This window comes from Pocillopora verrucosa, chromosome 8 (assembly GCF_036669915.1).
Source record: "Pocillopora verrucosa isolate sample1 chromosome 8, ASM3666991v2, whole genome shotgun sequence".
Taxonomy (NCBI): Eukaryota; Metazoa; Cnidaria; class Anthozoa; order Scleractinia; family Pocilloporidae; genus Pocillopora; species Pocillopora verrucosa.
In genome coordinates this window covers 11,599,822-11,720,696 of record NC_089319.1, presented here as the reverse complement: position 1 = coordinate 11,720,696, position 120,875 = coordinate 11,599,822, and the positions used below count along the sequence as shown (strand labels likewise).

The 120,875-nt window shown below is 38.4% G+C and overlaps 4 protein-coding genes, 1 long non-coding RNA gene, 1 other non-coding gene and 1 pseudogene across 8 annotated transcripts; 3 read left to right on the top strand and 4 right to left on the bottom strand.

The window, feature by feature from the left end:
- Nucleotides 1-5,163: 5,163 nt before the first annotated feature.
- On the bottom strand, nt 5,164-59,299 carry LOC131787283 (nuclear pore complex protein Nup85). 2 transcript variants are annotated; one of them, XM_066170922.1, is made up of 25 exons: nt 59,250-59,299; nt 58,257-58,338; nt 57,267-57,374; nt 56,008-56,065; nt 55,097-55,167; nt 54,693-54,748; nt 54,253-54,322; nt 53,133-53,248; nt 52,945-53,031; nt 52,203-52,250; nt 51,300-51,422; nt 50,573-50,610; nt 50,062-50,155; nt 49,770-49,873; nt 49,268-49,351; nt 42,924-42,989; nt 42,220-42,270; nt 41,508-41,608; nt 26,365-26,450; nt 22,287-22,318; nt 20,700-20,800; nt 20,248-20,347; nt 14,254-14,305; nt 13,586-13,756; nt 5,164-5,525 (listed from the first exon to the last, which is right to left on the bottom strand). In XM_066170922.1, the coding sequence occupies exons 1-25, from the start codon at nt 59,274-59,276 to the stop codon at nt 5,355-5,357; spliced, it is 2,097 nt and encodes a 698-aa protein (XP_066027019.1). In that variant the 5' UTR covers nt 59,277-59,299; the 3' UTR covers nt 5,164-5,354. The 2 variants fall into 2 exon arrangements, with proteins under 2 accessions (XP_066027019.1, XP_058960362.2); XM_059104379.2 differs by lacking the exon at nt 5,164-5,525 and adding an exon at nt 5,722-6,076.
- LOC131776855 (uncharacterized) lies at nt 44,367-46,615 on the bottom strand. Its single transcript, XM_059093057.2, has 5 exons — nt 46,521-46,615; nt 46,222-46,382; nt 45,466-45,729; nt 45,096-45,194; nt 44,367-44,929 (listed from the first exon to the last, which is right to left on the bottom strand). Exons 1-5 carry the CDS (start codon nt 46,576-46,578, stop codon nt 44,405-44,407), a joined length of 1,107 nt encoding a protein of 368 aa, XP_058949040.2. The 5' UTR covers nt 46,579-46,615; the 3' UTR covers nt 44,367-44,404.
- A 797-nt stretch (nt 59,300-60,096) lies between the features above and the next one.
- On the bottom strand, nt 60,097-75,155 carry LOC131787284 (DNA excision repair protein ERCC-6). Of its 2 annotated transcripts, XM_059104380.2 has the most exons (19): nt 74,570-75,155; nt 73,552-73,672; nt 72,406-72,493; nt 71,670-72,222; nt 71,111-71,245; nt 70,394-70,543; nt 69,747-69,882; nt 68,949-69,119; nt 68,381-68,557; nt 67,745-67,861; nt 67,243-67,338; nt 66,525-66,779; nt 65,715-65,825; nt 65,268-65,482; nt 64,153-64,964; nt 63,742-63,894; nt 62,669-62,876; nt 62,243-62,291; nt 60,097-62,036 (listed from the first exon to the last, which is right to left on the bottom strand). In XM_059104380.2, the coding sequence occupies exons 1-19, from the start codon at nt 74,872-74,874 to the stop codon at nt 61,656-61,658; spliced, it is 4,233 nt and encodes a 1,410-aa protein (XP_058960363.2). In that variant the 5' UTR covers nt 74,875-75,155; the 3' UTR covers nt 60,097-61,655. The 2 variants fall into 2 exon arrangements, with proteins under 2 accessions (XP_058960363.2, XP_066026808.1); XM_066170711.1 differs by lacking the exons at nt 72,406-72,493; nt 74,570-75,155 and having other exon boundaries at nt 73,552-73,625.
- Nucleotides 75,156-75,228: 73 nt separating this feature from the next.
- Nucleotides 75,229-78,760, top strand: LOC131787286 (uncharacterized). Its single transcript, XM_059104383.2, has 2 exons — nt 75,229-75,744; nt 76,783-78,760. Exons 1-2 carry the CDS (start codon nt 75,276-75,278, stop codon nt 77,265-77,267), a joined length of 954 nt encoding a protein of 317 aa, XP_058960366.2. The 5' UTR covers nt 75,229-75,275; the 3' UTR covers nt 77,268-78,760.
- Nucleotides 78,761-81,880: 3,120 nt separating this feature from the next.
- Nucleotides 81,881-85,925, top strand: LOC136283095 (uncharacterized). The gene is made up of 2 exons (XR_010718546.1): nt 81,881-82,016; nt 84,531-85,925. It is a non-coding gene; the product is annotated as an uncharacterized lncRNA (long non-coding RNA).
- Nucleotides 85,926-92,274: 6,349 nt separating this feature from the next.
- LOC136282983 (calcium-responsive transcription factor-like) lies at nt 92,275-95,078 on the top strand (annotated as a pseudogene).
- Nucleotides 95,079-114,997: 19,919 nt separating this feature from the next.
- Nucleotides 114,998-115,076, bottom strand: LOC136283210 (small nucleolar RNA R12). Its single transcript, XR_010718633.1, has one exon. It is a non-coding gene; the product is annotated as a small nucleolar RNA R12 (small nucleolar RNA).
- Nucleotides 115,077-120,875: the final 5,799 nt, after the last annotated feature.

Genomic DNA, 120,875 nt, shown 5'->3' with positions numbered 1-120,875 from the left:
CGGCGGGGAAATTTGTTTGTAATTTTTAATCAGCATTCATGCCATACTTTTCAAAATGGCTACATCGTAGAGCTTGAACACGCGAAGTTTAGATCTTTTTGGCCCCTTTTCGTCGCTTTTTAACCCTTATAAACAGGGTAAATATTGTTCAGTATCTTCAGCCACTTATTCTGCCGGCCGCTTTCTGAAATCTCTGGCATTCTTATTCAAAATATCTGCTAATGAAATTTTTTTTATTTGATGAAGTGTCGGGGCCCATGCAATTCAGTTAACACATTATTGCCTGAATTACTTGATAATATTTTTCTGCAATGGTCGCCCTTGTAAGCTAAAGCGGCATCTTTTCTTACCGAGCTTAGTCGAAATTAAGTTAAAGACCGAGAGAGACCCCAACTTATCGATAGCAGTAGTAATTATTTGTCCTTTCGGATCGCTTTTTGTGTCGCTAGAGAGTGTTTGCTAGAGTAATTTACGAGTAAAAAGTTGATTATAACGGAGAGGTAGACAAACATTGCTTAAAATTTGCTTGCCTTACTTTTCAGAAACTAAAAACCGCTCTTTGTGACCTAAGTTATCTCGAGTAGCAGGGACAAAAATTTTAATATTACACGGAACAGCAGCGCCTTGGCGGTTCCCTTTTATGTATGACCGGTTCTTTTGATGAGAAAAAGTTATGTTCCCTTATCATCCCTGTTTCTCGCGTTTTGACACGTTCGACCCAATGAAGTACCTGTGGTAGGAGAACGAAAAGAAAACATTTTCGCGATCGTACCAGGTTTAAGGCTAGTTTACATGTACCCCACCAAATGATATTCTCGTGGCGTTGTTTGGGAATTTTGTAAAAGAAACCCGGCTTAAAATAACGACCTTCAAATGAACATGCTGGGCATTTTTGATTGCCAAGTGATTTTTCTTGACGTCTTTGGAAATATTGTAATTCGTCCACCGGGTCACGCAGAAGGGAAGCGTGGAATTGAAAGCCACAAGGAATTCCCTCTGCAGGCAAATAAATAACTGGAGTGTCACTAAATATAGTGCGATTTCGTGGCAAGGAAACTGAATTCACGGCCGAAAGTAAATGTGTTAGTTTTCCTGTCTGTACTGATACCAACGCAAACTATTTAATTTCGCAAGGCGGCGCGGATGTGAAGAATCGCATTGTTAAAACACTCGAAGCCAACCGAAGGAAAAAAATTATTAAACGTACACGAGGTGCCTGTTAGACCTTCAACTGCGACATTTGTTTCCGAAGAATTAAAAGTTTCGAGCCATAAATCCACAATTAGCCACCTTAAGTTTTTGCACGTTATAACGAGAGACTATTTTAGAAGCGTTTGAACTTGCCGCTGTTCATTGCCGAAGTGTCAATTACTTAGTGAATGGAAAAAAATTGAAGCTGACAGTAGTTATGGCGTCGGCGAGTTCTTATACTTTCACAGTCTCAAAGGTTCGTCTGTTTCCGATTATAATGGCTATTTAACAGAGCAGGCAATTTGCCTGATGAAAAATGCAGTTCAAAGTTTTCGCGATAGGGAAAAAGTGGATAGTATTCCAAAAAACAAATGAAGCCGAGCAACCGGAAGTGCGTTATTTCAAACCGGAAGTTAAGAATGGAACTGAGACAAAACGTGCGGGGGAAAGGACTTGCTTGGGTTCCGTCGCTATTTCGACAAATTACTCTGACTTAGGGAGGCTAATTAGGGAAAGAAAACGCTGTCGTTTTAATAGGAGCGTTTAGCGTAAGCTTAGTATTTTTCTTTACCGCTGGAAATGTTATCAGACACGGAAGATCATCCGTAGGCTCATAAAAGCCATAGCAGAAGTAATCAATTTCAGTAGTTGCACCCTAAGCAATTCAGAACCTAAACATCTTATTTCGGGAAACCGAAGTTCTAAAGGCTAATCACAGGCTAATGAGTTCACACAGAGTAAAGAAGTAAGCCGCTCTGGCGTAATTAAGAAGAACGATTTAGCTGGGCGGCCAAAACGGCTTCAACTCTTTCTCATCGAAACAGATGGAAAATTCAATAGTTCAGAAATTTAATCAAATGAAATCGGAGCCTGACTGAATTGTGCACTCTGACTGTTTCCAAAAGTCGACCTTATTACAGAATCAATAAGGTGAACTTAATTTTTTAGGCCAAAAACTATTGCGACTTAAATAAATGTTTAAATAACGAAATCTTGCAACTCATGAAATTTCAAAGCCTGATTTTTAAACAAGATGCGGAGATGACGACTAAACCTTTTTGAAAGGGGAATTTGCACAGACGTCTTGATCGCTTGTAACAGATTGTCACCAAACTGACTCGAGAGGACATATTCAAATAAATGCCACTTCTTACTGTCAAAAGAATTTCATACTGAACTTAAAAATCATTCCTCAAATTGACTCAGTGATGTTAATAACTTTTTAAATATGTTAACAGATGAAGGAAAAAAAATATTTACGAAAATTTAAAGCGTTTGAAAACTTTGAGGAAAATCTATTGAAAGAAAAAAAGTTATTTGGTTAACTTTCACCGGTGCGTTTCGACGTCTTTTTCTCTTTTTTTCTTTTTTTTTTTTTTTCCTCGTATTCTACAAGGTCCTTTCCTTTCTTTGATACATTAGCACAAAGGTGAAAAAAGAGGGGAAAAAAAGCAGAAAGGGAGAAAGAAAAAAAGAAAGAGCGAAATAAAGAAAGGAATTAAAATTTACCCTGTAATATGTTGCCATCGACATTTAGAACTGAGGTCTGCCATTTCATCCAGTCTCAAAATTCAGCGTTAACAGTGAGGAGCAACTACATGTTGACCCTGCGCCAAAATTTTTTGTTCGGCGCATAATATTACAAAGATATCTGAAAGTTAAAATTACGACTGTGATAGATAATTCATCAAATGGTTAAAATGTTTTAATCAGTATTCCATTAAAACTCAAGAATAGCAGAATGGGGAAACGGCATATTTTGCGAACTGCACTCACCATCCGGCTTAGCGTCGGCGTTTGAAGAACACTAGACATCCACTTTGTGGACATCAAATATTCCTTCACTTAAAAGCAAAAATAAAAAGACGAAATATAAAAAATTCAGTTTGCCTTCAGTAAACTGTATTCTTCAACAGTTTAATTCAAAATATATTGACACACATCTTGACAGGGAAGCGCCGCTTGAAGGAGAATTTCTGTTCATTTCCAATAGATTCTTTGTTGGTAGCAGAGGGTCAGGATGTAAACAGATGGTTATGGACGGTGTATGGCAAAGAGCTGGACTGACATTCACTATCTCCAAATGACTTTTAAATCCATACCGGCAGCCTATTGCCTATTGACAAAGCCGGTTCATGAAAATCAATAGCTTTTATAGGGCTAAGTGCTTTGAAGTTGCTGCATTTTGATGAAGTAAAACTGTTGCCATGATCGAGGAATTGTCTAAACCCCGTCAAAGAGGGATGGTTGTTGAAAAATTGCTTAATTTTAATCTTGAATCCTCTTTTTGCCCAAATTCCTCGAGAAGAAGGGAGCTTTTATTCCTCATTGAAGATTATAAACATTTAAGCCGCAGGCCGCCGCTTTAATTGCGATGATTTTGACAAAATCGGCTCTAAGCCCAAGAAAAACTATTTCCAATTTCGACAGTTCTTGATTTATTTCAAACTGGAGGTTGTGGCAACCACATTAAGAACTTGATCTTCCAATAAAAGAAACTCCGAAACTTTTTAAGTGAGAAAGCAATACAAGGGCTTACGGGAAATAAAGCAAATAATAGCGGTTTATAGAAGATTAAAACTGTAAAAAAGGCGACGAAAAGTCTATTGATTTGAAATGCTAAAACAATAACAAGCCCCTGCGAAATGGCTGGACGGGGGAGATAGTCCTTTAAAAAGCGGATAATACCGCCACTTTTTATCTAAATCATAAGATTGCTCTGAACAGCCCGTAAAACCTTCGGATGATTTTTTAGCTATTTATTGCCCCGTGCAAAAGCACGAGATAAATGTTTGCAACATGCCGGCACAAAACAGTCTTGTAGCATTGTGAATGATACTGAGACAGAAATCAGTTTTCAGTCTGTCCTCTCCTTCATGATATTTAAGGCGCCAAAGACTTCAAAGTCAGAGTATGAGCGCCAGCGTCTCTATGCAATTATTATTTTGTATTCAATGCAGAATTGGTCGTACCGCCACAAGCTCATTAAGCGACGATAAGCGGCCTCGAAAGCAAACTTGTGACACTCTTTAAGTGCTTTCGTGCCGTTTGACACGCCGCCAAAGTTTAAACAGCCTTTGCCCGAAACAAGCCCTTACACTCGCAGCTTTTCTTTTCCGATCGGCCGCTCTTCAAATGCTGATAAGACCTCTAATTATAATTATACGAGTCCATCTGATCCTAAAAAGCATAATTATCATGATTAGGTCGAGCCTAAGGGGTAAATAAGAGCTTTATAATTAAGGCATGCGCAATAGCCTTCGTTTACGTGTCGAATCGCCCCTTATTAGCGCAACAACAAGTTGCCATGAAAAGCCAAATGCTTAGAATATTAGCACTAGTATGCCTCTAAAATAATTGTTCTTATTGAAAGAGTATAAACCACTTCTAGAGAAGTGTGAAAAAGGTAAAAAATTTCCACGCTCAATTAAAAATTAAAACATGAAAACCTACACTTGAAAAGAAAACTGATAGTAAATGAAATTAATTTTTTTTTTACCGACGAAGAAAACATTAGCGTCAACACCTCACCTAGCTTGAAATTTCACCTCCGTTCAAATAACCTCCTGCTGGCCCTGTCTTTTATCACTGAATCGTTATCAAAATTTACGTTCCTAACTCTTGTTAAGTAACATTTGAAAATCGAGGAGATATTGCAATAGCAGTTTTTTTTAAGACATTTCTTTTAACCAGACAAAGTTCCTCCATTAAATAGGCGAGAACATACAAAGAACTGCAAATGGTAACTGGATGTGAAAGTAAAGTTGGAACACCCTTTAATCAATTTGAATTACTTCGCGAACAAGTTTAACCAAGCATATGGCCGTGTAAAAAAAGTAATAATACGCGAATGCGATGCAAGCCTGAAGAGAGAAGTTCGAGAGGGAATTATCATCAATGAATAATAAATTACTTTGATCCTCCTCTAAAACGAAGGAAAGACTGAATCGTCCACAAACTCGTTAACCGTAACTCACCATAACTCCATTTCTGATCAATCCTATCGTATCATAAGCCTTGATTTAAGAATCGATGATAAACAAGATATGAAATTATTTCCAGTTCCTGCTCAGCTCCGTTCAGTTGATTTTCTATCATGTAAGCAGTGAGTTCATTGAACTTCCTGACACTGGCAGAAGTTTCAGCTGGATCGGATGGCAAATTTACGAAGTTGCATCTGGAAAACCTGTCAGGAAGTTATTGTTTAGAGAAGGAAAAAATATCCTTCTCAATTTCTCTAATCCTTTTCCTTGGCAGCGGGAAAGTTTTGAAGAAACGAATGGCCCAAAACAACTCACGCAGGTGATTTTTGTGTGACGAGTTTGTTGGTATTCCTGTGAAAATCGGAAGTGAAAGCATAAGGTGAATGACATCCAGTCCCAAGAAACACGATGAGTCTATTGGCGGAAAATGACGCCGTTTTCAAATTATTTAAGATCAGGTGTCATTGAGATTAGTAGCTTATGAGCTGGGACAATAGCAAATCGACAGCCAAAAACCGAAAAGGCGAAATATCAAAACTAGGTACAGTTTATTGATAAAGCAAGGACACATATTAATGTACAACATACTCAAGGAGCATATTTTTCAACACGTCACTGAAAAGTGACAGTTTAAAGCTCCTCTCTTGTTCACATTACCGCTTCCTTTTTAGCGTGGCTTACAAATTTAGAAATTAATCTACTGCCGGGTACGTTCAGTTATTACTAGTGGTCTAAAAAAAAACCTGCACTTCATTTTCTCGACTACGTTTCCAAAACGCGTTATTCTTTTCTCTAAACTACTTCACCGATGAACGCAAAGCTCACAAAATAGTTCTAGACAAGTTACGAGCCAGAGCCAAGCGAATCAAGTCGATCTTATCCCTTTCCTCTTCTTCTTGAGCCTATGAAGAAAAAATTCTTCACGTCAGTTACCGACATACGATAAAGTTAAGCAGCTTCAGTAACGTGAATTTCTTGCGAGTATTGTTACTCACATGCAATGGATGAGACGTACCTCACCGCAAGCCAATCTCAGCCTATCCGGTTTGATGGCTGGCCCTTACAACTGGTCCTAACCCCACTAAACTCTTCGAGAGAAGCACTCTGAGACTGAAGTGTCCTGCCTAGCTCACAATTCACTCTTAAAAATTTCACACTGCCCATATCTGTAATTTCGCTCATGAACGAGACGTATCTCTGCTGTCAATTTTTTCCTGTTCGAATAGTAAGGAAAGATATTGCGCAGTAGATAGGCGATAAACCTTCTTCGTACTTGACTGAAAACTGTCACAAAAAGAGCACGAAAATTCGACCTTCTTTTGAATGATCAGAAATCACAAACGACCACGGCAAAAAAAAAAACAACAACAACAACAAAAAAAACTTGCTTGAATCCGAACGGATCTCGAACTTTTAGCCTGAGTTGACTTAAGCGTATGTAATAACACGAGGACGGCTATAAAACACGAACATGGGAATACAACTGGTTTGAAAGCTGATCTAAAACAACTGATCACCACCAACATTCCAAAACGACTATCGCGTGAAATTATCTCAAAACGTTTCAGATTGCACAGCGATGTGTGTTTTTGTAACATTGTTATTGTATTATTGTAACCAATTCAATGAGTACATTACAATATCTATCAGAGATCTCGTTAAAACAGCGATCCAAAACATCACGCAAAGCTCTGCAACTCTGACGCAACTGACAAAAATATACCGATTAAGTTCATAAGTTCAAGTAGTTGAGGCCGGCATGACAAAGATACGCTCCAAGTTGATATTAGTACTTTAAACTGAATCACAGAACAAACTATAGTATGACCAAAACAGGAAACCTAGAGAAGTGACTCTTGAAACAATGCTCATTCTTACCGCACACTCTCAACAAGAGCGTGGAGGGCAGGTCACGCCCTCTTAAAAGCAAATTTGGCCGGCTTCCGCAGTATAATCAGAAATAAACACTTATCATGCGAGCGGCGGTACACGAGAGATTTTTTTTTCAATAATCCAGCACAAATCTGGACTAAGCTACTCCAAGATCACGTCCAAAGAACAAGCAATCGATCTATTTTTGGCTAAATTCCCGCACGTCCCTTTGCATACCAGATCAAAACAACAAGGATTTGACGCTGTACAACAACACTCCAGAAGTGACGTTAATCAGAGGGGAATGCGAAAAACTAACTAGTAGCAATAAAAAGCAAGCGTGATAGCTGAAATATGACAGGAGGATTGCTGTAAAATTTGTAAAAAGCTGGTCAAAATGAGGAATTTTTTTATGTTGGTCTTCCGGTTTACATGGGTCTGACTTCGACGGAAAATATGTCAAGGGAATATTTTTTCACAGTCAGTAATGTAAGTTATAATATCCACATGTTATAAATTTAGCCATCAATTTCTAAGATCGTCGCCGCATAATCGTAATCCGTGTCATCCAGTCTTAGTCAGCACCATTTTAGTTTTATATTACCTCTCTCGTTTTTTTCTTTTACTGAGCTAATACTTTATGGTTTCATCCGATTTTGTACGTCAGAGAATTGATATGTTCTCAATATTTCCTTCTTGACGAGAAGCACGAACAGTGACTCTGCGACAAAGATCGCCGCTTTAAAACAAGTTTAAAACCTGTTATGAACCAGACCAACGGGCTGACTGCCAAAGAGGAGACATGGAACGAATCACGTTTTTTTTTTTCCCCTTACCCCCTTTAATTTCCTGTTATCTACATGAGAAATTGATGCCAAACCTCGATCTTTCTCTCTTTGATCCACCTTTTAGTCTCAAGTACTTGGTACGTAAAGATCATTGTAGCGTAGCGAACATTACAAGGACTGTAGATCAGGGAATTAATTGCCCACAAAGTAGACTAAAGTATGACAATAACGGCTGGAAATGTCGAGGGAGACAAGAAACACAGGAACTCCGTAATGAGAATGGAAGTACGAGACTAGAGGACGTTACAAAGCATTACGGAACGTTTAGGTAAATTTGAAATGTCGGCCAGATTTTTGCTGACCTAAAATGACGTTGGGAAATCACCTTTGTTTGATAAGCGCCCCTAATTTTTGCCAGACTAAATTGACCCGTCAGGATTAAAAGGTAAAAATTCTTGTGTTCGCAGGAAAGGAAACTATGTTAAATTTAGAACACAAAAACTTAGAATCTATCGTAAATGTGATACTTAAGCTCTCTTATAAAACAGGCAGGAGAAGCCGAATGGTATGCTAAAATATTTTGTGAACAAGTTTTTTGTTTTATTGAGCCACGACTCTTGATGTTGGATTCAAATGAAAAGGGGGGGCGGCTTCCCAAGACAAATGCCCACGATCACGAAACCGCCGAGAACCCTGACTACAATAAGATTCGTGAGTGTTTAGAGCTGAATATTTTTTAGATGAGTTTTGCAATTTGCCCACGAACTCTTATGAATCTTTTTAAATTTTCAATGCAAACGTACGTTGGAAAGTTATAAGAGTCTCCGAGAAATTATCCCGGAAAAAATTCTTCAACTGTGAGGTACTTTCTTTTAAAAGGACAAAGTCCCATTGGGTACAAATTCCGATGTTCAGAACCAACATCAATACTAAATAATATAACATGAATTTACTTGCGAACAAGAGTTGGGATGCTATGATATACCGTCAGAAAGAAAACAAAATTAAGTAAAGGCACCGCAAACTTTTTTTAGCCAAATATTCGTGACCAAGAATAAATCAGAAAGATAAATATTGAATTTGGCGCTGGTATTGGAGGCCGGCCGACAAACTTTCTCCTGACATCAGACGCCCGGTTTATCCAACCGACTACAGTGAGTATTGAGCGTTCGAAATATGATACAGGAATGGAGCAATCAAAAAAAAATGACGCTCGGAAACTAATGCCGCTTGACAGAAAAAAATCATGCAAAAGAAATCGAGAACTCTATTACAAGCTTAACTGTAATCCGCTTGCACCTCCAGACAATGGAGCATAAAGTTCATCAAATACAGATCGCCTTACTCTAACATTCACCAGGAGATTTACGTACATTGGGAATAACAAAGTCTCTCTTAACTCTTTTCTTTCTTTTCTTTTCTTTCCTATGGCTTACTACAAGCTAAAAGCCAGCGGTGCGTTGAAGAATCACTCGTTATCATCGATATGAAAATATTTTTTTTAAATCGTCTTTGTTACGCGTGGCAGCCACTTCAAGGAGGTAATGTCGTTTCCAAACCCCGACCGAGTAGCCAAATCAACAGATCAGTGAAGGCACGCCATATCACGAAGGACGATACTGGCGCACCCCGAGGTCGCTTTTATCGGAACCATCAAAACGTTTGAAGATAAACAAGCCGCAAACAATTTAAATTTAGATCTCTGAAAATATCACACCCAGGTTTCAGTTTAAGACGACACCATTTATTCCTGTCAGCTTTTCGATTCTTTTCAGATCAGGACAAGGAAAAAAATGTTTGCTATTTATAAAAAGTCGACAGCACGTGCCATAGTTCGATAGCATGTCGCTTACCGCTGCCTTTGATCGCCTTAATAGCTTTAGTGTTGGCCTTTCGAAACGATAAGCCCACACTAAACCTTCTTGATGTCCGTTTCAAAACACACCACGAGAAATGTAAACAAAGAAGACAAATACACCGAAAGACTTGTACACTGTTCACACAAGCAGCGAGTTCTGCCGATCTCTGCTTCTAGAACGTTCCATCAAAACCAAAAACACTTCATGCATGCCTGGAACGAAAGAGCGGACAAAAACAAGCCGTATACACGATTTTACAATTGAAGATAAACCCATAATTCTAGTGGAATTTGTTCCCAATCTAATGTAGATGTAAATGAAAGAGAAACACACCCATCTCGTTTTGGCGAGCGAGAAGAATTGTGCAAAACATGAAACAAGCAACTAATGAAAAATTATAACATGAGATCAGAAACAAGTATTCATTACCTTAATTTGTCTCATGGTAAAGATTGAGATTAATTGGAAACAAATTTTGGCAAGGGTGCACCAAAACAGACAATAAAATTACTTATATCCATGTTGCTGTGAACAACCCGCGTGTAGCCCAGTTCTTCTCTTGTCTGAATATTAAAATATAATTCTTATGAGAAGGAAAACGAAAACCAACACAAATCAAAACTACGCTAAGTAAAATCTATCATGATTCAAGTCCAACTGTAGGCCAAAGGGAAGCTAGAGTATTAAAGCCGTCGATTATTTCGGTTTAATCAAGAGTTGACACGAGTGAATTTTCACTTTTAAGGAACTCTTTATTTCCTGAGGCATTTTTCCGATGGAGAGTTGCTGTTCAACGGTTTTATGAAAAGATTTCTAAAGTTTTCGCTAAATTATCCTCTTGACACTGGGTTCGCATACCAAGCAACGGCTGCATTTTACATTACTATTTGCCATCCCTTTACCAAAACAGTGTCGAGTTCCGCTTGAGAAGCACGTGGGAACTCAACAGTCAGTAAAGGTCTACAGCAGGGAACCCAACTCAATAATTCATCAAAGGAAACTCCGACAAGGAAAAAGCATGAATAATTACCACAATTGGCACTGCACGTGCGGGCACGAAATTATAATGATGTACTAAGTTCACTTCATTTTACCATTTCGTAGAACAGTGAGTTTTTTTAGGCACGTAGGAGGGGTGTTAGTTTAGTTTCATGAGCGGCAGTGCGTTGTTTGATTCGGTGCCCGTTTAAGACGCAGCGCCTTTCCATTTCTGCGAACAAAACCACCCCACGACTCACTGTGAACAACTATGTACACATAAAACATTTATTTCTGTTTTCAGAAAGGCGGCTTCTTTGAAATGCATTCGGCAAAGTCGTCGATCATTTAAATTCAGTCTTTGCTTGAATTGGAAAGAAAAGATTACCTTAACGACATAAACACGGTTTTAAAATTTCGATCGACTGCAATAAAAAAGCCGGTCCCTCAGAAGTGTTTTTGAATAGTTTCGTTAACGACGCCTTTCAAAAGGAGTTCTATATCAAAAGCTTTAAAGGTTTGCCGCTCCTCGGCAAATAAATATGTAAAAATCGTTTACTTTCTTTTTTTTTTTCCCCTTTTTTTTATTATTTTCCGACGATGAACGTTAAGACCTACATGAGGTTTTGTTAATGGGGTCTTTGCAAATTTCATCAGGCGACTCGGTTACCATGGTTTTCCATTTCACAGACAGGTATTGTCGATACAAAAAAGAAAAAGAAAAGAAGAAAAAAACCTAACCGCTTGGTTTTATAAGAAAACCAATTTCGGTTGAGGGGTCCAATCTAGTTTCGACATTTAAAACTAACATAACAGAAGGTAGCTTAGGTCACCTGCCAATAACACCTGCAGGTCTCCTCTGGCAAAGCGAAAAATCTCTTAAGAGGAAAAATTTTCATAGCTTTGGAAGAGGCAATTTACCATTTATTATCATTTTTAGCTTTTAAAGCAACTTCAAACCTTGAACCCTCACACACAGAAACGAGAGACAAGCTAGTAATGGCAATTAGAAATATGAAAACCACCACGAAATGAAAAAAAGGCAAAGGCAATTTGGCACAGTTCCCATTTAAGCAGCTATCAATTCTGTCTTTTTTTTTTCTGCAAGATCATACCCTTGAACAGCTTTACCTTTTTTCAACTTTGACATTCAATCACTGGTTTTGTTACGTTGGGTCATGTCCTGCACTAAACCATTTCCGTTACTTTTCTATTTAAGTACATTTGTCTAAGTCTCCCGTAATTGTAAACTGGTAATCGAATTGACTACAAGTTTCTCTAGAAGAAAAAAACTCTAAAAAGATTTTGTCTCGTTAGCAAAACCGACCAATGAAAAGACTTGTAACCTAACTATCTTGACAGAGTGTACCACGTGGAAGGAAATTTCTCTCAGCAGCTAAATTGACGCGACGCACCTGAGAATAAACATTGCCCCAGGCAACAGGTTCTGACAGTAGAGACCGAAATCCAAGGAGATATACATATCCATAGCACGTACGATAACGCTGAACACACGGAAACTGAACAACACCCAACAATGGGGCATCAGTCTCTAAAGTAGCCACACACGAGGAAGGGAAACGACACACAAAGTTTTTAAAATGCGTGTGTCGTTTTAAAACGATTTCCTACTGTGATTCCCCTCTAGTCTACGACAAACAGAAGAATGGTCGAAGCTTTTTGGGTTTTAAACATACTGAGAAACGCTCAAAGACGTTAAGAAAAAAAACTAAAATTAAGACAACGAATGGAAATTCAAAGTACAAGTACCTTGATAACTATACGTAATTCTCCTTAAAAACAACATAAAAAGAAAGAGAATAGCAGGGAGAATCACAAAATATATCGTTCCATTTACATCAGCGAGTAAACGAAGTCACACATGCCTTCATAACATTTCTCGAATTGTGTCCACGAGTGACTTGAAAGCGAAAATAACCTCAAGGATAATGACCTTAAAAAAAAAAAAGACCTGTCGATGCTAACAAGGTCTATTATTGAGAAAAATGTTGCCTCAAATCGATGAAAACACTTGTCAAACTGTTCGCAGTTATTCCATCTGCTTCCCGCGCGGCGGTAGATGTTGGAGATCCGATGAAAGACGTTTACCTTCCGAATTCATACAGCAGTCAGACATTTTGCTCTCTACTACAACAGAAGTATTCCTCAGAATCATGGTTCCATAATGAACCACCCTGACCAGCAAGTAACAAGGTTATGTGACCATTTTAACTAGTTTTGACATTGAAAGCTTTTCATATCCTTTCTAAATAACTACCATATTTAAAATTTCGGCGTTACCAACAGATGCGAAACACACGCAGAGCAACCACACCGGCTACGGAAAGTCAGTAAATGGAAACGTTTTTTTAAGTTAGTGCAAACGACAAAACACGATGAAAAACAACTATTGACGATGATAACTGGTGTTGACAGGTGAAAGTATTGGCCGGAAAAATGTAAGGGATGTTGAGAATTAAAAGAAAGTCAGTAGGTTAGTGTTTGTTCAGATTCAAAAAGTTAAAAAAAGAAAGAAAAAAAAATTCAAAAAGCAACCCAATGATTTGTATTTATCACATTTCACTGTCACCGAAAATTTATACCATGCCATAGAAAAACAGCCAATCAGATCAAAGGAAAACCGTTGTATATCCAAAGTTTTAAAGCCAAGCCTTTACTCCTGCGCTTCAATATCATTCTGGCGAGATTAAGCAAGACAACGGCGCCATTTCCAATTTCTCTCAAGTGTTTCAGTGTAATAAATTACGTTGACGAGGACATTAGCTAGAATTTGTTCAATATTAGCAAGCACATCCCTCGCTGTATGAAAACAAACAAAAATAAAACTTTACAAAGAGAAAAAAATTACACTAGTTGAGATAATTTATCCGGACATTCAACAGGGTCTTGTTACCTTAGTACTCTTCGCTGATTGTGACTCTGGACCCTGTGTTAAAGTTCTGATCAAGGGCTCGTCGGTGGGTTCCTTGTCAGGATGGTCCAGGTACTCCTTTGTCCTAAACGAGAGCCTTATTGCTTCGAGGCAGTGCATAAGTTCGTATGTCTGTGCGCTTGAGAAGATCACCTAAGAAATAAAGGGCAAATGAGTATTTTGTCAAAAGTGATATTTCCCTTAACCATCCACCCCACTCGAATGCAGTAGTGTCACGCGATGCTATGGTCATCAAACTGAAAAAAAAGGTTGCGTGACAATCAAGTAACGACAAGAATGAGAGGAGCTGTCGCTATGACTTCGCTACCGGGACTGAAAACTGAGCGTGGTTTACAAAGTAAAACGAAAACTTTGCAGAAGTTAAATTTGCGCATTGATCGCGATCTCGTTCACTTCAAGTTTTACAGGAAAACTCCTCTGTCCTGACGGGGTGGGTGCACAGTGAAAAAAGTAATTCCCAAGGTGAGGGTGCATAGGGTGCGATCTAAAAATTCATTTCTTTCCGTCGTGGCAAAATTCCCAGAACTATGCAAACTATTTGGAGAACGTGCCTATAGTTTGATTTGAACCAAGAGAACCTAAACTGTTCATAGTCTCCTGGTTGAGCAGAGCAATTTCCGAAAATTTACCTCTTTATGTTCCAGGAGAGGTAAGGTATCCGTTAGCAGCGTCAGCCACAACCTGAAAGTCACAGCAAAGAAGCAATGGATGTCAGTGAATAAGTGTCACTAGCATCTACAATTTCAGTCTTTCCCTTTTCAACGAGTCCACAAATCTGTAGACCTCGAGAACGCCAAAAACTGCGGAAACTGTTGGCTTTCGAAAGAAGTAATATGATCTTTAATGAAAAACTGCAGAGTATGTACGGCATTTCATTGAGGACATCATCGAAACACCGTCAGCGTGGAGGCCGTGGGACAGCAGACCGTCGAGGAAACACATCACAAAAACAACGAAGTTAGAATAGGCCAATCAGAGCTGTTGAAAATCAACCAATCCCAAACCCGGCCGAGTGAGATGAAGGCCTGAAAATTCTTCATTATTATTGTACTCCACCCCGATAAACATCCGCACCCTTTTTTTACGATATCAGGATAAAACTTTGAAAGAGAAATGGTTCATAAACTTTTTCTTATATTTTACTCTTAATGTGCCTGAATAAAAACATGGAAAAGAAATGATGAAGTACTTTTCTTGAAAAAGAAATGAATACAGGAGGTTACATTACAACTGAATTTCGAGAGAAATAAAGAAAATTCCTGGGCCATAATATAAAGTCAAATGAATTATAAAGCAAACTCAAGGCTGGCCTTCTAATTAAAAGACCTGCCCTTACGAGTATCGCACCCACCCTAATACCCTTCTTTTCATTTTTGCAGAACGACCAAACCCACATAACTCGCTTAAAGCGTATTGAATAAACACCGGAGACTTTTGGGCGTTTGTTCGAGTCTACACTACCCACTCAAGCCCATTTGCCACAGCAATAATCTGTAATTACTTCCCGTGATACCACAAAACTATCCGGCGCAGGTCCAAGAGCAATATATTTAATTTACGTCGCGTTTGCTTGAGCCTTTGTTTTCTTTCAGGGAAAGCAGCAATATCATTGTAATCCATACACTGTAAGATTCGAACATACTAAAGGGCAGTCACGGAGTCCTAGGATCGAATGCTGAGTTCTCAATTCCACAATTTGTCTTGTCTAAATGACCCGAAGCTTCTGATTACTATCATCAATTTTTATCAGACAAAATGTTCGCCAAGAAAGAAGTGTTATCGTATACCGGTGGCTTCACACTCTTTCCGTTTGCGTGCAAGGTTCCACAAAGCAAATGCCGCCATAAAACACCGCTCTAAGAACTAATACTCTCAAGATATCATTGAAATAAGGATGTCAGTTTTAATTGTCTTCAAAGAGGCGGGCAAACGGAGGTCACGGGTCCTCATTTTATGTTCCTAACTAATATTTTTCTTCCAATGAGTTCCCTCAAGGAAATAATACTCTCAATGGCGTAAAAATTCGACCAGGGAAGAGTTCCTTCATGGCAAAAAAATCATCGAGTTTCAAAGACAGAGGTATTTCGTGACGCTGCGGTTGCACACAAAGAAGAGTTGGAGGAAAATATTTGCGGAGATGTCGTGATTCGAGGGCCGAATATTTATAACTGCGGCAAACAGAGCCATTACGGTGCATTTTTGCCGTCACGAATCGACAACAGAAGTGACCCTGTTCTAAAAACGTAAATTAATTTTAGATGATTACGGAACCGGCTAACGTCAGTAAAAACTGAGTTTTCCTGAACGGGGAAAAGTCTTAAAAGAATTACGCCCTCAACAGCTATGTTCGTGTACCATCGCACGTTCGCCGACGCTAAAGCATGGGACAAACAGCACACTTGATATAGATTAACTTGTTTTGCACTTGCTGTATTTACCTTTAAATTTTGAGGTTCAATACAATGCCTGTAGGCCTTCCTTTACGTAAAGGAAAGTTGGAATTCCTTAGACACGATGGCAACAGGAGCCTTGGGCAAGAATTGGACTAAGTTGTATTAAAATTGGGTGCGATCACCTACAAAGCACTTGAAACGGCCTCTCGTACAAATTTGACTCACAATTAGAACTTGTTACATACACAAAGTAAGCGTCGCAAGATAAACAGAAAGTCTGAATTAACCCCGGAGCAAGATAGAATACCATATTCACTCGATTAAATGCCACCCTCCGAATAAGCACCACATGCGAGAGCAAAAATTACAATAAGCGCCGCGCTAGAAAGTATGCTACAGCAAGCAATGCAGCGCTTACTTAGAGAATTTAGCTAAATACATGCTATTGTGGAGTACAACTTTTCCTTGTACAGCTTGAGTAAATTATTTTCCTCCAAAACAACGATTTTATTTCGAAGTGACTATAGTTCCTTCTTTTCTGATTCATTCTTGGACTCGGAACATAGAGGGGATGGTCGAGTTGACAGCTTTGGAAACATAAAGCAAGGAAGTATAAATGGCATTGATTGAAAAATTGATCATGGGAGTGTCACTTTGTCAACATTTTCTCCTCAAGCGCTGCTCTTGTCTTGCACAAATAATTTGGCCAACGCCGCAGTACCTCATCTAATAACTACGTGAAGAGTAGGAAAATTGCCAAAAAAGCGATTGAACGTTAACGCGATGGTTAAAGAGAAGGATATGAAGACATGCTTCACATGTGACTGTTATAATAATTCAAAGGAAGGTGAAACTGAATAGTTCCAACTTCTCCCTATAAAGTCACTATCAAACTTGTGGGCACTATCAAACTTGTGGGCAGCCCTGCGTCTTGCATACTCATACGGCAAAATCGAAACCTGTTTTATTTTTCATCCCTTCAAGTTAAGATCTCCTAATTAACCCAGTCACTCTCAGATGTGACCACAACGGAATCTCTCTTTTCAATATCTATACATTTCAAGGCGGACTGAAAGGTGCTGACAAGTCCTTGTTGACAAGAGTTTGATTCAGCGCTAAATTCTCAGAGTCACATGTGTCAAAAATGAATTGGAAACAGTGCAGAGATATCATATTTAGATCTTAGGAGTGCAAGGGTCAACAAGAATTACAGTCGAGCCTGTACTAGGCGGTCACCCACGAGGAATGGCGGGGTGCCTGCTTCATACAGGTTGACCGCCCAATACAGGTCATTTTATCCCATTATTAACAGAAACTTGCTAAACGAAGCTCGGGAGATAAACATGGATCAAATCGAAGAAGTTAAAAAGTGCGGTAACTAAGGGGGAAAAATTCGGTACTTTGACAACCGACCGCTTAATACAGGGTGACTGCTTAATACGGTGCCACTTAATACAGGTTCGACTGTACAAGAATTTCCTAAAATACCGTTAGCTTGACCTCATCAAACCTGGCTCATCTGAATGACTTTATTCTTTGACGTCCTCTTACCTACTCTTTCTCATTCCTTAGCCCTTCGAAAGCTTATTCTGCCCAAGGTCAACTCTAAGAGCATAAGGACAGTTCAGAAGGTCTTTGAATGCCACCCTTATCGAAAACATTGCAAAGTTTATTTTTACTTTCCAAATCAGTCTAAAAACGAGACGAAGAGAAACAAAACCTTGTCTCAAATTGTTGACTTAACGAGGTCAAGGTGACTGACAAGATTATCTCATCCAATTTCTTTTCTTAAAGTTTCATTTGTTTATTCATTTTCATTTTTTGTTTTCTTCGATAACAAGACTAAAGAGCAGTTCCGTTATCTAGAAACCAAAGCTTCAAGGTAACCCAGTTGTGTTAATTTTACAACTTAAAGTTTAAAAACCCAAAATGTAAAAGTAAAGTATGCAATGCCGGCTTGGTAGTGCGATCTATAAATATAAATTATAAAATAATTCAAATAGTACGCGCGCTCTGATTGGCCATAAAACCATTTTACATGAGCGTATGTAAACACGGTTTTCGTTCTTCTTTCATTAGTTATTTTATAAAAGAAATGTAGAATGGTTTCCGTGTTTACATAGCCTGATGTAAACACTTAGGAGGTTGGAGAACACTCGATAAGCTGGAAACCACTCTGCTTCGCGTCGTGGTTTCCTACGCTTATCTCGTGTTCTCCCAACGTCCCGCGTGTTTACATCAGGCTATGTAAACACGGAAACCATTTTACATTTCTTCAATATAAAATTAAAAAGGAAAAAAAGGGACCTTTGGCTTATCAAGGTGCATCTCAGACGAAACAGGCAATCGATGTGTGGAATTTACAGATGTTTCTCTTTCGTCGGAAATGTCGTGGAAAAAATCAAACCAAAGTTGTCAGGGACACAAACCGCCATTGAAGGAGCTAACTCCAAAACTCTTGCTTTACTTTTTAGCACCCAAAAACTTTTGCCAAATTGAAGGGAAAAAAGATACATATCTTAAAAGACGTTTTGGTGTGAGGCATCTGTGAGTATTGTTACGAATTGCTCCGTATTTTGACGAGCCCCAATGTCGCCTTCCCGTTTATTTTTAGCCATGCTAGTTAAAGTTAGAAAGAAAAATGTTGAAATTCTCAGACATTTCCGAATGAAGGGCATAGAGTGGGAGTTACTTGATCATACCGCTGGAAAGATGAAACAGCCAAAATCAATTAAAACTGAAAAACGGATCACACCCACTCTAAAATTAGACAAATGTATTGTTTCCACAGCTTTAGTTTAAATTGGATTTATAAGACTTTGCCAGATATCCTTCTAGGTGGGTGACTTAAGTCGAGTGTGCAGATTTGATTTCTGTCTAAATGCGTGGGGTTGTTTAAGTTATGATGTGGACTTGTCAGCTTCGAGACAATACAATATCGCGTAAAATAAAAAAAAGCATTAATCTCTTTCCTAACCCCATCTTTTGGTTTGTGATAACAGGATACCTACTTCTTTCCCAAGGGCGCGGTGAAGATGGATCGAAGAGACTTGAGGGATGGGTGATAAGATCATTCTACAAAATTGCTACTGCTACATATATAAAGAACGCACAACGCTAGGGTCAGAGCTTCAAGAACAGGACCAAGTTGTTCAAAGGGCAGATAACGCTATCCGACGTATGAATCACTATCCAGAGGATAAGTGTTAACAAAAGATCTTTCGCTATCCACCGGAAAGGGATTTTTCCAGTGGATAGCGTTCTCCAATCTTTGAACAACCGAGGCCAGCTAGATTCGATGCAGAGAAAATCTCATGAACGACAAGGTGAATCCTCTTAACTATTTCCCAAAAGAATGTATAGCACTAAGAAAAGAGAATAACATGTCTGATCGCGAGAGTAAAAGGGTTAAAGAGATCTAAGTTAATATGGTCACCTCTTTATAACAGCTACATAATGCTCGCTTTTGGTACATGTTAACTCATTTCAATTGACATCATTAATGAGATGCCCCCACAAACTGCCACTTTTCAGTAATCTTCGACAGGGCAGGTCAATCACTCTTTCAGAGCGTCACCCTTTGATAGCCTAAATGGATTTACTTAAAAAAAACAGTTAAGGCATTAAGCAAACCGTGTAAGGCGAAACGACGAAACATAGATGACAACAGTAGCAGTATTAAAACAGATGAAACAATGCCCAAACTGAGAGACTTCCCAAGCCCTTCTCTCGAAGCCTCACGAGAGACGGACACAAGTCAAGTTCTAGCTGAGAACGAGCCAAGCATATGCCGTTTACAAGCTCAGTATTAGCTGGACATAAGTCGAGCAAGGCCCGAATTTGAGCCGAGTATGAGCCCGATACGAGCTGAGCATGATCCGAATACTAGCCAAACACTGTATGAATCGGCGCCGTATATGGGCCGAGAACATGCTGTGCAAGAACCTAATGCGAACCGAAGACGAGTCGACTACGAGCTGGGCCAAGCTGAACACGAGCAAATCATGAGCCGGACGGAAGTCAAAAGAGTTGAAACGTGCAATCACGGAGTAACAGTCGTGAAAACTACAAAGATTGATTGCAAATAAAAATATAGTGTAGTTGGTGTAATAAAATGTTTCTTATCAAGTTAGTTCCTCTTGTAACTGCGTTTACAAAACGCATTCTGCTATCGTTTAAGTTGACAAGACGCTGGAGGTCAAGACTAAGAAGAGTCAGTATTTGATTCACCTTTGTGGAGCGAGCTTTGATGTCAGCAAAGATATCAGCAAATTGGCAGCTTCATGAAACTTGCCTTCCTCGTACATTTTATGGAACTCGCGATATTTCCCTGCATGAAAAAAGAAAATGAAAATTAGGGGAACAAAATGGCAAAGCAAAGAAGAGATGATAACAATAAGCACCCTAAACTCAAGATACCGCAGAAAATAGTGTTTGGGCAGGAACTGATTTCCATTTCATTTCGTCCTCCAAAAGAATGGCCTTACGCTCAAGCCTGAATGTCTACGCGGCAAACAACAGTTTCAATTGAAAATGTAGTCTTCGTGAATCGACTGACAGCATGAACAAAGTAGACGTCATTCCTCTAGGTAGAATCAACGAAAAACCTCGATAGTTATATTCGTTCAGTCATCGCTGCTTTATCGATGCATATCCGAAAAAACTTTTCAGTCTTGACTTACCAAGAAACGTAAGTCGATCGCTTAAGAGCATGGCGGATCCAAGATTGTCGATCAGGTCCAAATTTGAAAATCCCCCGCTCTTACAATACTCTGTGAGAAACCTGTCAAATTGAGAAAACGACAGATCACTTAGATTTAATTAACTAATTTAAAAGTAAAATCTTCGCACCACTCACCGCCTGAAGGTGCAGGTTTGTCGGCGAGGAAACACACGTAAGAGCAACCCTAACGCAAATCCCAACCAACGAAAACTCTAGCTTCGACACAAGAAATTGAAAAAGTTTCATTTTGCCACGCCTACATAGCATTTCACAGGCGTGACCTAAGGCAATACAAACTCAAGTGCAAATGTAAGGGATAACTCAAGGTAACTCAAAATTGTTCCTGGCCACCATGGTTGAAGTTAAAACCGAGACTTCAGACTGAAAGAAAGGTATGTTTTACGATACAGAATAGGACAATTTGAAATTGAGCATCGAAAATAATATAGGATTGCTTCGGTTTTGTTTTATTTTGTTTTATGATTGGTCCAAAAACCTCGTGCCAGTTTCTCAACCAATCAGATTCACAACTAAAACCTATCGCAACTGGCCACTCGCGTTTTCCTGCGTTTTTTTAATTAATTCCGCTTGTTTTTACTCTGAGTTTTCATTGGCCGCTGGTGAATTTCCTTTTATCTGATTGGCAAATGAAATTACCTGGTTTTGGTTTTTCGGCATTCGATCAAAAAGCGCTCCAACGGACTAAAACATTCAATTTTCTACAGAAATGTTTCTCAAGATACAAAAGCTCAAATTGGAATCTGCCTTGAGCAGAAGTGGCAATGATAATATCTAGGCATCTTTGGTAATGGTATGCTCCAGAGCCTGGTCTCCAAGGCTATTTCAGAAGGAAAAATGTCACTGAACTGCGCTCGGGACTGCGTTTAACGTATGGTCGCCATTTTCATGTTTATTTGCGCCCCCTTTGAATAAAAATTATAATCTATTAGATAGAACGTGATTTAGAGTTATTTTCGTAAACAGTGTCATGTCACAGCAGTTAAATCAAATGTAACCTTAGCGGCATAGTAATTATGAAACAGCTAGATTTCATTTGTTTAAATTCACTCAGCTGCGAAGCCCTATCTTAAAATGGGAAAATTCTGAAGTTTGGGGATAATCTACCGTGGAATTTTCGAGACTGTTCCCAAATACTGTTTAACGGGACTTCTCCATAACGTTGGCATAACAATAGTAACTGCGATTGTTATGCCACGCCCACTTTTTGAAACTTCAATCCTTTGGTCAACACATGCGTGAAATTGGTCCCACTGCGAAAGGGGAAAGTTTGGTTTTGGGCGCTTTGAATATAGTCAGTAGCCGTTTCTGAAAACTGTCTCCAGCCACCTTAATAACGATTTAGACGACACGATTCTTATCGCAGTTGTGTCCTAATTAGATCACATCCGATGATGGTAAGCGAAAATCGTACCAGAATAATTGGCTCGAAGGTCTCCTAAGGTCGAAAAGTCATGCATAATCATTCTCCATGCTACACTCCAATTTAACAAAAGAGATAACCAACACCGTGAAGAATTATTCATACCTTTCTGAAATAAAAGCTGCAAATGTAGAGTCCTAAACATAAAATAAAACAACGTAAGAGAGTTAGCATTTAACAAACTGGTGCGTTTACGATTTACCCAGATTATTACAGTCAAGGTTCGTGTCATAGGTCAGATGGAGGAAATTGCTCTTACGTTGTGCTCATGAAAGAGCTTGCAGAAGCATTTCAAGTTTTCCATTAGTAATCCGCGAATAAAAGGGATAAGGTTCTCAGGAAACTAGGATAGTGGGGGTAGTGCAAAATAATTTGGTTTTATGAAGCTGATAATGTGAATTGTTTACATAACGAGATCGGAGTGAATCTGTAATCCGTGTCAATCAATTTAAACCCTAATTACCCCTGTTCAGATCGCTTTTGGCATATTCTTGTCTGTGTAGCCATTGGATTTTTTCTACGCTTTGAAGCGTCAAGCAGCGGAGCCGTGAAAACAGCCGCCGAACCCGCCAGTTACGCAAATTAGACATATTCTAGCCCGTCTACTCCAGCTCCGAGCTTATCTTCTTTCAAAATCTCCATTTGACAACCTAAATTGTATAATCTAACCAGGAATAAAATAATGGCCACGACATTTCGCGCAAGATCACATGACAAAGTAAACCAATAACCAGCTATCGCAGTCGTTTATGAAAGTTCAGGAAACATCCTCGATACTTTATACGCAGACAAGTACTCACTTTAACTTTAGTAGCCGAGGAGGAGAAGCCAGAGAAAGACAACCTCGCAGCATCCCACTACACAAAAGGTTTGACATCAGATTCGGATAGCCTTATACCCAGAGATCATCACGATGCTAGTTGTAGTCACTAATTGTGAGGTTAGTGACTTGCTGTTTGGGGGAGGGAAGTACTTTTGGAAGTGCCAATATTTATGTTTTCAGGAACTTTACTGCAATACATCTGGAACTGCTCAACCAAATAAAATAAAATTTGGAGGAGTGATGTAACATTGGTAGTTACTTAATGTGGGATAATTTTGGTTGGTTGGTGAACCGTTTCCGTGGAAAAAACTGCTGAGAAAACCAAGAACAAACGTGATTTTATGAAATAGTCGAAAATGCTGAAAACAATAAATGACAGACGTTGTTCACTCCAAGAATACCTTACCATTAATCTTGCTTTATAGGCAAAGGCAAAAGAAATTCAGCTCCCGATTGCAGGTTGTTGTCGATGAGGGAGTCAATGAGCACTGACAAGTAGCTTATTGGTCAGTTGAGGAGTCAACGAGCTCTGCTAACAGCTCCTGATCACAAGAAGTTTGCGGGTCGTTTGGGTAGTAGATGAGCTCTTATAACAGCTCCCGACAACAACAGCTGCCGATTGCAAAAGTTTGTCGGTCGATCGGGTAGTCATTGAGCTCTGATAAGAGCTCCCGATCACACAAGTTTGGTGCTTGATTGGGAGTCAGTGAGCTCTAATAACAGCTCCAGATCGCAAAAGTTTGTTGGTCGATCGGGAAATCAATGAACTCTGAGAAGAGCTCCCGACTCAAAAGTTCTTTGGTCGGTCGGGGAGTAAATGAGCTCCGATAAGAGCTCTCAATCGCAAATGTTTTATGCTCAACAGGGGAGTCAATGAGCTCTGATAAGAGCTCCCGATCGTGATAGGTTTGTCGGTCGATTAGAGAGGCAATGAGCTCTAATAAGAGCTCCCGATAACAAAAGTTTATTGGTCGATGGGGGAGTCAGTGAAGTCTGATAAGAGCTGCCGATCACAAGAAGTTTGCTGGTCGATCGGGCTGTCAATAAGCTCTAATAAGAGCTCTCGATCGTAAGACGTTTGTTGGTCGAACGGGGAGTCAATGAGCTCCGATAAGATCTCCTGAATACAAAAGTTTGAGGATCGATTACGGAGCCCATGAGATCTGATAAGAGCTCCCGATCGCGAGAAGTTTGTTGGTCGATTTGGGAATCAATGAGCTCTGATGAGAGCTCCCGATCACAAAAGTTTTGTTGGTCGATCGGGGAGTCCATGAGCTCTGATAAGAGCTCCCGATAACAATACGTTTGTTGGTCGATCAGGGAGTTCATGAGCTCTGAAATGAGTTCCCGATCGCAAGAGGTTTGATGGTCAGTCGAGGAGTCAATGAGCTCTAATAAGAGCTCCCGATAGCAAGAGGTTTGTTGGTCGATTGGGGAGTCAATGAGCTCTCATAAGAGCTTCCGGTCACAAAAGTTTGTTGGTCGATCGGGGAGTTTATGAGCTGTGATAAGTGCTCCCGATCATAAAAGTTTTTCGGTCGATCAGGGAGTCCATGAGCTGTGATAAGAGTTCCCGATCGCAAGAAGTTTGTAGGTCGATTGGGGAATCCTTGAGCTCTGATTAGAACTTCCGATCGAAAGAAGTTTGTTGGTAGATTAGGGAGTCAATAAACTCTGATAAGCTATGAAGTTAATGAGTGAGAATATCAAGTTCAGTCACGTCAGTCCACCCAATAATGGAACAGCTGTATCCCAAATCTAGTGACCATGACCAACCTCCTTTTTAAACATACTTTTCTCTTGAGCTATCGAGCCAACAACATCTGCCGTTTATTCTTTCTTTTATGAACTAAGAAAATTAGCAGCACCACATCAACAATTGACCCACATTGATTATGATCGTTCTCTTTCATTGCAAATCGATACGAAATAATAATTTAAAAGGCAGTTTTTATTATATTTTATAAAACCAAGTTTATCTTGGTTTCCTTAGCAACCACTGCGACAGTTCAACCGACCGCATTTATCCCACATTTAATGACTGCAAAAGTTAAAAAACGATTTTAACACTTGGTTGAGTAGTTTTGGAGATATTGCGAAAACCGTTCCTGAACCATAAATATTGATACTTCCAAATGTACCCCCACCCTCTTAAAAATCAGTGTGCAGCAAGTCACTGACCCCGCAAATTGTGACTATGACTAACACAACGATGATCTCTGGGTATCAGCCTATCGTAATCCCTTGTCAAACCTTTTGTGTAACGGGGGTGATGCGTAGTGCCTTTTTTGAGATTCTTCTCCTCGACTATAGACCACAAATACTAACTTCTTACTAACCAAGCGTGAGGGCCGCACTGGGGAATATAAGCCCGAGGTCGTGGCAGTACGGACCGAGCGCAGCGACGTCCGCATAAAAACGATCGAGGGCCAATATTCCGCTGTGCAGCTCTAGCAAACGAGGTTAGTAAATAGTTTATTTCATGGCACGTGGACCAAACTTGATAATTTTTGATTGACTGGTTTTCGCGAACAACTATACACGGCTTATGACCGTTTCTGCGCGTATGGTAAAATCCTGACAGAGTAAGAACAATCAAAACGCTTGGATTGACCTCGGAACTACCTTACGTACCAAATAATAATAAGTAATAACAGTAAGGCCTGCTGCATGTTATCGCAAAGATTTACTATGACCCATGGTGATTAAAACGGTCGCAGCCTGGTGTGCTGAGACTGGGGACTACCAAGCAAACAGTTTCTACGGTGACGATATCAATATAATACCAATCAGGCAAGTGGTGAGTATTAAGGAAAATTTCAAGTGTGATGCCTGAGTTGATAAATGAGAGAGTAGGGGGAATAGATCCCTAAGAACCCTGCGCGAACCTTCCGACACATCCTTTAAACATAGATAGGTATAGGTTTAGCGCCAGGGTAAGGTAACCCTCCCTGTGAGGAATAAGCAAGTAGTTGACTCTCAACTCGAAACAGCTGTGAGAGACTTAAAGAAAGTGCCACATATTTCTCGTTCTTTCACCAACATAACTCTAAACTGCTGCAACTGTTTAATGAAGTGACTCTTTCGATCGATAATTGTTGGATGGAATTGTGTCGGGGTTATTCGATCAGAGTTCAGCATTTTCCTTTTATGAAAAACAGTATACTAAATCTAGCCAACCTCTTTGGAAAGAGACAAGACGGCGAAAGACACAATACTTTAACTTCAAAAAATCCACTAACTGATAAATCTCGAGGTCCATTAATTTATTTAAACCTAAGGCCCTTGTAAGAATATAAGAGGCAGCCTGTATAAGTTTCATTTATTAGCAGACTTTTACATCTAACTGTTTGCCCTTACCTTAGATCTAAGGCACCAAGCCAATGCAGCTCCCAGTCTCCCATTCCTCAACGCGTTCATGCTCATAGTCTTACAAATGGACTGAGCTAAAAGTATACAGATAAAACAAAACGTGAATCAGAACAACGTAACAGTACTCACAAAACCCGTCCAGATGGTTTAACGGGTAACACTCGTTTTCCATAAAATGGTGTCTAAGATGATAATCGATCGTGAGTAGCGAAGCTCTCGCGACGCGAGAAGTGCGCGCACAGCGTTGGCCCAGAACTAAGAAGAGTTAGCGGATTATTTTAGAACTGTTTTCAAGAGAAATTTACTCCCTGTTCTAAAAAAAATTTTTTTTCAACTCTTGCTTTTCCTTTGAAGTTTACGCTTTGTTTTTCATCTCTAATTTCATTTTGGAACAATACCTTACTTGAAAATAAAAACCAACCTCACCCAAGAACCTTGCGCCTCCGCCCACTCTTTACTTTACGGTTGTTTTCCAATTTGAAAATGTGCTTAGAGGGAGTTCCCATGACTGTTTTCGATTAATTTGTGGTGTTTTGCAGCGTTCTGTTGTGCTAACTACATCTGTTATTAATTTGTACTTAATTACTTCGACCTTCGACCATTTTTATTTCATATTTTGCTCTCATTGTTTACGTCTTTATCAAGAGTTCTTATTTTCGCCTTCTTCCCATTTAAACCTTAACCACATTATGCATATTCTCCATACATTTCCTAGGTTCTAACAAGGAGAGTTTGTAAAACCATCAAGAGCTGAAGCATTTGATTCATTGTGATAACTTGCGCCTGATTACTTTCGCCTGCACCCAGTCCTTATTTCGAGCTAAACCCTTCCCAATTTAAAAAAAGCTGTGCTCAGTGGAATGCTCTTGATATCTCTCTAAAAATACATTTAAACAACTTTGAGATAAAAAAAAAAGTCGCAACAGGAAAAGGTTTGAAAGCCAACCATCCACGCGTAAGCCCTTTCTAACAGGTCCCTTTATGAATTGATAAAGGGGTCACGTTTATGAAGAAATTGTGGTGCTGCGTCGGTGAGAGATTTTAACAGGGTAATTTAGTATTATCAGCCGAGTTAATTACGTAAATTAGCCACCCTAAAGATTTTACAAGCTGACGTTTCGAGCGTCAGCCCTACGTAAGAGCGCAACAACTCTAAGCCACGCCCGTGTGCTTCGATGTTTTTGATTGGTACGTGGGTGTTAGTAATAAGAACATAAATAACCAGTACTCCATATCCTTTGTCAACTTTATGAACTGGATTACGAGACATTTCGAACCAACACTTCCATATTTTACCGAAGCCGTGGAAAATGAGTGCAACCGTAAAACATACATTTTCTACGTCTATGGAGAAGAAACGCCCAAAGCGAACGCGGAAATACGGACAATCAGATCCCAAGATGACAATACCGGAAGAGATATTTAAGTACCTTCCTAGCGATGTGCAAGAGGCTATGTCTACACTGACGGCTGAAAAACAGTACTCCCTGTACCTGGATATTTTCAAACCTCTGGATTTCTACGAGCTATTGTTCAAGCACATCGAGTTACAAAATAAAATGAACAGTTAAGAGAACTGAAGAGGAATGGCTTGTTAACCCAGGCGAAGTAATGACGTAGCTGAGAGTGTCGTCGGCGGACAAGTCTATACTCTATATCTAAAGTCAAATTCAATGTTGTACTTTTTCTATGACGCTCACGAGCCTGCAAGACGTTTTTGATTTGCAAGAATAAAGAAGTACGGTTTTTCAAAGTGAAAGTAATCCGTTTAAATTTCTCTATACCCTCTATACTTACTATATAAGTTTTAAAACATAGACCTTAACCAAAGATATCTTTCGGTTTCTGCTATCCGAAAAGGGGAAAATACATTGAACTATGAGAAAAGGATCATATTAGAAAAAGTCAAAGTACGTGAAATTAAGAAGAAAATTGACTAACAGTAGCATTTTACTCCATGTGAAGTTTGTTCACAGGGTCGGATTACGTCGTAAAGTATAGGTTGTTTACTGATCGGGAGTCCATGAGCTCTGATATGAGCTCCCGATCGTGAGAAGTGTGTTGGTCAATTAGGGAGTCAATGAGCTATGATAACAGCTTCCAATCACAAAAGTTTGTTGGTCGATCGGGGAGACCATGAGCTCTGATAAGAGCTACCGATCGCAATAGGTTTATTGGTCGATTGGGGAGGCAATGAGCTCTGAAAAGTGCTCCCGATCACAAAATTGTCTTGTTAACTCGGGGAGTCATAGAGCTCTGACAAGTGCTCCCGATCACAAAATTGTCTTGTTAACTCGGGGAGTCATAGAGCTCTGATAAGAGCTCCCGATCGCAAGAAGTTTCCTGCTCGATCGGGGAGTCAGTGAGCTCTAATAAGAGCTCCCGGTCGCAAAAGTTTGTTGGTGGATCGGGGAGACCATGAGCTCTGATTAGAGCTAACGATGGTAATGGGTTTATCGGTCGATTGAGGAGGCAATGAGCTCTGAGGAGAACTCCCGATCACAAAAGTTTGTTGGTCGCCATACCAATGCAGCTCCCAGTCTCCCATTCCTCAATGCGATCATGATTCTAGACTTAAAAATGGACTGAGCTTAAAGTATACAGATAAATCGTGAATCAGAACTACGTAACACCACTCACAAAAAACCCGTCCAGGTAGTTTAACGACTATCGCTCGTTGTTTATAAAATAGTGTCTAAGTTAATAATCGATCGTGAATAGCTGAGCTCGCGCGACGCGACAAATACGCGCTCAGCGTAGGCCTAGGACTGAGAAGAGTTGGTAACACATCACAAGCCAAGAAAATTTGGCTATGACACCATAACGCACGTCCGTCTGTAAGCCCGTCCGTGCCTTCGATGATTCAAATATAATTCTTCACTTCAAAAGCGACTAAGAAACGGCAAAATCAATAAAAGTGAACTTCGTTTATTGAAGCGAACTACACAATTAAACTATTCAATTGAAGCAAACTACGTTTATATACTTTTTAATGTTAAGCAGCATGGAAAGTTCTACGCCACAATGGACCGCAATTTTAAAATGTAATTCCGCAGCACAAAAATTCGTCAATCCCTAATCCTCAATCAGTCCTAACCCTTAACCTTACAAAATCCTCACTAACCTTACCAAATTTTGTTTTCATTGCTAACGTCTTTATCAAAAGTTCTTATTTCTGCCTTCTTGACCCTTTAAACCCCAACATCATCATGCGTTTCCTCCATACTGTTCTCTACACATTTCTTAGGTTCTAACATGAAGAATTTGTAAAACCAACGAGAGCTTCTTTAGTTGCTAGTTATTTCCTATATTCTCGAGACTAAAGCATTCGATTAATTGCGATAACTGCGTCATTTAACTTGCGGCTGATTACTTTCGCCTCCACCCAAATTTCGAAAAAAGCTATGCTCTGTTGAGTGCTGTTGATATCTTTCTAAAAAAGATTTAAAGAACTTTCAGATTCAAAGAAAAGGTCGCACCCTGGAAAGTTTTGAAAGCCAACCATCCACAAGTAGGCCCTGTCTAACAGGCCCTTTATGAATCGCCGCAACGAACCGCAACTTTAACTTTATTTCCGCATGTTCAAAAAATTGATAATCGCCAATCAGTCCAAACACTAAACCTTAACAAATCCACACTAAATTTTTATGGATATAGAAGTACATTAGATATAAATTCCACTTTCAGGTTTTTGACTTTTTCTATTTTAATAGTTCAATTCAAAATTGTAATCGAGCGTTGTTTTCCAACTGATGTGAATTTTGAAGCTGTCTTTGTGTTGTTTTCAACTTTTCTTGCCCCTCCTGAGCTAAATTCATCTGCATATAAGGACGGCTGTTTACATATCAGTGTTGTTTGTCTTGTTTCGTTAGTTTCCTGAACCATACCTTATTTGGAGATATTAATTAACTTCCTAATTACTGAAAAATCAACGGATTATTTGAGGACTGTTCTCAAAGTGATTTGCTCCTTGTTCTGTGAAAAATACTGTTTTTAAAGTCTTAGTTTTCCTTTGATGTTTACGCTTTGTTTTTCATCCTTAATTTTACTTGAGAACAACACCTTACTTGGAAATGAAAATCAACACTACCCAGGAAACCTTCGCCTCCGACAACTCTTTACTCCAAGGTTGTTTTCCCATTTGAAAATGTGCCGACAAGGAGTTTCTATAACTGTTTTCGTACTGAACCGATTGATTTCTGGTGTTTTGCAATATTCCGTTGTGCTAATTTGTACTTAATTGCTCTGACCTAGCCCACTTTCATCTCCAATTTTGTTATCAAGAGTTCTTATTTCCAACTTCTTAAACCCTAACATCAGTATGTATATTCTCCTTACTGTTCTCCATACATTTCCCAGGTCCTTATAAAGAGAATTTGTAAAACCAAAGAGAGCTTCTTTAGTTGCTGGTTATTTTTTATGTTCTCGAGACTTAAACGCTTAATTCATTGTGATACTTGCGTTATTTAACTTGCGGCTGATTACTTTCGCCTCCACCCAGTCTTTATTTCCTAACTAAGCAAAGCAAACTTGGAAAAACACCTTTCCAACTTAGAAAAAGCTGTGCTCAGTTCAATGCCGTTGAAATCTCTCTAAAAATTATTTAAAAGAAGAACTTTCAGATCAAAACAAGCTTCGGAAATTAGCCACCATAGAAAGAGTTTAAAAGCTGACATTTCGAGCGTTAGCCCTTCGTCTGTTGCTTTGACGAAGGGCTAACGCTCAACAATTCTACGCCGCGCCCACTTATTTTTACTATTGGTTCCTAATCCTATTAGCAAAAGGAAGCTTTTAATTGGTGCGTTGTTGCTAGTAATAGGGATATAAATACCAAGTACTCCATATGCCTTGCCTATTTCATGAGAATTGATTACGAGACATTTCGAGCCAACACTTCAATATTTTACCGAAGCTGTGGAAAATGAGTGCAACCGTAAAACATACATTTTCTACGTCTATGGAGAAGAAACGCCCAGAGAGAACGCGGAAATACGGACAATCAGATCCCGAGATGACAATACCAGAAGAGATATTTAAGTACCTTCCTAACGATGTGCAAGAGGCTATGTCTACACTGACGACTGAAAAACAGCACTCCCTATACCTGGATATTTTCAAACCTCTGGATTTCTACGAACTGTTGTTTAAGAGCTTCGAGCCACAAAATAAATGAACAGTTTGGAGAACTGACGAAGAATGGCCAGGCGAAGTGATTAAGTAACTAAGAATGTCCTCGGTGGACGAGTCTATGAACTACATCTTACCTCAAATATTCAATGCTGCACTTTTTCCATGACACTCACGAGAGTGCAGGAACTATTTGATTTGCAAGAATATAGAAGTACGGTTTTTCAAAGCGGTAGTAATCCTTTCAAACTTCTCTAAACCCCTGCCTTTGTGTAACTGTAATATTCGAGTATCATAACACTTGAAGATTTTAAATAAAAATTTCTCGAACTTTTTAAAACATAGACCTTAACCAATTATACCTTTCTTTGTCACTACGCTGGGATTTTTTTCTTTGTCCTGTGCTCTTTTTAGAGAGATATCAAAAGTATTTAACTGAACATAGCCTTTTTCCAAATTGGGAAGGATTTCCTTCATAGTTGCTTCGCTCAGTTTTAACTGGAAAGTTAAATTGAATCAACGGAAAATCTTCCTTAAACTACATTTCAAGGAAAAATAGAATTGTCAGAAACATGTTTTGAAGCTTCAATTAAATCAAGCATTGATTTTAATGTTAATTTAATCCGCGTAGAAAGTTAGTTGAACGAAGTAAATTTTTTCTGTAAACCATCATTGAAATACAAAAAGAATTGTCAATATCAATTTGGGAAGGTCTGAGTTTAAGTAAACACATCGCCTGAAGTAGTAGCAGTTGCACTTTGTTTCCTTTTTGCCATGTAAAGTTTGCTTTGATTGATTTTGTCATTTTTTAATCGCTTTTGAAGGCACGGACGGGCTTACAGACGGACGTGCGTTATGACGTCATAGCCAAATTTTCTTGGCTTGATGTGTTACCAACTAAATTGGGATCTCTTATTAGAGTTCAACCAACAAACGTTTGTGATCGGTAGCTCTTATCGGAGCTCATTCTTTCCCCTATCGACCAACAAACCTTTTGCGACCGGAAGCTCTTATTAGAGCTCATTGACTGCCCGATCACCAAGAAAACTCCCCAATCGACCAACAAACTTATTACGATCGGGAGCTCTTATCAGAGGTTATGGATTCGGCGATCGACCGACAAACTTTTCTGATCGGGAGCTCTTATCAGAGCTCATTGACTCCCTAATCGACCAAGACGAAAAACATATAAACAACCTTCATTTCATTTTTACTGTTAAGCAGTATGGAAAGTTCTTAGCCACAACGAACCGCAATTTTAAACGTATTTCCGCAGCACAAAAAATCGCCAATCCCCAATCTGTCCTAACCCTGAACCTTACCAAATCCCCATTAAATTCGCATGGACATGGAAGTACATTAGACATAAATTTCACAATTTCAGGCTTTTAGGGCTCTATTTCTCTATTTCAATTTAAAATTGAAATCGAGCATTGCTTTGTAACAAATGTGAATTTTGAAGATGTCTCTGTGTTGTTTCTCACTTTTTTTGGCCCCTCCCAGGATCATCTGCAGGAAAGTACGGCTGTTTACCTGTCAGTTTTGTGTGTCAAGTCGCGCTAGTTCCTGAACCATACCTTATTTGGAGATACTAATTAGCTTCCTAAAATTATTGAAAAATCAACGGATTATTTGAGAACTGTTTTCAGGAGTGATTTTCTCCTTGTTCTACAAAAAAACTGTTTTTCAACGTTTACTTTTCCTTTGATGTTTACGCTTTGTTTTTCATCTTCAAAATCATTTTGGAACAACACCTTATTTGAAAATAAAAATCAGGGTCACTAAGGAACTCTACGCCTCCGCCCACTCTTTACTTCAAGGTTGTTTTCCAATTAGTAAATGTAAAATATTCCGAACCCTACGCCTAGGCTTAGCTAATGCGGAATAATGATGGTCACTATTTTGAATTCGTTGTGGGTCGTTAAAGCAGTCGTAAATTAGGTTCTCGCAAGAGTAGAAAAACATCAATGGAGCACAAGAAATTGCAAATTGACAAATCAGGGCTTTTTTTTCAGAGATGCACAAATCGTAACGCAGCCTATTAACGTTCATTACGCATATCTCTTGGAAGATCTTACTAATAGAACATTAATATAACTGCATACTGCCTCAAGCAGCAATGTCGAAAGTGTCGTGTGAGTTAATATGATAAGAAAAGATGGTACATTTTGAGCTCCATAATGGAATGGAGAAAGATGCCTTTCTTTCGTTTCGTCATGAGCATAGGACAAAGAAAAACTCCCAGCCTAGAAACACGACGAAAAACATGATAACTACATTCATTTCCCTTTTAATGTTAAGCAGCATGGAAAGTTCTAAGCCTCATCGGAGGGCGATTTTAAATTTATTTAATCGCCAATCAGTCCCTACACTACACCTTAACAAATCCACACATAGATAGAAGTACATTAGACATAAATTTCACTTTCAGGTTTTTTTCTTTATCTACATTAATAGTTCAATTCAAAATTGTAATCGAGCGTTGTTTTCCAACCGACGTGAATTTCGAAGCTGTCTGTGTTGTTTTCAACTTTTCCCTTGGCCCCTCCTGGGCTAATTTCATCTGCATATAAGGACGGCTGTTTACAAAACCTTACCAAATCCCCACTAAATTCGCATGAACATGGAAGTACAATAGACATAAATTTCACAATTTCAGGCTTTTCAGGCTCTATTTCTCTACTTCAATTTAAAATTGAAATCGAGCATTGCTTGGTAACAAATGTGAATTTTGAAGATGTCTCTGTGTTTGAAGAATTTAGATATATGAAAATTCACATATTTGCACTGCGGTGGAGAGATGAAATTAGAAGATCCTCGCAGCTAAGAACACTACTGAAACTAGTAGTTGTAAATAGGACCTGAAAAAAATTTTTTTTTTTTTGGCCCGTACGGGATATGAACCCATGACCTCTGCGATACCGGTGCAGCGCTCTACCAATTGAGCTAACAAGCCAACTGGGAGCTGGTCAATGAATTGGGTACAAATAAACATCCAAGTGAATGAAGAATTTAGATATATGAAAATTCACATATTTGCACTGCGGTGGAGAGATGAAATTAGAAGATCCTCGCAGCTAAGAACACTACTGAATCTAGTAGTTGTAAATAGGACCTGAAAACCTGTTTCTCACTTTTTTTGGCCCCTCCCAGGATCATCTGCAAGAAAGGACGGCTGTTAACATGTCAGTGTTGTGTGTCAAGTCGCGCTAGTTCCTAGACCATACCTTATTTGGAGATACTAATTAGCTTCCCAATTATTAAAAAATAAACGGATTATTTGCGAACTGTTTTCAACGTTTACTTTTCCTTTGATGTTTACGCTTTGTTTTTCACCTCTAGAATCATTTTGGAACAATACCTTATTTGGAAATAAAAATCAATGTCACTAAGGAACTCTACGCCTCCGCCCACTCCTTACTTCAAGGTTGTTTTCCAATTAGTAAATGTGCTGAAAAGGAGTTCCCACAATCGGAAGTGGGGAATAAGATATTCCGAGTCTTACGCTTACTTTTCTTGCCCTCCTGGGCTAATTTCATCTGCATATAAGGACGGCTGTTTACATGTCAAACGTTGTTTGTCTCGTTAGTTTTCTGGACCATACCTTATTTGAGGATACTAATTAACTTTTATAAGTGTTGAAAAATCAACGGATTATTTGAGAACTGCTTTCAAGCGTGATTTGATCCTTGTTCTTCAAAGAGATGGTTATTTATGATTTATAAGGTTGTTATTCATCTCTAATTTTATTCAATAACCATATCTTACTTAGAAATAAAAACAATCTTCACCCTACAACTCTACGCCAGGCCTAATATTTGGATATTTTCAGTATTCGCTCTTAATCCTATCAGCAAAAGAAAGCTTTTGATTGGTGCGTTGGTGCTAGCAATAGGAATATAAATACCCAGTACTCCATATCCTTTGCCAATTTCAGGAGAATTGATTACGAGACATTTCGAGCCAACACTTAAGTTGTGGAAAATGAGTTCAACCGCAGAACATACATTTTCTAAGTTTATGGAGAAGAAACGCCCAAAGAGAACGCGGAAATACGGACAATCAGATCCCGAGATGACAATATCGGAAGAGATATTTGAGTACCTTCCTAACGATGTGCAAGAGGCTATGTCTACACTGACGACTGAAAAACAGCACTCCCTATACCTGGATATTTTCAAACCTCTGGATTTTTACGAACTGTTGTTTCAGCGCTTCGAGCCACAAAACAAATGAACAGTTAGGCGAACTGACGAGGAATGGCTTGTTAAGCCAGGCGAAGTAATTACATAACTGAGATTATCATCAATGGACAAGTCTATGCGTTACATTTAAGCTCAGGTTCATTATTGTACTTTTTCCTTAATACTTAAGAGTGTTCTGTTGTTTGAGACACAAAATAAATGAACAGTTAGGCGAACTGACGAGGAATGGCTTGTTAAGCCAGGCGAAGAATTATGTAACTTAGAATGTCGTCAATAGACAAGCCTATACACTATATCTAACCTCAAATATTCGATGTTGTACTTTTTCCATGACGCTCACGAGCGTGCATGAATTTTTTGATTTACAAGAATAAAAAAGTACGGTTTTCAAAGCGGTGGCAATCCGTTCAAACTTCTCTATACCCCCTGTCTTCGTGTAATTCGAGTAATATAAAGATTTAGGCAAGCCTAAAAGCGGAGCTCGCATTTTTTTTTCCGCACGTCTCTTCAACAAAATTAAAGCCCCTACTATGGATAAAGTGCGTGGTAATATAAATGGATTTTCATTCGCAACTTCTCCGTGTCCGTGTAGAGGACTGATTATTAGATAGTGCCCGTGGTACAGTTGCGTGGCCGCGCATGCTAAAAGTAGCACCTTGTACAGTCGGTCGTGCGGTTGTACGGTCGTACATCCAAATTTTTTCGGCTTGATGGGTTACTACTATTTTGTATAATTATGGGGCTACGCTCTGCGAGCTCCGCTATCATAACGCTTAAAGATTCTAAATAAAAACTTCTCGAAGTTTTAAAATATAGACCTTAACCAAAGATATCTTTCGGTTTCCGTTCTCCGAAAAAGAAAAAAATACATTGAACTAGGAGAAAAGGATCATATAAGTAAAAGTCAAAGTACGCGAGATTACGTAGAAAATTGACCAACAGTAGCATTATACTCCATGTGGAGTCTGTTTAGAGGGTAAGATTATGTCGTAAAGTTTAGGTTGTTTCCCGAAAAATGTAATGTGACAAGTAACCACGAAGTTGTATCGGGAAACATCGATTAAACACAAGTTCTAAATCAAGAAGAACTTCCTTCGCCAAAAGACCAACGATGGTCGTTCAAATATGCTTTTTGTAGATGTTTGCGAAATCGTACGAGGCAGCAAAAACTAGCCCTTCCACTGAAACTAAAGCTACAGTTTTAACTTCGAGTTTAGCCTTTTGGCGACGATGTCATGACTTTATTTTGTATCCGTAATGTCAAATCCCAGCCTACCGCATATAATTGCATCTTTTCGAATGTCGTTGGGCAACTAAAACCAATTTATCGCAAAAGGCACTTAGAACAAATAAAATTATCTAAAGGAGCCACTGAAAACGCAAACTTACAGCTGCGAGCTGTTAGAAAAGCGGGAAAAACAACGAGGGCGGCTCCTAATCCCTCCCTCTGCTTTTCTCTTGCCTATCATTCACCCTCTCAAGAGACATTTGGCATTTTCCTCTGCTTTACAATTTCAACACGATGGATTTTGGACTGAGCGCTCGCTCGCTAAAAATATGGCTGTACTGCAGTCAACACTTCTCTACAACCTAGAAAATTCGTCAATAAAACTAATTATTTGCACTTAGACCTCGTATAGCCTCAACACTCGACTACAAAACTAATGCACTCGAGAAAGTAGTCTTATATCCCATTCACACCAGCAAAGCAAGTTTAGTTTAACCAGGTTTACCTGAATGAAAATCAGCCACAGAATAGTGAAAAACTGAATTTCCGTAAGTCAAGTAATCGTAAACTTGTACTTTCAAAGAGCCAAATTGGAACTTTAAAAAGCTCCTAAGAAGTTCAACAAAACAGCTTTAACCATGTTTAGGTCATAAGAGAAGGTATAATCACAGCCATGAAGAGTAACAGTAATCTAAATCCTAAAATCAAGCTTTCGGAGTTAAAGGTGACTAGAAAGTAACAATTCGATAACTTAATTCGCGCCAAAGCATGTAAAATACTTTGAAAATGAAACGAGCGCTTTCAAAATTTCCTTCGTGTTACCTTATTCACCTTGTGGGACTAAGTGTTATCTTCGCCCGCTGTTACAATTCCCTTCTACTTCCTTTTATCCTCAAAAACTGCACGTTTTGGGAATGCATTGAACGTCCCTTTGTTACCAATTACTCTAGGCATCACTGACTGTAGATTTTATCCATGTTTCTAATCTTTCTATCATTCCCTTAGATGGGATATAAATTTCAGAAGAGCTCGATTCAAATTACGATCCTTCCGCCGTTTTGGATTACATCCTACCTCACGTGCCGCACAGCCTGATGCTTATTTGTGCGGAACCTGATGCTCACGCGCGTATAAGCTGTCTCGCGCGATCGTCCCGTGCGCAAGCTGCAAAGCGTGCGTATTCAAAGCTCTCCTCTTTGACAACTGTTTCAAGTATCAAAAAAAATGAACGATAAATACAATGATTTCTAATCTTCACCAAATTTCCGTTTTGTAAATGTAATACACTGCCTGCAACGAATTCTTTGTAGCTAATTACTGTAACCTCTGCCTAAAGTATTTTTATAATTTTTTCATTGTGTGATCTCCACTAAATTTTATTTCTTCATCAACCTTTATAAAGCTATTTCAGTATTCGCCGATCACCCATTTTGAGAGCGTTTTGTGAGTTTGCTGTGTCAAATGCGTTATTTCATTTTCAGTTAATATCCCTTCGATATACTTCTGATTAAAGAGACCTTCCGCGCATAATTATTGCCGTGTTGTTTTCCAAGTTTCCAACTTGTTCATACCACTCTTGCAGTCAAACGTTTGATTTGAGTTTTTTCAGTGCCGTTGAGCTAACTGCGTAATTTTATTTATTCTTCATTACTGTAACCTCCGTCAAATCTTTATTTCAAGGTTTTTTCTAATCTTTTATTGTGTTGATTCAGATTTTTAATAACAGCTTTCATAACCAAACAATTATTTTGAGTTCGTTTGGTGATGTTCTATTCTGCTGGCTGTTAAGTCAATTTGTAATAAATTACTGCGACCTAAGACCAATCTTCCTCTCATTTTTTTTTATTATTCAAACCGTGTTTATCAAGATTTCTAATTACGATTTTTGTAGCCAAAAGAATAAAATTTAAAATGTTCTGCCATGTTCCATTCTGCTGGCTGCGTAAGAGAACTTGTAATAAAACACTGCGAGGAGGTCAAATCTTTACTTTATTTCTTTACTTTTTTTATTCAAACTGTGTTTATCACGACTTCTTAATACAGCTTTCGGAACCAAACATTTAATTTAAGAATGTTTTGCAATGTTGTTACTTTGCAATTAACTACCGCGACCAACGCCCAATCATTAATTCAAATTTTTTCTTTATTTGAACCCTGTTTGTCAAGAGTTCTAATTACTGCCCTCGTAACGATACGACCGATTTGAGATGTCTGTTGTGGTAACAGCGTCATTTAAATTGCGACTAATTGCTGTCGCCTCCACCCATTCTTTATTTCAAGGTTGTTTTTCAATTTGAAAAAGTACCGACCGTAAGTTCCAGGAACTGTTCTCGTACCGAAACGACTAATTTAAGAATGTTTTGCAATGTTGTTACCTCGCAATTAATTACCGTGACCAACGCCCAATCATTAATTCAAATTTTTTCTTTATTTGAACCCTGTTTATCAAGAGTTCTAATTACTGCCCTCGTAACGATACGACCGATTTGAGATGTCTGTTGTGGTAATAACGTCATTTAAATTGCGACTAATTGCCGTCGCCTCCACCCATTCTTTATTTCAAGGTTGTTTTTCAACTTGAAAAAGTACCGAACGTAAGTTCCAGGAACTGTTATCGAACCGAAACGACAAATTTGAGAATGTTTTGCAATGTTTTGTGGTGCCAACTGCGTCATTTAACTCGTTTTCACATTTCTCTGACCGGCGGCCAATGTTTAATTTACGGTTGTTTTTCAACCTGAAATTTTGTTGCAGTTCCAATAAGTGCTCAAGCACAGAAATAATTAATTCGATATGTTTTACAATGTTTTGTTGTGCTAACTGCGTCATTTAATTTGTACTTAATTACTTTGTCCTACGCTCAGTCTGTTTCAAAGTCGTGTTTTTCATTTCCACGGCGATTATCGAGTCCTAATTCCAATAACTGTTCTAGCACCAAGCAACCAATTTGTGATGTTTCGCAATGTTTTGTTGTGCTACCTACATCTGTCTCTAATTTGTACTTAATTACAACGAATTAATCTGACCTACGCCCACTTTTATTTTTTTGAAAGTTTTTTTTTCCATTGCCAACGTCTTTATCAAGAGTTCCCATTTCCACTCTAACATCATTAGACACATTCTCCATACTGTTCTTTATACATTTCCTAGGTTATAACAAGGAGAATTTGAAAACCCATCAAGAGCCTCGTTGGTTTATGATCATTTCTTTTAATTCTCTTAACTTAAACATTTGATTCAGGGGTTAGATTGTGAGAATTAGAACCTTGTCACTCGTAGGCATTAAAATGTTGAACGAACGCTTCATTTGAGAATTTTTAACAGTGTGGTCTATGGTGCTCACTATGTCATCGTTTCTTGGGGTGACCTCGGCCCAGTCCTAATTTGAAGGTTGTTTTCCAATTTACTATGTGTTGAACCATAGTTCTACATACTGTTCTCGTACAGTAACTACTAACTTGCGAGTTTTTTTGCAATTTTCTGTTATGTTAACTACGTAAATAACTTTTTTTTCTATCACTCTGATCTACGCCCAGTCATTAGTTAAAAGTTGTTTTTCAATTTACATTGGGTTGAACCACAGTTCTAATTACTCTTCTCGTGGCGAAATGTCTAATTTGCGAGTGTTTTTCAATGTTCTAATGTGGTGACTACGTTATTCACTTCGTTCTTAATTACTCTGACCAACATCCGGATCTTATTTTCAACGTTGTTTTGTTTTTTTTCCCTTTCCAGAGTGTTTAGCAAGAGTTCCTATTTCCGCCAACTTAACTAAACGGCTAATTTCAGTGAGGCCGATCAACGCCCTGTCATTATTTCAAGGTTGTTTTTCAATTTGTTTTTCACTCTGTGTTTAACAGTAGTTCTAATCTGTGCTCTGATAACCAAACGTCTAATTTGGTGTTCTGTAATATTATATCGTGCTCACCGCGAGAGTTAATTTTTCCCTTATTCTAGTGATTTAGGCCCAAGGTTGATTAAAAATTAACAGCACTTAAAATCAATTAAATTAATGATTGATTAAAATTAATAACGCTCTTACCCGTATGAAGAGAAGATGAGTAGACGTGGCCTAGCCTGCTTAGCAGTGTTTTATTTGCTAACTGCGCGAGTTGAGTTGTAGTTTATTTGTGTCACCTCTCCCTCATCTATATGGTAGCGTTGTTATTGAGCATTACGTCCATTAAGTAAATTGCCGTTTTCTTCACGGACTGTCCATTTTGAGAACCGTTCTATCTTGGTTGATGCGTAGTTTTGAGAATGTTTCGCAATAGTTTTGCCACTACCGACGTCATTTAATTTGCTCTCATCTTCTGCAATATTGTAGCGTTATTTTTGACATAGTGTTAAGTTATATAGCGTGAAGTTTCCCATAAGACTTCCTCATAAATAGCATAAAGTTTCTCATAAGACCTCTCTCTGACAGTCTCTACTCCCCGGTTAGGAGTATAAAGTTTCTCATAAGAACCCTCCGTGACAAAATTAAACAAAAATAATAAAAAAATATCTCACGATGAATTTCCCCGTCATTACGACGAAACTTTTTTCATAGCCTAGCTAACGTTTCATACCTTGCGCAAGCATTTCCAAGTCTTCGCACAGCCTGAGCACTTTCATGGCTTTCTTGTCTGTCTCAAGAGGTAGATGCTCAATGTACTCTTCAAGGTGTGCCCTACAACAGTAATAATCGAAATAGTAATAAAGATAATGATAATAATAGGGGTTAGTAAAGTGCTTTCGATCTAGCTTAAGAATGGATACTTTTGTCTTAGCGTAACAAAATCCAGCTTATAGTTAAGCTCAGCTCAGTTTGTCTTTGCACCCAACTAGTATCTGGGAGGCCTGGGCTCGAATCGCGTCGAAGCCGGAATTTCCCCAGACTCCTTTTCTACAATTGCTAAACTGCAGCTCTCTTGCGAGGATCACTGCTTAACCCTTTAACTCCCACGAGTGACCAAGACAGAATTTCTCCTTGCAATATAAATACAATATCAAGTATGCAAGTAATGAGAACAAAGAAAAATATCTGTCAAGGGATTATTAGTTGATCCACTACCAAATTCTCTGAACTAACATGACATGGACTGTATGGCAGACGGTAAGGAGAATTACTAATGAGATCTTGGGAGTTAAAGGGTTAATTTGATTTTAATCCGCAGGTCAAATGAAATCTATTTCTTTCCAAATTGAATAAGTGTGTTTTAAATGAATTACAAGGCAACAAAAATTATCTGGAGCACTTTACGAAAACCAAACGAAAATAAATCTGATTAAGAAGCTCACCTTCCGTAAACCGGACACTGCAGAAGGTAGTCCACTGCAACTCTCCAAAGGCTTCAAAAAAGACAATAATTTATAGTTTTGACTTCACACAAAGCATCTATATTCTTGTACTTAGTTCGTTAAAAATTGCACGTTGGGGGCTACCATGCTGCTTATGGAAAACAACCCATGGCTCAATCTTTAACAGAGTGACTAGCATCTAATTTTTCTTTACAATATAACCTCTGAATCAAATTAAGCCCAAGAGAACAAAGCATATGATGACTACCTAGAGGGGCTCTTGATCGTTTAAAGATTTCTCCTTGTTAATACCACAGGAAATGCCAAGAGAAAAGTGCGGAGAAAATGCATACTGATGTTAAATGTCAAACAAAATGTATTTTGAACGTGCCGATTAGAAAATTGGATAGTGAAGGGTTTCAAACCCGGTAACCGGCGGTCTATCGCCGTCTATAAGATCTCCTAACACCATCTGCTTAGCCTACGAACAGGTCCTCGTGTTTGGGCTTCGCCTAACAGCTCCTTTTTTTCGGAGACAGCCTCCTAATACACCACTGGCAGCCACTTATGGAATAAGTTATTGAAACCCCTATGACAGGTGAACAACTCATTTTGCACAGTACTTGAAAACATAAAAATTTCTCCAGCAAAACCAGGAGAGTTCTTTTTTTCCTCTTAGAGGTCAAATTTAATTCGTGTCTCACCTGTGATGCGACATGAGGCTGGCGGAATACTCTAGGAGTAGGAACTCTCTCAGACTGATACTGTGGCTGAAAATTTTCCAGAAATATTTGAAGAAATTAGTACAGGTAATCGCATGGGGCCGAGTAAAATTAATCAAGGGCTCCTTAGAGCGACCTCATGTATGTCTCAGTTATTCAGTTAATTGGTGAGAATTTTGACCATTTGCCATCTCCCTTGAATTTTGCGTGAAGTACCCTCAAATGACCAGTTGATTAAGCTATAATTATGCTTAATAACAACAGACACAAAAAGAAGTTTCAAGACAACGTTTACTGATTGAATTCAGATAAATTGAGGGGTAAAGCGCAAAAAAAAAATGTCGGAGTGATTGCCGAATAAAGCTGAAAATTCAATCTGCGCCCAAGAAAATGATACAGTTTCAACGCGCGTTAAATTCTGACTAATTAGCACAGGTAACAACATGAATTCGAGAGCACTTTGGTGGTAATAAGCACGAGTAAATGTGACCCTCCACGGGAAAACGGACACTAACGCTTTTCTGTTAAACGGTCTCGAAAAACGGTTGTAAACGGATAGTAAACGGCTAACTCGAGCGTTTAAACGGATGCCATAACCGCTTAAACGGATGGCAAAAAATTTAAACGGTTGACCAAAGTCCAAAAACGGATAGCTTAGGCCTTCAAACGGTTGACCAAAAATAAAAACGGATAGCACGAAACGTTAAACGGTTGACCAAAGTTCAAAAACGGATGACTCACACTGTCAAACGGTTGACCAAAAATAAAAACGGTCAGCCCGAAACGTTAAACAGTTGACCAAAGTCCAAAAACGGATAGCTTAAACCGAGAAACGGTTGACTAAAATCGACAAACGATGAGCCGGCGAGATCTTCTGCGGAAAAACTTTCAGAGTGACAACGGATAATTATCCTTTAAAGCGAAAATATTGAGCATGATAATTTGAAAAGTAATAACTAGCATATACTTGCGCATTTTATTTCTGGGTTAATTACTGCCGCTTTCGTGTGACATTCATGAAATAAGCGCAATTTACTGAGAATAGTTTCGCTGCCGAATATCCTGAGCGACTACCGCGAGAGACTCATAATCTTCTCCTTTGTTTATTCTTATTATTATTGAAAATGAACTTCATTTTTTCCTGTTCGGAAGTTTCGCGAAACAAATTTGCATATGCAATGCCGCCACCTTGTCTGAAGCCGAGACGTTTCAAGGTCAAATAACGCAATGAAGTTCAATTGCAAATAAAAGGTCGAATCGGTGTCACGCACCAAGCGGGGCCGTTAAAATGATTGTCAATAAAACCAAGAAAGATGAATCAAGATGATATAAACAGAAAGAGAGTACCCGATTAAGCAGTCCATCGACTGGGGGTCTGCGAAATATACCAACCCAGCTCACTGCGGCTGAAACACACGCCGATAGATGCCAGACAACATAAGGTCAGTTCAACTTTATTTACATTACAAGGAACGAGCGAGCTTATGTACATGTTTGCTAAGGCGACACTTCGAGTTAATTTTACTTTTGATGGATTTCCATACTTTTTCTTTCTCCGTGGCAGATTCAATTGGAAAACGGCTAAATACTAGCACCTTCAACGCCTGAAGTTTCGTAACGTCTAGTTGCTGTTTATTGTGGGTGCCGTCAGTGTTGCTGTTACTCAGCTCTTCCGAGGTATAGAAGAAAGGCAAAAGTTTCAGAGCGCACCGGTGCCTCTCTTTTTCCTTTTCCAAGACTTCTCGCACCCCTTTCGATTTGCTGGGCGTCACCAACGATCGTATGACATCTTCACCAACTATGTCGTCCTCGAGGGTTGATGGCTGGAGTGCAGGTGTTTGCGGAGTAGTTGGTGCTGGTGGAGTTGAAGGCACTGGTTCGAACCCTTCCATCGGATCATCGCTGAGGAATGCCAAAGCCTCGTGGTCGATGGTTTGCAAGTTACCGGTCTGAGGAACTGGGCCACAATTTACTCCTGGATCACTGAACTAGAAAGTAGGGATATTCACTCGTTAGTTTCGGACCAACGACACTAAACAGGGTCTATTTCCGGTTCCGGTTCAAAGATGCTCAGTATCCTAGTGCGGTTTTCCTAACAAGTCCATTTTAAGAAAAGCTTACGCAAATTATATATAAAAAAAAGCAACTACTTACCACTTTCTCTAACGAATCCAGACGTTGCTCAATCTTGTTTAGTCGAAGGGACATGTTATCCTCCATTGCAGACAGTGTGTCCTGTAATGTCTCCATCATCTGTAGAAATGTAATTTGCGTTAGTTCCATAGGTACTTATAAGATACTAACACTTAAGCCTGCTTACTCGCCACCAGTTAAAAATAATTCTAAAATTTTGGTGTGATAAGGGAAATTGGAAGAACCTATCAAAATAACACTTACATGCAATTCGCAATCATAACCTCAGTTATATTGACATCTTAAAAGTAGAAAATGAGACAATGGTATTCTTGTAATGTTTCTTCATCCATTTTTGAAAATTCAGATTAACATTGATCAATGTGCTTACCTTGCAGACGCTTTCCTGTACTTTGTTGTGCACAGCTTCCACAACAGAGACATTGGCAAGCTGAATGTTGTCGAGTTGTCCCTTCAGGGTTTTACATTCAGCCTCCTTGGCGGCTAACTGCTGGTTTACGGCCTCCAAATCTTTTTCTGTGGTCGCCGTGCATTTCGCTTTCTTGTTGGCTCGATTAGTAGCCCATTCAACCTCTCTCTTTTTCTGCTCAGCCAGAAACGCACTATATGGATCCCCACAAGTCACTGATCTTTCCTAGGAATAAAAGCATCTTCATAAACACAACGAAATACCAAATGTAAGACCCCCGAAAAACAAAACATCGTAGGCGTTTTATGACGACTCAGATTCATACGATTGACTCGGACTACAATCAACCTCGGAAGGAGTAATTTCAACTGTCATGAATGCCTCACAAACGTAACCGGTATAATGTTAAATTTCAATTCAGTACAAATTTCTGCATGCACTTGTTACGTTCTGAATCTTCTGTTGAGAATGTAACCGTCTCGTACTCAAGTTTTATTTCGTACCACATTAAGTTTACGTAACAGTTCAAAATACGCGTAATGTAGTCTGCGAACTGAACGTTGATGAAACGACTATAACTCCTTACACAGCTCAAATCAATTCTATGCGTGAAATATAATTCGATTTGATTCAGCCCAAGTTCTCTATTACTTAATGGACAATTACATGGTGTCGTTAACAAGTGGAATTTTTTTTTCCGAAATCAACACGACCAACCTTATGAATACTTGAATTCACTTGAGTTTTCCGTGGCTGCTGGCTTTCTTCCTGTTTTTCGACTGGTAGTTTGGACTGATTGGAAATTGGATCGGGTTCAGTTCCAGAAATGAACTTGGATGACCACTCAATGTCTTTTTGATTGAGAATCTCTTCGTTATCTGTAACCAAGGACACAATGAGGGTAAGTTCGCGCAGTAATAAATGCAGATGCGTGGAGAGCCCATGAAAAAAATGACTGAACAGAATCGTTGTTTGTCTAGCGAAGAATTATCAGAAGGAAAGGTTGTAAGACTTACCACCCATAGCTATAATCTCTGCTTGTATCTTCTTGCCCTCCCAGTTGACTGTCACCATGCTCAAGTTCGGCCAACTGCTCAATTGACGAACATAATTCGGGTAGGAAGCAGAGCGAAATAGAACAGATTATTTCAGTAATCGATCCGAACTCACAAAAACTTGCATGTTCGGTTTCTGAATTCTCGGTTGGCAAAATAGAAACTCTGATGCAAAACAGGGACTTTTTTCTTTAATAAGAAAACAGAAGAAGCAACATATACATGAACGAAATTTTTGTTCTATTTACTTCGGATTTTGAATTGCGTATCTTCCTGTCTTTCGACTGAGTGATCTGGTTCTAGCCCTTCTCAATCCTACCACGCGATGGCCTAAATTTCTTAGCTAAATAAAATTTAATTGTCAATGAGGAACGATTTAAAACTATGAGACGGGAACCAAGAGAGGATTATCTCGATTTCAATAAATCTGTAGTCAAGATCACTGAGGCGCACTGTTCTGATCGAACAAAGTCGATGGCAGGGTCATGGTCAAATGAATGGCTTCATTGCAATTAGCTCGATGCTCTTGGTTTTTACAAACGGATATTTCAACTTAACTTGTTTGTCAAAGGATGCGACGGAAACTCGCTTACTATGATCACGCAAAAGATAAAACCAAAATAAGATACGGTCTTTCTGTATTTCAAGAACCGGCGAGTACCGAGCGAACGTAACATTGATACTTCGAACTGCCTATAACAGAATGATAGGCAAACAGTCCAAAGCTTTCCGTGGAACTTTAAACGGATAGCTTTTTTTTTTTAAACGGGTAAGCAAACCGTTTAAATGTTTCTGCTAGAGCGTTGAACGGATGCAAATTTTTTTAAACGGATGCAAATTTTTTTAAACGGATGAGCAAACCGCTTAAACGTTTTGGCAAAAGCATTAAACGGATGCAAATTTTTTTAAACGGATGAGCAAACCGCTTAAACGTTTTAGCTAAAGTGTTAAACGGATGCAAATTTTTTTAAACGGATGAGCAAACCGCTTAAACGCTTTCATGAACCGTTTAAACGGATATAAACGGATAGTAAACGGTTTTGCAGCTTAAACGGAAAAGCGTTAGTGTCCGTTTTCCCGTGGAGGGTCACAAATCAAAAAACAAAAACCATGAAAAATTATGTTGTTATTTGTTGATAAAAGATATGAAAAACGCATCACAGAAAGTCAAGACGGACGAAATTTTAGCTGCACACGCGCCATTTGTAATTTGCACTCGTGTTACAACTTTGCACTCGTGACGTAACTTTGTACCCGTGTTACATGAAAAATGCACTTGATTTCAGCCAATCAGAAGCGCGTAATTTTTTCATGTAAATCATTACAAACGAATCTAGGAGCAAAATGGCTCACAAAGTAAATATGTGACTAAAGCTCAAATCCAACGAAATCTGTAAAACCTTGAAACATGGTAATCAGCTGCTAAATATGGCCAAACGACAGCCCAACAGATAAGCGAAAATCAACTTGAAGACAAGAATTAAAATCGCTTACGCGCCGCGACAATATAGTTCCATATCGATGGGACTGTTGTCATCGTCGACTTTAGGACTTTGAGGCCCCCTTTCTTTCTAGTTGAGTATTCTTTCACGCATTTCCTCTTGTTTTTTGATCAAGGATGGAGCAAAAGGAAGGAAAAGCAACCTCGATAATTTTAGTCTACGGACACCATTTTGAATTATGTTGAACACTCCATGTAATCAGGGAGTTCCACCTCTATCTGACTATACGTCATACAATGAAGTAAAAATCAAAATCGCGCAGATCTTCTTATCCCCAAACTTTTCAAATGTACAACACAAGGATTAGATTAAACTTGAAAGCTACGTTTCGGTGAAGTGAACTCACTTAAATTTGCCCGTCATTCAAACCTTTAGTTTGGTAACTCAGTTGAGTTCAAACCCCTGTCAAATCCTTCTCTCTGTTTCTGGAAGCTTTCGGCACTTTACAATTACCCACAGGCTTAATGTGACTTGTTATAACACAGGCAGCGCAAGCTCCGGCTGTGAGATAATCATCTGGCGAAATTATAAGGGTTTGTATGAGAATATTTACGACCGCTCTTAAGAATAACAAAAATACAGTCAAATTCTCAATAAAAATACCTCACCGTACTTCTACAGTGCATCGCTTGTTGTCTGACCGCTTACTATGTTGAAAAGAACCTATTTTAGTGAGTCATCCATCTCTAGCTTTACTACATAAGAGAAGCCCAGGGCTGCACACTCCATTTCCGAACGCCCGATCCGAAAGGAAAAAATCCAAGCTCAAAATGACCGGACGACCACAAATCTAACGCAGAATCCCAGCACATATACTGTAGTTTCATTACAAACTCGATCTTCCCCGTGGAACCGACGCCGAGCCACAGTTTGCTTCAAAAATTTCCAGTTTAGACGTTTCTCACGGCCCGCGTACACATTTCTCGCCGGGAACACATCAGTAAATTGTTTAAAACCACGAGTGCCAAGTTCAACATAGTAAGCGGTCAGACAACAAGCGATACACTGTGGAAGTAAAATGAGGTATTTTTATTGATAATTTGACTGTATTTGCTACTCCTGGGAGCGCTCGTAATATTCCTGTCCAAACTCTTATAATTTCGCCATGACTCTTCTTTCGCTAGTTTATTATCTCACAGCTGGAGCTTGAGCCGTCTGTGGTTATACACTACCTTTCGTGAGGAAATTACAAATGTCTCTTCAAACCTGATGGGAGGCGAATCCAACTGTCCACAATGATGAAGCAAGTCAGTCAGATGGGCAACAAACCACCAGTTTCCAAGAGCCTCGCTGAAAGATTCGACAACCAATAACAACGTTAATTGGATTTTTTTTTAACTTATCGTCTATATCTTAACGATCGTTACCTCCACAAAGTCGTGTTAAAATTTGTCTCGTACAACATGGAGTAAAACTCGACATTAAAATCGGCGTTAAAAATTAGCTTGTTACATCTTCAGAGCCGAGAAAACTGTCAGCCAGCAAAAACACAGGTCTACCGCCGTCTGTTTAGCCTGCGAGCAGGCTCGTGTTTGGGTTTCGCCTCACAGTCATTTTTCCAGCTACAGCCGCCCATTACTCTTGAGGAAAAAGGTATATGAAACCCCTGAAATCTTATCCAGAAAGAGCAGTGCTGGATTAAATAACTGCCATTAAGAAAGGCACACTCTTTCATACCCAAAGTAAACAGTGGATCTGTGAAAAATACCTGCTTTCCTTGATCACAGCGTAGACATCAAATTCAAAAGCTGAGAGCAGAATTCTGTCTAAACTGCGCAAACTTCCACTTCCTCCAAACATGTCGATGCAGGCCTGAAACGGATCAAGATAAAACCTTTTTTTTTGCCAAAGGTGAAAACAAAGATCATGTACGTTCTTTCTGTAGCTTAGCTATCAGTTTTATATCAGTTTTTTTCTATTAGTTTTTCGCAGGGGGGATAACGATTTATCCGGTGGACAGCGTTGTCCGCACCTTCGAACAACTAAGCACTGTAGTTTACCTGTGTGTGGTACTGTAAGTCATAAGACTTGACTGCTGGATTACAGTACAACAGTTTGGCTACAAGAAGTTCGTACCAGTTCTTGCAGTATTCTCTAGAACCAAACAAAAGCAAGAAAAAATACTCAGCGTGATTGTAAAATTACGGATGCAATGGTTTGTGCGTGGAAGCGTTTGGGAGAAGGGTAGGCTTTCGATATTGTTGTATGGCATGAAAATCTTGCAGGCTGTAGATTTTCTTGGATTTTAAAAAATCAGTTCCATAATTTATTACTCCTAAACCCTTTATTCTAGGATTTGAAACCTAATTTTCTTACTTGAAATCACACATTCGCTGCTGGCTGCATGTTTGTGAACATTTGAAGTTACATCAAGACAATCCCCACATATTCACACCCTGAATGTAGAATCTTCTTAATTTGTACATCTTTACATTTCATGTTATAACAGTGATGAAGGCAAACTTGAAAAAAAACTGAAAAGTTAAATCTGTTCCTGCACTTGTAACTTACATCATTTCATCAAATATTTGTTCTTCGCCACAAAGTATCTGAATAGATACAAGACAAATCAGAAATCAAACATTTCGTGCATGGTGTCAGTGGCATAGCTGTCATTCACTGAAATAAACTGAGCCATGGTAGTAAGTAACAATTTTTTGTTTGGAGGTAAACAGTCACGGAAGAACACTTGTATACTAAAGCAACAGATTTTGGGCTGCATGGGCTGGTACTATTTTAGTTAATCTCAGTAAATGAAAACTCTGATAAAGACTTTCTCTCAGGTTGTTGAAGCATCAATCACTTCTTCTTAAAAACAAACCCACACCAGCACAGCCATAAAATTTTTTCAGAACTCACCTGCACAATCATACTACAAAATTGCCTAAATGTAAATAAGCCTCCATCATAATAAGTTTTCCAACGTTACATTTTAAACCTTTAGCTTCCATGAGACCAAGAGAGAATTTCTCCTTACAGTATCAATACAAAATCACAAAGAAAAGAAAAGAGAATAAAGAAACAAATAAATAAACCGATGATTAGTTGATCCATCACAAAATTCTCCAAACTAACATCATAAGAATAGTAAAGAGTATAACTAAAGAGACCTTGGGAGGTAGAAGAGTCAAAGCATTCCAGTGTATATCCTACCCCCTGTGTCATCTTTGCTTGTTGCCATTGTCTACCTTACTACAATCACAGGGAAGTGAACCTTCCTCCTACTAGTACCCCCTACCTGACAAATTTTTTGTAAGTGTTCATTTCCAGCATATGTTTCATTATCTAGACAATGTTTACACTCTTGCTGCCAGTGACTCCATTTCATGGTGAACTCTGCTAAGCTCTGTCCCATGTACAACTAGGGAAGAATAACAGAAACAGATGTGACATGCAATGAACAAAGAGCAATAAGGGATCAGATACAATAGAGCCCATTGCTAGAATGTTGTTAAAATATACATCCTCTACCTTATAACACTTAATAGGTGATGATATCACCTAGTACTCAACCCCTTTGACACCCTAGAGTGACTCATTCCTCCTCACAATGTCACCCTCAAATGATACATTAAGTTCACAAGAATAAAGGCCATGATCACCAATTCAAGAAGGTCTTGATTGTTCAACAAATTCTCCTTGTTAGCACCTTAAGAAATGTATAGAGAAAAGTATGGAGAATATGCATACTGATGTTAGGGTGTAAAGGGTTGAGTAATATATTAAAGTTCACATGGCAACTAGGTGGACAATCAGACATGGTTTGATGCTACTCTGGTTTACAGATTTAAGGACCTCTTGTTGCAGCGTTTAGATCACCCCTGATGAAGGCACTAGACAGGAGTGTCGAAACATTGGGTCTATGAATTGTAACTTCTTTGGTTACATTCATTAAATCTGTAAACCAGAGTAGCATCAAACCATGTCTAGTTGAGTAATAGTCTGCATTTCCTATCAGTTTACCACAGTGACTGTAATAACTCAAAAGCAATGTTAGGAGAACACAAGGAAAGTTTGTGCGCCACAAACCAAACATGACTGATGTACAGAGTTCCTGAGTGTTCTTTGATTTCTAGTAAATTGATGGCAAGAAATTTACACTCAGTTATCACTTAATAGTGTATATGTTGCATTTACATACCTGATACATGGGCATTTTATGAAGAAGTTCATCCATGCTTGCAAACGCCTGGAAAAAAGCAAAAAATGTATAATGTGCAGAACTGTACACACCCAACTCATAACAACAAAGCCAATCAATAATTATTAATTAAATTATAGTTAATTTCCTAATTTCCTTACTGTCAGATTAATTGATTGATGGCCTTACATGCAGTGATTGATTGATTTACTAATTGATTAATGGCCTGAATGAGTCATTGCAAAGAAATGACAACAATGCACCACATTTCATGCAAGTCCAAAACTGGAGTAAGTAAATGAGAGAGTGATTGTATAATGCACTTGGAATATGAACTTCATACACAGCCTCAGCTATCATCAAGTTCTCTGTGGCTCAGTGGTAAAGAATTGAACCAGAAAAACACACAACTGTAAGGTTCATATCCTTGTGGGAAATTCAGATTTTTTTCTATCATTCATCACCTATGACAAATTAATAATATATTTTCTAATTTATTCTATCACCAAGCCCAAAGTTCACCATCTTTTTTTTTTATCTAAATGTATTTATACAACATTCACAAGGGTAAATATCAAGTAACACTATGACTAACTGTCAAAAAGCCTTTATTTTTATTTCTGGTTGATAACAAAAAGCCTTTCTAATCATCCAAGACCAAGATTATATTTCCTTCTCAGACTCTATGTCCTTGGAAACAAGAGAGGTAAGATTTCTTCAATGTATGGACAAATATACTAACATCATATTTTCCTGCTTGTCTGTCAGGATGCTGAGCAAGCAGTTCACGCACATCATTAACACGACCTTGGAGAACCAAACAGTAGATCTGAGGGGAAAGCAGAAGGCCTTATTTGTAAAATCCCAGCAACAAATGGAATTTAAATGAATGAGCATTACCCTGGTTAAAAGAGAAAACACATTACTTACAGCTGGCCAGTATGAAGGGCTATTATAAGGCTGCAGATGCTGTAGTACTTCTTTAATATACCTCTCTGCATGTCCATTTTGAACCCATTCCAACAAATAATGCAAAACAGCCCCTCCTGAAGGAGAATTTCCAAATATTTGTCACACTATTAACAACAGTTGTACAGTATGAAATCAATGCAACAGATCAAAACTCAGGACTCAGAACTGTTTATTCTTAACTTCTAGTTTCATGACATTAGCTATGTCTTGATTCAAAGAAAGATGGGGCAAATTGTTTTTCCCTTTCATTTGTCCATTGGACAAGCATGTTCCAGTGTTTAATTGAAGGAACATAAAATCTATTTGTTGGGTAACTCATGGGCTGATTTAACACCCTTTTTATTCATTCTTGGGGTTGCTCCAACATAATCTTTGCAGAAATTGGAAAATTCTCTTTGCACTGTTCTCCATTACTCTTCACACTCATCAAAGGTTTGTTCTTGACTGCAATTCAGACTGGAGGATGCAATACTTCTCTCATCATAGGGAGCAATTTTGACAACAACACAACTCCACTCATCCAAAAGCAATTTTGTTCTTTTGTAATCATGCAAATCTTTGGATGCTATTTTATTTGTTTGTTTTCTCCCTAGGCTACAACATTTGATTCTGAGACAAGAGTGCATAGTCTTGCATTCATGTCATAGTGTCAAAGATAGTGTGGCAAAAATTGGGAAGAAGTGTTTTTCTAAGCAATGAGTTAATGAAAAACCAATAGTCTCAAATCATAATTCAGTATCAGCATGATGAAATGTAAATCTTCAGGTGTTGAACTTGGGTAATTCACTTTCAATCTGTTTTAGAGACTAGTTTTAAATAAAGTTGAATTTCCATGTACTCCACAGACAGCTTCTCCCCACACACATCTTGACTTAGTTTGAAGCTGTTTCATTATGCAACAGTTTTCACAAAACTGTTGCATAATGCAAAACGTGTCAAGTCTCTTTCTTGTAGCTTGTTCTACAATTCTTTTGCAAGCAAACATAATGCCCTTGAAAGGGAGAGACCCTTCCAGGCCTTTACTTCAGTCACCACTTAATCCTTACATTCTGTTTTACAGCTACAGGTCTTCTCTTACCTGGCAACGTTTCAATAAAAAGTATCTCACACAGATGCCAGACAGTCTCTATAAGTGTTAACAGTTGCTTCTGGAAAGCAAAAAAGACAATCCAACTACTTACTGACAAAACACAAACAAAATGAATAGTAAGGTTAGGGAATGCTAAAAGGTTGTCATAAACCAAGTTGTTTCAAAGGAAACACCATAATTATTGTTTATGGTTTGATAATATGATCTGAATCAGCATAGACTCTTATGATTCAATTTCTCCCACAGCTTCTTTGCTTTCATTTTGATTTAAAGTGCATAGAGTCTTCAGTCTTATCTCTCTGCTTGAGGAAATGTAATGAAATGCTGTCTCTATAGTTTGATATACTTGTACAATATTTACGTGATGCAAATGAAACCAAACTAACCGTATTTAAAAGTACATTGTAACACTACAGGTATGCACATACTTGTGAAGCAGATGAAGGAACTTTGAATCTTAAATCACCCAGAGGTTCATTAGCATCTTAAAAATAAAGTGAAGATTGTTTAATTGACTTTCACATACACTAGAGCGAGCATAAGTAATAGAGAGTTTTCATTGGGAAAAACCCTAACCTCCTATCCACACAATGATGACTCTGAACAAAAATTGATAAAAAAATGTTCACTTAGTTAACAAAAAGCTGGTCAAAAAGCAGTTACCGTCAAACTGAACCTGGTAACACAACAAAAAAGACCAGCTGAATTTCTTTTCAAGTGCACTACATCTAAATCCAGTGAGTACCAAGAGTGATATACACTAATCAAAGAGTAGGCATTGTTTATTTCTTTGCTAACATTTGTTTTCAGCAGCAAACAACAATGAACATACCAGACTTTTCTTCCAGATCCAAGATGCATGCTCTTACTACACTTCTGTATCTTCTACTGAACTTTATCAAGCTGTGAAAATAAAAAAAAATTATCAAGGTACATATTAATTACAAATAAATTTTCTAACATGAAAAAGAGCTTTTCATCTTGGAAGTTCACAAAGTCTCAGTAATTGACAAGTTTGTGAATTCTTTCTATTAAAATTTTAAGCAAAGATTAATATACAAGGAAATGTTACATCATGCTTCTGCTTGAATACCAATAAAGGCAATGTGATCCAACTTGAACATTTCCAGTATCAGTATAATTTGTTATTGCAGTCTTGCAGCCAAGAAATTTGGCTGCTTCCTGAAATTTTTAAAAAGGAAGCTTAAAGATTGTCTTTTGCCCCTTTTCTGGCGGTCCTTTACAGAGAAAATTGCTGGCAAAAAATTCAGCTGGCAATCCATGCTTTTCATGCAACAAAATTTTGCTGGAAGCTCGCGCACAACCCTGGAAATCTACTCAAAAAAAAAACTGCAACCATCTAAATTTGGCAACCATGGAAAGAAGGAAACAATTTTGAACAGGTGGATTTGCAGTAGAAGTTGCCAATTTAGAGGTCTGTGGTTGATGTACGTTCTAGTGGCAAGCATTTAAGTTAGACTAATACTTGAATCTAACACTAAGAAACTGTAGTGCTGCATCCATAGGGGAGTATAACAGGATAACTTTGGTTTTATCAACTGAGTTGATAATGAAAATTGTCCACTGAAAGTTTCAAAGCTGACATTTCAAGTGTTAGTCCTTTAACTCAGTTGATAAAACCAAATTTACCTTAATATAATTATATTTCTAGCCACCATTTTATAACTGAACAGATTTAGGCTTTCGGCATTCAGAAAGTTTAGTTCACTCAGTCAGTTGTACCTTGCCTTTCTCCCTGTTCCTCCAGAATCAGGAACATGTTGAAGATCCATAAAAATGGCTAGGATACAAATAAATATGACAAAATTAATATGACAAAATTATTCCATGCTCACACACTTTGGCTTTCCTTTGATATCTTTGATTACTCTAAGGTCTATGTGGTATATCAACTTTCTAGACACGGTAATTACCTAAAACAAGTGCAGTTCATTTAGATTTTTGTTATTCTTAACCCAATCATTTCACTCAACATCTATACTATAATTCAGGACATGTTTAATCATATAACTCCTTAAATTCCTCAATTAAACCTAAATTAATTGCAATTTAAAAAATATACCTGATTCAATTATTTAACATATAATTTATACACAGATATTTTGCAAGTTGTGTAGAATTTTTCTGAGCCCTGAAGGGGCAAGGAAAAATATGAGCAATGAGCAACATGTCCACTTGAATTTTTTGTTAAAACATTGATGAAGGGTTAAATTATTCCACTATTATTTCACTTTAACCCTTTAATCCCATGAGTGACCAAGACGGAATTTCTCTTTTCAATATCAATACAATATCAAGCAGACAAGTGATGAGAATAAGGAAAAATATTAATTAGGGATTATTGGTTGATCCAATACCAAATTCTCCAAACTAACATCACAAGAACTATATAGCAGAGTGTGAGGAGAATCATTAATGAGATCTTGGGAGTTAAAGGGTTAAAGTTTTTTTATTTTAGTTTGCAAATCGCATTCCATGGTCTCATCTGTGCATTGTATCAATCACATAAAAAGTATGTGAAAGAAGAAAACAACACACACAAAACCACTGAACTGTCTGTTGTGAACTACAAAATTGTCTGTTGCACATAAAATTATTTCTTGACAATCAAGACTGAAAAACAAAAAGAATAAAAACCAAAGTTTGGATTGTTCAGAGCAACCCTTTTGTTGCTTCATATTTTTGCCCTGCTCTAAAGTGTAATACCACGGCATATTTTGTGCACTTACAAGAACTTATTTGGTAAAATAACATAGTAGTGGAAGACTATTGTACTATAGTTTCTTACTATGTACTGTAAATTGTCACCTAACCAAGCTTTGCAAGTATCAAAAGTGTTGCTAACTCATCACAGAATAATCTTTTGTTTGTCATCAGTATTTATGAATGACACTAAATTTGAAACAATATATTTTTTGGCTATTTTGAAACAAACAAAACTATTACTCAAAGTCTATTTCAATAATACATGTATTTCATACCGTGTGTTTCATTAATTAATTTGCGGGTTATTAAACTTTGAAAATCTGCTCCCCATTGGACCTCATGTAGAACAGGAATTTGGCAGTGCTCTGAGCCCTGAGATACTCCTTAAAGAGAAAATGAAGTACTTACACTAAAGTTATTGACATTAATCCTTGTTGACAATGCAATTGCATCAGTTTTCTTGTGGTTACTTACTTTAGAGGGCACTAGAATTTACTACAAAGTACTGTCTCTCCATCACAATTAACCATCTCCTGACAGTTTGTGAGAACTGGTTTTGGTTAAGGAAGAGAAGCTGCAGTCAGCTTTTAGACAGGGATAACTAACAGTTCTGTTAACTTGCTAGGGTCACATGATTTCAGGTAAGATTAGCCATGTGATTCAAAGTCAAATCATGTGATTTTGTTTACTGCTAGGCATGATTCGAGATGAAAAATAATAGTGCATGTCAAGAACTTTTGTAGGTTCCTACTTGGATCCATTGCATTACTTGTTTAAAATAGAGGAATTTGTTAAAAAAATTAAAGTCAGGTGCAGTTTTCTCCCTGGGTTAAGACATAAGCAAGCTTTAACTAAAGACTGTCTTCTAAAATATCTTTTGCCCTCTGAGTTTTATCCTCAAACACTTGCTACAAATTTAGCTGTAAACTGGTGCATTTCAATAGAGAAAATGCATTTTGGGTAGGTTGGGCCATAACAATGCCAATATATGTGCTGAGTCTTACTTAGCAGTGGTCTAATCAAGTTTACTAAATAGCAGTTTCAACAATTTTTAAATTACTACCTCGTTTGATTATTTAAATGTAATAAATAAATGCTGAAATCACAATTAGTTCCAATCTGGTTTCTTGTTGCAAATTTTAATTTCATATTCTTAGGATGACTCATTACATGAGGTGACCCCAGAGACCTGCAGGCAAACAATGCCGTGAAAATCTGTGGGTATGTACTGTAGCTACAAGCATTATGTTATATAACAATCTTACTTGACTGGATATCTGACTTATGAACAAGTATTCCACTTCCTGGTACCCAGTACCCTGCAAGACCCTGACATCCTGGAATGATCTTTACAAATAATGAAAAATGATAGAATCATCAGCATTGGTAGCTTCACCTTTTCAGGGGAATCAACAATGACGAGAAGGTGGCAAAGGGTGTAAATGTGACTCATAATTAAGCCCAAAATTATTACATAATTTGAGAGTTTTACACAAAGGTAAGGTAAGGTGAGATTTGAAGTTTTCTATTTTAAATTATTGGTGTGCGAAATAATTTTTAAAGTACACTTGACTTGACGCACCAATTTTTTTTTAACTTTGTGCATGAAATGGGAACAGGACCCCCTCTTTTGTTACCCTCTGATAAAATTTCTCAGTACACTAGCATTAATTGTGATCCATACCCAGTGGAGTCCATTTGAGGTTTTACTCTAGTGGACTCACATAGGGCTTTGAATGTGTCATATTGCATGCGTTCCGTGTTCGTTAACAAAATCGAATACCTTTACAGGCACAGTCTTTCACAGTTTAGAGACTGGTAAAACGTTAATAATCTTCTTTAATGTTCCCATTGAAAAAATGGATACAAAGTCTTAAAGGGACTAAAATAACTCTTTTCTAAAAAGAAGAAAACTATGAGCATAACTTCCTCACTGGTTGTTACGCTTTCAGAGTAACAGTGTTAGCTGTAGAGGCTTGCTTTCTGACAAACGTTTATGAATAGTACATAAAGACTTCCTGAATCAGCAAAATCTAAGAATTCTCCTCTTTTAGGACAATATTTTCTAAAATCTGGACTACATACGATAGGTTCTTGAAGGGCACGTGTAAATAGTTTAATGTATGCACAATGTCACAGAGAATTCAGACTGTTGCAGATATTGCCATAAATCATATTTTAACACGAGAAATACAAAGTATCACGAAAATCTGCTCGCAAAATTTTGCACAAAACAAGAATTTGAAATAAGTACAAACCGTAGTTGGAGCATCAGTGGCCGCCATTTTGTTCACCAGAGCACCCGTGTGTGACGGTCCCCGATACCAGTCTACCGACGGTCAAGAAGATTTGGCGGGAAAATAACGAAGGCCTCTGTTGGCTACCCTGCTTCCGACAAAATTTGCAAACTTGTTTCAGAGGAATGCCGCTTCAGTGAGCGCGCCGGAGAGTGCGGAGTGGTTCACTTTTCAACGCAATTTTTTTATTTTGAAGACGGGAGCAACTCAATGAAGGGTGGGAGTCGGGAGGCAAAGGAGGACAAAAGTACGGGAGGCGGGAGAACGTGGTACGAGAAGCAGAAGACTCTGACCCCCTGTCCCCCCCCCCCCCCAACTCACAAGAGTCCTCTTTAAAGGATACCATTAGTTCATACGGACCCCAAAATTCGCACCCACTGAGATATATTACAGATGAAAAACAACAAAAAAGAACTGGTCAATTAGTGGAAATTAACATCTGTGGTACTGTCGTTGCACGAATTCTAGTGTTAGACCAGTAGTTAAAAACAACCTAAACAAGTGCGAGTGTGTGAGTGTGTGTGGTTGAGGGAGGGGAGGGAAGGGGGGTGTCTGAGCCCTCCGGACCCTCGCTCTCTATTAGCCTCTGTGTATAAAGCTGTTGGTATCTGTAACGGGTCACGGAGATATATTGTAAGGAAGAGTTGTCATATGCACACCCAAAAGACAACCACATTTATCAGAGATATATTGTAAGGAAGAGTTGTCATATGCACGTGCACACCCAAAAGACAACCACATTTATCATGTTGACATGAGAAGATCAAGGTCTTTTTTTCGAAACGAAACTCAGTTTATTATAACAATGGAAAACATAAAACTCTTTTATTTGAATGATCACCTAGCTTCATGATTTTTACCTCGGTCTACAAATAGTTGTTTGTTTGTAGCGCGTTTAGAACGCAAACTTAAAGTGGCTGACAACAAACGTTTACATCTTTAACTTCCTATTCTTCTTTTTTCTTATACACTGAGTTTATTTTCACAAGGAGTCTGATCTTATTGCTCGCGATCACCATCTTAATTGACGAAAACACCGGGAAGCTATGCTCTCAACTGTACTAGTTTCCTTATCGTTAAAAAAGTAAAAAAGTCCATAAGCGAGGGTACCATAAAGCTCAGCCAATCCCTTGGAATTTCTCTCGGTTACGGTTTGTATTTTCCTACCTTAGGTAGATATTTTTTATATGAACCTCACTTCAAAGGAACACAAACCTTCTATTTACACTTTCAAACTATCAATAGTTCATTGGCTGACCTGCAGATAGCCATAACTAGTCTAACGCGGGTTAGTAACTACGATTTTAATAAGTAACTAAACAATCTAAGCCATCTGCCGAAACTAAATTGATCAGTGTTGGGAAATACTTAAGATTTAAGCAATTTTACTATCAAGAAATAGGTTGAAAGGGAAAATTATCAAGTGAAAGATCGGATATATAATTCTAATCCACAATATTTTACTTTAGTTATGATAATTTCAGTATTTAATTGTCTTCGTTTGCCAGGATGCCGAACAAAAGCTACACAAAACTAACGTAACTATAGTGTAATTTGTTTTACTTTTAAAGATTTCACAACATATTAACCGACATCTTCAGGCCAGTTAACCTAATGTTTATTTTGTTTTTTTATTTCATTATTTTCTTTTTCATCTTCGTTGAAGATCTTGCAAATTTCCGTGACTTTCGTTATTTTGAAATTTCAACAGACTGTCATCACAGACGTTCTTCTTCAGCTGCCAATTTCATGGCTATTTTTGGGCGCAGTTTTTGCGAACCTACTAAAATCTTAAATGTTCGTAAGCTGTTAATTAGCATTACGTTTACAGGAACGGCAAAAAGCAAAATTGACATCTGTCGTGTCTCACCTTTGTCTGTAATTCTTAAATCGAGCCAGTGGATATGCACTAAAAAAAATTATTCTCCATAGTCAATGGACATACATCATCTTAGTATCAAAAGGATTAAAAGTAGAAGGCAAGAAGTTCAATTTTTCTTAACGTTCGCGTCAAGCTTAATCTCTTAATCGCTCTGTACACAAACTGATTGTTTCTTTTCCGCGAACTATATATCTCCGAATCGTTAAGTCTTGCGCACAGCATTCATGGAAAACCGGGTCTAAGTTGCTGACTAGTTTGGTTATATATAAACTGTAGAAGGTGTTAAGATTACGTCGTTTTAAAGCATAGATATAAAGTTATTCATTTTATATTGTAGCCTGATAAATTTTTCAGCGCCTATAAAGATTAAAGATTTTTGAAGATCACCATTTTTTTAACCAGCTACTTATGCGACTGCAAGCAACCATTTCCATTACTTTGGAGAGCATAGGAGATTTCTACCCTAGTTGTGAAAAATTGGTGCTTCATCTAAACTCTTCGTTTAAAATCCAGATGCCTTTCCCAGATGACGAATCCCTTGTAAAAGTACAAATCTGTCGCAACATAGAGCGAAACAAGGTAGTTTCATTAGATGGGAGTTTAGAACGAAACTCGTCTAAAATTTCCTGAGTTGTGGCTTGTCCCAAAGTTGTTCCTTGTGACGCAATGAAAGTCCTTATCTGGAGAATTAAGTCGTCATTCTCGTTTCCATGCCCTGTCTCATTGCTAGGCAAAATGTTGTTTCTAGCCCTCATCTTCGCCAGCAGTTGACTAGAGTGGACTGGTTCCGTGCCTTCTGCCGACGAACTGCTCATGCCCATTTGGTCGCCACTGAAGTGAGGCTTGACTTCCAAAGTGGAGGAGGACTGTTAACCACAAAAAAAATAAGTATTAGAAGCTTAATCATAATTCGCCTGGAGTCAGAAAGGTGCTGATGCGATTAACAACAGGAAACGAATGGAAAGCGATAAATAGGAAAGTGAAATATCGCTAATCAAAAGCTTTACTCTTCTAGTTAAACTGACAGAGAGTGTGTATGCGTGTGTTTAAATTTTTTAAGTACAATTCTCACTTTTGCAGCTTCCTCTGAACCGACCTTCTTCTTCTGTCCAAACCGTGGCCTAATCCGAACAAAAAATATTTACATATAAGTACTTTTAACTTCAACAGCCTACAAAAACCAGCAACGTAGTGTACGCACATTTTCCATCACTTGGCATAAATGTAAAATTTCCGCGTTTGGCTCTATTTGACATTTTCGCACCACTTTCTTTACCACTTGTAGCGGAGCTTGCAACCCGCGCGCTTCACGACGAAGCCCCATTCATGCTTGCCACTGATTATTTATTTTCACGTACTTTCCATCAATTGCACTCATTTCCCACCCATACCTTAAGTGGCAAATTTTTCCACTCTATCTGAGAAACACATTACGTCATAAAGTTTCCTTGCTACTGGTAAGATCTGTTTATCTCAAGCAGACCTTAAACGACAATACCTCTTTGCGGCTGGTTCAGTCAAACCAGATGAACCTGACACGCCCGTCCATGTAGGAACCCCTCTGTTCGCACTTAGACATAACTGGCGTGATCGTTTCAGCGCTTTCACAGCATGCTCTGCCACACGGTTTGCCTCTGTTTCAATCAGTGCGTAATCCGGGTTGCTGGCCTCCATGATGACGTCATGCTTCAACGCACTATGTACACCTATTAAAATGGGCAAAATAGGCGATGTCTATAATGGAGCCTATTTTGCCAGACTCATTTCGTATTCCGTTGCATAAAGTTAATCTCCTTGGGCCTAGTTGTCCCTAGACCGATAAGCGCTAACCCAAGGTTAAATATAATCCAGGTTTCTTTGTTCCCTCGTTCAAAAGCCTTCTTAGGATAAATTTCTCTATTCTTTTAAGAGCATCCAAAAATCAAATTCTACACAAAAATAATTCTATTAAATTTTCTCTTTAAGCTTTCACATCTGAAATTTAGATTAACACTAACCCTGGGTTACCTTAACCCGGCCCTGGCTGCTAGTCCAGAAAAGGCAACTCCATGGCATTTCTTTTGGTGACAGTTCCCCACCAATCATCAATTAAACTCCTAAAGGGAGAGAGGTTCACTCCTTGTGCCGGACCCGTATCTATCTCCTATGAATTCATTATCCAAACTCTACTTGTAATAAAACCAAAAACTATTGATTTCTCTTCCTTCCCTTACGGTGTAAAGAAATTTCACATTTTAATTTAAGACCAAATTTGACAAAGTTGTCCTTTGACGAACGAATTTAAAAATTTGACGCCAAAGAAATAGCAAGATAAACCCAAACTGAATTTCTACTGCATTATCTGTGGATTCCGCAAACCTTCGTAAAAGCATCCGACAACCTTCCGAGAATAACTCGCCCGATGGGATGACCACCAGCCAGTGTCGCCGAATGTCAGAGCGACGTCCTGTTCTCTGGCAACAATTTTCACGAAAATAAGGCGCTTACCTAGTTATTATGTACCCAGTTTTGACCTTAAAAATTGTCATCTCAACCATCAAGATAAGTAAAAAAACAAGACTACATCCAGACCTGATTTCTTAAAGAGATGCTTCAGAATAAACTCGTCCTGATGAGCGTTTTGCTGTTTCTGTTCTTCCATTTCTTCTGCACTTGACTGACTAGCATTCACTGAGTTGTAGATTTCGCTGTGATCCAGGTGATCGATGTGTTGACCGTCAATTACTGCAAATCACACAAAGAAAGTGATTATACAGAAAACTCGTGCCAAGCGCTCAATCAATGAGATGTAAAACAAGTCACGTTTTCCCGCGCTTTGGGTACTTGTATTTTATTTTGCGTCCTGATTGGCTCTTCGTGATTTTTTTCCTCAAATCTGATTGGCTGTTGTGATCACTTTAGCTTTGGTTCAACGACACCTAATCGGAATGCAATCAAACCAGCAATTTGGTTTCACACGTGATTCAGATTGATTTCACCTACCTCCTCCTTGACGTTTCTTTTTCATTCTTTTTTTCTTTTTTTTTCGCTTAACTTTCTTCGTCAGTTCATTATCGCTCAAAGACGAAAGGTTCTTTTTTCCTTTTTTCAAAACGTGACCAGTCTCTTTTTCAAGGCTTCCCTGGTTGTCTTCCTTAGGAATATTATCATTTTCCGCAATTGTTGCTGTGTTCTCTCTCTTTGATTCAAATTGTTCTGACGTTTGAATTTGGATGTGGGCTTCATCTTGTTTAGAAGAGGCTGATGTAGATTCTTCTTTCTCTACATCGTAAGAATCGACTAACATGGCTTTCGCTGCCAAATCTTCATTCACGAACTCATCGTTTTCTCCACTTTTCTTTTCCTTTCCCTCGTCAATGAGACCATCTTGAGCGGAGCTTTTTTCACCAACAGTTTCCACGTAAACTTCCTTCCATGCTTCTTGCCCTTCTTTCTTTGATTCCTTATCCTGTGACAAGCTTTGTGTTTCAGCTATGTCCCGCCAATCGATCGAGAAAGCACCTCCACTAATTTGTGCATCCTTTTCTATTTCTACCTTTTTCGATTTTTTTGTTTCCTCGTTATCGACTTGACGCTTCACCACATTTGTTTGTTCAGCCTCCCTTTTCTTCCTTCGACGCGATCCCAATTTGACTTCACAGTTTGACCCAGCGAAAATGGCGCTTGTTTCTGTGCCGTATTTGACGTCACAGTTGTCTAATGTGAAGAGCTCATAAAGGTCATTGGACTTAAAGAATCTGCGTTGCTTGGGATCTTTCAGAACTCGATTGGTGAGGAACTGTTTGAAAATTTGCCTACGAACGGAAAGAAAATATTTTTTGTCGACGATGGTAAAGTAGGTTTCGTTTCACAACGAAATTAGTTACCTCTTCGGCGGATTTACGTGAACAGAGTCTATAACACTGCACAGTTTTCACTAATGACATAGGCATATCATCTGCGTGTGAGCGTGTGCGAGGCAAGCACATGTGTCTTGTGCATGTGCTTATGAATGCGTCGTCCCTATTTACATCTTCAAATCAATGTATGTCACATGATTAACTCTTCTTAAAAAAGAAAAAAAAGAAGAAAGAAAAAAATTATCTTAATGTTCCTACCGATGGTAGATCTTCTCCTCTATTGTTCCACTTGTGATTAAGCGATAGATGGTGACGTCCTTCTTCTGTCCGATCCTCCAGGCTCGTTCTCGTGCCTGCGTGTCGGTACTGGGGTTCCAATCAGGGTCATAAATGATAATCCTGTCTGCGCCCACAAGATTCACGCCCAGCCCGCCAACACGAGTGGTGAGAATAAACAAGAAAATTGAACGATCCTGATACACAGAGAAAGAATTATATTATCAATAATGTTATCTGGCGAGATTGCACCTAATATAAACATCCTTGTTTTTGCATAACACTTAACGTGGCATCTACACAAATGTCCTTTGATGAGTCATTTTAAACCAGAGTACAGACAAGCAGCATTAAGCACGGACTGAAAACGAAACGTAGGTGTAGTTTGGGTTCGGTATAAAGCCACTAAATCCATTATACAGAGTGTACCTCGTTGAAGTTTGTGATCAAAGGCTGTCGGGACGCCACTGGTGTCGAACCATCAAGTCTGAAGTATCTATAGCCTCTGGCTTCGACAAACTTTTCAAGGATATTTAACATCTGAAAGAACGATCCCATACCAGGTTTATTTGTTAGTGTTACCTTACAAACACTCGGTGAAAAAGAAAGCTACAACTCACAATCTACCTTGTGAGCTGTACGGCTCTAATGGTCAGAGATACCGTATGTATACCCTCCGGTTAAAACAGAGTTCTGAGGGAATGGCAAAATGGGTTCGTGGACATCGAGTTTTATGTACACATATTACTGCACGACTTACTAACCCAGGTGGATATCTGAGGGTGCCACCATCCCTGTACAAAGGAGAGGGAAAACAGGAACATCTTCGCATACTCCACTGGAGGTCTTCGTCTCATAAAAGTTCATTATATCAAGTATTTTCGCCCGCGCAAGATTCGTTTTAAACGCTTCCAAATATGCCCCAGCCAAAATTGAGGAACATCTGGTTATATTAAACTGATATTCACGACTTCTAAAATGGTCCGCTGTTACTCTAAATCAAACGTGGCTGGCAAATAAACGCTCGCGAGCTTGTGACGTTGACTCGCCTTAATAAGACGCCGGCATTGCAGGCCACTACAGAAGAAAAGACAAAGTAGTTTGTTCGTAAAGTCGCTCTGAACTTTCAACAACCGTTTTCCGTGGTTACACCGCTTAAATCTTATGGAATTGCAGGAGTTTCTCAAGCAGGTAAAATACGAACGACTGTCATTTTGGGTCAACAGCGTTTTCACTGACCTGTCTTGTCTGCGAAAACAGCAATACTCTATGTCCCTGTTCTTGCCACATCTTCAACAAAGCTTCCACAACAATCATCTTTCCAGACCGTTTGGGGTCCCCATACCCATCATCAGGGTCAGGTTCTTCCTCCTCAGCCCTCCCTCCTAGTTCGGCTTTGAGAGCATCCTGTTTGGCTTTAAGAAGGGAGCCTGCTGTTGATGTCAGGTCAGGATGGTTGCAAATCTTCCGCAGCATAATCAGACCAGGAAAAACCTAACACAATGAACGAAGAAACTGAAATTAGCAAATATATTTACATATTTATTTAATCCATCAGATGAAGCTGAAAAGTACTGACTACCAAGAGAGACAGTTCCTTGACAGCAGAATCCCAAATTTGATCACGCTCGGGACACTTCTGTTTTAGAGGTCGATTTTGCAGTTATATATTACACGTTATCAATGTACCTATTTTTTCCATTTCCTTACGTTTGTATTCATTTTTTGTTTGTAGTTTGTTTTTCTTAATTATTTAACTTAACTTTTATCTATGTGTTTAGTTTCAACCAGCGCTAGTGCTACAATCTAATAAACAACATTATTTCGAGTCAAAAAGATAACGTTTTTTGCTGTTACACGCTCTGTCCACTTGCATGGTTTCCCGCGCATATTGCGCACGCTCTGATCGTGATACTAAGACTTTGCTCTCTGTAAAGGGAAAAAGTACCAGGCATACCTTATAGTTACCAGCTAAAATGGCCTGCACCTCTTTGGAGTCTAAATACTGCTGATAAAGTTCACGTTGCTCCTGACTCAATCGACAGAAAAGAACCTGTACAGACAAAAAATAGCCTCAGGTATCTGTTGAGACTAGAACTTACTGAGAATTTAGGTAGCAAAAAAAGACAACTTTTGTGATTATTGAATCGTGTCGTTGTTCGATCAAAATTCCAGTTTCTTTCATCGCAATAAAATTACGGTAACAATCAGGAAACCTTCGGTTTTGCAGCGATCATTAAGCACGAGATAGAACCAACAATTATTAGCTCAAATTACCATTCTATGACCAATACATTGACGAAACCTTAGTGAAGCACAAAATCGACTATCTCCGTCAAACTATTTTTGCACACGACGCTTTCGACATTGCTGATTATAGCAAAATGCTGGGCTAACGTCACTGATGACCCTCATGACACAGAAGGCGGCGAAAGATTGGTAACAAGTGGTTCAAAAACCTGCTCATTCTTTGCTGGTAGATCCAAGCTCATGTTGACGTCTTTCTTCAGTCTTCTCAGCAGGTATGGGTTGATTGTGTCTCTGAGAACACAGGCGCACTTGTATGCTGTTTCAACCTTTGTAATAAACAAAGAGCATTTCTAAAAAAGAGCTGACACTCGACGATTCTGGTTACCAAAATTCGTTGAGGCAACTGTTTTGTAATTTCATCGTCATGATGAAAAGTTACGTAAAACACACGATGAATATGATCAAATGAACTTTCCAAAGGAAAAAAGGATGTTAAAAAATCAGCTTTAAATTGTACTTAATTATTCTCAGATTTTACAAGAATCATTTGTGCTGAGACAAAATCTGTTCAGGGAAGTGAACAGATGATATCTTCAGGCCAATTTAATTAACTTTTAATGAACTTAATGAATGAACTTTCCAAAAGCAAAAAGGATTTTAAAAAATTAGCTCGAAATTATACTCAAATATACATAGATTTTAAAAGAATCATTTGCCTGGGTACAAAATCTGTTCAGTGAAGAGAACAGACAATATCCACAAACAAATATTCAGGCCAATTTACATGTGACTGTAAGATGCTTGTTCGAGACCAAGACCCCTGTATACCTCCCTGGAGTCAGTACCTGTACTTTAGTAGCATTACAGTAGCCCCCCATAGTAATGGGCACGGAGAATTCAGTCATGAACACAGGCAGGGTGCCAAGTTTGCCAGGAAACACAAAGTCAAACAGCGACCACAGTTCTCGCAAGTTGTTCTGCATGGGTGAGCCAGAGAGGATGATGCGGTGACAAGTGCGAAACTACTCACACAAAAAATGAAAGCATTAAATATTTATTAGTCGTGATTTAATACTGAGAAATGTTTATCATCCATTAAGTATCTTCGCTCTAACACGATTGGTCAAAAAATAACCGAACGCCTAGTCTGCATGCACGAGTGTTTCATCGCTCACGGGAGAGTACGAGATCTTCAGTAACGTGAGCCCGCGAGAGGTCTGCACCGGGGTCAGTGATCCCCGATAAACCTCTCTGCGACTCGTCTCCAATCTTCCCACAGGCGAACAAACGCGCGTCCTGCAGCGCTGATAATAAGGGTTCACTCGAAGGTTACCTAGATACATCCTGTAAGTGATATTCTACGAGAAGAGTACCAAGAGATTTAACATAAAAAAGCACAGCTTGCCATTTTACCTGTTTACATGCCAAAGTTATCTCTGCATCTGGATTTCTAATCTTGTGACCCTCGTCCAGAATAACATAGTCAAACCTCTGGGCAAGCAGATGATCCTGATGTTGACGAATTCCCGCAAAGGATGTCACCAACACACCGTTCTCTTTACACATCTTTTTTATCAGCTCTTGCTGCAAGATACATTCTAACATTGAGACTGTTTATTTTCCAGCCTATCTGCGTGTAGGTCTGTTTGTTCGTTTTGCTATACCCTTCTCTATCTGATAGCTTGTCTTTTTGTTCGTTTGCTTGTTTTCATATTCATTTGCATGTGTCAGTAGTTGTTTTAGAGCAATTTTCAATTGTACGTAATCCGAGATTGCGCTGATTTTGAAGTTTATTCGGTCTGTCATCTACAGAACTAGCGCCATCCTCTTGACCAATGAGATGCAAAACGAAAACTGATGACGACTTGGTCGCTTGCGCTTCAATAAGGAGTCTGCTTGTTTTGACTTTAAGTTCCTAGTAGCTCTTGAGGGTATTTTTCTTTCTTCCGATTCGCCGTTTTCATTACTCTGGTTTAGTTTTACGAAACTCGATCGAGAAGCGCTCTTTTATGTGATACTAGTTTTGTTTCTGTCTGTCTGTCTGTCTGTCTGTCTGTAAACCAGCTAATCACTCACTCACTCATTTGATCGAACAGTCAGTTTTCTACACATGCTTGTTTATTTCCTTGCTGGTCTGTTTATGTGTCTGTCTGCTTGTTTACATGTCTGCCTCTCTGTCTGCCTTCTTGTTTGCCTGAGTATACAACGAACCTTGAATCCTTGATAACTTCCTGTTTCGTGAAGTACAGCCACTCTGAACTCTGGCCACCATTTATGAAACTCTTGTACCCACTGATGAAGAACTGTCACAGGACACACAATCAACACTGGTCCTAGCCCTGGCTGCCTGCCACATTAACACAGAATGAATCGTCATTCGGAATCTTTTTCATAATCAGCACATTCTGGTGATGGATATGATTAATCTGTAAGTCAACTTGAGTCAAGTGGTCACAACTGCCAGAGCTACTTTCCCTACTTTCTCCAGAAAGAGACCAAGGTTCAGTTTTTATTTTTAAAAAGGTATAAGTTCATTCATCTTTCTATTCTGTCTTTCAGGTTCAACTTACTTGAAGAGCAGATGGCACTATCAACCAGAACCCAGTTGTTCAAGGAGGGAAGACGTTATCCGATGGATAAATCGCTCTCCAGCAGATAGGTGTATACAAACACCTTGCGTTATCCACCAGATAGCAATTTATCCAGAAAATAGCATTATCCACCATTCAATCAACCAGGTCCAGACAGCTTCAACACATTATAAGTTGCTATTTTCAGTGGAAAGAAATATTTCGCTATTTTTTGCCAATCAAAATAAGGGAGCTTTTCTATACACAATACTGTAAGAGAATACCCACTTCTTCCTGGCTGATATTTTACTGTACTTCAGTCCAGCAAGGAAAACAATCATCTGAACAGTCTTTCCCAGGCCCATTTCATCACCAATAATACCACCAGCCTGCTGACAGTGAAGCTCCCACAGCCACTTTACACCTGTCTGTTGGTATCTAGAAGATACACGTCGGTCGATTAACCCTTTCATCCCTAAGAGTGACTAGCAGTTAGTTTTCCTTACAGTATCACCTGCGAATCAAGCCTTAAGGTCGCAAGAACAAAGGAGATGATCACCAACTAAAGAAGCTCTTGATTGTTGGACAAATTCCCTTCTTACGTGTCATATGAACTTTGTAATAGACCTCGCTCACTGTAGAGTCTCTGTGGCTCAGTGGTAGAGCATCGGAGGGCCTGAACACAACAAACCAGTGAGGGGGTTTGGGAAGAGCTGTTTACATCTTTCTTTCAAGATCTTTCTCCTTTACTAGTTCATCACTCTCACTAGAACTACTTCTTTGCTACACATACAGTAACTCCCAGCTTTCTTCAGTAAAAAACTATTATTGATTCAGTGGCTTTGAAAATAATCAGTTGGAATATTGGGCAATTGCTCGCATGAAAACAATATACCATCCTGGTAAAAATTTGTAGGATGAGTAAAGAGTGGTGTACGGAACAAAGAGACGATTATGGGTTCCTTTAGAGGATTCAAACCTAGGAAGGAATTAGATAGGACTTACTTGTACAACTTGTCCCATAATTTGCCTGGAATCTTAAGCCCCTTGTCAAAAACTACATCAGGATACTCTTCCTCACCACTTTCAACAGCTGAGGAATTGCCTCTCTTTTTGAGAAGTTCACTGATTCTCCATTCCCTGAATCATTAAGTCTTAATTGTTACACAATCATGTATACTTAATATAAATTCACAAAGTTTGTTATCTAGAGCTAATGAGCTAACACAGGGCTAACACTTAAATCATCAGCTTCAGAAACTCTTTACTGTGGCCAACTTACATTTATCAACTCAGTTGATCAAACCAAATCATCTTGTTATACCACCCACTGACACGGCACCAAAGTCTCTTTAGAAACTTACCCCTTTATCAAATGTCATACACTGTACATTATGATCACTGTTATGAGGTTCTACAGCTCAACGTAGCAAAATGAAATTTAATGTAATGCTAGAAAAATTTTGTTTAAGTTATATCTGAAAAATAAAAATTTTAAATTTCATCACATGAATGATAAGATGTACAATCCTTACTGTCAATCAAGTAGAGCATTAAAAATCACCTGATCCTTTGGCGGTATAATTTTTCATTTCCATCATCAACAGGTTTATTGTCATATCTTCTTCTGGTCATTTGATTTGTTTTTTTCTTCTTCTTCTTCTTCTTTGGCTTAAGGCTATCTTCTTCTACATATGCAACATTTAAAGATCTTTTTCCTCCAGTCTGCTTCTCTGATTTAGTTGGTTGGACATCATCCTCATTCCAGTTCCTCTCATCATCCTCAAACCAACTGTACTTGAGCTCGCCTTCATCAGGAACGTATTCAGCATCATAAAGATCTTCATCATAGTTGTCCTTGTCATCATCACCATCCTCAATTTCATCTTCTCTTTTATCATTGCCACCATGCTTGTAATTCTTAGAGTTTTCAGCATCAGTTGCACCAAAATTGTTCTTGTTCACTTTATTGCCATTGCCTGGAATAGTCCCTCCAAATGGTGTCATCTCTCCAGTCTTAATCAATGCATCTTGTCCTGAGAGGTTTTCTCTGACAAGTGGGAATTTCCTGTTTTCACTCATATTCTGAATATTGCCATCTGAAGTCTTAAACTCGACTGAAAATATAAAAACAATGACATGTAGGAGTTAGCACCACATAATTTGGGATCCCATTTCAAAGTCTCACAAGCCTCTTTAATCAGTTGTGGTATCAAATTGTCTTGGAACTTTAAGTTGTCTCTACAAGGAACAGACTTCAACCCTTTAACTCCCAGAAAAAAATGTAAAAAAAACAGTACCCTGTTGTTCTAATTCCTCCTCATTTCCAATACCTAACTTGTGGTGTAATGCCTTTTGAGTTGCTTGTAATTTCTTCAACTGGCGAAGCTAAAGAAATTTGCAAAAAAAAATGCATTATTAGAGTTAAACTTACTCTATCTTGATCAGACTATGCATAAAAGTACATGTACATCTATGCACTCAAAGCATTGTTATCCACCCCAAGCTAAGTAAGTTAAAATCCTAGGAGCAGGGGGAGGGAAGAATTTTCAAAGGCTGCAATTTGGAGAGAAAATATCAAATTGTATGATGACAAATAGTTTCTTCCAGAGGGGTTGGATAAACACTATGTACTTATTGACTGAGTTAGTTTGGGCCATATTTGCCTTGAAGTCATAACATACAGACTGAGAACAGCATGCGTCATTGATCTGGAGCCAAACATTTTCACCTCCAGCCCAACTTAACTCAGTCAATAAGCATTTTTATTATATGACCAATAAGTTTTAAAAATTTCAAAAATTTTGTTTAACCTGAATATGATGCAATAGACTGTCATGTGCAGGAAACCACACAAAAAATTATACAGTTAAAACTTTTCCTTCATTTTTGTGTCAGAACAAGAAACTCACAATTCATCGAAAAGTGTGACTTATTTTCTCATTTCTGTTCACTGCTGTCACTCATTTTTAGCAACAACAGCAAACAATATTTTTACAGTGAAGAAGTACACTAGGGCCAGACGCCTTTTTCCAAACCAGCTCATGTGAACCTGTCCAGCCCTACACATGTCAGCTTTCCCAGCGGCTTTCGATGTGATTGCATGAGCTGGGCTAGATGGGTCATTTGATAATTTCTAGTATAGACACACTCAGGAAAGGAAAATCTTGACAGATGACCTGGTTATCCAGTCTCCAGAATATACTAAGTCTTTTTTAAACACATTCATTAAGAACGCCTTAATTACGGCATTGCAAGCCACAGATCTAGAACAATAATAATTGAGTTACATAAATTTTAAAACTCAAGAAAGCTAGTGCAAAGACAATGAACCTGGGTTTGTATTATTCACCTTCTTTGTGTTGCTATGATTTGAATGTTAATGCAAAGCTTTTCAAAAAACTTTTTATATTGCATTTACAACAACAGAATTATCCAAAAAACACCTTGTTATCCTTTTGTTTCTGCACTGCTTGGGTTCTTCTCCATGATTCATATCCAGCTCCACTCTTACTCTCAACCCTTTTCAATATTTGGTCAATCTCAAGCAAATCATTTTCCACAATCCTGATAATAAGAATGACAATATAATGGGAAAGGTTATTGTACTCTGAATTGCTCATTTGCTACAAGAGCCTTTTTGTAAAGCTAGAGACACACTTAGCAATTTTATGTGCTGATCACAGTGATCTGTGAAATTCACCATGTATGCCCAGGTCTGCAGCCGTTTTCACTGATCGCTGCAATCAGGATATAAATTTGCTGATATCTGTGAAGTCAGATATCAGTGATTTTTTGCTGGTAATCAAATTTGTTGGGATTAAGAAATAAAATGGCCAAGTGTGTCTCCCACTTAATGTGGATAATTCATGATTTTAACAGCATACACACTGTAGAATCATTACTACTGTAAATCAGCCACTAACATTAAGCTACTGAATTGATTGTCAAGACTGGTAAATTCGAAGGTCCTCATAATTTAGGGTTCAGCATATGATCTGGCCATTCACTGATACTAGATGATGAAATTATTCCAAGAATCAAACGGAATGATTCAGCATTTAAGGAAGATTCTGACCTCACAATAAGCTCTGTACAGTGTAAGAATATTAAAACATGTACATTCTTCCTTGATGAGACAAGATGGAACCAATTCTGGTCTTGTTTGCAATGGGGCATATCTCATTATGTGAGAGTTAAGCCTTATCTCTCACAGTTCTTTGGTACATCAACAGTAGTTTGGTACATTGACGCTTATCACCTGATATATAAGGATGAGTACTGAGGAAGAAGTCTATTAAGAAATTCATTAATTTTGAAAAGAACTCTAACATCTAAGGTAACTAATGATGAACCCAATTCATGGACAGTCCATGAGCCACAATGTTACAGAGTTATCTTTGTATAACTGCAATCTTCAACTTAGAGATCGCAATGATGATTGTCAAGCTCTCCCAAGCTAACCTGATATCTTCATCCACAGCTTTCAGGTTTTTCTCCCATCCTCTCACAATCTCCTCTGTTTCTTTCACAGCAATGGCTTCATCGACCTGCTTTAAAACTCCTTCCTCAAATTCATCCTGGTTAAATACATTTACTCCCAGGTTTCTCAACACCGCTGCTTGCTCTTCGACGGGTACAGATGGAATCAAGCCAGAATCAATGGATATACCATAGCTCTTTGTTTTGTGATTTACGGGGCTTGTCTCTTCATCCTCCTGAAAGTTTTCTTCTTCTTTTCCCTCTAAATTCTTAAAAGTTACATCCATTCTCCTTAACACTGGTAGACGAACGGTAGAAGCGAACCTTTTTTGAATTATTCACCAGTTTTCACACAGTTTCGACACGCTTCATTCAGATTATGTAAGAACATTCGGATACAAATTTTTTAAGTCCTCAGCAACTGACGAGAAGAAATAGAACTTCTGTCCATATAGATTAACAATTTCAGAAAATATACTGTACAATAAAATGTACACCTTTCTCGTATCACCCTCGCAGGCTAAGTCCTCTTCCAAATTGTTTCTACCAAATTGCCATGTCAGCCATTTTGTTTGCTCGTATCTTTCCTTTACACCACCTAATTTTTGCAAGTTAATGAAACCGCTGAAAGAACCTGCTCGCAAATTTGCTCGTGTAACTCAGGTGATCGAACGGGTGTAAACGGAATATGACGCAAGTCTTACATGTGAACAGTTTTGTACCTAGCATTACTCTGCGTCGACGTGCGTTGACCAGAATTTACTCTTGGCTCAAAAGTTCTTCTGTTCAGAAGAAATATTTTTCCGTTTCTAAATACTGTCCTTACACAATGTCACAAGGAACTGTCCATCATGTTGCAAAGAGCGGGTTTGAAACATCGAAACTTTATGATCAGGTCAGGCCCGCTTACTCAGAAGAGGCCGTAAAGTTCTTGATTGGTAAACTTGGCATTTCACACCAAGATGCTTCATCTAATCAGCTAGTAAGAATCCTAGAGCTTGGAGCAGGAACAGGGAAGTTCACTGATGTTTTACTCAAGGTTCTTCGCGGCAGTAATGTGGAAATAATTGCAAGCGAGCCGCTTCTTTCTATGAGAGAAGAGTTTAAACAAAAATTTCCAGCCACAGAGATGAAAGATTTTTCTGCTGAAAATATTGGTATGGATTATATCTTGTGATTTTGTAGTTAATCTATCCTAAAAGAACAGATGCAATAAGTCTGTCGACGATGGATGGTGGAGGACACTTTTATTGGCCTAGGGGGTGGGGATGGGGGGCAGCTGGCTTTGGCAGTAGAGCTCAAGAGTGCCTGGTAGAGCACTCTACAGAGGTTGTTATACAATGAATAAACACTCGACTCCAGGATATTATCACTCATTCTTTTAACAAATACTTTAATCATAGAGCCTTTTCATACAAGAAGACTTGAGTTGAAACTAAAAAGAATGAAAACACTGCTTCCTCTTCTTTTTCTATGCATTCAGCATTTGGCATTTTTATGAATCCAAGGACTTAAATAAAAGTAGCTTGTAGTAACCTTGAGAAACAGAAGTACTCTTACCCGTATGTCCACCTATATAAGTGTTTGCTGACTGCAGTAAACAAGACTACAACTCTGAAAGGGTCGTGAAAAGAATTATTGTACATGTATGTGTTAACACAGCCTTTAACAAGTGATGGTGAAGAGAGTAACCAGGCCTTTTGAGCTGTGGTAGACTACCATTAATGTGCTTTCATGGAAACCTCTACCTTAAGCGATATTAAAAATTATAATAAACATTATTCGAGTGTGAAAACAAACAGGAATTCCTCTTAGTATTCTGCATGCTAAATGGAAGATTTTGACAAATTTCAGAACCCAATGACTAGTGGCCAGGGAAGGTGGTTGTTTAATAGCTCATGAAGCATTATTCACCATTTCATTTCAAAAACATAACACAGTGATCCATTCCAGTTTTATCTATTGCAGTCTTAAGGGTACAATATCAAAGACCATCCATCATCCACTTCGTAATAGACCTCCCTCACTGTAGAGTCTCTGTGGCTCAGTGGTAGAACATTGGAGCATGAAATCCAAAGGTCTGAGGTTCGATTCCTGATGGGGACTCAAAATTTTTCTTTGTCCCACACTCGTGACAAGATGAAAGAACATCTTTCTCAGTATCAATTTTTTTTTTTTTTTTTGGTATGTTTCAGGTTTGCCTCACGGTTCAGTACATGCAGTGATAGCGGCACAAAGTTTCCACTGGTTCGCCAATGAAAAGTCGCTTTCTGAAATTCAGCGTGTACTTGTTCCTGGTGGCAAGTTTGGTCTGGTTTGGAATGCACGTGATCACTCTGTACCCTGGGTAAAAGAAATGGACAATGATGTCATTCTTCCCCTCTATGAGCAGTCCAACACGCCAAAAGCACAAAGTGGTGAATGGAAGAGTTTGGTAATGGCATCTGATAAATTTGGGTCACTAGAAGGTGATGAAAGTTTTAAGAATGAACAGGTCATGACATTTGATGAATTTGTAAGGAGGCTTTTATCGATTAGTGTCATAGCGGTGAAAAGTGATGAAGAAAAGAAAATGGAAATTGATAAAATTATATCAATTTTAAACAAACATATCAAACTAGAAACAGATAAAGTTATCCTTCCATACAAGATTGAGATGTACTGGTGTGAGAGAATGTGAATTATTCCCAAACCAAATAATTTAAAACTGATTTAGAATTTTTATGTAGAAGACTCATGACAAAGAACCATTCTTTAAGATTTATTTAATTATCCAATAAAGAAAATTGTTTGAATAGTTAAGGTTGTACTGGTGTGAAAGTACATAAATTATTTCAGTTACCATATTTATTCAATTGAATGTCACAGCATTTATTCAATTTTTTTGTGATTCAAGTGCAGCGTTTATACAAGGGGCATTTATCTAAAATCCAATTTATTACTCGCAAAAATGGTATGGTAACTAACCATTCTCATTGTAAAAAGCAGAAACGTGTTTTGGTGCTGTTCTAAAAAGTCATTTTTTGTATTGTTGTCAATTTCACATATATTTCCATGTTAATACTGCTGCAATACATAAAGTGAATAGAGGATTTGTGTCTGCAATTAATCAATGGTCACTGTGTGCTTTTTGAGTCTATTGTTCAAATAAACACCACATCATCAGGGCGTGAAATTGCGCCTAATACAGGCGCCAATGCGACTAAATTTTTCACTTTGGCGACCAAATCCTGAAAGTTAGTCGCCAAATTGGCGACTAAAACGTGTCATCATAACCTTACCAAGAGATCTAGTGCATTAAAAAGATTTGCAAAGATAAATCCGCGGCAAACTTCCTCGTTAAGTTTGTTTCCAAAACGTAGCACATGCATCTAGATCAATAACTAGACGCCATCTTGGATTTAGATGAGCCTGAACGTTGTATATCATCCATCCTAGTGTCCACTTTGTAGCACGTTAAAGATCTTTTCCCTAACTTAATTTTGGAGGGTCTATCTAGAACGCTGACAGCGTAAAGAAAGATTTTGTTTGTCTTTGAAAATGGCGACCAACTTTTTTTGAATTGGCTACCACTTTGAAGAATTTAGAAGCCAAGTGGCTATCAGAAAAAAAAGTTAATTTCACGCCCTGATCATGATACAGTGATTAATTGAGGGTGGCGTTTTATTAATGTTTCTGCTCTAAAATGCAGCATTTATTAGAGGGCAGTGTTCATATGAGGGTGGCATTTAACCAAATAAATACTGTAACAGACATTTTAAAGTATTTTGATATTAATTTTTTACAGGAGATTTTCTTACAAAGTACCATTTGTCAAATTTAACAATATGTACACAATCTTTATCATTTTACCTTAACCCTTTAACTCTCAGATGTGATAAACATGTATTTTCTCTCAATAATATCCATACATCACCCAGCAATCAGGTAATGACAATACTCAAACTTATCAGGTAGAAGTTATCTTAATTTAACACCAAATTCTGGTAACTAATTTACAAGGAGATAAGTAACAGCTAAAGGGAAGAATGAAAAATCAGATTTTAGGAGTTAAGCAGTTGAAACAGCTGGATTAAGGACAAGTACTGAAGTAAATTGTTAGAGATAAATTAATTGTTGATGCTGATTATATGAAGTTGTACACTTTGACAAATAAATTATATTTTTTTATTCCTTTTTTAGAGAGAAAATGATATATCATAATTAATAACCTTTTTGATCAGTATGAAAAATGAAAAAAATATTTTTCAGCCACCTTGGAAACATCAATTTCCTTTAGCTACAAAAAGCATTTTCTTAATCCTATATGCACTAAGAGCGACTGGCTTCTAACTTCTCCATACAGTATCATCCTTGAATCAAATGTAAAGATCATCAGAATAAAGGATATGATCATTAATTTAAGAAAGTACTGATTGTCAAACAAATTCTCCGTGTCCGACTTACAGGAAATGTAAAGAAAGCAGTATGGAGAATATGAATAGTAATGTTAGAGTGTTGAGGGTAACATGTGAAACCGCAATCTTTTGTGCGCCTCGTCTGACGGAAAAACTACACGCACACGTGTCTTAGGATGGACAACCAAAATCCTGCCAGAAAGTTGCTAAAACTTCGGCAGAAATCCAAAAAGTTGCTAAATGTCTTGATATTGTTATATGACCGTTAAAAGAAAGCTTCAGTTTTTGTTCTACACAATAATTTCTAACATCGGTTTAGAAAAATAGCTCGAAACTGCTTGCATAATCTGGCTTTTTTGACTTTCACTAAATGCAAAGGTAACGTAATTTAGTTTTGAATAGACTTCTTGTGACTTGTTCTGTTTCTAAAACTTTTGCTATGAGTAATGTGCCAGCAAGATTTCCTCTGTATCAAATCACATGTGTGGAACATCAATTTTCTACCAAGCCTTTCCTCTTTGGAAAAAAAAAAACCCTCCCCTTTCTCATTCAAGGGGAAAGACATCAAACGCTTAGACTTTTTTTCTCAAAAGTCTTAACAAGACGCTTACCCAGTGGCTGCTTATCAAGATGATGTACTTTTCAACAAAAACACATCCCAGGTGGGACACTTTTTAGTTGAAAGAGAGACAAAGGACGCCACTTAATCGAATGATTAAGACAAACCACGAGGTAGCTCCAAGCAGCCTTTGATTATCAAAATCAGTTGTACTTTTATCTTGGCTGAGTGTTGGTGTACTTAAATTACACGCTCTTTCATTTATAACTCGTTATAGTAGACTAAAAAAAATGATTGCCTTGTTTTAGATGGTTTTAGATAGTTTGCGAGTGGTTGTAGATGTTTTTGAGGTGGTTGTAGGTGGTTGTTGAAATTTTTGAGGTGGTTGTGGATGGTTGTAGGTGGTTGTAGGTGGTTGTAGGTGGTTTTAGGTGGTTTTAGGTCGTTACTTGTTTTAGTACTTACGGCAATTTTGCACGATCGGCCCAGGGCCTGACCACAAAGACATGGGTCGAAGCGATGAGCGGCCAAGATTTTGATTTGAATATAAGTATAGTCTGAATAAAGGGGTAAGTTTCTAAAGAAACTGTGGTGCTGCGTCGGTGGGAGAGTATAGGAGGTAATTTATTGTTAACAACTGGGTTGAAAACGTAAATTAGCCACCGTAAAGGGTAAAAAAGCTGACGTTTCGAGCGTTAGCCCTTCGTCAGAGCGATTGGCTCTAATCGCTCTGACGAAGGGCTAACGCTCGAAACGTCAGCTTTTTTACCCTTTACGGTGGCTAATTTACGTTTTCAACCCAGTTGTTAACACTAAATTACCTGCCAAGTATAGTCTGATCAGCCAATGAGATTTGAGGTCAACTCTTTCTCACCCGCTGCGTTAGGGCATCGTGTCAGTAAAACTATCTTCAGTTTGAATTTGTTGGCTTTACATCAACCGTACGTGCCCTTAGAAAAGTTTTCATCTGAAGCTTAGCCAGAGAAAGGTGAGTTTTAACTTCAAGATACCAAGTCTGCTACACTTGTTCGCGGACTGTTGATCCAAAAACAGTGTTTGACGACAAGAGAGCGCGCTACGTGCGTTGTGTTCAATTCAAGAACTGATTCATAAAGCTCGTGCGCGTTTAGCCATTGAACTAACCGTTCTCATAAATGAATTGGGAGAATATTTTAGCTGGCAACTGGTCACCAGGCAGAAATAAATATCCTGAGCAATAACATGCAACTCATATAGCGACAATGATCTAGAATCAAAGTGCTCTGTGAGCAAACTCGTGAGTTGACACATGATTTTTTGGATTATGTCTAATGTTATCTGGTTTAGGGAATTTTGTGGTTGATTGTCATATCTAGAGTACGAGCAGTAGTCCAGTGTTCGCTAATGTCGCAAAGAAATAAAGTAACGTTGGGATAAGAAGGCATTACAATTGAAATGATCATGCTATTACATTTGACAAGGGTGGATGATGTCGTGTTTTAAACGTATCTCATTTTTGTTTCTGGTTCAAAAGAAAAGGTTGGAAGTAAATGTGGGTGAAAAGTGAAATTTACTCTCTATCATTGTAAATATTAGAAAATCAAGGCAATACTGTCTTAATGAAAACATTAACGATTCCTTCTTTATCAAATGAGACAAACGGGAACGAGTTTTGGGTGATATAACTAAACCAAGACTACCACCGTCATTTTGGATCTCCGCCTGGGTAGATTTAAGTCACGTGCTAGTCAACGTATAATCAAGAACAAGATAGAATTTCATTTCAGGCCTATTTATAAATTTTGTGGAGTATAACTTACGCATTTTAGTTAACAAATAGAGAAGTCTTGAGTTAAGAAGTGGGGAGAAACACTCGACTACGTCTCTTGTTTCCTCCCTACACTTCTTTCGTGCTCTAGCCGCTTCCTGCGTGCTTTACAACAGAACAGAGCACAGTCAAGGCTTCTCTATTTGTTTTATAATAAATAATCCGTTAAATTCCCCAAGAATTACTTTCAATTTTCAAAACAAATCTTATTGCCAAATCGAACAACAGTGTCGTCAGCATACTCTATACTCTCATAAAGCACGCTACAATAAGCCAATCAGAATCCCTGTTAGAATGGTTCAAATAATCTGATTGGCTGTACAAGACTAAATCTATCAAAAATGTCAAACCATCAAAGTTCATATTCTGCAATAGTTTACAAACTAAAATAGCTCGGTATGTCGAATTTAACACTTTTGCCTGAAGTTTTTTAGTTTCTAATACAGGATCTGAAAGTGAAATGTTCAGTGAAATTCGGCCCAATCGTGGCTCACAAAAATATGCAAGTTATTTCACATGACAAGTAGAAAACAAACTTTTCAAGGCGAGTGTATTATGAATGAACAACAGCCGAATTCACTAAGAAATGAAGATCGCTCGGAATGACAGCGCCGTAAAACTCGGTTGCAGTGACTGATCTGGCCTTCCACTCAACGCATCGGAAAGGTAATCAGGGCAAGCTCTTATTTTTTCACTCGAAGGGTAGTCGATTTAGTTCCTGAGGCTTGCTCCATTGCGATGACCGAAGATCGCCATGATTAGCTAGCCGCGATAGACCTTAAGTCGCTCTGACACCGTCATGATTAGTATGAATTTTAACAGTTATGCCAGGTTATATTTTTCATCATTCCTGTTTTTTCTCTGTTTGAAATCGAAACTTTATATTATTATACAAGTGTTAGCTGTGTTTGATTTTTATTACCGTACGTAAACTCGCAATCTAACTGAGCGTGAAAACCGTTAAAAAAACTCACTGTCTATCTTGTTTTATCTTTGAGGATTTTTGTCACTGCTCACGTTACAGTAATGTAAATTACTGCGCCTGGCATTTTTGCAAACCTTTGCTCGCTTGTTCCGAAATTTCACTTTCAATTAACGAAAGAAAAGCTAGAAAGAAGTCCCGGAAAAGGTCGGACATAGTACGATTTGGCAGATGGCGTGACAGCTTTAGCTCAGTTCTATGCTCTATACTCTCATAGAGCGCGCTCTTTCAACCAATGACAGTACGTGTTATATCCGAGCTTTATTATAATGCGTAATATGTATTTTGAATCTTCAAACTGTCTCGAAACTTAAAAGAAAATTGTTCTTTAAAAATTCACTGAAAACCAGTAGCTAAGATTGTTTGTTTAAGTGTTATTTGATTTTCGTGTTAACCTGTAATTTCGTCAATCGCCGGCGTCTTCCGTTGCTTCACACAGGAAAAACACACGATACGAAACGTAATGATCGATTTTGTCCTCAATCTCACGCCATAACAGAAAAAGCTTTTGAACATCTGTAAACTCCGAGCGCTTCGCGGTAAGTGATATTTTCAATGAATCTTCGGATTTTTTTCAAGTTCAAGGATTGTAAATTACAATTTTATGAAAAACGAAGGTTGTTCTGTTATTTCGGTGTGAATCCTTGCATGCCTGCCAGTCGCATGAAACTAAAACGAAAAAAAAAAACTCTTTTAAGATTATCATTGGCTTCTTTTTCACCCCACCACTATTCTTATCCATTTCGTTTGTTTTTTGCTCGCCAAAAACTATCAAATGCACTGAAAAGCCTAAAATCGGAAAAAAGTTTACAGGAATCGAGCAAGCGAGCGAGCCAGTGCCATTCTCCACATCATATCTACAACTCGCTCTTGCGCATGCGCGCGATTCACGAGTTTAAAATGTTTCTTCGTTAAATCATATAACTCTCTACAGTATCAATTTCACTTCCCGATTTAATTTTTTTCAGAATTTGAGAGCAAAACCGCTTTTGAAAATCGAAGACATAGTTTAAAGGATTTTTATTATGGGTTAAGAAGATGGCACATAGTAAACTCGGCAACTGAACTGATCGTTCATTTCGTGATCAGATCAATATCAGTATTGAACCAAAGTAGATCAATATCAGTTGCCCAGATTCTGATATTGATCCAATTTTTCAAAGATAACAAAATTGCAGGAGCCTGGAAAACAAGGGAAATTTGCGGTTACGACTACCTATTCATTCCAAATTGCATGGTAAAATCATGTGATTGCTAAGTGACGATATACATGAAAAAAAATTGTTAGATAGCTCTGGGTATGTATACTACAGAGCGCGTAAATGGCGTACACAAATAGTTTATTCAAACCGTGAAAATGTCTTTGTGTGTTAGGTTAGACCATCGGTTTCAATCGAAACAACAGTTTTCTTAATGCTTGTAGTTTTTCAGTTGCAAAATAGATCAAAGACTGTTACTAACCACTTTGTTAGCTTCTTTTGTTGTGAGTTAACTTTTTCTGCCGTGTATTACACCACTCTGCATAATAATACTAAAGAACTACACTCCTCCTTTCTAATCAGAAAGAAAGAAGAAAAGTTAACGAAAACTCGTTACACGCATTTATAAGTTCCAACATGCACTCAACGTCAAGCTCTTCCAAGGTCGTTCGCAACTTTTTTTCTTCTGCGTCTTAATGATCAGCACTGAGTTATGTTCCTTTTCAAAAACGAATTTGGTCAAGCAATCGCATTTGGATGATAAACAGAACGAAAATCGTAAATAATCAATTATTTTTGCTTCGATAAGAAAATGCAATCGTTGGGGTACAGTAAGGGAAATAAAAAATCTTTTCACATAAAAAAGAGACATCACTGATCCTAACCATATCATGCTGGGAGCTGATAGTTTAAAACCACAAAAATGTTTTGGTTTGTGTTTTACAGCATATACACAACTGGTCATCTGTTTCCAGATAGCAGAGATCCCAAGTGAACCTTATAAACAAACGGTACTATTAAAATCGTTCTAAACACAATCAGGTATAAGTTACGGTTTCTTAGAGATTTCAAAATTTGAGACTTAATTCATTATGTCAACGATGATTATCGTCACACTCAGGTTCAAAATGATTTGGTGTTCAAAGTGCAGTGTTTATTGAAAAAAAGTTAATAATATCATCTTAACATGTAAGATTCACATTTTCTTTTCCCTTTCAGATTTTGACGTTTCCTAACCAATTTAGTGTGGCAAAGTGCAATGAGTTCCTCTTTACAAACAATTTCTGTAAACCAGGCCTATGCAAACCAATGGCAAAGCCAGCTAATGATGGACTGGGACGAGATGGGAGAAATAAAATTCAACGATGCTGATCTAAGAATTTTGATGCTGGATGATAATTTCACCAAGGAGTGTATTAGGAGTATTGCAGTTTACAAATGCCCTCTTTATGATAATCAGTTAATTCAACTATTAGATAACCATCAGTTTGTCGTTCTTCAAACAGACAACTGTTGGTATTCAATCGAGAAAAATAGCCATTTTATTCAAATGCAAAGGAGTAACCATATCGAAAATGTGCAATGTTATATAAGAAAAGATCGTAGAAGAACACCTATAAAGGGAATAAGTTTTGATTCTTGCCAACAACTGAAAACCATGAGTGACTTAATCCATTTCCTTCTGGAAAACCAAGAACTTGGTAAAATATATGATCTGGTTTTTTCCAATTGCCAGGCTTTCGCAAAGAGAATATTCGACAAATTTGCTGCAACAAAAAAACATGAAATCATGCTTGGATGTAGTCCCACTTTAGAAGTGACCCCTCCCTGGTAAAGGTAGACTTTCATCGTTACCTATAATTGTGAAAAAAAAAGGAGTGCTAAGTTTTTCCTAAAATTTATTCCTAAACGGCACAATGTTTGTTTGTTTACTCATAAAAATTACGATTTCCTCGACTGTAATTGGTTTAAAAAATCCTATTTCCACTAATTCACTTGCCAAGTTGTTATCGGACAGTTCCATAAGCCAATTACATTCAAATAGGTAGTTTAAATCAACGAATATTCAAACTTGTAGTTTAAATCAACTAATCACAACCGTGGTTTCAATCATCATAGAAACAGTGTGCAGACTCCTTAATTGGGGCTTTCTTCAAATTGGAGAATTTTTTATTTTCTCGGGAATTTAAATTTTTATTATTAATTGGTAATAAGACTTCGTGTCGTTTAAATTCTGTCTGTAATCAAACTCGCGCGTGATAAACAAATCGGACTCTCGCTGTGCGGTCGTCCGATTTCGTTATCACACGTATGATTACAGACTGAATTGGCCTCCACTCAGTCCTATTACCATTACTAACTACCGATACGAGATCCCTAAGAGTAAGATATTCAAGTTCCCAGCAACCTAACACCCTCATTATGTAAGTTGAATAAAGAACGTAAGTACTAAGACTGGGTTTGTTGTAGGAGCCTCTGGTTCATTCAGTGCACACGTTAAGTTGTATTATTGTATAAGGGAATTCAGTTATAAATATATTGATTGTGAACCCAATCTAAGTTTAGGGCGATTTTTGTTACTATGAGTAACTTAATAAACTGAAAGTTATCTTTTCTTTTCACACTGTGAAAATGAGTGACTCCGAAGTAGCCGAGAGTATCTCTGCGAGTGGCTTCCTGCCTCAAATTCAAGATCATAGGTCTGTAAGATGATGTAATTTCTGTCTGTTCTTAGGGACTCAGCATTAACAGTGGAAACAAGACTCCCCAGCATGCACTCGTTCCGACAAGCAGATATCTAGTTGAGCCACTATATCATATTTGAACTACTATATCATATAGATATCTGCTTGTCGTATAAATATTTTTTTGATTTCGAAGAGAAATATGGAAAAATATCGGACTGCCAGGCGTTTAATTATTTTAAGTTTAGTCACTTCATCGCAGGAACGTCAGCGAAACTGACCGTTTGCGTTACAATTCTTATTTGCTGCTTTGCATCGACAAAAACCTCGACCACTCTTTCGAGCGCAAGTTTCTCTCCACGGGCAGGAAACTTCAACTGACTCTAATTCGTATTTAACAAGGATGGCAAACTTCAATTTAAAAAATTGATGAATAAATGAAAACGTGGTGGATCAACATTTTCACCTTCTTCGAAATGCTCGCAAGGATTTTCGCGTTCCTCATTAGCAACAACCGATCCATAAGCGTTTACTGCCTCGGAATCTACTAAATCAATGGGTTCATCTGATTCCATACCAGATTAAAACGTACAGAATTGTTTCAAACAGAATTATTTTGATAACCTCCTCAAATTCATCGGAGAAAACGCAGAAGGTATCTCGAGACGTGACAAGCTAAAAATAACTGACCAATCAGAGGCGCTATTTAAACAAAAGCGCTAGTTCAAAACAAAAACAGACGACCGCGTTGCATCAAGGTTGGAAGTGGGCCTTTAAAGTTTAAAGGCGTTGAAAAATATGTTTGAAAAATATGTATGTGCGAAATGTAATTGAGGTGAGGGTATATTGCGTTGCACCTGTATCGAGGGTCAAGGAATCGTTGATGTAAATCACGACACACAGTTAAATTTTCTTCACTCGTATTGGTATTCGAATGCTTTTTGTCTTTGGAAATTCATGGCGTTATCGAATAGCGGTTCATTGCTTCAAATTGATTGTATCCCATGCGAGACGGCCTTCAGAGCAGGTACCTAGAAACGATGGATTGTAGGAAAGTCGATTTTCGATCTAGCGAGACAAAAATGCAGCTCAAGCCTTTGTCGCCAGTAGGTTAAATAGAATCAACAACATTAACCTACCTCAGAGATGCCCTTAAGAACTGAAGGGATACAGCGAGAACATTCGAAGTATTTTTTGCATTATTATAACCTTTGTTTCATTCAATGCTCCTAATTATCAAAATCACACTGGAATCACGAACACACGATTCGTGCTAACTTGAATTGTCAGAGTATAATCACTGTTACTTACTCTTATTCTCAAGCAACTACGTCCCCACTGGTTCGCCCTGTGAGGAATATCTGCAGGAGTTTAATCTCTCTCAGATGAGGCATTATATCAAAGCAAACGACTGAAGTGCAAGAGGGCGTGAAAGCGCATAAAAGTGAAATTGAAACGATGATGAGTCGTGTCCCTGTAATAATGTCTGTGTCAGTTAGCACAATTTGCGCGAAAGCAAAAAGAGATGTAAGCTAAATCAAGAGCAACTAATGAAAATTATCTTGCCCTTCGGTTAGCAAGGAGTCTCCATTCAAATGATCTATCAGCTCACGGAGGAAACAATGTGTGGACGATGGCAGCTGTGTTTCGGGAGGCGAGTCTCTGACCCAGTGTGAGGAGTATCACAACGAGGATAGCTACAAATACCGTAAATATTCGGCTCACACTTGCAAATATAAACAAGAAATTAGTTTGTCGAAGAAATGTAGAAAACATCAAGTCCGAACTTTCCAACAAAAACTGTTCAAATTTTCGACATACTAGTAAATAAGCAAAGGGACAGTCATGAAATCACCGTAACGGACGGAAGAGGAAAGGGGCTGGAAGACAAGTAGGCGATGATACTCCTGTTTTGGGAATGCACATTTCCCTTACAGAAAGAAGGGAAGAAGAAAGTTTGCTCTGAAAGGGAAAAGACATATATCAAACACTTAGACTTTTTTTTCTCAAAAATGTTAACAAGACACTTAGATAATGGCTGCTCATCAAGATCATGTACTTTTTAACATAAACACATTCCAAGTAGGACACCTTTTAGTTGAAAGAGAAACAAAGGAAACCACTTAATCGAATGATTAAGACAAACAATGAGGTAGCTCCAAGCAGCCTTTGATTATCAAAATTGGTCGTACTTTTATCTTGGCTGAGTCATGGCGTACCTTAAATACACGCTCTTTTATTTAAAAACATTGACATGGGTCAAAGCAAACATTCACATGGGTCAAAGCGCCAAACCAGGATTTTGATTTGAATAAAATTATAGTCTGATCAGCCAAAGAGGTTTGAGGTCAACTCTTGGTTACTTGCTGCATTAGGGTATTGCGTATTCACTATCTTCAGTTTGAATCTGTTGACTTTGCCCTAACCATACGTACTGAAAGAAAAGTTTTCATAGAGAGCTTAGCCACAAAAAGATGAGTTTTAACTTCAAGATATCAAATTTTCTATAATTTTCCTCCGACTGATGATCCAAACTGTGTTTGAAGAAAAGAACGTGTTATGTCATGTTTGTGTGCAGTTGTCAGTTTCAAGTGCTAATTCAAAAAGCTCGCGCGAGCCAGTTTTGCTGTTGAAACAATCGTCCTTATAGACAAATGGGGAGAATATGATAGCCGGCGACTGGTCAGTATATGGACAGAACTGAATACAGTTGAGCAATAACATGCAACTCATACAGCGAAAACGATACTGAAAAATTTTCTACCTATCAAACAAATATTTCTTCGTTGATTCATTTGACCCCCTAATGCATTACTTTAACTTCACGGTTTATATGAGTGCGAGCACTGCGCCAAGCGTAGAGTGTGAAAGCAAAAGTGGATTTAAAGGTCGGTCATATAGTTTAGGACACTTGATTTCCAAGCGCTGTAAATATCCTTTTTGTGTTAACGTCTCGAATGCGGTTTGCCCGCCAAAACTTCTTTCCGTTTGAATTACCAAAATTAATCGGTTACATTAACATCCACTTACATCCAGGTTTCCGCAGAGGACAACGTGGCAGTACGAAGATCTTAATAAAGAACTCCTCCTTGGAAAGTCTAAAAAAGGAAGTCGACGTTTATTTTCCCTAAAAATAATTAAATATATCTCTACGTTGACTCATCACTGTTTTGTACGAGTACATGTAGTTGCGTGATTTAGAATTTCGAATTGACAAAGAGTTTCCAAACTTTACTCTTGTTCATCATAAGTTCCTAGATATGATAATAAGCCAACGACAACAAGCCAATGAGAACCCTAAGCAAACACATAATCAGCATCGAGCGCGGGAAAACGGAAGTGATGAAGTCGCGATCGGCTTTAATTGTCATCTAATTGGTTGAGAGGGTGGCGAATACTTTCTAAGCCAATCGGAGAGCGTGAGAATCCCCCTCTCTCATACTTTGGCGACTAAAACAAAGAAGTGTTAGTTTAAAACTGTGAAATAACCCTAAAAGATGTTCAAGAAGCGTTGCCTGGCAGATTTGAACAACTCGTCTGTTCTGTATCGGAACCGAATATCTGCTTATTAGAACTATTGCATGCTGGGGTCTTGTTCGGCCCCTGTTATTGCGGAAAGCACTATATAACATCGTCCTAAACCAGATGAGCCCACGACATATCAGCGGCATCTTGTATGAGTATCCACAGTTTACAATGTGACTTCCGCTTATTCTTGTTAAAGCGTATTTTACAGTGTACTCATGGAATAGGAAGTGCGTTTGAGCCAGTTTCTGGCAGATTTGAACAGAAAAGCGGGTCTTTTGTTGGAGTGTAATGACATTTTGATCGATGGCGCTGTTAACGAAATGTTTGGCTGGTTCGTAAGTTGTCGACCTGGTTTCGGTCGATCTGATTAATTGACAACACCCCGAGGGCAATACATATCATCGTCCCAAACCAGATGAGCCCATGACACGTCAGCGGAATCGTAGCGAGAGTCTTCTATTTTTCTGCTCGTTTCCGGCGAATCAAGAGACCGTGACCTGTGTGACTGACGATAAAGCGTCGTATTCTTCAATATTTTATTGCGAAAGTATTCTTCCCATAACTTGTACAAACTAATTTCTGTCTAGATCACATATTTAAGAAAAAAATCTAGCCTGTTATAAAGGTGTTAAAAGGAGGATCGATACTTAAATATGACCGGCCTAATAGTTTCGGTCGATGTTATCCTCTGACCTCGCTATCATCGACCAAAAGCAGATTCAGGTCAAAGATCATTTGCATAACTTTGCACTGTAAAATCTTTCGATTGGAACAAACATACAGTTCTTTTCTGTTTGTAATAAATTATCTTTACGTTTTATTTGACCATGATCTCTTGGTTTTTGTTCAACATCTTATTTGCTACTAATAAATATATTTGCCAAGGGGTGGTCCAGTTAATATTTAACACTTATGCATTTATGTTTTGCGGCTCGCGGGTAAATATTGGCGGGAAATCTAAATGTTTGGTAGAAGAACAAACATGGCTCATAACAGTACACCTTGGGCTTCAAGATGGACCGTACAGTTTGACCCTTATTCCGGGTATGTTAACGATGAAAGCAGCGCTGACGAACTCATAAAACAGTACGAGATAGCTACGACGACACGCTTCACTGTATTTAAACAAACAGGAGGATTTTCAAATTGCAGTAGGCTGGGTAAGTAAGCTCACATGTAAAGATTTACAAAATAAACCATACTGACAGTAAAGTAAAGTGAAGTATAACTTTATTTAGACACTATAGGTATTTAAAGCCAGGGGCGTGTGAGATCGTGTTATTAACATGAAATATAGATAAATCAAAATAAAAAAAGGGATTTAACTTTTTTCCAATAATTATTGATATCTTAAAAATACATGTACACATCATTATTCTTCGGTTTACCCTGGTCAGTTAGACTTTCAAAATTAACATGTAATTAAAATTCAACTTAGCTTCAAGTGTCAATTTACTGTGAGCCTGCAGCAAGAGTTGGCAAGAAATGCTTAATTAATTAAGATCAAGCTTAAAGTGTGAAAACCCTACTCAGTGCTATTGACACACAGCTGTCAGCATCCCCATCCATTACACCAGTCCTTGGGCTACATCTGGGTGGGGCAGGCTAGATTTTCAGGCCCTCCATTTTAAGCACCCATGTGTACATATGTACGTATGTGTTTGTGTACATGTATCGTATTGCTAACTTAGCTTGGTTCCTCTTCTCACATAAAAGAAAATGCAGATAAAAATGCTAAGAACCACCGTATACAATGGGCTGACTCACAGGAGATGACAGGATGCAGACTAAGTTTTGATGGCATCCCATTCCAAATTGTGGGGGTCAAAGTTTTAGAATGCCAAAATGGGCCAGACAGAAATAAGGCACTCAAAAGGAAGGAGGCTCAAAAGAGACTACAAAAAGATGTAAGCATGCATAATAATTAACTAAATAAGAATGTAAACAAGATGATATTATTACTTAAGGACTCCCAAAGAGGATATCATATGTAGGGCATTACATAGTTATTGATTTACCTTCACCTATTTGCTCTTAAGCTAACAAGGTGGTAAGTCTCAACTGATTTTTCTAAGCAAGTTGGTGAGCACTCACCTCTCCCTCAGGGCTAATAGCAGGCAATAATGTTTTCTTTTTTACCACTTGCAAGTAAAAGGACATATCACATTTTATTTGTTAAAATAAGCAAAGTCGCAAAAAAGGACCACTGTGACTGCAGTTTACAAGGTAGGAATCAAGTACTATTTTAAAGGATACTTTTCATTACTTCTAAGTTTATTGATAACTTGACTATTCCCATATGACTGCTCTATCTAACAATCCAATAAATCTATTTGGTTTCAGAAGGAGAATGCTGATCACTGCTATAACAACACCAAACAGCGCTTTATAGTACAGGATACGAAGAAATGTGAGTGTCCAGCAAAGATCCACCTAAGGAAAATAATCAAGTATCCTGAAAATAAGGTCAGTTTATTTTAATTATTGAATAAGGGTTCAGGGGGCACTACCATTAACATGAATGATCACTAGCCTAATAAAGGGTGCTTAATCCTAATGGGCCTTGTGTTACATGTAGGTGAAGTGGATATATGATAAGACAACCTGGACATTTCGTTGTGCAGAATTGAAACAAATTTACCTGTAATGGAAACAGAGTGAATATTTTAGAAACCAATTTTTCAAATATTATTTTAATTAAAACATTGTATCGTTAGATTTCAGAGAACACAAAGAGTAGAAGGGAGACAATGTCAAAATTTCTGAGAACATCCCTTGAGTCAGAAAAGAAGCAAACAATAGCTACAGAGGAGCGTATTTACATATTACTTCCTAAACCTACGGATCACTTATTTCACCCGATGGGGAGGGTAAGTACTTGGCCATCAATTAAATTTTTTTTGGAATCAGGAAACTGAAGTTTGGTGGGGAATTTAAGGTGACTTAACTTCACACAGATCATCAGTCTACTGTAGACTGTGCTGCTTCCACTGTCATGTCGAATATATATAAAGAATGAATAAAGATTATACATCACAACAAAAGACCAATAAAATGTACTACATGTAGAGCTTCTTTTAGCTACACTGGCACTCATTCCTCAAACTCAATGTCAAGACTATAATATCACAATTTTATCGGAGAGGGATTTCCACTGGCACTGTTTTAATGGAATGCTGTCATGGACTTTTTAAATGGATTTTCTTAAAAAATACAGTGTTCAGTACTCTGTAATTATAACATTCTGTAACTATTACTGAAAAGCCCTACCAGAGGACTGCCGATAGTAATGTTGGTATAATTTGCATTATTATTAATTCAAACTATTTCCCTGTTTCTGAAAGGTTAAAACCACTCACATATTTCATCATAACCAGCTGCTGTTGACCAAATTTGGAAAAAATTTTCTCATATTGAACCAATGACATCAAAAGCAGCTGGCTCCAGGTTATTGAACCGTTGACCAAGAAAACCTGGGGATGAGGTTGTGTAATTTTTTAAATGAATAAATAATAAAGCAATTATTCTTTCTTTCTTGTTGTGTAATCAGACTGCTGGGCTACTTCAGCCTATTGATGAGACACTGGTTAAAAAAATTCATGAGCTTGTTGGAAGTGGTGTTAATTGTGTTTCTGAAATGCAACGGCACCTGCATCATTATGTAAAGAAGGAACTTTTCACAGGCCAACAGCCTCCAGATCTAACCAACAGACGGTTCTTCCCAACAACCATGGATGTCAGGAACCACATGTATCGTGCCACAGTGGTGTGCAGACATTCACAAATTGATCAAGAAAACCTTGACTTAAAAATCAAGAAGTGGAAAGAAGAAAGCCCAGATGATAATTTCTTTTTCAGGCCTTACTGCCTTACAAGTGATAGTGAGTCCTATCAACAACCACAGTCACTGAAGGAAGAAGACAGCACTGATGTAATTAAAATAAGTATAGGTGATCCATCCAACAACCTCCTCCTTGTTCACCAGACGAAGTGGCAAAGAGAGCTGCTTTTTAAGTATGGTGGTGAAATTTGCCTACTGGATGCAACATACAAAACTTCACGCTATGCCCTCCCCACATTCTTTCTGTGTGTGAAAACCAATGTAGATTACTGTGTTGTTGCTTCTTTTGTGGTTCTGCTGGAAAATGCAGATGCCATTAATGAAGCTCTACAGCTCATTAAGGACTGGAACCCAACATGGAACCCTGATTTCTTTATGGTGGACTTCAGTGAGGCTGAGATCAATGCCATTGAAAGGCTGTTTCCAAGTAAGCATGTAAACATATACTGGTAAATATTGATATTAACCATTTTATAACCATTTTCTTTATTTCAAGTGGGAAATATAGAGAGGCAATACTTATTAGGAATAAGTTCTTCCCCCCCTCCCCCCTCCAAAAAAAAGAAAAAAATTATTTCTTACAGGACTAACCTGAAAATAATGACAATAAATTATTGTCAATTACCAGTAATTCTCCAGACATTCCAAAATCATTACTTTAATTTCATAAAAATATCAACAGTGTTCATACTTGTCCTGGAAAACCTGGAAAGTCCCAGAATTTTATTTTGGCATTTGCACAACTGGAAAGTCCTGCAAAAAGGCTTCTGGTCCTAGAAAGTTTTGGAAATCTTTTAGAATCAATTAAAAAATAAGAAATGTGTAGATGATGGTAAGGATAATTAACATTGAGATCTTGGAAGCAAAAGGGTCAATGTGTATTTTTGATTCCTGGAAAAAATCAATGTTAATATTACAACAATAATGATAGTAATAAATTACTATTATTATTATTATTAGCATTATAAGTATTATTTTTAGTAGTAGTAGTAGTAATAGTATTATTATTTCACTCTATGGCTCACAGGTCATGCTAGGCACCCTTTGTTGGTAGTTTAATTTTTAGCATACAATAGGCCTTGTGTTAGCTGAAGTGGTTGGCAGCATGTATTCTCTTATCAGAGAGATTTTACAACTCAGTTTTATAACTGTTCCAGGCTGTCTTGTGTATATTTGTGATTTCCATCGAGAACAAGCATGGGTACGGTGGATCAACAACTCAAAGAATGGCATTAACAAAGACAAGAAAGACAACCTCCTGAACAGTTTGCGAAACCTTGCAAGAACTTCCACAGAAGGGGACTTCAATTTAGCACTTAGAGATCTTCAAGACAGTGAACTGTGGAGGACCAATACAAGACTCCAAAAGTGGATGAACACAACATGGCTTCCCGAAAGACAGGCAAGTGTATCCCTTGCATACATTATAATAATTGTAGAATTATCCCTTATAAATTATCCAGCAACAATTCAATATTTTTGGCTTAAAAATTACACACATCTTATTATGTTCACTTAAAATCCTTGTCGCTCTGACTTTAAACATCAAACAAGCCATCCCCTTGGATGATGTCATTTTGGGCCATTAATCATTCAGCATGAGTCTGAGATGGGTCCAAGATGCTCTTACAAGGAGATCCACAAGATGAAAATCAGATTACATGCAGTTTATATTCATGAAGTTTACTTGGACACTTTGTTTCTATTGGCAGCGCTGGGTTTGGGCATACAGGAAGGACCGCTTCAATGTGAAAGTGAACACTACCAATGGCGTGGAAAGAAAGAATAGGACATATAAGCACCAATTTATTGCAGACAATAGAGACAAGACCTTAAGTGGTGTCATCACAGTTTTAGTGACACAATTTCTGCCAAATGAGTACAGAAGGTAAGGAATCAAAAGCTCATCTTGACCTTAGATCTCAGTGTGTTATATATTGATATCACATGACTATGATTTTAGGCCTAAGGTGTTTTCAGAGAATGTAGATATATAAAAGTTTTTGTTCTACAAGTGAGAAGGATGTATAAAGGTGTCATGCTTACTCTGGGTCACACAAGGTGACCAAAGCATAACAAAAGCAACAACAACAATAGCACTGCAAACAACTGCAACTCATAATTTAGAATATTGTTTTATTTGTAATTTGTCTTCCTGATCCCAATACTATTTAGTTCAAATAATAAAACTTATTGAAGCTTACTACCATTTAAACAGAAATCTCTCTAATGTTCTTGCAACTAAAACATGATACTTAAATTATGAAGATTGTATCATTTCTTCCAATACATATGCATGTATGACGTAATATAAAATCAACATAACTTCCCATTTGGCTATTTTATCAGATGAGTGCCACATTCCTTGTGTGGTAATAAAATACCAAGTCATACCTTCTGTTGATAACATCACCTGGATTATAATTTCCTTCCCTAGGTATGCTGAAAATAACATGCGTAACTCAAGTGCTTATCGTCAGTACAATTCACATCTTCCAAGGTGGTTACACAATCGACCAAGACAGTTTATTACCCACTGCTGTCAACGCCTTACACATGCACAATCAATAACAAAAGAAGACATCTCTCAAGAAGGAGATGGCCAGTTCCTTGTTAAAAGCCAAAGTGACAATAAGATTTCATACCATGTGCACTTTGGTGATTGCAGCAACATGCCTTCCTGCACTTGTCCTGACTGGCAAAGACATCACTGGCCATGCAAGCATTTTGTGGCTATCTACAAACATTTTCCAGAATGGGGATGGGAAGCAATGTCTCCTTACTACAGTTCAAGCCCCTATTTCCAGATTGATCCGAATGTAGTTCCACCTTTATCTTCCAAGGGATGTTCCTCCACTGACTGTACCATAATGCAGGATTCAACCCAAAAAGAGAAAGAAAAAGGATCAACAGAATATAGCAGTAAATGTACATTAAGTACAAAGAGTCCTGTAGCACATGAAGATTCAGAAAAAAAAGCAGAGGTTGATGGGAAGAGCTCCAAACAGTCAGTAAGCGTGCAGAATGAAGGAAGATGTTGCAGAGAGTTGTTGAAAGAAATTCGAGATCTCACCTACCTTTGTGCTGATGGTGGAGCCCTAGAATCACTTAAGCAAGACCTTCAGAAGGCACTGGGGAACTTCCGTCCCCTTGTGCCATCAGAAAATGGTATCTTCATGGAGGTTACTCAGCCAAAGAAAAACATCATGGCAAAACCGAAAAAGGCACCACTTGAAACAGGTCCTCAGTGCCAAAAAAAAAAGTATGCTCATTTGCCGCTCCGATTGAGACTTAAAAGAAAAAACAGTCATCCTATTCAGTTACCTTGCCAGCCAAAGAAACCAGCCACTCTGCCACAGTCTCAGAAAAAAAGTTTCAATATCTGTCATAATCTTGCCAATAATCCAAAAGAGGTTTTCATTAAAAGAGAAAAAGAAGAAAAGGATGACACCCTGAAGATGACCTCCACATCTGAACAAGATACCCAACCCTTCTTTAACGAAAATATCACACCCTTACCACAAAATACAACTATCCCCATCACCTCAGGTACATGTGATGAACCAAAAGTGCAAAAGACAACTTCCACTACCATATTATCTACTGCAAAAGAATGTGACCAGCTAATTCTTGTCTCATTAACTGATGATAACTGTCCTGATCCAAAGTCATGGTTGCATCCACAGGACCCTGGGAAAAAGAGTGACACCCTGAAAGCAATAGCCATTAATAAGGAGACCTCTGCTGAACAAGATACTCATCCCTTCATCAAAGAAAATGCCACTCACTCACTCAAAAGCACAACTATCTCCATCAACACAGGTATATGTGATGACTCAATGCAAGATACAACTTCTACTAACCTATCATCTGGCATTACAAAAGAATACAACCAGCAAATTCCTGTCTTAGTTATTGCTGACAGCTCTCCTGATCCAAAGTCATGGTTGCATCTTCAAGACCCTGAGGACCCAACCTCAACCCTGACACTGTATGAAGATTCAAAGGATCACATTTTAAACAAGACGACATGGCTGTGTGATTCTGAGATACATGCTGGTCAGATCCTCCTAAAACAAAAATTCCCTCTTGTAGATGGTCTAAGGGACCCTGTTATTGTGGGTGCATTAGTCACTCCAGCCATTAGTGAGTTTGTACAGATCATAAACACTGGCTCACACTGGGTTTGCCTGAGCACAATAGCTACTAGTCCTGGAACTGTCAAGGTGTATGACAGCTTATATCAAAATGTAAGCGCGGTTGCCATTGATCATTCATGTCGCATGCTATTGTATACTGGTTCTACAGTCACTTTTTCTAATGAAAGAGTGCAAAAGCAAACAAATTCAAATGACTGTGGCTTGTTTGCACTGGCATTTGCTACAGATTTATGCCATGGCCTAGACCCCACAGCGCAGTCATATGATCAAGAGAAAATGCGCAAACACTACATCAACTGCCTGGACTTGCATGATATGGTTCCTTTCCCAAGAACGTCAAGACGGGTACCATATCATGCAATCACCAAAAGAAAAGCAGTGACAATCTAAAAGTCTATATGTGGCTATGGTCTGAATGATTTGTAATTCAAAATTATGAATGAATTCAAAATTATGAAAACTATGAATTTCTCCGTCAGTTTTCTGCCTAACTCAGTTTTCTGCGTAACTTATTTTTCCTTGTTCTTGAGTTTGGGGTGCTTTAATATCATGATGAAAATTGCCTGTAAGAATTTCATGGATGATACTTATAGACCCACATTTAATCCATAGGTTATATTCTACAAGTTCAAATTGAAATACTTAACATTTAGGAGGAAGCTCAAGCTGAATATTCGAATGTTGACCGTCGGTGTATTGTCATCACACAATCATCTTAAAATTGTGAAATATGTACATCAATTTATTTAATACAAGTTTGAAGGCTTATCATGAGATAAACTTCTGATTAAGTACCTCTTCAGAAATTTCTGTACATATAAGTTTAACACAAATGCAATTAAAATTAATACTTATCTTTCTCGAGTATTTTGATGTCATTGTTCTTCTGCTCACTTGGCAGCTATGAGGCTTAGGTCGATGGTGTGTAGAATTTTCAAAGAGGTGTTGCCAATCAATCAGATCAACCGAAACCAGGTTGACAACTTACGAACCGGCCAAACATTTCGTTAACAGCGCCATCAAAGTATCATTACAGTCCAACAAAGGACCTGTTTTTCTGTTCAAATCTGGCAGAAACTGGCTCAGACGCACTACGCGAACTTCCTAACACTCGAGTACACTGTGAGTACGCGTCAACAAGAAAAAGCGGAAGTCACATTGTAAACTGCGGATACTCATACAAGATGCCGCTGATATGTCGTGGGCTCATCTGGTTTAGGACGATGTTATATAGTGCTTTCCTGTTATTGCTGACCTCTGCGTAGAGAGTCCCGAAAACAGACAAAAATTACATCATTTCACAGGCCTATAATCTGGATAAAACACGCGCGAAAGCGTTAATAGCTTTAAACAGGATCTGAACAAACAACAGCCTTCTGTCAACTTCACCATAGAACCAAACTTGCCAACTCTTGCAACGCCATTTCAGAAGAACTGGATGTTTTTCCGTGAGGAGAGCGGCTCAATAGTAGAAAAAACTTTTCTCCTGGTTTTTCAACCTATATATGGCTGGTTTTTCAGCTGTTATCGATTGCTAAGGTGAGAGCGTGGGCTGTGTATGGCTTTGTGTTACATCGAATGTGAGCGTGACTTACTTCACAGTGTCATATATGAATCAAGATTGAATGTTCTCACATTTTTGAAGTCAACATTCAGAGAAGTCTTGAAGAATAAATAGATAACTTCCAAATTTGACTACTATCCAGAATAAATAAAACCTTGCAAAAGTTCCCGATCATGTTCTTAAACCCTTTACACCCTAACATCAGTATTGATTTTCTCCATACTGTTCTCCGAATATTTTAAATACTGAATATTTTTCTATTGTTATACACACCCTTCCCTTATATGGGTTAGTTGCGTGATAGTGGGATCACTTCCATCTACTAAAGCACGATTGTTATTCGAGCAGACGAGTCAAGGCACAGAAATGGCTTTTAACGCTTTCCATTTACTCGTGATCATGGTGCACATGGTTGTCGTATTTCAGTCAGCAAGTAAGTAGAAGGATAGCCATGGCCAGGTGGCCTGCATTTCAAATGAATTCAAACTTATCTGAGCATTTCTTTCTAACACTTTCAATATGCATGAAACCGAGTGCCGTTTTCACTAGCAATTTGCTTCTGGTATCTGCCCTGCTTTGTTTGATGATTCGTTCTCATACAGGTTGCATATTTCGATCTCAAACAGATTCTCTGAGTTGTTACACATGCACAAGTAAAACGTCATGGGCAGATTGCAACTCAAAGATGACTAAATTAGAATGTCCATCGGGTTCACCCAACTGTGTCACGGGAACGTTGACCTGTACAAATCTCGATGACGAGGAAACCGTCTTTTACAAGAGATGTGGCGCCCCGGGAGACGATTGTGGCCCGAGAAGGGCCGATTATCCAACCTGTTCATCTTCGTCATCCATAAGTTGGTCGTACTCTTACTCCAGCAGCTGCTGTTCAGGAAACAATTGCAACTCGGGGTCATTCCACAGAATCAACAAAGCGAATCTGGGAATGTGTATGGTATTAATCATTTTGGCTCTTCGTCTGATACTTGCCGAGCGTTTCTAAAACAGCATTTCTGTTGCTGTATGATCCACTTAAAGAGCAATAAAATTTTTAATTACCTTGATTCAACTTAATATGACGTAGTTGGTAAACATTCAACAATATGTATGAATATACTAGAAGAAAGAATTGTTCGAGAAGGAAAGGTGAATGCTACTTTTACTATGTGCCAATTGTAAATTTCAGTTTTCTGTATGATTCCATACCATTAGTTCTTTAGACAATAAATAAAAGTGGACATGCACAATTTCACTTGGACCGTGATTTCACCTTTATCAACATCTAATGGGGTCACCTGAGGTTAGATCACCGGAAACACTCCAACAATCCTCCTTTACACTAATCCTTTGATCTACTTAGAGTGACTAGCATCTAATTTCTCCTCACATTGTCATCCCTGAACCACATATTAAGGTCACGAGAGTACAGGAAATGATCACCAACAGAAAAAGCTCTTCATTTTCTTAAGAAATGTATGGAGAACAGTATGGAGAATATGCATACTAAATGACTGTGATTATATAAATAACATATAGTTGAACTACGGATTACTAAATGAAGATGAGAGTGATCTTCACAGTAACGAACACTACTGCTCAAGCGGTGTTAATTGCTACGGAGATCACTCTCATCCTCATTAAGGATGTAAAGGGTTAAACCCCACGTTTAGAACGCCAAGTTTTCAATAAGTCATTTTCTCTCCACCTCCCCCTCTCCCTTGAGCAAAACTCCAACATAATACTTGAATTGAAGTTTCAAATAGCGTAGGTTTTCAGCTAGGCTTTTGACGATTTGTGCCAACATAATTTTTGGCATAATTTATAGAAAAACGAGCATAATTTAGCAAACTGAGTACAATGTAGCCAACCGAGAGAATACTTTTAAGCTGTTCTCAAAATAGAGCTCTGCTAACATAATCTGGCTTTTATGACTTTAACAAAATGCAATATTTCGTCTTGAATAGACTTAATTTGACTTGTTCTGTTTATAAAACTGTTATCACTTTCGGCTCTGGGCTGCCCTCTTGTCGGTGTGATATCGTTTAGTTTTAGGCACCGCAGGATACTGACTTGAGTTCTACGATCTATTAAAAATGGCAACGATTGGTCAGAATCAATATTTGGGCCAAGTCAGTGAAGGGGACAAACTTTCCCAAATGCTCAAGGAATGCCGGTGGTTTAACTGTTGATTCCACATGGTTTGAGTCCAGACTTGTTGATGGCTGCCATGAGAGACGATGCCAGCGTAAGCAAAGCCGCATGAAATCGCATTCAGTCCATATTTCTCAGGACCTTCAATGTTGTTTGCTTTTCTCACATTCTAAACAGTGTCAGCAATGACATTGTTATTCCTTACTTCTTATCTGAGTGAGTTGGGCAAAATGTGGATCTGATTATTTTCGCACTGCCACAAAGCGAGCCTTTTGTCACGAGTAATAATTGGAGGTGGACCGAAGAGTTTCACAAAAACTCGTTCATGTTCGAAGTGGAAAGTGTACAGACAGCTCCTGGAACAAATCGAAGATGTACGTGGATTCGTCCATGGTATCCTGACAGAGAAAATGTTGCTCACCAGATTTCACGTCAATCGGTCGATTTCCTATCCGATCCAAATCAAGTTGTGAGCCTTAAGCTTTAACAAGCTTCACTAGCTGCAATGTGGGGAGCCATTCGTCAAGGCAATTTATGTTTTAGAGGAAAACACCTGACTAGTTTTCTCATTGCTTGAGAGATTTCAAGCGGTTTCTGATGCTTGCCAGGCCCGGCTTTCTCAAATGTCTAGGCGGCAGCTGTCGCAATAGCGATTATGGATCCTACAAAAAATATTGAAGAGATGGAACAGTTCTTTAAGTCTTTAACTACTGAGGGAATATAATATATAGTTATCATGCTTTTGCACTTCATTTCGTGAGATGATTGATTATTCATAGGACCAGGGAGTAAGATTTCAGGGGGAGGTGGAGGTTTCGTTCGATTCTCGTATTTCATGTACGTGACATGTTGTCTCGCCTTATTTTGGACATTTATGCCTTATTATTGATGGTGTTAGATTGTTTGCGAGTGGCTGTAGATGTTTTTGAGGTTGTTGTAGATGGTTGTTGAAACTTTTGAGGTGGTTGTAGGTCGTTTCATGTTTTGGAACTTACGTGTGTTTAAATCGATAATGATAATAATAATGATAAGGAATTTATATAGCGCTAAAACTATAAACAACATTCAGAAGCGCTTTACATAAGTTAAAGTTCTATACTAATTAAAATTAAAATATTCAAAGGCAATAAACATTAGAGCTATTGAAACAAACTAAAAGCTTTCCTAAATAGAAATGTTTTAAGTTGCTTTTTAAAAATGGCGAGGCTACTACTTGTTCTTATAGTTAATGGCAGCGAGTTCCATAAAACAAATGCAGGTGTGATATGATCAAATTTCGGAATCTGAAAAATCATTCTAGCGGCAGCATTCTGAACTTTCTGTGAGCGATCGAGTTGATGTTTATAGGTAGACCGAAGAGAAGTGCGTTACAGAAATCAAGGTGTGAGGATATAAAGGCGTGGACTAGTGTCTTAGTTTATTGAACAGTAAGGAATTTTCTGATCTGTCTTATGTTGTATAATCCGCGAAAAGCCTTGCTACAAAATCTTGCCTATATGAACGTTCATTCGCATGTGGGCATCGAACCAGGACCCAAGGTTCCGGACGCTTTCTAAAGGTTTAATGAGGGTGTCATCAATAATAATAGATTCAATAGATATCTTTTCAAGTTGTTGGTGGGTGCCAATAATTAGAAACTCAGTTTTTGCGTCGTTGATCATTAAACGATTAGCAATAAACCAAGAACGAACATCAGCAATGCACATCTCAGTCGCAGAGACAGCGTTAATTTCGGAATGGATAGAGTAAGGTCGGAAGGAGAGGTAAACCTGGGTGTCGTCAGCATAACCATGGACGGAAGGGGGATGCTGAGAAATAATGTTGAAGAGGTGGGAAACGTAGAGAGGGGGACTCCACAGTTCAGATTAAAGTCATCAGAAGTCTTATCACCAACAAGTATACGTTGTTTGCGACCGGACAGAAATGATTCGAACCATTTTAAAGCAGTCTCGACGACTCCAAAATCCTGTTGCAAGATATTCAGAAGAATGGAATGTTCAATGGTGTCAGAAGCAGCACTAAGGTCCAAAAGTACGAGAAGTGTCACTGCTTTATTATCCATACTCATTAAGATGTAGTTTTGAACCTTTAATAGAGCAGTTTCTGTCGAGTGATACTTACGGAAGCCGGACTGGAATTTAGGAGAGGGGCATTTTTTCACAGTGGACGAGAAGTTGTTGAAGCGCAGCCTTTCCCACTACCTTGGTAATGAATGGAAGATTACTGACTGGACGGAAATTTTTATAGACCAAATCAAGTCCAGGTTTTTTTCAGTAGAGGAAAGACAACGGCGGTTCTCCAATTTTCTGGAACGTGACCACTGAGAAGAGATATTTACCATCTCAGTGATAGGGGGCGCTAATACATCAAGACAGGACTTCAGTAGCCATGTAGGAACAGGATTCAGCCGACAAGAGGCATTGGAGATCTCGAACAATCTCAGACACTTCTTCGATGGATAGCACGGAAAAACTCTCCGGATTCTTCTTAGGGGAGTAATTGGAATGAGTCGAGGTTCTTGAACTCGAAACTTGTCAAGATTTTCATTTATGATTTCAATTTTTTTGAGGAAGAAGGTGCCAAATTCGTTTGCTAGCTTTGTGGGGTCAGTGTACTCTGGAGGAGCCGTCTCAAGTGGTTCCCCACAGAAAGAATTAACCACACGAAATAACTTGCGAGAGTCACCCGCACACTGATCAATTAGGTTTGAACAATAATTCACACGTACAGATTTAAGAAATGCAGAGTATTGATTACGAACTTTATTGTAATTATTTCAGTTACCAGGGAGGTCAGTTTTCACGGCTCTCTTTTCAAGGCGACGACGTTGACGCTTGAGTTGTTAAATGTCATCATTAAACCATGGGACCTTTGGACGATTAATCAAAGTCCTTGTTTTAAGTGGGGAAAACCTATCCAGCATGTCAGTAAGGGTTTTATTAAAGCAGTCGGAGAGTGCATCAATGTTGTCCCATTGTACGCTTGCACAAAGCATAGAAGAGGCAATATCAGCTGAGAACACTCAAGATCAATATTTTTGAGTTTACGAAAAGTCAGTTTTTTGCATAGCAAAGCTGGTCGTGAGATACTAATAGGACACTGAATAATAAAATGATCGGAGATGGGAAAAGTAGTTTTAGGGAAGCAAGAACAATATCATCTGAGGAACGAGTAATAATTGAATCTAAGGTATGACCCGATAAATGAGTCGGGCCCGAAACGTGTTGCGAAAGACTGAACGTTTCCAGTAAATCCATAAATTCTTGGTGTCATTGTCACGGAGGTCATCTAAAATGAAGATTGAAGTCTCCAGAGATAGCAAGGGCCTCGGAGCCGTTAAAAATAAGAAAAAAATGCAAATGCAGTTAAATTGTATAGAGTGTTAAAACCAGATGTTTGAGTTTATGTATTGGACATCCCACAATGCCATGCGTGCTCGGTTGCGAGTGTTGTGGAGACCAAAGAAGCATGATGAATGTATGTTCGGTTTTGTTGTAATCCTATAACATCATGATTGTAAAGCACTAAAATACAAAATTTAACAAATAGGCCTGATATTGTATGGCCACCATTAAGTCGCCCCCTAAAGCATTTAAATTTAGTACCATGGCTGGGGCGGATCAAGGGGTGGTTCAGTCGAACTCCTTAAACTGAGAGAAAAAAACATCCTAATATATACGTGCGGTTTCTGAGGAAAAAACATAAGTGAACGAAACAAAATACTAGTCTTAAATTTGTTGTAATAAACGCTTCCTTTTTTATTTGTCTACTTGGTAAAATAACAATGTCGTTAAATCGGGAAATCAAACTAGTGAAGTTGTAGTGGAACAGTAATTCTCAGTATTTTGCAATTTCTAATCAACTCGCAAAGCAACAATACCGGCAGAACTAAAGCTTTGTCAACCGGAGGAATTTGTTATAATTCAAGTTCGTGGAGAAAGTGTTTTGAGTGAAATTGGCTGGAAAGAAAGAGACAGCGACTCATACATGTCCGTTGTGTGTACCTACTATTGTGGAGGTGTCATTTGAAAGACTTTTTGGTGTGGCTGTTGTTCTTTGTTAATCTTTGTAGCCGAAAAAGCTACTAAAGGCTCTGAACTTTAATTTTTATGTACACAAGGCACCCTCTGAGGTGAAAGAGTAGAAGACCATAGAATGATATCTATTAGGCTGGTAATTGACTCTTTTTTTGCCAGGATGCATAGGGTTGGATGATTGTATTGTATTTCTTTTAGCTTTCAAACTTTCAACTTTGTATTAATTGTAACTGTTCACCATACTTATTTCTCTGTACCTTAAGCCCTCAAAAGTTGAAGTAGGTGAGTCAATAACCTGGATTTACTTCCTTTGTTTGGAATTGTGTCATTATGGTATATAATTTTGCTTTACAAGTGACCAAATTGCAACATTTCATATTATTATTTAGATTGCATTAAACACTCTTTCTCTTGAAAGCTTTCAATAGTCATGGTGCTTCTTACCAACGCTCATACCCAAACCAAACATTGATATATGTAATCGGTCGAGGGAAGTCAAGAGAAGCTACCGACTTACGTGCAAATAAATTGTTTCTGCTTGTTAAACCCTTTGTCTCACGACTTTGGGGCTTTGCATACATTGACACCATGCAATTGAATTTCCCCATTACAAGCTCTCGGTTTCCTGCTTAAAACCTGTTGAGCTTGTCTTTGCGCGTGTGCGTTCCATAAGGCGTCAACTGGAATTTTTTATTGGTCTTTCGTCTTTGGTTCCTTGCGGACACAACAAATGTAATCAATCGAATTGTTTCTTCACCACAATCGTTTTTTTAAGTGATGGAGCGCAAAAAGCGCACGGAAGAGCGAACGCACAGCGAGGGGGAAAAGTCAAATCTTCCAGGGCTCTTATTTCACACGCGTTATGCAAGATGACTTTACAGAGAACTGAAAAAGACTGCTAACAAACTAAACATATTTAGATGAACCTCTCAGCCATGCTCGAATTATTTCCCCTTCGTTTGGCAGATTGTAATCATTAACTCTTTTGGTGCGACACGCGAAAGCTGGAGCAGAAAACAAGGTTACGAAAGTGTTTCTTCAACTTAGATCTTACTCTCAATGTAACCCGGAATTTTAAAAGAGCAAAGTCACTGTTTATGTATTTAAAACCAACTTTCATTGATTTAGCACAGACGTTTCTAGCTGTTCATTTGCAGTTCGTTTCTACATCTCCTCTATCCATGTTCCATCTTGATTCATTCACTGGTTCCTGAGTGTTTTTTATTCATTTGTAATCCGTGTCAATTTTCTCCATCCTTAGTCGTCCTTATCCCCTCTGGTTGCTTGTCACCTCTTTTAATGTTTTTCTATCTTACCGAACTTATATTTCATAGCCATTTGTAGTCTTCTCCAGTCTTGGTCATTCATCTTCTTTCGTGGTTTATCGTTACTTGTGATTCATTCACTGGTTCCTGAGTGTTTTTTATTCATTTGTAATCCGTGTCAATTTTCTCCATCCTTAGTCGTCCTTATCCCCTCTGGTTGCTTGTCACCTCTTTCAATGTTTTTCTATCTTACCGAACTTATATTTCATAGTCATTTGTAGTCTTCTCCAGTCTTGGTCATTCATCTTCTTTCGTGGTTTATCGTTACTTGTGTTTTATTAAACTACTATTCTAAAGTCATTTACAATTGTCAATCTTCTTCATCCATAGTCATCCTTGTTGCTTCTGGATTTCATTATCGTCCAGCCCTTTGGTGTTTGCGTGTTTTACTAAAACGACATTTAGTAGATTCACTAGAATAAAGGAAAGTTTTTCGAGGCACAAAATCTAGGACTACATGTCACGATACAATTTCTTGAGTTGCAAGAATTTTGATACTCTAAAAGTGTGATCTTGTAAACTTAGCCTACATTCCTTAGAAGGGGCTGTGTTATATATCTACATTTAAGTAAGTTACCTCCGCCGTTCTTGTAACAATGATACGGAAAACGCCAAATATTCCTCAGGCTGACAGCGTAACCGATACATGACACTATGAAATCTTTTTTCGAGGTCCATTTTTTGCGCTCTTCATGATCATGGCTCGCATCGGAGCTTTCGCCCACCGTTGTAAAAACAGGTGTGGACCTTATACGTCATTTGTTCATTTTCTTACGTTATTTTTTAAATCAGCTTCCCAATTCAAGCTCACATCTCCAAATGAATCTGCTTCCTTGCTGACGGAAGCCAAAGCGAGGAGTGATTATAATGTCATAGAAGGTAATTAAACAATCCAGTGCTGACATCATCGATCAGCTGATTGTTATGGCGGGAAATTGAGTATAATTGAATAATAACCCAAACTCTCTCCTAATTGAGCAGCTCTGCGATCAATCTGCTTCCTTATTTCATTAACGAGCTCAAAAAGATTTCCCTTAATTTCTTAATCTACTTCCTCACACGACACTTTCGACATGGATATCGTAGCAATTCACAGGACACGTCATAAATGAACCTAGTATTGGCCTGTTTCTGTGACTCACTAGTAGATCGCAAAAACCACGATTAAAATGGCATCATAGACAAAAAAATTCACATAATACGACCGTTCAACTGCAAACTCCAATTGGTTCACGTAATAATCGTATCCGCTACTTGGTAAAGTTTATAAGCTCAAGCCAGTGTATGTGCGCGCGCTTTGGCATATCGTTTCACTGCGCCTGCCACACCAGTTCAGTCGTCTTCTTTACGGTCCCTATCGGCACGTCTCTGCTACGCTCTAAGAGTCTTAATAAGCATGGAGTGACAAACAGAAAAAAACTAAAATCCGAATAAACTAAGCCAGTCAAGTAACTCAATTATTCTTAGTAATTTGAAAGTTACCTGCCAGGCACAACCTCATGACTTATCAAGTGTGGGAGCTTTTATAGTTTGCCAGGCGATTGTTGATATGCACATGTTTGTGACAACTTTTTTTCCATTTGCTCGATTTTACTAAAACTGATGATATTAAAAAACTAGATCCAAAATAACCCCATCTTCTCAATGTACAGCAGTGAACAACTGAGAACAGGATCAAGTCTAGACAGCTTCTTTAATTTTGACGGGACCAAAAAAAATCTCTAACCAGTGGTATGATTCGAGAAGGATGCCTGTGCGCGCATTGCATGCACATTCCCTAGCCTCAATTTGAATAACAACAGTTTGAGCAAAGTAGTCGATACACACGAGATTATTTCAGCTTGGTTGTTACTGCGGTATGAGCATTAGCATATTTTTCTTAGTAGTTTTTTTTCTTTGTTTTCGTTGTATGCACGAGCTACCAAGCGTTAGGTCACAAGGGACTCTTATACAGTTAAACATCCTCATTATGCGCATTTTCACCTTGCCACGTTTAGTTTTAGTTTAGTTAGCGTCCATGTTCAAGTTGTGTCGTTTCTTATCTACTAAAAACACCGATAAGGTTTGTATATTTTGCTTCTAGATTTTGTACCTTTGGCATTTGCATTCTATTGTATCTGCAACATTTGTTCTTTTTTCTTAACTGTAGAACCTACTCTTGAGTAAACGACCTTTTCTTTTTGATCCTGACTAAGATTGAGTGTATCGTCGGTGAATTGTTCAAGAATCGAGTGAAATTTGTGTCCGCGAATTCGTTTGTGTGCGGATCTTTTCCAAGCTTGGGTACTTTTCTGAACAGGTTCCCATTGCACATAATAGGGAGAGAGAACAGTGTGTTTCCTTATTTCACATCGTTTCCCATGAATTTATCAAAGGAAGGCCAGAGAGCAAAGGAGGGAAAAGTACTTACTTGTACGCACACACTGCTGCTGAGGAAAACTTCCGAGAAAGGAACAGAAAAATGAAAATTATCAACAGTTGCTGCAAATTCAAGGTCAGATGAGTTTACCATTGGTGTGATACTTTCCACAAAAAACGATCGACTAGAACGGCTTTGGAATAACTCACAAAATCTCAAAGATCATACTCCCACTGGCTAAGGCACAAAAATTAACTATTTTCGATTTTTGGCATGTAGCATTTCAACATTCAGTCACCGCATGAACGCTCCGCAAGATTTTTTCAATCAGAGCCTACGGAAAGGTGTGTTTTCGTAATTGAATGGGAGTAATCGTCAATCTTTTGACTGTCAGACATTTTAAATAATAATCTACACAGGTTTCTCTTCGCTGTTCACTTTTAAATGGCAGGGAAATTGACCACGAGTAAATTCAAATAAGTGTTAAAAAATTTTTAAAGTTTCGTTAATTAAAATGTGTTCCCTTTAATGTGCGCGCCTGAAAATCTTTAGAATCTACAACACAATTTATGAATTGAGATCAACGCTATGACTAGAAGTAAAGAGCGAAGTAGCGAGCAAGTTAAGAGAAAGACATTGCAAAACTGGTTAAAAAGGAACTCAAAATGACAGGACCTTTTGATGTGTTATTTTTTTAAGGATAACAGTGAATAAGGCTTTCTTCCCTCGCAAGCCGTTATGTTGGCGTGCTGTCAACTTGTCTATTAAGCGCCCGAGAGGAAAAACAACCTTTAGGAAATTGTCTTCGACAAGAGGTAAGATTTATCAAAACTTGCATGAAACGCATCAGTCTAAACAGCACGAGGCCAAAACAACTTGTGATTGTTGGTTATTACAACAACACGCTCTACTTCTTGTTGATTAAGTAGTGGTAACAGTAATTCATCTCGTCCAATTCGGTCTGAAATCATTCGAGTACAAAATCGGACTTACGGTGGATGGGGAACGGTAGCAATTTGACGCCCGAAGAAGAACCCAGTCCGCATGCGGTTTCCTGGAAAAAATAGATCAAGGATCACAGGATCACCGGATCAAGGATCAGTTCAAAATGAATCAAGTAAATTAATAGGCATGATTAATTGCTCATCTACGTGACTCAGTCAAGATCTCCTGTATGCTAAAGCGAAAATAAGAGAAAATACTGAAAACTAAAAAAAAGCCATACCACTTTGTGGAAGTGTCAATTTTCGCCTACCGACTATTAGGACTGCTATTGATTTAATTTGATTTATTTAATTTATTGGATTCATTTTGAACTGATCCTTGATCCGTGATCTTTGATCCGGTTTTCCTTGATCCGGTGATCCTTGATCGAATGTTTCCAAGAAACCGTCTCCAGTCCCCTGTTCTCCCGGGCGCTCGCCCCCCTGTTCCCCTCCACTAATGTAGAAGAAATACTTTCAGGAGACCAAAAGATTTGATCCGGTAAATTGGCCGCACAAAAGCTGACAAGGGTTTAACGATTTACGCCTATACTACGGAAGATTATATGGAAGATTTTACGCCAGTAACTAACGGCATAATTTCTTCCAGTCGGTAATCTTTATATATACGATTTTAACTAGTAACTAACGGCGTAATTTCTTCCAGTCGGTATTCTTTATCTGGAAGATTTTACGCCAGTAACTAACGGCGTAATTTCTTCCAGTCGGTAATCTTTATATGGAAGATTTTACGCCAGTAACTTACGGCGTAATTTCTTCCAGTCGGTATTATTTATATGAAAGATTTTACGCCACTAACTAACGGCGTAATTTCTTCCAGTCGGTATTCTTTATATACGGCGTAATTTCTTCCAGTCGATATTATTTATATGGAAGATTATACGCCATGATTAATGGCGTAATTTCTCCCAGTCGGTATTATTTATATGGAAGATTATACGCCATGATTAATGGCGTAATTTCTCCCAGTCGGTAGTCTTTATATGGAAGATTTTACGCCAGTAACTAACGGCGTAATTTCTTCCAGTCGGTTGTGTTCATAGGGAAGATTTTACGCCAGTAACTAACGGCGTAATTTCTTCCAGTCGGTATTATTCATATGGAAGATTTTACTCCAGGAACTAACGGCGTAATTTTTGCCAGTCGGTAGTCTTTATATGTAAGATTTTACGCCAGTAACTAACAGCGTAATTTCCTCCAGTAGGTGATAAACATAATGTAACATTTTACGCCAGTAACTAACAGCGTAATTTCTTCCAGTCGGTATATTATATACTGTAAGATTTTACGCCGTTAGTTAACGGCTTTAAATCTAACATATATACACCGACGAAGATAGTGACGTAAAATCGTACAGTCTATAGACTGTGTTAATCACATATTACGCCGTTGTCTAACTACCAGAGTCGAAAGCCCTTCCTTTTGTTGAAATTGGAAGCAGTTTGCTTGTCCTCTTGACTCGATGATAGTGGAGAAAGGAGATGTATCCTCTTCAGAGATGCTTCGGCAAGGATGACGGCTGAAGACTTAAGCTTACAATTACGTTTCTATGATGTTTCAATTCTATAGCGGCAAGTGTCGCAAACTGCACGCAGAGGACCATCGTCTGGTAGAACCTTTTGATTGAAAACTTCTTCAAATATTTTCATATACTCGCCATTAATATTTCTTTTTCTCTTAATGTTGATGAAAACGAAAGAGCATATTCGACAACGGTCTTAAACATTTTCACTCGGATTATTCATAATCGTAAAAAACCCTGAACCTTCCCTAAACAACTAGTCGAAGGAGATTAGATTTTGGCGTTCACAGAAAGCTGCGTAAGCGCCAGTTGCTCGACATACCTACATGGCCCGTGCGACGAAATAACTTCACGGGACTGGCAAAGTTTCAGTCACAGCAAATTATACGAGAAATCTAGAAAGATTTAAGCTTATATCTCGTTTAACGTTTAAAGCGATATATCTACGTCTGCAACCATTTTGTTTTATACGAACCTCGCAAACTTTTAAACACGTTCGCTTGTGATAACTGCGAAATTATTCAGTATAATTTCCGGAAAGATTTTTGCGGACAATCTGATCGATTTCTCTTACACTGTGTGCTGAGACCGAAATTTTTCACCTGGAGCAAAGCTTCGTCGCACGGCCCAAACAAACATGGGGAGCAACTGAGCTCCTAGTACATCTCCGTGTTAAAGCGAGAGCAAGGGCTGTGTATGGCTTTGTGTTACATCGAATGTGAGTGTGACTCCACTACAGTGTCATAAATACGATATGAATCTAATAAGTTGAATGTCCACACATATTTCAAGACAACATTCAGCGAAGTCTTTAAGAATAAATAGATAACTTCCAACTTGACTACTAGCCAGAACAATTGTAGCCTTGCAGAAGTTCCTGATCACGTTCTTTAATCCCCATCGGAAAGTGTCCTTTCCGCATGTAGATTTTTCTACCGTTATACACAACCTTGCCTTATATGGATTAGTCGCGTGAGAGTTACTTCTATCTCCTAAAGCACGATTGTTTTCCGAGGAGACGAGTGAAGATCGTCAAGGCACTGAAATGGCTTTTAGTGCTTTCCCTTTACTCAAGATCATGGTGCGCGTGGTTGTTGTATTTCAGTCAGCAAGCAAGTTGGCGGATAGCCATGACCAGGTGAATCCGTGTACCTTTGTGCCAACCGATTTTCAATTGTATAATTTAATAATAAGTTCTTATATAGCGAAAAGTTAAGTTCTTGTATAGGAAAATGAAACTCAAATTTTATTTTCGTTTTTCGGTTTTCGCTTTTCTTGCAGTAAAAAAACGAAATTGAACTTCCATTTTCGTTTTTTATTTTCCCCGTCGGGAAGGAAACGGAATTCGAATTCACTTAATGTTCTCCATTTTTATAATATAGCTCACGGAATTCTATCTTGTTACAAGGTGCCTGCATTTAGTTCACAGACAAAATATGGAAACTTCAGCTAAAATATTTTTCCTACAAGCGTGATCAGAGGAGAGCCTTCTCTTCGACCTTAATTTGCATATCAAAACTCACCAATTTGAACGAAAGAATTCTCAAAATACAGGCGTTAATCGGGCTAAAAAAGCATATCAGTGTATAGTATATACACCAACGAAGTCACCGATTACCTCAAACCCACGGGTATATCTTTAGCTTTCATCCACCAACATCTTAAAAACAACACAAATCCAGGTGTTTTCCAAATTGCGCTCGTGTCAGTGATTATTTGCATAATTCTAAAACTCGACGAAGATCTCCTTTTGATCGTTCAAACTTCGTTTGTTTATTCTTCTACGTTGGGGATTTCAGGTTTTCTTAACAACTGAAAGGAGAATAGATGCCGAGTTGTCCTAAAACGTTGCGTAAACTACGCACAGTGTGGAGAAGATCAAAATTAAAGACCAGAGTTTGACACTCTAATCATTACAGACATATCGCGTTGCTTAAAAGGATGCACAAACAAGTTGAAATAGGTTACAGTGTTCTTCACAAAACAGTCCTTCACCACTCACCCAGACGGTCAAACTACACTATTACATGTTACCCCCAGGTTCAAATCATTTACTGTATTAGCTCTTTTGTGTTTACGTGTTTTACTAAACAGACATTCAGTAGATTCCCTCGAATTAAGGAGAGTTTTTCGAGGCAGAAAATCTGAGACTGCATGTCACGATACAATTTCTTTGAGTTGCAAGAATTTTGCTACTCTAAAAAGTGTGCTCTTGTAAACCTAGCCTATATTACTAAAAAGGGGCTGTGTTATATATCTGCATTTAAGGAAGTTACCTCCGCCGCTCTTGTAACAAAGATACGGAAAACGCCAAATATTCCTCAGGCCGACAGCATAACCGATACATGACGCTATGAAATCTTTTTTCGAAGTCTATTTTTCGCGCTCTTCATGATCATGGCTCGCATCGGAGCTTTCGCCCACCGTTGTAACAGCAGATGTGGACCTTATACGTCATTTGTTCAACTTCTTGCGTTACTTTTTAAATCAGCTTCCCAATTCAAGCTCGCATCTCCAAATGAATCTGCTTCCTTGCTGACGGAAGCCAAAGCGAGGAGTGATTATGATGTCATAGAAGGTAAGGAAACAATCCGGTGCTGACGTCACTGATCAGCTGATTGTTATGGCGGGAAATTGAGTATAATTGAATAATAACCCAAACTCTCTCCTAATTGAGCAGCTCTGCGATCAATCTGCTTCTTTATTTCATTAACGAGCTCAAAACGATTTCCCTCAATTTCTTAATCTGCTTCCTCACATGACACTTTCGACATGGATATCGTAGCAATTCACAGGACACGTAATAAATGAACCTAGTCATAACCAATCAATGAACCTAGTCAATGAACCATATCATCATTACCATATCAATATGGCGGACGGTCACGTTTTTAGAGCTCTTAGATGCTGGATCATTCTGCTTTATTTCTACGTTTGTTTCTCTGGTGCACTCCTTCCCAAGGCTAATCCTGACCTCGATATATCTGGTGATACTCTTCTCTTCATTTCTCACGGTCTGACGACAGTGAGAATTCAACCTTTTAACCATCGGTCACCGAGCTCGCAACATGCAAAGAATCTCCAGTTGCCGAATTCAAGACTTCTACTCCTTGGATGCCGTTTTGCGATTAATTCCTCTCTTTCCTTACTACTCATTCGTCTCGCAAATGATGTTGAACTTCAACCTGGTCCTGTTGGCTCCTCTAGTTCACATGACATCCTGTCTGATCTTCGGGATTTGTCAACGAAAAATGGGCTTACAATTATTCATCAAAATATCAGAGGCCTCGTGGCGAACAGGGATAGTCTATGCCAAATGATCGATGATTCCAAGCATATAGACATCATATCCCTCAGTGAGACTCATCTATCGGACAGTGAAGAGGCTCAAGTTCAACTGGATGGCTATACGTTCATTAATAGACCAAGGAAAACAGGCAAAGGTGGAGGTGTGGGAGTTTATATCTCCTCTTCTGTCCCCTTTCATAGAAGACTAGACCTGGAACGCGATGGGATCGAATGTATCTGGATAGAAATTTTATTTCCAAAATCTAAGGGTATCCTTATTGGTTTTATTTATCGCCCCCCGAGTTCTTCAAAGCATCTTTGTGCAGATTTTGAAAATAAACTGGAGTCGATGCTTTCTGCTGTATCATCTGAAAACAAAGAATGCATTTTGACAGGCGATATCAACTGCAACTATTTGGTAAGCTCAGACAACAAAGAACTGAAGGCAATGCTATTGTCTTTTGGCCTTAAACAGCTAATCAAGGATCCCACGAGGGTAACGCAAGATTCAAAAACACTGATAGATGTGATTTACACAAATCGCCCTCAGAATGTTTATAGTGTTAAAGTCATTCCCGCCGGCTTAAGTGACCATGATATGATTGGTTGTGTCCGGAAGCTGCATAACCATAAATTCCAGCCAAGAACCATCACCTGTCGAAACTATGCTAATTATGATCCTATATCCTTTTGCAATGATTTACGGTCCAATAGTTTCACACCTGTCTTTAAATCCTCCTGCGTTAATGAAGCATGGTCTTTTTTGAAAGCCATTCTGAAAGAATGTATTGATAAGCATGCGCCAGCTATAAAGAAGAGGATCAAAGGGAAACTCAGCCCATGGCTTACACAGAAGGTAAAGCAAGAAATGAATACCAAAGATCAGCTTTTGAGAAAAGCGAGAAAGACAAATCGTGAAATTGACTGGTCTTCGTACAAGCGCCAACGAAACAAAGTTAACGGTATGGTAAAAAATTGCAAAAGCAGGTATCACCGTGAACTCTTAGAGGAGACTGTGGGTTCACCTAACAAATTTTGGTCAGCTATTAAAAAACTATACCCTACAAAGTCTACAAATGAACCAGGAGCAGCTTTTCTCGTTAATGAAGCAGTAGAAACCGACAAAGAGGTTATTGCAAATTTGTTCTGCAAATTCTTCACTGATGTTGCGCGATCTCTAAAAAGAAAGATCTTCCCTCTTTGCAATTTTGTCTGGAAAAGGCCCCTTACAATAGACACCCAGCAGCCGCTAGAGAACTTTGAGTTTAGATCAGTCTCGGAAAAGGTTGTCTTTAATGCATTAAAGAGCCTTAAGAGAAATAAGTCCTCTGGCCTTGACAACTTTCCTTCTGGAATGTTAAAGGACTCTGCTGATATAATAGCCAAGCCTCTCACGCATATAATTAACCTGTCTCTCGCAACAGGGTCTGTACCTACTGACTGGAAAGCGGCTAAAATTGTACCACTTTTTAAATCTGGTTCAATGGCCGAAATCGACAATTATAGGCCTATTTCAATACTTCCTTCAATGTCAAAGATCCTGGAGAAAGTGGTATTTAAGCAGCTGATGGCTCATTTTGAACAGAATGGTCTACTTTCTCATTTTCAGTACGGCTTCCGTCGCATGCGCTCTACTGAACTGGCCGTTACTCATCTTACCGATGTTATCAGAAGAGAAGGTGAGAATGGTAACCTGACAGGCTGTGTTTTCATCGATCTATCCAAGGCGTTTGACACCATCAGTCACTCTGGCCTCCTGAGCAAGCTTTCAACTTACGGAGTTCGTGGAACAGAACTCGCATGGTTCACTGATTACCTTTTCTGCAGATCACAAGTTGTCCAATATAAAGGCGTGCTATCAGAACCTCAACCCATTCTCACAGGTGTTCCTCAGGGAAGTATCCTGGGTCCTATCTTATTCATTATCTTTTTCAACGATGTATATAAACCGCTTCAACACTCGAAGATTATCACTTATGCCGACGATTCAGTCATCTATACCTCTTCTAAAGATATTGATACTATACAGAGAAGCCTTAGCGAGGATATGAATAACCTGTGCGAGTGGTTTAAAGACAACGAACTGATCATTAACCTAAAAAAGGACAAGACGGAGTCTATGTTATTTGGAACAGCTAAAAGAATCAACCTTCAAGACAAGGAACTTAAACTTTCTGCTAATGGGTCACTCATCAATAATACCTCTACCTATAAGTACTTAGGTGTTCACCTTGACTCATCACTAAACCTCGCATCACATTTTGACCGAATCTATAAAAAAGCTGCAACCAGAATCAATCTCTTGCGATCAATTCGTCCTTTGATCGACCAAAAGTGTGCAGAATCGATCTATAACACTATGATCGCACCTATCTTTACCTATTGCGGAACACTTGGTCTTAGCTTTCCGGATTACCGAAAGGAAATGATAAAGAACATCGAACGACGAGGCTTTAAAGTTATCGGCAATAGTTCTTTTAATCCCCCATCCGTGAACAATTTGATCAAGCGTAAAAGCTGTCTGTTTGTTTTCGACTGTCTCCTGAATAATGTTTGCACACCCTTTAAGAACTACTTCGAAAGGCTGGTTCATTCTAAGGCCACTAGGAATAACGGTATATCAGTGAAATTACCCAAAGTTCGTTTAGAATTTGGTAAAAAGAGCTTCTATTACCAAGGAGCAAAGACTTTCAACAACCTGCCTGCTGAACTAAGGTCGTTAGATTCGAGACTGAAATTTAAGAACAAATTGCGAGATTATTTTAGTTAAATTCTATCTAAACGTGGTTATAGGTATCCTTTTCAGAGTATTTTTATTTAATTTTTAATTTTTTTTCATTTTATTGTATGCTTTTCTAGACCTTAAGATCAATGATTATATCTTGTTAAATTTTATTTTATTTATTTATTTATTATTTTTGACAGGACCCCAAGGACAACAGTGTTACACACTGATGGGTTTTTCAATCCTGTATAAAAATTCGTTATTATTATTATTATTATTATTATTAGTATTGGCCTGTTTCTGTGACTCACTAGTAGATCACAAAAACCACGATTAAAATGGCATCATAGACACAAAAATTCACATAATACGACCGTTCAACTGCAAACTCCAATTGGTTCACGTAATAATCGTATCCGCTACTTGGTAAAGTTTATAAGCTCAAGCCAGTGTATGTGCGCGCGCTTTGGCATATCGTTTCACTGCGCCTGCCACACCAGTTCAGTCGTCTTCTTTACGGTCCCTATCGGCACGTCTCTGCTACGCTCTAAGAGTCTTAATAAGCATGGAGTGACAAACAGAAAAAAACTAAAATCCGAATAAACTAAGCCAGTCAAGTAACTCAATTATTCTTAGTAATTTGAAAGTTACCTGCCAGGCACAACCTCATGACTTATCAAGTGTGGGAGCTTTTATAGTTTGCCAGGCGATTGTTGATATGCACATGTTTGTGCCAACTTTTTTTCCATTTGCTCGATTTTACTAAAACTGATGATATTAAAAAACTAGATCCAAAATAACCCCATCTTCTCAATGTACAGCAGTGAACAACTGAGAACAGGATCAAGTCTAGACAGCTTCTTTAATTTTGACGGGACCAAAAAAAATCTCTAACCAGTGGTATGATTCGAGAAGGATGCCTGTGCGCGCATTGCATGCACATTCCCTAGCCTCAATTTGAATAACAACAGTTTGAGCAAAGTAGTCGATACACACGAGATTATTTCAGCTTGGTTGTTACTGCAGTATGAGCATTAGCATATTTTTCTTAGTAGTTTTTTTCTTTGTTTTCGTTGTATGCACGAGCTACCAAGCGTTAGGTCACAAGGGACTCTTATACAGTTAAACATCCTCATTATGCGCATTTTCACCTTGCCACGTTTAGTTTTAGTTTAGTTAGCGTCCATGTTCAAGTTGTGTCGTTTCTTATCTACTAAAAACACCGATAAGGTTTGTATATTTTGCTTCTAGATTTTGTACCTTTGGCATTTGCATTCTATTGTATCTGCAACATTTGTTCTTTTTTCTTAACTGTAGAACCTACTCTTGAGTAAACGACCTTTTCTTTTTGATCCTGACTAAGATTGAGTGTATCGTCGGTGAATTGTTCAAGAATCGAGTGAAATTTGTGTCCGCGAATTCGTTTGTGTGCGGATCTTTTCCAAGCTTGGGTACTTTTCTGAACAGGTTCCCATTGCACATAATAGGGAGAGAGAACAGTGTGTTTCCTTATTTCACATCGTTTCCCATGAATTTATCAAAGGAAGGCCAGAGAGCAAAGGAGGGAAAAGTACTTACTTGTACGCACACACTGCTGCTGAGGAAAACTTCCGAGAAAGGAACAGAAAAATGAAAATTATCAACAGTTGCTGCAAATTCAAGGTCAGATGAGTTTACCATTGGTGTGATACTTTCCACAAAAAACGATCGACTAGAACGGCTTTGGAATAACTCACAAAATCTCAAAGATCATACTCCCACTGGATAAGGCACAAAAATTAACTATTTTCGATTTTTGGCATGTAGCATTTCAACATTCAGTCACCGCATGAACGCTCCGCAAGATTTTTTCAATCAGAGTCTACGGAAAGGTGTGTTTTCGTAATTGAATGGGAGTAATCGTCAATCTTTTGACTGTCAGACATTTTAAATAATAATCTACACAGGTTTCTCTTCGCTGTTCACTTTTAAATGGCAGGGAAATTGACCACGAGTAAATTCAAATAAGTGTTAAAAAATTTTTAAAGTTTCGTTAATTAAAATGTGTTCTCTTTAATGTGCGCGCCTGAAAATCTTTAGAATCTACAACACAATTTATGAATTGAGATCAACGCTATGACTAGAAGTAAAGAGCGAAGTAGCGAGCTAGTTAAGAGAAAGACATTGCAAAACTGGTTAAAAAGGAACTCAAAATGACAGGACCTTTTGATGTGTTATTTTTTTAAGGATAACAGTGAATAAGGCTTTCTTCCCTCGCAAGCCGTTATGTTGGCGTGCTGTCAACTTGTCTATTAAGCGCCCGAGAGGAAAAACAACCTTTAGGAAATTGTCTTCGACAAGAGGTAAGATTTATCAAAACTTGCATGAAACGCATCAGTCTAAACAGCACGAGGCCAAAACAACTTGTGATTGTTGGTTATTACAACAACACGCTCTACTTCTTGTTGATTAAGTAGTGGTAACAGTAATTCATCTCGTCCAATTCGGTCTGAAATCATTCGAGTACAAAATCGGACTTACGGTGGATGGGGAACGGTAGCAATTTGACGCCCGAAGAAGAACCCAGTCCGCATGCAGTTTCCTGGAAAAAATAGATCAAGGATCACCGGATCACCGGATCACCGGATCAAGGATCAGTTCAAAATGAATCAAGTAAATTAATAGGCATGATTAATTGCTCATCTGCGTGACTCAGTCAAGATCTCCTGTATGCTAAAGCGAAAATAAGAGAAAATACTGAAAACTAAAAAAAAGCCATACCACTTTGTGGAAGTGTCAATTTTCGCCTACCGACTATTAGGACTGCTATTGATTTAATTTGATTTATTTAATTTATTGGATTCATTTTGAACTGATCCTTGATCCGTGATCTTTGATCCGGTTTTCCTTGATCCGGTGATCCTTGATCGAATGTTTCCAAGAAACCGTCTCCAGTCCCCTGTTCTCCCGGGCGCTCGCCCCCCTGTTCCCCTGCACTAATGTAGAAGAAATACTTTCAGGAGACCAAAAGATTTGATCCGGTAAATTGGCCGCACAAAAGCTGACAAGGGATAACGATTTACGCCTATACTACGGAAGATTATATGGAAGATTTTACGCCAGTAACTAACGGCATAATTTCTTCCAGTCGGTAATCTTTATATATACGATTTTAACTAGTAACTAACGGCGTAATTTCTTCCAGTCGGTATTCTTTATCTGGAAGATTTTACGCCAGTAACTAACGGCGTAATTTCTTCCAGTCGGTAATCTTTATATGGAAGATTTTACGCCAGTAACTTACGGCGTTATTTCTTCCAGTCGGTATTATTTATATGAAAGATTTTACGCCACTAACTAACGGCGTAATTTCTTCCAGTCGGTATTCTTTATATA

Bases quoted from the DNA above. Each gene is read 5' to 3' on its own strand.
- LOC131787283 (XM_066170922.1), bottom strand. From the start codon at position 59,276: ATGGCGGCCACTGATGCTCCAACTACG. The intron at 55,168-56,007 runs GTACAACTGACT...TTATTTTCACAG, and splicing joins GGAACAGGGAGAAAGGCAAG to CTTGATAAAGTTCAGTAGAA. The intron at 52,251-52,944 runs GTTAGTATATTT...GCTTTTTTCCAG, and splicing joins GACAAGCAGGAAAATATGAT to GCGTTTGCAAGCATGGATGA.
- LOC131787286 (XM_059104383.2), top strand. From the start codon at position 75,276: ATGACGCAAGTCTTACATGTGAACAGTTTTGTACCTAGCATTACTCTG. The intron at 75,745-76,782 runs GTATGGATTATA...GGTATGTTTCAG, and splicing joins TTTTTCTGCTGAAAATATTG to GTTTGCCTCACGGTTCAGTA.
- LOC131787284 (XM_059104380.2), bottom strand. From the start codon at position 74,874: ATGGATGTAACTTTTAAGAATTTAGAGGGAAAAGAAGAAGAAAACTTT. The intron at 68,558-68,948 runs GTAAAATGGCAA...TTGTGTGAGTAG, and splicing joins TAACTTTGGCATGTAAACAG to TTTCGCACTTGTCACCGCAT. The intron at 64,965-65,267 runs GTAGGAACATTA...TTCCGTTCGTAG, and splicing joins GAGGAGAAGATCTACCATCG to GCAAATTTTCAAACAGTTCC.
- LOC131776855 (XM_059093057.2), bottom strand. From the start codon at position 46,578: ATGGTGACAGTCAACTGGGAGGGCAAGAAGATACAAGCAGAGATTATA. The intron at 46,383-46,520 runs GTAAGTCTTACA...CCTTGGTTACAG, and splicing joins AGAGATTATAGCTATGGGTG to ATAACGAAGAGATTCTCAAT. The intron at 44,930-45,095 runs GTAAGTAGTTGC...CCTACTTTCTAG, and splicing joins TGGATTCGTTAGAGAAAGTG to TTCAGTGATCCAGGAGTAAA.